This window comes from Coloeus monedula (assembly GCF_965178545.1).
Source record: "Coloeus monedula genome assembly, chromosome: 8".
NCBI classification, from domain to species: domain Eukaryota; kingdom Metazoa; phylum Chordata; class Aves; order Passeriformes; family Corvidae; genus Coloeus; species Coloeus monedula.
The window spans coordinates 11649124-11793302 of NC_138788.1; the positions used below are offsets into that span (position 1 = coordinate 11649124).

The 144179-nt window shown below is 38.8% G+C and overlaps 1 protein-coding gene across 1 annotated transcript; it reads right to left on the reverse strand.

Moving 5' to 3' along the window:
- Window positions 1-6676: 6676 nt before the first annotated feature.
- On the reverse strand, window positions 6677-82474 carry RET (ret proto-oncogene; the record flags this gene model as incomplete). The annotated part of the gene is made up of 20 exons (XM_082286069.1): window positions 6677-6834; window positions 8733-8880; window positions 10516-10615; window positions 12535-12672; window positions 16572-16642; window positions 18760-18882; window positions 18980-19194; window positions 20654-20761; window positions 23930-24077; window positions 25217-25473; window positions 26683-26802; window positions 29361-29471; window positions 30269-30394; window positions 31543-31801; window positions 36051-36250; window positions 36701-36902; window positions 37923-38164; window positions 38634-38927; window positions 40540-40791; window positions 82429-82474. The coding sequence occupies 20 exons, from the start codon at window positions 82472-82474 to the stop codon at window positions 6677-6679; spliced, it is 3318 nt and encodes a 1105-aa protein (XP_082142195.1).
- Window positions 82475-144179: the final 61705 nt, after the last annotated feature.

Below are 144179 nucleotides of genomic sequence, written 5' to 3' on the forward strand. Positions count from 1 at the left end.
GAAATACTCTTTTTAGATGTATTTTGAAGCTTGTGTTATACATATAAGCTTGCTTTTCCTGTATGTTTTTGAGAATTGTTGAGGTCTGGTTGAGTGTAGCATAGAGATTCATGCATATTTTGCATGATAAGCCCCCCATGATTTAAATATTATGTACCTCATATCCATGGGACAATATTTTTAAGAATTTCTACTATATAAAACAGGCTAATGTCTGCAAATTAAAATTTGCAAGCTTGAAGCAGATTTTCTGAGTATCCCACCTCTGGAAGTTTGTGGAAACCAATATTGCAATAATTTCCTTGTGCTGCTCTAAGGACTGTACTGACATGTAAGATTCATGCTGTCCCCCATCTGCCACAACTCAAAGCACAGATCAGGTAAAGCATGTTTTTTCTGCAGATATTTAGAAAAGGGTGGCAGAAATTTTTAGACAGTTATTCCCTCCAACCTGTATATTCAGGTGAGTCATTTGTTCCCTTCAAATTCACTTTCCTCAGGGCAGCCAAGTGCATAAGTATTTCTGGCACCAATGGAAATAATCATCTGCTGTATCACTTTTTTCCCATGTGGGAAGTACATTTACTCCCCAAAGAGGAACTGAAACAAAATTGTCACCATTTTGAAGAGTGGCAACACAGAACAAACAGGAAACACTTCAAGGGAAATATTTACAAAAATAGCATACACAGAAGACATAAGAAGCTTTCATATTGTGAATGAATACTTAAAAGCAATAAGCTATTTCTTGCCAACATTCATGAGCAGGAAGGGAGTCAAAATTAATTGCATTAGGAAACACTTAAATTTTTTTCATTTAACTGCACTTAATGCAGGTAATTGTGTATGGAAACTGTAATTATGAGCCACGTATGTATTTTACATGCTGGATCTATGTCCAGTAGGATAGGTGGCAATAGCTATTAGTGAAATTTTTCACACAAATTAATGGTTGAAACAACACGGACTTATGCTGAAAGTCTGAAGTGCACACTACTCCCTGCATCCACTGGTTATTTCAGTATTGCTTACTGTCCCACTCACCTACTGTACAGCAATGCTGTCACAGGGCTTGTCGAGTTAGAAACTGGGTGTTTCATGTCTCTCAGCTGCATACCGTTGATGAAGATACTGGATAAAACTACATTCTTCATTTAAGGAAGAAAAGATCCAAACAAAACCAAAAATCTCGATGCCTTGGTTGCTCATGGCAAGTGGGCAATTCCTATTTACAGACATAAATTACAGGAAAACGCCTGGACAATGCAAAAAGTTATCACAAGTGTCATTTTTCTCTCCTTTTTGTAGATCTCTCAATGGAAAAAACAGCCCATATAAAGGGTTTAATTTTCAGTGGCCTTTGTTTTACAAGTATGCACTCTGACGGTCGTGTCATGCCAGTGAAGATCACCATGGTATCACAGCAGAGCCCCTCCTGCATACAGAGATGTGTGTTTGCTGTGCATAAGCATTACTCAACATGGCAAGTGTCTGTGCAAAGGAAAAGCTGCTGTGCTTACTGCTTGTCTGAAACCAGGACAGGATCAAGTATGCAATCCAGCAAGGAAGGTCTTTAAATTCCAACACATCACTTCATATCCCACTTTTTGCAAAATGAAAATCTGTGTTCAGGTTTTGGCAGTCTGACTCAAGACCATATTTCTGAAATCACAGACTTTAATGGAAACACAAAGTTGATACACAAAACAACATCTGAAAACAGATCTGAAACATCTAAATTGGACTGTAAGTGACAGGAGCAAGCTTTGGTAGAATTGGATTATTTAGAATAACCATCACAACGCTAACAACGAGTCACTCGGGATTTACATCCCAACATTTGTACCAAACAAAAGGTTACCCTTAACCATGGTAGATTACAAATAAAGACAAAAGTAGTGCTGATCATTTACTCTTCCACATAGAACATGACTCACAGTCTGTTCTCCCAAATACCAAGTCACTGTTGTAAGGACAACATTTTTATGCCTTAACAAATTCCAATGACATTTTCCTTGTGTAGTTTCAACAGCAGAGTTTTAGACCAATTTTGCTGTGCAAGTGTTATTTATTTGTGACTTTCACGGTAATAGGTTTATTTGGAATTATGTTATGGCAGTGTCCTGTGCATGGCAGTCTCTCCAATTTGGAGCTGAGAGGAGGTCTCCAACCCACTTAACAAGACTGCAAACAAAATCTCTGTACTTGAATATCTGCAAAAGGTGTGCTGAGGCAGAGGACCTCCTGTGGCAGAGCTGCAGGAGGTGGTGAGAAGGCTACATAACTTCAGGAAGGCTGGGAAGGAGTTGGATGGCTGGTTCCAAGGGCAGCCTGCAGAATGCCACACCCAAAGAGGCAAAAACTCCCCCACCATGCACACACAGAAGGGAGGAGGGGGGTCAGTAAGGCAGAACAGTGGACACTTGAAATGACAAGGACCTGCTGGAGGAAGAGACTTCCCTGAAGCCTGAGGTGCCCCTGCAGAACCACTTCGGCACTCTGCAAGCTGGAGAGGGAGGGCCCATCACATCAGGAGAGAGGCCGGAGCTGAGTAAGGCAGCCCCATCTGCTCCCTGTGTAACAACCAGCACAATTAAGCAAAGGTGACGGGTGAGAGTAGCAGGGGACGCTCCTCTGAGAGGCACAGAGAGAGCCACTTGTCAACCTAACTGATTACCAGAGAGCTGTACCAGGGATGTCACCCAAAGCATCATACCAAGCTTCATACTGTCCCCTGACCATTGTCTGCTGCTGCTGTTTCATGTGTGCAGCAGGGATACAGCCAGGAGTGGTCTGAGGAGGACCAAGGAGATTACAGAACCCTGGGAGTGGTGATGAGGGACTCAGGTGCTGGCAGCTTTTTCATCAGTCCTCCCTGTCAAAGGGAAGGGCTTTGAAAAGGCCAGGTGAATCTGGCAAATCAGCAAATGGTTAGGGGTCTAGTGCCACAACCAAGGGTCTGGCTACTCCTGGGGACTCACATTGAAAACATGGGCTGACAGAGTCTGATGGAGGCCCATCTGCCTGAGAACAGGCAGAGCATCTCTGGTCACAGGCTTGCCCAGCTGGTGAAGAAGGCATTAAACTGAAGTTGCTGGGAGAGGGAATCCTCAATCCATTCCACTCCTACTAGTTTGATGCCAGCACCAGCAAGAGATTTCAAGAGCCTGGAGAGGGATTGCAAATCAGCAACAAAGAATCTGAAGTGCTGCACAAAGGAATTCCAGCCATTCCTGCCAGTAAGTCTGCTCCATCAGGGGCCCAACTTACACGCCTTTATGCAAATGCACGTAGCATGGGGGATAAACAAGAGCAGTGCAAGGCTGTGATCTTACCAGCATCAGGTATGTTGCAGGATGCTCCTGTGACCGGAGCGTTGGAGTGGGAGGATACAGGCTCTTTAGGAAGGACAGGCAGGGAACAGGAGAAAGGGGTGTTGCCCTCCATGTCCACGACCACCTGGAGTGTTTGGAGCTGTGCTTGGGGATGGATGAGAAGCTTATGGGTCACGATTAAAGGGAGGGCAAGGACAAGTGACATTATAGGGGGGGTCTAAGGCCACCCAACCAGGAAGACCAAGCAGATGAGACCCTCTACAGACAGATAGGAGCTGCCTCACATTCACAAGCCCTGGTCCTCATGGGGGACTTCAACTTCCTCAATACCCATTGAGGGGACAACACAGCAGGGCAGGAGGTTCTTGGAATGCATGGGTAACTTGCTTCTCCAAGTGACAGAGGAGTAAATGAGGAGAGTTGCTATGCTGGACCATTTTCTTTCCAACAAGGAGAGGCTGGTGGGGAATGTGAATCTCAAGGGCAGCCTTGGCTGCAGTGACCAGGAAATGGTGGATTCAGGATCCTCAGGCCAGCGAGGAGGCACACAGGAAGCTCACTAACCTGGACATCAGGAGGGCACACCTTAGCCTCTTCAGGGATCTTCGGGATAGAGTACCATGGGATAAAGCCCTGGAGGGAAGAGTGACCCAAGAAAGCTGGTTAATATTCAAGGATCGCCTCTTGCAAGGTCAGGAGTGATGCAACAAAGAGGAAAGTCTGGCAAAAACATCAGGAGACCTGCATGGATGAACAAGGAGCTCCTGGACAAACTCAAACAGAAAAAGGAAACCTATGTTTCCGCCACAGAAAAAGGGTGAAAGCAAGGACAGATAGCCTGAGAGGAATACAGAGAAATTGTCCAAGCAGCCAGGGATTAGGTTAGGAAAGCTAAAGCCCTGATAAGAATTCCATCTGGACAGCGACATCAAGGGCAACAAAGCAAGCTTCTACAGGTACATGGTGAAAATGTGAGCCCTCTCCAGAGAGGAATGGGAGACTTGGTTACCTGGGACATGGAGAAGGCTGAGGTACTCAATGACATTTTTGCCTCGGTCTTCACCAGCAAGTTCTTCAGCCACTGAGGCCCGGGTTTGTACGAGCCCCTTTGCTGAGGTGGCAAAGGCAGAGACTGTGAGAATAAAGAACCACCCACCACAGGGAAGATCAGGTGTGGAACCACCTAAGGAACCTGAGGATGAACAAGTCCATGGAGCCTGATGACAAAATGTGGAAAAGAAGGTGACTGGTGACAGCCAACATGGCATCACTAAGGGCAAACCCTACAAATATCCTTCTATGACAGGATTACAGCACTGGTGGATAAGAGAAGAGTGATTGATGCCATCTACCTGGACTTATACAGAGCATTCGACACTGTCTTACGTGACATCCTTGTCTTGAAACTGGAGAGGGATGGATTTGATGGATGGGCCATGTGGTGGATGAGGAATTGGCTGGATGGTCACACTCAGAGTTGCTGTCAACAGTTCAGTGTCCAAGTGGAGACCAGTGGCGAGTGCTGTTCCTCAAAGGTCGGTATTGGGACTGGCACTGTTTGACATCTTTGCTGGCGACATCAACAGCAGGATTGAGGGCACCCTCAGCAAGTTTTTCAATGGCACCGAGCCGTGTGGTGCAGCTGACACACCAGAGAGAGGGGATGCCATCCACAGGGACTTGAGAGGTGGGCCCCTGCAAACCTCATGAAGTCCAACAAGGTTAAGATAAGGTCCTGCACCTGGGTCAGGGCAATCTCAAGCACAAACACAGGCTGGGTGGAGAATGGACTGAGAGCAGCCCTGGGGAAAAGGACTTGGGGGTGTTGATTGATGAGATGCTCAACATGATCAGGCAGTATGTTTTTACAGCCCAACAAGCCAACTGTATCCCGGGCTACCTCAAAACCAGCGTGGGCAGCAGGTCAAGGAGCGAGATGGGATGTTTCTCCCATCTACTCTATTTTTGTGAGACCCCACCCAATGTGCTGCATCAGCTCTGGGGTCCCCAGCATAAGGAGTTCATGGACCTGTTGGACTGAGTCTAGATGAGGGTCACAAAGACCATCAGAGGGCAGAGCATCTCTCCTATGAAGACAGGCTGAGAGAGTTTGGGCTGTTCAGCCTGGAGAAGAGAAGGCTCTGGGGAGACCTCAAAGCAGCCTTTCAGTACCTAAAGGGAGCCTACAGGAAAGCTGGACAGGAAGCTTTTTACAAGGACATGTAGTGTTAGGATAAGGGGAATGGCTTTAAACTGAAATAAGGCAGGTTTAGGTTAGATATTAAGAAGAAATTTTTTATTGTGAGGATGGTGAGGTACTGGAACAGGCTGCCCAGAGAAGTTGTGGATGCAACATCCCTGGAAGTCTTCAAGTCCAGGTTGGATGGGAATTTGAGCAACCTGGTTTAGTGCAAGGTGTCCCCATGGTAGAGGAGCAGGCAGGGGGCAGGAAGTTGGAACTAGATGACTTCCAAGTTCCCTTCCAACACAAAGCATTCTGCAATGTTACTATTCTATTCTATAAAATCAGCCTAAAAAGCCTGTATAACCTATTTTTAACTCATAAAAGAAACCCTGATTGTACAAGATTGTATGTTTTAACATTACTAATATGTGGGTGATGGAAAGTAAATGTGTCAGATGAACATTCTTGATTGCCATCAGTCTATACAGCTTATCTTGTATCAAATTTATCTCCATTGTGCTAAAGGTAAGAGAAGTTAAGACTAATAAAACAAATTCTCTTCTCATTAAGACAAGACAATACATTTTACAAGACTTCAAATGTTGAATCTCAAGTGCTCTATTGAGTTACTAAATGTTTGCTTCCAAACCAAGATATTGGCTTTGTTAGTGCCAACGTCGTCCTAACACTTGTGATTTGATAGCAAGCTCAGTAATCTGGGAACCTGTTTCCCTCCTCCCTTCTATATATTTGTGCTTCCTGCTTAGATCAAGTGGTTGTATGCTAACAGCCACTATAAAAGTAGCAGTTCAAGTACATTTTACCATCCCAGAAAGCTGTAACACAGGATGGTTAGTCTAAAAAACACCAAGGATGAAGTGCAAGGCCATTTGCACTGAGAAGTTGCCAAATGGAACCGTATGCAAAATGGCAAGAAGTACCGGAACTACAACTCTTATCCAGCTTGATATGTTTTCTGAAAGAGGAGAGTACCAATTATAGTCTTCAGCATATATAACACACTTTAAAAACTACCAATAAAGGGATTTGCCAATTTAAAAGTTAGTTGTTGACGGTACAAAGAACGAGCCATATACTTCTCACTCTTTGCCTCCTTGTTCTCCTCAGGAGTCCATTACCTTTCACAAAGAAAATTTTAGCTATCAAACTTGTCCATAAATTTTGCCGCTGAGTGTGAAACCATCCAGTTAGCATATACACTATCATTTGCATATCTTGAAAACACAGAGTTAGTGCCATCGAATCTTGTGAGTGGAACGGGGCTCTCCTCAGGCCAGTTCGGGTATGACATGCCTAAAAATGAAAACAGATAATTTTTTCTGCACTGAAGAACCATAACTTCATGTGCAGACAGTAAGGCCCTTGGCAAAACTCCCTTCAATACTTTAAGCCAGTCCACTGGATTTTGTCCCAAATCAATTCATATAAATGATGTTTTGAAATCCCTGAAGCACAAATTCTGATGCAGACAAAAACCCTGGATAAATTAAAGTGCTTACTCGATAAAAAATTGTGTGCGTGCATGCACATGTGCATAATAAAAAGCGAATAATAAGCCTCCAACTTTCCATAATTTTATATTTTAACAATCATGTTGCAATATATTGCTTTGCAAGAGGAAGTTCTTCCTGTACAGGAAATGCTCCAAGAATTAATAAACATATTTGGGACAGGATCCAAAGTCCATTTCAATGATAGAGTATTTCCATTTACTTAAATGGGCGCTTTTCCTTTGGCTTCAGTGAGGTTCTGGGGACACTTTCACACCCTCACCAGGGATCCCCTCCTTAATTTCAGGAAATCCCAGGAGCACAACTGAGTAAAGTCCAACAAAGTGCTGAGCACTCCTGTCTTGGTTCAGCATTTAAAGTTGCATTTCAGGCCTGTAATTATTTGCATCGATTCCAGTAACTGTTTCTGTGTTTAGGCATAAGTGATCACCAAAATGGATGCAGAGTGCTTAGCACTATGTTGATTCAGCTGTGCAAGCACAGAACCATAGCAGGGTTGAGAGTTTCAAAAACAAGAAATCTGATTCTGTTGCTTATTAAGCATTCAGCATCTGCCATCAACCTTGTGGCAACTTCTTTTCTGCTACTTCATTCTTTTAACAATCTGACCACTACGTGCCCCAAAATCAACATGAGTTGAGAAAACCTAATGAAGAAAATAATAGCTAAGGTATAGATCAAAAATAGACCCAAAGCCATGTATTAATGGCAACTTTAAAAAGAAAAGATCCAACTTTTCAAAAGTCATACTGCTTGAAGAATGAAAAAAGTATCTGTGATGTTAGTATCTAAAACCATGTAGAATATTTAATCAGAAGACAAAATATAGGAGTTTTGGCAAGAACCATTTTTACTGTCCATCTCACCATCACAATATGAAAGCATATGTTCTTTTAAAAACACTTGCTACATCATTCAGTCGAAGTTTAGTACTAACATGTTCATAACAAATCAAAGGACGTGAAAACAGCCGAGTGTATTTTCAAAATGTCCACTGTTAATTAAGTTTTCAAAGGATTTTACATGTCAGTTTAGTCTGTATATAATATTTATATACAGTATTTCTACCTTCTGTATATAATAATCTGTTTTCATCCTATGATACATTAAATACATTTCAGCTTATAGATCCAAAATGTACTAATAGCAGCTGAAATTTAGACATCCTTCTTAATAAATGAAAAATGTTGCAGATGAGTCCTATCGTTATGACAAAAAACAGTATTTAAAAAAAAAAAAGTCTATTGCTTAAATTAGAGGTGCAGAATCTAACATATTTTAAATGTTGTAGCCTCCCCCAACAGTATAGTTGAATTAGATACTCATTAGCATTTTATATTTCCCCTGAGAATACTTCCCTGATCTTTTTTTTTTTGCTTTTACTGTATGATATCTAGTCATTTTACTTATTTTCACATCCTTTTAAAAATGTTTATTTTAGACACAGCTGCAAAATGACTAAAGGATGATCCTGATGCAAACTTTGACATTTACCAAAAGAAAAAACAAACAAACAAACAAACAAAAAAAACCCCAAAAGAAGCTTCCAAGCAAATTTTGATTGGCTTCATTCAGACAAGAAACACTGTAATGGAGTTACAGAGTCTGAGAACAGTGCAGAAGAAAAATCAACTTTTTTTGTGTGTTGCTAGAATCTAGTAAATGCATGTGAAATTCTACCATAGAGTTTGTTTTCAATCCATGTGGAAGGGAGGGTTCGAGGGAGGGGAGCATTATTACAGTCCACGAGAGGTGTCTCCTCTTCTGAGAGCCCATCATCGTACAGTAAGGAATCGGAAGGTGTGGAAGCTGCAAGGTCTAAGTAGTCCTGGGAAATGAATGCACAAAAAGCTGTGTTAATGCACGTGGCAGTGTTGCTGTGTGAGTATAAAGGATAAACGTGCACCTGCTTTCTTTACAACAAGAACTGCAGACCCACTGCATTTATCTTTCTCTGGAACCTCTGGCCCCTGAGGAGGCTCTGCTTTCCAGCAGCCACAGCAGCTCTGGAAGCATCTGATTTGCCTGAATGCTGTCCCTGCTAGAGACATATGAATACTTCCCCTACTTAATTCTGCACATTAGCTAAACACCCAAGAAACTGAAGAGCTGTCCTGACTGATTTGTTTGACCTTCAGCTTCTGGTATGCCTGATCCATGTGTATGCCTGAAATATATCTATGGAAATACATATGCATGCTTAAAGGACAAGGTATTCACATCTCATAATCATTTTACAAAAGCTATTACATAACGATGCATAAAATAACTATGTAAATATTGCCAAAGAAAGCTTCTGTTGCTGTTCTAAAACTAAGAATTTAGGTCACCGATAAGAATTCATTGGTTTATTTTATGTTGCTGAATTGCTTTGATGCAAAAAAAAAATGAATGTGAAGCATTTTCAACTAATTTAAAATGCAGTTTTTGCTTTCAAAATGGTTTTACTTTGGAAATTCACTGAAACATTTTAGCTTTTTATTTTTAAAAGATAAAATTACCCAATTTTATAAATGGAAAAACCTTTGGAATTTTTCATTCAGAAAGGAGAGAAGAAAAATTACTAACTTGTCAAGCTCTATTTTGGATTGGTTTTGTTTTAATTATGATGATAATTTCAGAAAGGTCTGCCAGCCCCTCTGTTACAAGTCTGTCCCTGGACATGCATACCTGTTGCATACAGATTCTCAGCTGCTGTAAGTCAGTGGCTGACACGTCAGAGTGATTTAATGTACAGCCCTAGACAGACCGTTCACTTTCTCATTTTTAATTGAGAATTTATTTTTACATTCACACTCTGAACACAATTGTTCCCATTTGTTGATTAGCCCAATGTAAATGCCACCACATTCTCAAATCCGATAATATCAGTTGCTGTTATTTCCTCTGTTTTTCATTGGTAACTTCCCCCTTCCCGTAATTAGTATATTAAAAAAAAAAAAATTAAGATTTTATGTGCAAGTAGGTATGTCTACATTTTATAAATAATGCAGCTTAGGCTTATATCTTTAGACCTCAGCATCCATTCATTCAAAGCAACTCTATACAGGATTATAATAGTTTTACAGTAACTTGGAGTGGTGGAATCACAGCTTTCAGACCCCTGATTGCATGAAGTACTACATTCTTCTAGTTCTGGCTCTCTAAGGTTATTTATTCAGGAGTGGAACTCAGGAGTAACTTTTCACAGTAATTTTTAAATTACTACTATTATTTAAAGAAAATAGATGGGTTAAGGATAATCCACCCACATTTTGGGCTGATGTCACCAAAGCCATTATGACAGGCAGTACTGCTTTCAAAAAGCTGGATGCATGTGGAAGGAACTAGATACGTAAATACTTCAAGATTTGATGAAAAATAAGTTACTTTGCTTTAAAATAAAATTAAAAAGTAATGATTTCTCTACATTTGAACACAGATGACCACAAAAACTTTCAAAATCAATGCTTTCCACACTTACCCTACTCTTCACCATCATTTTCTCCAGTTCCTTGCTGATCTCAGTAAATGTTGGTCTTTTATCAGGTTCTTGCTTCCAGCAGCGCAACATGAGGTTGTACCTAGGACCCGTCACAGGGTGAAAAAAGCCCAAAACTGTTAGAAAAGAGTCATGCTTCTGCTCTAATGATTTCTAGTACTGAAGTTAACTGTGGCACAAAGGCCATCCACAAGTACATCAATCTCTGCTGTGAGTTCTGTGAAATGTTCCCTGGAATTAACAACTGACACTCACAACAATGGGCTTTTATTTTAAAGAGTCTTCATGAGTTTAAATGATGATGCACTTGGCTGTCCTTGAAGGACTGTAGTCTTAGGTTTCTTTCTTTATTTTCACTTTCTTAAGAGACCACCTCAAGTGTAGGGCAGCATGCCAGACTTCTAATTCACTTTGTTTGTATATGACACTGAAGAAATTTGTATATCAACCTGAAAAACTCTGTTGTTATACCAGAAAGTAGAATTTTGTTCTTCATTTGTTCAAACTCTTAAGTTTCCGTGAACTTTTCTTCAAAGTGAAGCCTAGCCTAAGACTATTTGCAGAAACTAATGTTCTTTTGAATACTTCTATTACTGTTAGTTTGATTAAACCTATATTTATTCTGTCTTTAACTGCTTTCTATAGCATAGAGCGTGGAAAGGAAAGGGAACAGAATTAAAGTTTTAGAAGTTGAGTGACTATCAGACAGACATTGGCAAGTTCTGGAAGTGTAACTCTCCAGCCTGTGCCATTCATGCTGTTTTTCTAGCTCAGGTGTTCTCAGGACTGAGTGATCTGCCCACACAAGTGCTCTAATAGTGGAAATAGTGGGCTATGAGAACTTACAGGAAGCTATTGAAAAGCACTGCATTTTATGCCTTCATCCATGATCTCTCTCTTACTTGACTGGGTATAGGAGAGAATGCAATTTAAGATAAATGGTCCTTAAAGTGGGCTTTCACAGGCTGTCAAAAAAACTTCTGAGTAAAACAGAAAAACATCTGAAAAAAGTCAGAAAACCATGTTTTAGCTTCAATTAAAAAAATCCCAGAAACTCAGATGTGGTCAGCTTGCCATAATTATAAATGACATAACATGTTTGAGGAATGAGTATTCCCCACTGAGATGAAACAAAGAAAAAATTAGTATTATACATTTCTTAGACAATATTTGCCAATCATTCTTGTAAACTTCTACACTGCCCTAAATTTGGAAATACTTAATGTTTTGTTCTGTATGTTAAAGAAAAAGGTTTATTATTTATACTATTATCTATTTAAAGCTTTTTTCTCAGCCCAGGTGTGGCCAAAGCATCCTTCCAACTGAAAATCAGCCAAAAGAGTGGCCACAGTGATTAAAGCCTGGGAAATTTCAAAAAACCACAACCACGATCAAATCTGCAGGCTGAACATAAAATCATGCCTCATCTCCAAACGCCATGGAAGATCACAGACAGAAGATATTTTACATTGACTGTGTTTTAATAAATCAGACAACACATTATGAACTGTCTCCAAAGCCATGGGCTTATCAAGTCACAGAAAATTTTCATCTTTTAGGGTGTAGATTTCTGGGCCAAGGTATCATTTTTCCTCTGGAATGCCGTGACAACTAACAGACAATGACTGTGGATTGAATATCTGTCTCATTTGCAGAAAGTACTAAGACATTTTCTTGAATATTTCAGCTACCACTGTGTTTTATGGAATTTTCCTCCTTCCCCCACCCTCATAAGTTTTGAATGTGCAAACTCTTGTAATTGTTTGGCAAGCATGTTATTCAATACCCTACAAATGGTTTGGATATAGCTGTAAGCATTCTGTGGGCAACTTTTTCCCCTCTTTACTGTTCACTAATTTAATGACATTCTTTAAAGCACTACATATTTTGACTATATCTCTAAGATACACAGAATAGTATTTATGAGGTATTTATTTAAACCTTTTTTTCAAGTGTCTTTATTAGTGTTTTATGAATCTAATCAGATCAAGAGTTACTTACATTTCTTCACTGCAGTTTTCTGGTCTCTCCATTCTATAGCCTGTTTTTAGGAGGTTAAAGAGTCTTTCAGGAGCAATACCTGGGTAAGGATTGCCTCCCAAAGTAACAATCTCCCATAGCAGAACTCCAAATGACCATCTGAAAAAAAAAAAAGAGCTTTTATGTAGAGCAGTAGGTTTCAGGAGCTTAGTGTGGCATTTACACAACAGATCTCCTCCTAGTATTTTCAGAACCCAACAAAATTCAAGACACCTCAAAACCAGAGGGGCTGTACAGATGCAAGCAGGGCCATCCTTGTTCCCAAATACTGCTCATTGAAAAGGTTAGCAACCAAACAGTAGAGAAAACAGACAGCCCTTTTTTATCCATTGACAAAAGTTAACTATATCCTGGGAAGGTCCATCTTCTCTAGACAGCAGAAAGAGGAAGTCCTTCCTCTGGTGGCCCAGCCCAAAGGCTTGTTCCTCTTCTGCATGGTGCTCCTGCAGCAGTCTAACCTCCCTAATTAGCCCTTGTATTCAGAAATAACTCTCTAAATTAGATTTACACAATTACCACAAGACTTGTTCACTGTCTCGACCGTGAGACAACACAATGTGTTTATTTTAATCATAAAGTAACACCTTTGATATCAGCTGGTCTGTTGGGCCATTTCAGTGATTCAGGACTTAATTTTCTTCTTAGAGTTGATGAAAGAAGAGGAAAGAATTTCCTCTGGAAATACCAAATGCCTAAAAATGAAGTTAGACATAGAACAGAAGAAACCATTTTCTGAAATGAACAGAAGAAATAGTGAATTTTTAAACCTACTTTACTGCTGAGCTCTAACAAAAAGATCTTGCGCAATGGGTTAGAAATATTTAGAAAAATTAGTCCATTTCTGGAGAGCAAGCCAGGAGAAAAGAGGCAAAAATGTTTTTTTTTTCTTCGTGAAAGGCTTTTCGAGACACAAAGAAGCTACAAATCGCTCTGAATCTGCTCAACTGACAACTGACAAAATCTGGATGTTCGAAAGGAAGGAAGCCAGCCAACACTGGGGCTGCTCAATGGGATGCATCTGGAAGCAAAATTGCATACAATTTATGGAAAATGCTAGCTTTGGGCAATTTCTCTGTAAACCCCATTTTTAAGAAAATTTTAGGATGTGTTAGACACCTACTGCCAAAACAAACAGCCGTGTCTAATTCCCTATGAAAATTCCATCTCAAAATGTTAGCCAAATACCTCACCTCCTGTCTGACTCCATTCCACCTGTGGTTCTCACGTTTTAAAGAACAATGTTAACCCCAAAAAATACGGCAATAAAACTTCCAAAATGGTCAGAAAAGTCAAAGTGACTCTCACAGTCCCAAGTGGTATGCTGCCATTCTTCTCCCTAATGCCTAATTCACTGAATTAATTTTTAATCACTCTGCACATTCTTGAAAGCTTATGAATATTTATAGCATTTTCATATACTTTATTAATATTTCTCCTCATACCCTTTTTGAAGCCAATTATGCTCTGCCATCAGGTTATAATTCTGTCCATGATTAATTCAAATAAACTTTGGAGCATGGCAGGTTTTATTTTTAAAATCCACTTCTGCTCAAGAGGAATTTTACAGAATATGGAAGGAGGGATCAGATGAACAATTTCTTAATGGAAGTTGTTTAGTAAGTGAACATATTGGAACAGAATGCTGTAGAGTGCTGCAGTACTTTCAGATTGTTATACAAATTAAGTACTATGGGAGGAGAAGATGAAAAATTTCCCACTGTGTTATGTTTAATGCCAAATAAAAATATGATCACAAAAAGCCAGGAAAGAAAAGTATGTGAAGAGGAAGATAGTAGGTTAGCTTTCCACTGGTGTCATCGACCTCTGAAGCAAAAATGGGGTTTTTGTAAATGCTGGCAAGTGGTACTGCTATTAAGCTCTGCTAACCACTAACTATACAGAACAGCTTGAGAAGGAAGAGGGTGGAAAACAGAAACACAGAACATCAGAAAAAAGAGCATATTGGAATGGTTGCTGAGTAATATGTTCACCTAAAATACAACTGCATCACCACAAACAACAAAGAATATCCATAAAATAATATTTTCAGAGTGCAATTATCTAAAAATATCAATCAATGCTGCAAAAGAAGTACTTCATTGATCAGTCTGCTGCTGCTGAAATGTCATCGTGGAACCTGGTGCTGGAGAGGATTTGCTCTGCAACTGTGTGTGTGTGTGCGCATGTCTCAGTTCTGCTCTGCAGGAACCTGGCTCAACTTGGAGCTGCTACACAGCATCTTAGATGATTTCCCATACAATGACACAGCAAAGGTGACCCAGCAGTGAGTCAAAGGCACCATGTAAACACAGCAGACACCTGGACCCTTTCTGGCACTGCATGGAGCACACGTGCACAGCACAATGCCGGGCTCCTGAGGCATCTCCAGGAAAGCTGCTCAATCAGCACAGCTCGACATGGAGATCCTGAGGCTGCCCTGGGGAGCAGGGAAGCTACACAGCCCCAGCACACTGTGTTGCCCAGGGCTTTGAGCTTGCTTGCTTGATGCCAGCTGGGCAATCTCTGCATGGTGTTGGATGCCATGGAGAAGAAACAGGCTCCTGGGCTTACTTAATAGCAGTCCATCAGGAAAACGAAATGGGAGGAATGCTATTGGATCCAGATGATCAATCAGCAATCAAAGAAGAGGCAGTTACATGACAACACAACCTGTTCTGACCCCAAACCATAGTGACAAAACTGTTTTGAAGAAAATGAAGAAATTAAAAATATGCTAAGAAGTTTTTAAAGGAATTTAAATGATTCTCTGGGAAAAGTAACTTTAGAGAAGCAAGTCAGCACAACGGGTGCTCTGAGGAGGATAAAAAGGGACCCAGAAAAACCTGTAAGCTGACCTAAGTAAAAGTGACATTCTCTCAAGAATTATCCCTATTTTTTTCTTTTCTTACTCCAGTGGAAAATATTTTGGAAATTCATTTTGTAAGGAATTTCCAAACCATGCAAAATATTTTATTTCACTAGAACTGCTCTGACCTGCAGAGTAAAAAGCGAAGGGTAATAATTTTAGGAGTACAAATCTAAAGGTGCGTATTTCGACATACTGCTATTATCAAAGTGTTTTTCCTCTTGAAGTGCCATGCCACCCAAATTGGCATTTTACTCCATTTGAGTGCAACAAAAACATTACTTTAGTCAGATGCTCTCTTTCAAGGCAAACTTAGAAGGTATCAAGATGCTACCTACTAGAAAATCAGGCCTAAGTACTGTGGCTTTTACAGTCCTTTGGAGGTTTTTCTCCTAAATAAATAATCCTTAGTTTTAGAGTCTGCCTGGTGACTAGTCACAAGCATCGTTCACCCTAGAAAGAAAGAAATGAAAGTATCTGATCCTGAATTAAAAATGTGTCTACAAACTCTCCTCTGCCCGGCTCCATGCTTATCAGACATGGGAACAGCTTAGCTGTGGTTGCTTTGCCTCCTCTTCATCACATGTGGAGGTTACAGCATATCCATCTTCAGGGTCTCTGTTTCCCTAATCATGAAAATGAGCTTGTATCTTGGCACTGAAACTGGATTGAGCTGACTGGCATTAAATTTAACTGGAGTTCTGTCATTGATTTCAACAGGAGAGAGGTGAGGCATAAAATTCCCCTTCCTTTCTTTCACTGCATCCCTCACCCATCACCCAGTATTACAGGCAAATGATGAACAGCACTGAGAAGTTCAGGTATCACCATTATCTGTAGCAACCTCTACTAACTTGTGCCTATATATTCAAAGTCAATCATGTCAAATGAACAGATCCAACCCTTGCTGATTTCAACAGGAATTACAAATACCTCTGATAATCTTTTATTCAGATTTAATTCAACAGCAAAATTCTTAGGTATCACTGCCAGTTGATGGTGCCACCCAAGACTTCCTGTATGTTTCTTTCCAAGAGTAACAGCTTTGACTCCTACATACCTTGCTGTGCTTCCTCCCCCAGCTCCATAAACAAGCACACAAACCAGAAAGTATTCAAGAATTTACACTTACACATCACTTTGTGTGGTGTAGATATGGTCAAATAGGGACTCTATGGCCATCCATTTCACAGGGATTCGACCCTAGAAGGTAAAAAAGCAGTAATGGTCAGAAAATTAAATTTCCAAGTGAGAAAACAAGGTATTTATCTTCAAAATGATAAAACACAGTCTATCCATACTACAGCATTTGCCAATGGGCTTAATGATTTGGCATTTCATAAGAAAAACAGTGAGGAGAATAACTGTAAGAGTTTTTAAAATCACTCATTCATGTCTTTTCACACACTTCAGCAATCTAATTATGTTCAATAAGCTGGTGTGGCTTTTTGCAGGCGGTCACCAGTTTAAGTTAATTCAACTCTTAACAAAGAACTTTGAAAATGTGCAAATGCAAAAATTATGAGGAATGATGGTTAAAGAGGAAGAGCTATCTCATTTTTACCAGGGATGATGCATAAATGGAAGCACCTGGATTTACAGTTACCTCTGGTTTCAGAACTGAACCTGGACAGGCATATTTGGTTACTAGTTTCTAAATGGAATCTATAAGTTGCTCTTTTCACTGGAAGAAATTCCCTGAGAAAATCTGAGAAAACCATCCCAAATATTAATGAAAATCTAGGTCTGCAAAATTTCCAAGATATTTCATAACCTTCACAATATGACTAGCATTCATATGCCTTACTTCTCATTCTCATTAAATTCATATATATCTATGCAAAAACTATTTCAGTTGGATTTGAAACTTGTTCTTCCTACTCAAATTCCTCTTTTCCCTGCTTCCCCATGCAAGCAGACAGATGCTTGTTAGGCTCTGAATAATACTACAGTGACGAGTGTCTCAGAAGTAAAGAGCAAATATCTGCTCAGTACATCATGCCCCACCAAATGAAACTAAACTGATGAAACTAAACTGTCGAACTGCCTCTATGTAAATGCATTACTCTTAAAATATGGAGCACCTGGTATAAATCAATGTAAAAACACATCCATCAGAAGATAGCCAAATGAACATGGCAATGCCCTTTTAGGTAAGATCATGTCTTCTAGAAGTTGGTTTTTTTTTCTTATTTTGACTTATGAAACATTCACACAAAATGGCCTTTAAAAACAGGGAAAGCTAAACTAAAAATTCACAGTATTTATGGAAATCTTCTCATAAAATTTTAAGATTTTCACACACAAAAAAATTCTTGAGAGTTGGCAACTCTTTCATATTAAGCCATAGAGGGAACTGAACCACCACTGCTCGTTTGACAAAGTCAGTGGGAAGCTGTGGTCATGAACATCACAGTCTAGCCCAGGAGTGACTTGTGGAAGTTCTGCTGGTGTCAGCGACAGGTGGATGTGAACAGGCAGAAAGGATTTACCTTGCTGTATTTGACAGGAGCTGTCAAAAGAATAAATAACCAGCAAGCCCTACCTTCCTAGTCTCGAAGTTATAATGCTCAAGCATTTCTTTTTTCTTTACTGTAGGAAAGCAGTAACATAATAACTGGCCTTTGCATCAAATTTACTCTCACAGTCCTGCAGGTGAAACATCACCCTGTGCTGTCTCCTGCCGTGAGCACTGTGAGAGGGCAGGACTGTCCAGGCACCCAACAATAATTTACTGTTGCAGGAGAAAGACAACTGCTTTAAATAACCTCCAGCAGATATCATGAGCTCCTCAACTACCCTGACCTGTAATGTACCACTTTAATTTAGCATCTTTCATACATTTAGAAGTATTTACAAGAGGGCTTTGCTTCAGGTCTTCTGCATATAAGAGATCATTCCTGAAATTAGGAACTTGATATAAATTGTCTATACCTTTTTCAACTCCTTGGTACTTTTAATTTATATTTTTAGTTATAAATAGAAAGAGAGAAGGAAAAAAGATGGGGTTTTTTGTTTGTGTTTTCATGTAGTTCGATGAAGAACTGGATAAATAAGGAGTGGAATGAGAGGACTGAATAAACAAAGAGTGGAAGAGGTAATAGTTACTTAAAGACAATCTATATTTTACATATATATATATGGTTTGCTATCCCACTGATTAATCTCAATTTTGTTTCATTGTCATTTTTATTTCCTCAAAATATTTAAGTAAATAAAAATAGCAATTATCCTTTTCATCCATGCTCAAGTCCCACAGTATAAATTCATTTTCTTGATTAGGCAATAATTTCAACTACTGCTTTTAATGTGCACTGTACCTTGCTCCTCTTTACATACGAATCTTCCTCATATACATCACGTGAGAGGCCAAAATCAGAAATCTTCATTTTGCGCCCTTCTGCCACCAACACATTCCTGGCTGCTAAATCCCGATGCACAAGCTTTTGGAAGGAAACAACAGGAGTGTTTATGCTTCTTGTGGAGGAACCAGCTGCTCCACATCTACCACATGCTGAGATCACCACTGCCCTGCCCTACCTTCATCTCTGCAAGGTACTGCATCCCTCGGGAGATCTGCCATGCAAACGATATCAGGTCTCCCATTGTTAAGGCTCTCTCATCAGGGTTATCCAAGTAACTGGAATTTCTGTTGCCATCACTGCCCACGTAGCTCGGGCCTACTTTTCGACTTTCCCTGAGGAAACTGCGCAAGGAGCCGTATTTGGCATATTCCACAATTAAATACAGTGGGCCTGAAATAAACACACAGGTCAGTAAACAATTAATAGATCACCATTTTAGAGGGGCTTTTTAAACAAGTCTCTCTTCTAATCAGCACATTGTTTTCAACAGTTGGAGGCTCCAAACACCTCTGCCCTTTATGTAAAAAGCACTGAGCCAGCCATGAAATAAGAACATTTTTAGCTTAGATCCTCTATGCTAAGAGAAGGAATTTCAAGTTAAAGCACAATGCTGCCTCTTGCCTATACTCCCTCATCTAGATAATCTGAGACCAAAAAAACAGACAACCTTCATACACATAGGATCTGTGAAACAGCCTAACTTAGAGAAACTTTAAAATAAAAATAATCTTCTTGAGCTTGTGATACTGAGCTCAAATCATCTGCTAATTCCAGCACTGTGTTTAAGGTGCATTTTGAGAGCACTTAGAAACATTCTGGCATTACAAACCATTAATTTCTCCTCCCCATTAACCACATGAATAATACCTTCTCAGTGCTGTCATGCTAAATACATTTGTCTGCTGTATCAAAGCCCTCCTACCTCATACGCTAATGAATTAACTTGATATTTATTAAAAGCCTGTGACTCAGAAACATTTCACTTCCTTTGGGATGAAAAAACACATTGCACTGAAAAGAAAAAAAAAATCACCCGCCCCACTGGTTCATTACCTTACTAAGACTCAGAGATGACTCAGTCCTGAATTATATTCTGTCTACAACTAAAAGTGACAATTGCAACAGAACTGGGTGGGCAAAGAAGGCAGGCCTTTGCCCGAGGTTGCAGAATCCATACTGTGATTTTAGGCTGCACAACTGCAGATGCAAAAGGAAGAGAATGTTGCCATGCCACTTCATTTAAAATGAGCAATTCCTGTGCACAACAAAATTTGCTTCACTGGGAATTTATAATACATGTGTCTGCAGATTTTCCCCCTTGAAATATACCTGTTGATGATTGCGGCTTTTAGAAATCATTTCATAACAACAGGGAGACAACAGTTTCATGAGAGTGGAGGAAAACTGAGTATCAACCTAACTATCCAGCTATATTTATCTGTATATGTGTGTAGTTATCTTTTTGCATTGTTTTAGCATAAATAATAATAATAACGAAAACTAAATTAAACTCGAAATATACCCCATATTTGAAAACACTTACTGATTATTAACATAATATACAAATATATATTGATTGGAAGGGAATTTGTAGGAGACTTGTTAATTTAAAATAGCTTCAGAATCAAAATGTGCATTGAAGAAAAAAAAGAAGAATGCTTAGTTACACTGAATTAGTATTTCCCCTTCCTTTCAAATACCTTTTTTTCAGATATCCCTCTTTTTTCAGCCAACAGCAAATTCAAAAGGTGCTCAGCAATTATTAAGCAGTTGTTGAAATCCATCAACTAACTGAATTTTATTTCCTTTCTTGATGGTTTTATCTTAATAATGAGCTTTTAATATTTACCATCTTGACTGCAGGCTCCATAAAGTTTGATGACATGAGGATGGTTGACTTGTTTCAAAAGGTTGAACTCTGACAGGAGATCTCGCAGCTCACTCTGGGAAGCATTTTCTGCAGAAAGTGACCAAACACAGTTTTGGTTAGCAAAGCATCCCTCAAGAGTTCTCTGTGTACTGTCTGAAGTATGACATCAACCATCTCTCCTGGCGTTAACAAGAGGCTGGAAAACTCCATACTTCCCCACAGGAGAGAAATTTTCCCATCTCCAGTGTCCTGCAGTCATTCACATCAGAACCAAGTGAACGTGACTGCTGCTGCTCTGGCTTGGTAGCAGCCTGCTCCAAGCATTGCTCTGCCCTGATACAAATGACTACAGAACAAGGACGTCAGGCAAGAATCAGGACCAGAGTCTGTAATGTCTTAAAGATGCCATGAAATTATTACAGACCTTTTCTATTGTTCTAAAGCAACTTCTTAAGGTGAATCAGTGCCATAAGAGCTTCAGAAGCATATGAAAGCCAAGATGTCACGTTGATCAAACAAAAAAAGACTCACTCCTTGTCCTGAATACATTTTCCAACAGAGTAAAAATCCACTAATCTGCTGGTCTACTCTTGTAGCATTCATCCATATTTAGAGTTCAGAAGCTAAATGTACAGTTCAGACTGATTTTTACTGGAGGACATGTATGCAGACGTCACTGATGCCAGTGAGAATCATGTGGCAACATATGGCCCCTAGAGGCTTTCTTAGCCTTTCAAGTGTTTTGTCTTTTTGCAGAATACTTCAGACTGACAAGCTTCCTCTTTGAGTGCACTGGGCCTTGAAGGAGATCCCCAGTCATAAAGACACCACAGGTCAGAGATAACCCTTCTTCTTCCTCATCCTTAATCTGACACAGAACCGGCCTGGACAGCTCTTCCAGTGTAATTACTGGGCATTGACAAGGATGTGTTCATCCTGACTTAAGGATAATAAAAACAAGTTTGCCTTCTACTCTTTGGTACTATACTGTATGGTTTTTTCATAAAGGCTGTGAGCACCAAAGGATTTATTTGCCTATTCACTTGAGACCAGTTTGCCCTGGTTAAGAAAATTGTTATTCTGTTCTACTGTAAGTTTGTATCTGCCTGATATTATCTTGTACTCTGAATCTCCACTCAGAGTAGAGAATCTTCTACCCCAGGGAGCACAGTATCAGTTGGTCCCTCACTACTGATAAAGACTACAAAAACCACGTATTTATGTAAAACAAAAATTAAGAATGTCAACTTAATGCCTGTAAGAAAAGTCCTATTTTTGTAGTTCTAGAGCTGTATGATGTGAATAAACAGAACAGAACAAAATTCCCCATATACCATGCCTGTTTGTCTGCTGAAAAAACTAACTTAAAATTGAGACATTTAACTCTAAAGCTTTATGCCCCTTGTTTTAACAAATTGTGAAAAATTCGTATTTATATATTGGTTGGTGTTTTCCCCTTTAATTTTATTGTAATGAGAGCATTCATATCAGGCAGGAGGTCAAATTTAATTCATATGAGAAAAGGGGTAATAATGGCCTGAAAAAATTGTCCATCTGTTCCTTTAAACCTCCATCCATAGCTCCAAGACTGTTTTGGCTCAGCTAATTGCTCCCTGTTCCCTCCCCAGTACATAATGCCAAGTTGTCACAGTAGGGAGAGTCCTGCCCTGGTCTGTTCTTATCCAAATTGTGCCCATCTACCCAGCCCAGGCAGGAGATACCTTTTATGTAAGAAGAGGCTTCCCCATTAACACCCATTAACTGGTGTACCTACCACTGCCTTTTAGAGATCAGTCAGTGTATAACAGTCATGAACACTTGAACAAATGACCTGCTTTGCATCTGTTACAGGGAAAGAATGGGTAGTGTTGGCCTGATCCAAAATAACTGTCCTTTGTACTTCCTGGCAGCACTGCAAAGGCCACTCAAAGCTAATGCACTGCTCCTTATGCTTCAGCTGTCATGTGTGAGCTGTAAAGTTAAGCCAGTAATAGTACATAAATATTTGCAGAATGACAAATGTTTTCCACAGTCAAGTTGGAAAATGGAATTTCAGGTGACTATCTTCAATTTAATTTACATTACAGAGGGATTCATTAGAGCCTGATGTATTACTGCAAATGTCAGATCAGTTTATTAAAATAAGGAGCTTAAGATAAAGGTTCACTCCTTCACATTGTCAATTCTGTCAATTCTTTCCTTCATAATAGCTAGGGACAACTGAATGTCAAACCATCTGCAAGTAAAAGCAACATTTTTACTACTATGTCTTGGAATCTGAACTCAGTCACACATCGATGAAAATGTGCTAGAAAAAGCAGTGTCACTAAGTGCACAAAAAACATGAGATGAAATGGTGACTATTGTATTGACAACAATACAATACAGGTCACTACTTGAGTATTACAAGTAATCGTTAATTAATCTCCACTTCTGAAAAATCTAAGTTCCTAGACGTCCTCCATACGACCTATTGTGCTCTGAAACTCTTGCAATGAAGGCATGCACTGCATAATGCATTTATTTCTTAGGTAAAGTGGTGGGATATGCAGCATCTTCCCTGTCAAGGAGCAGCAGATATGCTTTGAATATAACAGAAATGGTAATAAGAAGTATAACATTTTCCTGTAATGACATGTTTTTACCGGTAAGTGGCTGTGACTGGTTCAGTGCAAGGTCTCATACTGTCATCTTAACATTATCTAGGCACACTTTGCTTCCCCCAGGCTTACAGTCTTAGGGAAAACTGAAGATAGCAGCAGACAGCACTGGGCTACTCAAGCCATTTTGACAGAGCTCCTAGTGATTGAAAAGCAGATCAGAAAGTATAAAACTAGACAGACTTCTCAATCAGAAGAGTAACTTAATAGGTCTGCTCTGGCTCTTTGAATGACTATAACACGATTTATTTAAAAAGCTTTGTCCAAGGAAACTGGATAGAGGAAAAAAATCAGAAAGCTTTAACAAACCCTTGCAATATTTCCATCAATGCCAAACAAAATTAAATACATTTGCTGTGTTAAGACAGAGACTCCTTGCACATCATGATTTAGAATTACTTACTTGGATCAATGTGATGCTAGCTGCTAAAGTCACAAATCTGCAGATTGTGACTGTCAGAATATATTAGAATGTTGGAAGAAATAGAGGCTGTGACACTGGTGGCTTTTTAGCTGACCATTTTTTTTCACACTAGCCCCTCTTAAAATCCATTCAGAGGTTACCACAAATAGTTTGCCCAGATGGGAAAGGTACCTTTTAACATTTTCACTGCCACAGTGGTATAGCCAGCCCTTCCCTTGAGTCGGAACGCTGTTGCCTTGACGACCTTTCCGAATTCTCCTTCACCGAGAGTCTTGCCCAGAACTAGGTTCTTCCGAGGGAATTCCCACTTTGGATCTTCCTGCAGGGGAGAAAAGAAACCCTGTAAGATGAAGCAAGGAAAGGAGTGGCTATTCCTCATATAGGTGCACTGCAGTGTGCAATGTTTGGTTGCTCATTCTATCGCTATCAGTGCGTTCTTACAAAAGCTTCTGGATATTGAGGTATTTTGCAAATGTGTTTTCCCTCACCTGAAAACACCTCCTTCAAAACAGGCTGTACATGTAGTGTAGGGATAATGGATTATACAGGTCTGGGAAACTGGGTACAAATGAAAAATGAAGCGATACAGGATAAATGCTTGCTTTCAGAATAACTACAAATACGTGATTTCCATGGAGAAGTAAATCAGTTTTACTCAGAGAAAAAGGCTTTCCTTTAAGAATTCATCAGCAACAACAATCATCCTCTTATAAAATTTGTGCTAATAAGCCTTAAGGTTGCAAAATTATAACAGATATACAAACCAGACAAGAAACTAAAGCAAACAGAGCACAAGCTCTGTGAAGACCTCACTATCTAACATTCAAATAGATTTGATGTTATATGTCATATAAAGTGGCAGTGTTTTTCTACCATGTTGGTTCATGAAAATGCCCCATCAGGCAGGAAACCTGGCTAGTGTGTGATTCAAAGCAGGAAAAAATAGAGTAAAGTTATGACAGCATGACTGGGCAAAAGTCCTTAAATGTGGGTAAAACTCCCACACCAACTGAGATCTGTGTATCAGAAATCAGGAAGACATCTCAGCAGGGGTGTTTTTGTTATGTTTTAAATTTAGCCTTGTTGTAGTACTTTGGCCCATCATAGAGAGTACAAACCTGCTTATCATTAGTACTTAACTGGACAACGTTAAAAGTAAAACCACAGTACTGTCAAATATAGTTATATTAGTAAAAATCATGGGCTTAAATTAGACCTAAAATGTTACAATATATTAAAGCATAACAAAAAAGGAAGAACGTACTGGCCTTATAGAGCAAATTAAAATGTTTATCCAATTACTCAGGAAGTATCTTCAGTGCATGTGATTTCCAATGCTGTTATTTGAAGGTAATGGGTGTTTCCATGCCATGAATGGACTGCATTTCTGTAACATCGTCTGCATGCATAAACAAGGCTGACATCAAAACACAGTGTGCAAAATGACATCAGGCTTACTGGTATCTTAAAGGTGTCTACCGACACCTGGTTCTCCATGGAATCCAGGGAAGGCCTGCGGACATTACTGGAAGAATAGCTGATGGGGTAGGACTGCGCCGGGCGCCGGAACGTCATCTCGGCAGAGGCGATGGGCGGCTTGGGGGAATTCTTGTGGTACCGGTGGATGAAATAGTAAGAAACCAGCACAGAGATGATGAAGCACAGTGCCACTGCCCCTGTGATCACGGCCTTGCACACAGCATCACACAGTTGCTCTGTGGACAAAGAAGAGCTCCTTAGAACTTTCCTTATGGTCTCTCACTTCTGATTTGGCAGGGCATATAGCCTGCACAGGTGTGACAGAAAAACAACTCAAAGTAATTAAAAAACCTAGAGAAAAACTTAATAGCTATTATTCAGTGTAATCTGAGAAGTTGCAAATATGTCCACTGCACCTACCACTCCTTTTTATTTTGGGTACCAGCAAGTAACTGTTTGCCTAAGTGCCTGTGTAAAGGCAAGGACAGAGAGCTTGAGCCCATGCTCCTCATCTTTACAGACATTGGCTACTTCTGACTCTCCTCTTTAGGCCCCAGCCTAAGGTTTTACTTCAGAAACTAAGTTGCTCTAAGTTTGTGTGCCCCTAGACAACATCCCTAGGGGATTCACCTCCCAAAAAAATTGTGAGATCCAAAATAATGTCCTTTTCACTGTTGTATCTAAGGTCAGGATTATATGATTTCAGATACATAATAAATTGTCTACATCTGCACACTGCACTTCAGAAATAAGTGAAACCACCACCTTTCTAGAATGAAAAAATAAGATAAATAAAAAGAAAAAAGAAGCTTTATGCTTCCCTTCTTTCTTATGCCTACTAAAAATTTACTCTCTATATATATTCTAAACTATTCAGTTTTAAAGATGCAAACTATTTCATGCTATGTTTATTATTAGTCATAATAAAAACAATTTTAAATATCCATTATTTGTTTCAAACAACTGCACAAAGCTTTTCTATTTAAACAAAGGTCAATGAAAAAAAGAATGCACTTCTAACACCATGGGAGCTGGTTGTCTCTGACATTTTGAAGCTGAGAATTTTCAGAAATTATCAGGAAGCTGGAATTAGTTGAAAGTAATAGAAATCATTATTCTAATTCTCCTGGCTGCTTCTGCAAATATCAGGTAAGTCTCACTGAAATGCAAATGCTGCTGGAAATCAAAGGACGACCGACTTGTTTATCATGTAGTAATGAATAAAAAAGAATCCTTAGCCAAGGCTATAAATAACACACTCTGGAAATTTTCAGGCTCCATAGCAGATATCAAGGTGCCAGTTCTTCACTAGTCTTGTATTAGCAGTCTCTGACCAAAGATACTGCTTATTAACATGGCCACAAGTGTAGACTGTTGTATACGTACACATGACACATACAGAGAAAAATATCACTGTGAGAACAGCAGATAATATTTAGACTTACCTTTGATATCATCTTTCTCACAATAACAGTTCTGTCTTGGGAAGCAGTAACAGATCCCATGTCCTGACTTAATTCCAAGATTTCCAATGCCCTTCCCATGGCCACCAATAATGTTTCCACCTAATCAAATACAGACAACAGGCTAAGATCCTTACATGTAGTTAAAAGGAAAAGTCTCAGTTTTTCATGCGTTTGCCCCCGTATGAATCTGAAATTTGACCGGGGAGCACAGTGCAGGAGTAATGACAGGGACTCCTGAGAGAGATGAAAGACTGTAAATTCTGAAATTCCTGAGATCCTGAACTGGGGGAACATTGCACTGTTTAAACATTAGTCCTCATTAGCAGTTACTGAGTTCCATTCCTGGTTCTGATGCCAATTTCCTCTTACCTTGGAAAAGTCAGCCTACTGTTCTAGGTATCATTTGTTCCACTGCCAAATGGAGATAACGACACTTAACCACCTCTGCAAAATGCCATGGGACAGTCTAGTCAAAGCACTAAGAGCAAATGCCAGGTTAAGTGATAAAAAAAATGAATTGCACTATCTAAAAATGCATTATTTAATATTAGGGGAAAAGTGCAGAAACTCATACTCTTGATTTCAAGTAGGAGTTCTTCATGCAGAGTAACAACAGGATTTCCAAGTAAATAATTTTTTTCTGTGTATGCTACAAAAATGACCATTAGTAGTGACATTTTTAATCTCTAAACTGCCTTAATCACAAACAGCATTTTACAGACAGCTCGGGTGGTTAATATTGGAAGAGACTGCACTGAGTCACTGCTCTCTGAGCTGACACTTAAAAGCATTGGTGTTCCCAAAAATTACTCATTATCCTCCCCATCTCTCCCCAGCCAACTTCCTCCATCATAAAGAGGTGATGAAATAAAAAGTTTCCATTTGCCACAGAAAATCGTATGTATTTACTTATATCTGCCTATGTTTGAAGACCTGGAAGAAGAGGAAAGAGCAGGGAATGAGCCAGTTCTATCTAACCTGTTCTTGAGCAGTTGCTTACTGCATAAAATCTCTTGCTCAGAATGCACTTAGGTTGCCTCTGTTTGACAGGCACAGCCTCAGTACCAGCTGTTTCAGCTGAGTGCCCTTGAATGTAATATTCATAGTGTTACTGTGAGAAAGCAATTTTGGGACTCAAGGACATAGCCATCATATTGAGAAATGAATTACAAACATAAGTATTTTCACAACTGTCTGTACTTAAAGAATATCCTTGATCTTAACACATCTCGGTATTTCTATTTATTGTTTGCCATTCCCAAAGAAATGTCCCCTGCCAGTAAAAGCTGATAAAATGGTACTCCTGCAGCTCTGAGCTCCCAGAATACACTCATTTTTTTGTCTGCAAGTATACTGCTTTTGGGCACCAGCCCAGGTTCTGAGTTGTGTCAAGTCATGCATACAATTATTCAACTCAGGCGCTAAAAGGGCACACATAACATCCTGAAAACTTGTCTTGCCTGCTTATTATCTAGCAAGACAATATTTCTTTCAGGCTTCCATTGAGCAAAACATTTGATGTTGCATATGTTGCACATATTTCAGAATTGCAGCCCCTGGCACAAATATTTCCACTTTTAAAATGACAAATTATTGCAATTATTACCAATAAAGAATTCTTTTCAGATTATTAGAGAAGTTACTTGCATTTCCTTCAAGCACTTCTGCCACTCTAGGGATTGTTTTTATGCACTCTAATGAAATAATTATCTTTCTGATAACACTAATTTACCATACACAATCTATTCTTGAATGTAAGAAATACAAAGAAGCCTCTTTAGTAATTAATTTTATAGAAGAACATTAAGTCACAGCCTGTAAGAAAATGCTAGTTCCTCCAAGACTCCATTTTAAAATCCAAACTTGTACTATACAAAGTCACAGCCAGAAGATGCATTCAAGAAACATGTATGTCTTTATTCCTGAATCAGACTGTTGGATAAAAAGATCCACTTAAAAATTATCATCACAAAAAATGGAAATTGCTCAAGAGAATTACAGGTTTTTTTACCCTTTATATCTTCAGGGTGAGTTGTGAACTTGCAAGTATTCAGAAGTGTATGAGTGGAGTGTAGAAAAATGTGTTCATGTAAAAAAACCCAACACAAATGCATTTCAATTCTTCCTTCATAAATTCTGTTCATGTGAGTCTTTGCCTGGATCTTCAACTAGGTAAGGCAGTGGATCATTCTGATGGCCGCCTGTCAAAAAAGGGCAGGTACATTTCCCCAGGTGATCTTTTGTCCATTTACTTTAAATGGAAATTTGTTTCTTCTTACTTATTTAACCAGGACTTCAAATTGGCATGGTTCCTATCATACTGTACTTGAGTCAGGAAGTAGGGCATTACCATGCCTAAAACCTATACCTCTTCAGCAAGTATCTCCACTGAAAAACACCACCAGTGAATGAACAGGGCGCAGAACGGGAATTACTGAGAAAACCCTATCCCTCCATCAGTCAGCCAATGGGTGTCACCTGCCTGGCTCAAAAAAGGTCAACGTTAATCCCCATAACCTTAATTTGCTTGTATGATTCAAATGCAAGTGTGACAATGCAGAGATGTTGAGCTTGTAAAAGCATCTGTGCTCCGGAAAGTGAAATTTGGGAAGCGATCAGAGGTGACACAGAAAAGCCTATCCTAAAACATTCCCTACTTGTGCAGTCTTGGGGGCACACAGCCGGGTCTCTGCCCTCCACCACATCACAGATGCCATCCGGACAGGTCTTGATGCTCGGGGTACATGTGGAGTAGTTTGTGGTGATCCCTGTTAACAGAGAAACAGCTGCACTAATACCACGAGGAATGAAAAGTTCATTGCATCTTCTCAGGACACACTGACACTCCAAAGCACAGGTTATGGTGCCTTTTAAAATGAACATCTATGACTATAAACACCTGCTAAAGTAACAGACAAGAAAACAGATAAAAGCAACAGGAAGAAACTTTTTTTTGCTATCTTTTCTACTTTTGACAGCCCTCTGGTCATGTCATTTGCAGTTACAGTGAATACTGCTTGAAAAAGAGCTGACTGACCACTTTGAGACTGAAGAGCAGCTTTCACAACTGAGGATGTCTCTACACAATTTCACCCACTTGAATATGAGCGTTAAGAGTGGTTGTAGAGAATGTATGACACGCAGTTTGAAGGGATCAAGCATCGACACAGATTCATTGTTCTGGAAGAGTCAAGTGCTGTCACCCATCAGCTCTGTGCTACAGACCACAGAAAAGTGACATTGCTTTGTGCTCACTGTCTGCCCAGTGTACCTGCTCAGCACTTGCTCCAGTTACACTGCTGCAAGCTCAGCTCACTGCATGCTGGTTTATGTATCGTGTTCAGCACCACCAGGGACAAGATCAAGAATGACCATTCCAACTTCATCTCATTTTCCTTCCTAGTGCATGCTTCATATGGGTATTTATGACTATTTTTTTTAGCCCCAGCTTCTGTGCAGTTTACCGTACCATGTTTTCCAGCCAGAATAAACCAGTTTGTATCTATGGAAGTCAAATGCACAATTACAACTGACAGAAGTTTGACTTCACACAACACACATGTACCTTTTCCACTCCCCTGCCTCCACTGGCATCTTCCTGTTAGCACTCCCAGGCCACCACACTCTTCACATTCAGAACGGTGCTTACTCATAGCACAAGAGTCAGGGCAGTCCTCTTCTTTTTTTAAAACTGTTGGGAAATGAACACACAAGCAGGTCAGCTCAAGGTCAAGCAGGTCAACCTGTTTTTAGGGATAGATAGGAAGGAAAGAAAGATGAAGAAAGCAGTGAAAGACTGAAAACTGACTGACCCAATTATCAGTAAACTTAGATAACCATTAAAGAAAAGCCCAGATGTTTCTTTTCTGTGAAATAAAAGACAAACAGCAAGATCATGAAGGCATGGTTATGTCTGCTTGATAGCACGCTGTCATTGCCTAGAACTATAGATATGTGTAAACACACTGGTATCAGAAGAACAGAGACCACAGACAGTTAGAGCTTCATACAGAACTTTTAATCAAGGGAAAATACTTAGCTCTTGGGCTAACACAGTAGTTGCCCAAAGAGCACCAGGAGAAATGTGTGTTTTCAGACAATTTGAGGCTTGTACAAAAAGAAAAATCCACTGCAGGTTTTTCTTTCTCTTTCTTCAACCCATTTGCTCTTGGCATAGGAGTTCTGACCCGACAAAAAGTAACAGAGCTGTTTATGAGGTAGAATTGTAAGGTTTTGCATAAAATGCAATATAGCTTGCAGAGAAATGAGTATGTTTCCAGTGAAATCCTCCTCTGTGGCTGTTACAGGATATTTCTAACTTCCTTCCCCATAAGGGTGGGTCATCACACTGCCCTTAAGAACTTGAATTCAGTGTGATTGCTACACAACTGTTAAGAAAACTATTTTTAAAAATTGTAGAGAGAAGGAGGAGAAAAATCAGTGAACAAACGTACATAGGCCAGATAGTTCCTTTTTCAAAGAGATAGATAGATAGATATAAATATACACATACACCTATAGACACTTTTTCTTCCACAGGAATATGTGAAATACAAAATAAAGGTGTCACACACTAAAGATTCTTCCAAATCAAAGGTCATGATGAACATTATGAACTGCATATAATATCCCACCCTTCTGTGCATTAGTTCTCCAAACAAGTATCTACTCCAGGAAGGTCTGAATCAAAACTCAAAATCCAAAGTCTGTGATCTGTATCTTGTAGCTCACATTCATTTTCAATGCTAATGCCATCATTTTACAGATCACCCTGCTAATGCATCACCTCATACCAGTAACAGTCATTAATAAATAAATAGTTCTGACTGGGGTACTTACGAGTCCCTTCCAGGACAACAGTGAGGAGGGTTTTGGTGTGTTTCCTGCTCTGCTTGTCTGTAGCTTGAACAGTGTACTGTATTTCCTTGCATTCAGGTCTGCACAGCACAGAGGAATCGTTGACATAGAGGGTCCCATATTTGTCTTCTCGGCCTTGCAGAATGCTGACAGGATAGCAGCTCGCGTTGGGGGACAGCAACTTGTAGGTGATGTTCACACCACGGAATTTCATGCAGTTTTCAATGCAGATCTTTCCTATCTAGGCTCAAACACCAGCAAGGGAATCACAGACAGGAACGAAACTCTACACAAAAAATGTTTAGTGCTTCTCAAAAATATCTGAAATAAAATGGAGCATACTATACCTTGCCAAATTCAGCATTTATTTGGGGTTTACAGATTTGTTATTTTCCTATAAATGCAATATGTAAATGTTTTAAATGTGATTTATTCTCAGTAAAAATGAGAGGTAAAGCATTATTGTTGTCTTCAGACTAGCAGTGGAAATGCAAAAAGCCTTGACCCAGAGACTCAGTGGCATTTGGTGCCTACTGCTGATGGTCAGTCTTCAGTGAGAACAAGACGCTGTGATTTGGGAAAGTCTGAGTTCAACCCCTGCTCTGTCCCAGGCTAACCAGTGAAAAAAACTCTTGCCATCTTTGAGAAATCCAAGAGCTCAGCATGAACAAAGCTGAGACTCTTTTCAAACAACATAGAAATTACTATTACATAATTTTTATAATATTACAGTCAAAATGTTTCTGTCCAGCAGAGCTCTCTGAAAGCCTTAAAAGGAACAAGAACCTCATTGCTTCCCATTCGTAATTTTAAAACATTTTAATCTGAAAATGAAAATATGTTGGTATGCCATATTTCTCTGTGCCAGAGTATCTAGGCCAGAACACTCCTCAGTCTGAAACACATCATCTAAGAGGCAGCACAGGAATGTAAAGCCCCATCTCCTGTCCAGCTCCTATTGGAAACTGGTCCAAAGCCCACTTTGGTTTTTCCATTTACAAGAGTGGGATTTCGATCAGGCCCAGAGGCACTGGCTTTCTTTGCAGGGAAAAACCACAATGTGAAGGGTGGGGTGCTATTGAAGGGAACTTGGTGATAGATTATTTTCAAATGCTGCAGTTAAGAAATGTTTCCAAGAAACACTACTGCTGGTAAATGCATATCTGTACATCTTGGTTTCAGCATTCTTACTAAAGAATGCTTAAAAAAAACAAAGTTTTTTTGTACTAAGACTTCTTCCCATGAACCTGGACTATTTAAAGTCAGAGAGGAAGCCTTGCAGTTCTAGAAGAGTACTTTGTTATAGGATAATTCCACTTCATCTAAATTATTCCCATTCACATCGCTGATGGGTCATTTGGCACCATTCCTGTTGGGTTTTTTTGGTGGCAGGATAATACAGACTATTAAAGCCATCAGAAGCAAGGACATTTCTTTCTGGCTGTCTCCTCTCCACAACATGCTGGGACTGGCAGGAAGAAGAAGAAGACAAGATTTCCACTGTTCATAAACTCTGTCTAGACACAAGGTCTAGACATGTCCCTTCAGAAGCACGTCACCGCAGCTTTGGTGCTGCACTGCAGCTGGCAGCGCTTTGCAACTGCTCAGATGGTGCTCCTTCGAGGCAGGAAGAGAACACAATGATGTTCCATGGTATTAACCTTTACAAAGACCACGTTAAACTGCCCCTTCTGCATACTCTGTCATAACTGCTGTTTCCAGGCACCTTTTTAATCACAGTAATTTCCTTCAATGGGCTTGGAGAAGACCCCATAAATTCAGGGTCCCTGAAGAGCCGATTATCCTTAGAATAGCACATTGACCAGTTTTGCTTTCCCTGTATAATTTGAGGAGAAGCTATAAAGGCCTCCCTCAAAAAATTTCTACAGAAAAGACAGACTTTCTCTTTTTGCCAGATTTCCACTATGGAAAGCCCAGCCTTGTAACTCTGCTCTGCTCCACAAGTTCTAGAGCCAGCTCAGCTCTCAGGTGCAGCAGAGCACAACTCCAGCAGAAAAAGGTAAAAGCAGCTGCTTCCCCTTTCTCATGAGAGTGAAAAATCAAGTAATCAGGGTAAATGGTAGTCAGGTTTAACATCAGCTTACAGGGGAGGAACCTACAAAGGTGCAATTTGCAAGACTCTCAATAGTTAACACAGAAATACCATTATAAGAAACAAGAACAGAAAAATCCATCTTTTGAGTTCCAATGTTTAATAAAGTCTGGATAATGATAATGTTCCTCTTCACTGAATTCCAGGGACATTTGGACATATAACCTCTCTAAAAATCTCAGCCAATGTTATTCATCATTTGTCTCAGTAAATGTCAATAGAGCTTTAAGTCCTTTGATAAGTTAAATGCCACTGGGCAAGCCTGCACCATCAGGCCGTGCTTCTGTTATTCAATTCATTTAGCTGCTCAAACAGACAAATGGCATCAGCCCAGCAGTTAATAATTTCTTCACGCTCCTGTGTTTTCCTTAGGGCAAGAGACAGTTCAGCCTTCATATTGATTTAGCCCAGTACTTTCCCTGACTACTCTGGCACATCAAGGCTAATTATGCAGCCAACTTTAATAATGTGAAGTGCTGGGGACTAAACTGCTTACACTGACTTGTGCTCCAAGCTGAGCACACTGTAAATTCAAACCCAGTTTCAGAAGTAAATGGATGACACTTTAACTAACTGAAAACACCATCTCCAGAGCCAGGATGAGTTTTGCACTTTGCTGCTCAAGAATCAGAACAGAACCTCTTTGTGAATTTGTGTTTAGGCAGCACAAAGAGAAAAGATCTCTTCCCAGAGACTTGGAGTTCTTGCCAGGAACAGTTTTCCCTGCTACTACTGCCACCCAGTGAAACTGAACAATTGGTGGGAAATGCCACTGTTTCCAAAGGTCCTAAAATTCCTTTTCAGATGTTTGACTCTCATGACAACATTCAAAACCAGTAGCTTTAAAAGTCAATGGGCTTTTTTTGGTTTTGCACTCTGAAACTAAAAAAAAATACTCCCAGATTTTAACACTAAAGTGTTCAAGCAATCTAGGGTATGCATAGATAACCATGGTTGTCCAAATTTAGTCTGAAACTTATTCATTCATGATAATACTGTATGCATACACCTAGATATAAAAACATGCACAAAGAATAAAACCCAACCAATTCATTGATCTAAATTCATACATACCTAACAGGTAAGCATCCACACTTGTTTCAGTTACAGCCATGCTGTGACACAGATACAACTGGGTCACATTTCTAGGTGCAAGAGTTAGACTACGAGTATCTTACATACCGGTGCGATTATTTCTTTTAGTGGGAAACCCAGGTTTCACCCTACCCCCAGGCAACAGGTGAGGGTCAAGCTTTCACAGGCTGGTGCTACAGAACTCTCAAACCTAACATCAAAAATAATTTGATCTGCACAAAAAGAACAGAGTATCCTCTGAAGTTTCTAACAGACTACAAATTGAAAAACTGCAGCCACAAGGCATCGTGAAATGTCATAAAGGAGTAGCTATTTGTAGTGAGGCTGCTAAGTGAGCACACTTGGTACCTTTCTCTAATTTAGGATATTCAGTGCAGACTATGGACAAAATGTCCCTTGTCAGAGCAGTAAAATTTTTATTGGTCGCATACAGCCTGTTCTGTACTCTGAAGAGCTATCAAGCCACAATGCATTTCATCAGATTAAATATAAGAAAGTGCAGTATATCTAACTTCCCTTTTTATTTCTTTTTACAGTTAGCCAGAGGCTTAAAGATTAATAAGACTTAATTCTTTCTTAAAAGTCTTCTAACGAATTGGTTTTCTCTGCAATTGGGATGACCATATTTTAATCTCAGTCCTCCTCTCTGATACAATAGTTACAAGGCACGCTTTCCAGCAGTTCTCCCAAAAGGGTTCATCACTGATGTTCTTAACATTCACTTTCATAATATTAATTATACTGAACTAGTTCCTTATTAATGTACATGTTCCATAGGAATTACATTGTAATTTTCACCTGATTAACGTCAACCTGTTAGAAAGTGTCTCTGGAAAGCATTATTAATGGCAATGGTGGTGATTAAGCTAAAACAAGAATTGAATTAGGAAACACATTAATTACTAACTAGCCATTACCTAAAGAAAAGCCATTAATATACTGAGACTCCAATAGCTGGACAAATTTCTTTTTTTTGCCCTTGACATTGTTCCTGTTATTCATGCCTAAGCCACACATGGTTGCAACTCCTCCTGTCCACAACACATTATTTCTCTCCATTAGTACTTCCATGTGTGGCCGCTCCTGTTATTACATGGTGGGAGAGGTAGTGCCCAGCCTACCTGCTACCTACTACATCCAGCACCAATCACACTGATACCACATTTTTCATTGATTCTGCTTAAAACAGTTAAAACCAATGAGCACTTTAATGCATCTTGCCCCAGTGATCCAGCTATTAAGCTCCATCAGAAAGTGGATGTGTAATTAACATGGTTCTTACTTGTGCAAAGCGCTCAGCGTTTCTGTTCACGGTGAACTGGTAAGTTATGTTTGAAAACTGAATGCTGACAGGGAGGATGGAGACATTGAAATGAAGCATCACTGATCTTTCTGGGCCATGAAATTCTGTGTCATTCACCAAAACATCCAGCTGGAAGGAACGATGCTCTGTGACTGAAATGCTTTTATTCAGTACCAGTTCTGTGAAGCAAAAGATTAGTCTATTAGCAAACCACATTATCTGCAAATGTGTATTTTAATACTGCAAGCCCAATAAAAATAGATGTAGCAAATTTAATTATACATATCCAAGTTTCCTAACGGGAAATAGAAGGCGAGTTAAATATGAAATATGTTCTTATGTAGTTATTCTCTCTGTCAATCAAGATGTTTGGGAGGCCTTATTCCCTTCCACCTACCAAGCTGAGAATCCTATAATCAAAAGCTCTTGTTTATCATTTTATACCTCATCATACCATACACTCCCTGTTCCAGAGAGTTTAAGCTCCATTTTTCAGTACATATTTAAAACTTTACTTGAAATTTCTCAGCTTTCTTTGGCTCGATGTTTATAAAATGCTTGGAAAAGTTAAAGAGCTTATTGGTCAATTACTAACAAGCAACTTCTTTATTTGAAGAAAGGGTCCTTACTGTACTCGTGCCGAGTTCCCCTCACTTGGCTGCCATTTGGGCTGAAGTGGATTTCATCAAAGATGTGCTCTACACGAAATGTTTCACTGATCCAGGGATCATCAGTAATGATGGTTCCTGTGTATTTCTTTCTGCTGCTTTCAAGTGGATAAATAGGTGTGGTGTCTGCATCGTACACAGTCAGCGTGGAAAGAACAGTGCCCTGGAAGGAAACAATAAATGGCACTGCTGAAGGACCTGGAGCTTTCTTCTGATAACTATTTTGGAGATTAAAATATTGGTCAAACAAGACCTTACAACTTCCACTGAAACCCAGGAAAATGTATTCATAGGTGTCTTGTCAAGACTAGCTCTAGTCAGGAGGTGGCAGCAAACTCCCAAAATCAGTCTTCTCCCTTCCAGACACAAATATGATCAAAATATACTTTGAAGGGAAAACTGACTAACAAGATATCTTGTCGTTAGGAAACAGAAGTTCTCTCATGAAACACACATCATTTATGCCCCCCCAAAAAACGTCTTCTCTATACCATAGACACATAAAGGGTCATTGCTCCCATGGAAGAGCCAAAGAGCCCACCTGTGTATTCTACCAAAGCAAGGGGCGTATGTGTGCACACCCAGGGATTCAGACCTCTTGAAAGATCAGCTTGGCTTGGTAAGGGAAAAATGGGAGGACACCATTAAAACAAAATCCTGGAGCTTGCCATTAACAGCCTGGAAACTTCACAGGTGCAATGTTTGCCTGTAGAAATCAACTTCTACAGCATCCTAATAAATGTTCTGAACATAGCTCTGATATATTACATAGATTTGCATGTATGGGACAGATACACACATACACTTGCTCTAACAACACAATTTCAATCCCCTGGGGGGAGCAACCCTGTAAAAAACAGAGCAAAGCTCAGTACGGAGGGACGTAGAGCGATCCTGACCACAGACTCGGCTATTGTCCATCCCGACCTTGGAAACTGCTCAAATTTCTTCACACTCTTTAATTACTAACTCGAACTCCTCTTTCTTTGGGATCTGAGTAAGACATAACTTGGGCAGAGGAATCCTACAAACAAGAATTTTACAATCACAGATCTGCAGAGCATGGTGTGGTGATGGGCTCATTGCCAAGATCCATTACTCAGGCAGAACACGATGCTTCCCAGGAGCTGTGCCTCCCACTGCTGTGCTCCTACTTCAGGGACTAGGTAAAGGAGAACATTACCTCTTTCCTGTTGAACTCCACGACAGCATCTGCGGTATCAGTGCCATTGGGAAGGAAGGGAGGAGAGTCATCTTCATCTAACACATTGACCAGGAAGGGCACCTCAACCTGCATTTCCCTGAATCCCTCCCTGACGGTGCACTTGGCAATGAGCTCGTATCTCTCTCTCTCCTCCCGATCCAGGCGCTGTGTCACCTGCACGCCGGTGGTGGTCTCGTTGTACCGAAAGGGAACACCTTCAGCTGCAAAACAGCCACAACATACACAGGGACAATCACTTCCCAGCATAGGGCTCTGATGGCTTTAATACTCTTTTGCAGTCCAGTAAATCCATTTGGACATCATGACTGCACAATAAAAGAAGTGAAACACAGGGAACTTGTGCGGTTATATTTGGGTAGGGAGAAAACATGGAATATACAGGAAGATTCTACAGTTTAGAAGCAGCGTGATTTTAAAGCTCAGGATATTCTCAGTCTACTTTTAGCAGATACAAAATTCTAAAACTGATCTTTTTTTAAGGGAAGGGGGTAGTTCTCTTTCCCATTTCATCCGTGTATCTCAAAGGCAAAATCTTCTGGCTCAGTTTAGGTTTGCAAAGGAACTTCCTTTACAGAATCAAATCTAGAGGATCTACTACAAAAGAGATCTTTAACAGTGCAGCTGTTTGCATCTGGTGCTAGGATGTGAGCAGCTCAGATCCAGTTTTACCTGCTAGCAATTTGTAGGAAATGCTGAGGTTCTGACACAGATGATGAACTGAGGGTAACTGGAGCTGATGAAATGTGCCAGGTGGCTTGTTCTCCTTGATGTGAAAGGAGAGATCCATTTCTGTGAAGCAAAGCTGCCTTGCTGTCAGAGAACTGCAAGCTGGTGCAGTAGCATTGATCAAAGAGAGGAAAACCGTGGTGCGCATAGCAGAGTCGCATTCCTTCTCTTGGAAAGGGTGGGATGAAAGGAAGACATACAGCATCACCTTAGATAATGGCATCCAGTTTCCTACAGCTTCAGGGGGAAGAAATCAGTGTAAGAAATATTTTACAGAAGACAAGCTACCATTTCTTTTCCTCATTTTCTACCCTAGTCCATTATTCCATAAACGACTGTTTAATCCTATTATGTGGTAAAACAACTCTCCAACATGCCATATGCTGGTGGGAAGACCTTAAACCTTAATAATCCAAATAAGCCAAAAACTATAGGGCTTGGCACCAATATTGCATTACAGAATCTCAAAACCAATACCAGCATTCTGTCTGTAAAACACTGACATAGAACACGTCACTGGCAGTAATCAGCTCTTTGATAGGATGGCTTTTTCAAGGCACTAGAGCAGAGCAGGGTGGAAACAGGAAAAATAATGCATGAGATGGCAACAGATACTCAGGACAAACCCATATCTACTATGATTTCAGTCACAGCATTACAACAGTTTATTCCAGTTGAGGATATGGACCAAATTGTTTAGGCTCAAAAAACAGATTGCTTCATCGGTTTGAAATATCAAGAGGTGGACAAAAGATAAAACAGAAGTTAAAACCAACCTGTGGCATCTACTAATACATCCTCAAGCCTCATTTTGATTCCCTTGGTTTGACTACAGATGGTAGTAATAGCTCTGTAATAGATCTAACTCGAAAATAAGTTCTAGGTCACTTTGATCTGTATGAACAAAACAAGGCTCTTGAGTTTTGAGTAGCTATTCCTCCTTTGTTCAGCACAAGTATTTCATATACATGAACACCAAGTACCAAAAATGGATGAAATATCAAACACTCAGCACTTCAAAAATAAAGCATTAAGTGCTTGAAGTTGAAAATTTCAACATCAATAAGTCGGAAGGTAGTGTTGATTTACGGCTCTTACAAACTGAAGACAGTTACTACAGACCCTGTAACAGTAAAATTTCTGCAACTGATCACAGTGGTATGCCATTAACTCCTCACCCATTTCCTCCTCCACCAGCTAATGATACCCTAATTTCCTCATAGATCAAAATCACCAAAACCAATTTACTGCTAGAGCATAAAAGAAGAGAAAAAAACCTGAGATAATGAATTTTTGTTGTTAATTTTTGTTGTTCAACAGTAAGCTTCTCCAACAAGGCCGAATTTCAAGAGAGGGAGGTACAATTAACTATTTCTTCAAAGAGTACTTTGGTGTACGTGCAAATGTACTTTGTAAATCCATGTTACCAGAATTCAAGGACCATTTATGTAAGAGTTTGAACCACTCTCACAGCATTTGTCTGGACACTAAGCACCCACCGTTAACACAATGGAATTGGTCTCACTTGCATCAGCAGATGAAAAAACTGCAAATCTCAGTGAAAAGCTGTGGCCTATACAGCTATGAAATGCAGAAAAAATATTTCCAGTAATGCAATTTTGCCAGCCTACTGGAGTTTCCAGTGTGAGTAACAGGATCTCTCCCAGGTCAGCATCTGCTTTGGCATACTGGTGTGGGTTTCATTGGGTCTGGTTCCTCATTTTAAAAGGGCAGATGTGTTTTTTCCAAATTTGATGCTCATCTTCTGATGGAGAAACCTCAACATCTGAACATACTTTGCTTTAAGAACAGATACCCCAAGAAGAAAAGCTGGTCTTCTCATACTTACACAGCATGTTAAAGTCTTCTCTATCCAGGCTTTTACTGAGGTAGAGAAGTCCTTTTTTTTCTCTGATTTGAAACCAATTATTTTCATGTGATCTCGCACGAGAAATTATGAGATTCTGGCACAGATGGAAGTGGGCCACTTCCTCATGTGAGTCCTTCAAGGCATGGATGCGCAGGAGCGGCATTCCCGCTGGCTCGTCAATGTAGACGTTCTCCAAGTACTCTTTCCTGGGGAAGTAGAGACCCAAGGCCACTGCAAAGAAAGGCACACGAGAGAAGAGGTAGGCCCAGTTAAGTGGTTTGTGCACTGGCTTTTTCTTAAGAGATGTGTTTCCAAAGAACCAAAGGCATCATTCTCTAAGAAGTAAAGAAGCATTAAAAGAGATGTGGAAAAAGGCAGATCCCCATCTGGTGTAAATAAACACAGTTTTACTGCACCGAAGTCAAGGACTTCAGTGCAGTAAAAACTTCAAGCCACCAAAAATATGGCCTATAGATTATGTTCAAGTTACAATATCATCTGCTTTTTGAAAGCAAAATTGCTTTGCTGTACACAAGGCCCAGTTTATGCTGAACACTAAAGGAAGCTCTGCTTGCCAAATTTTACTTAAGTTCCTATGTGATGCTCTCAGTTGAAATTCCATTACCTCACAGATAATACTCAAAGAAGAAAAAAAAAAAAAAACCTTTTGATGAAATCACACACTTTAAAACCCTTTAAACACTCTCTCTGTTGAGAGAAAAACCAAAAATTTATCAATAGCTTGCATGCTTTTCCTCAGATTACATAAAACCCTTCTTATTGAGGAGTACTTTTGTGGCTACCCCTGCTTTTTAAACAGTCCAGCATGACACTCTTGGTACAGAAAATGAGAGTTGTTTAACAAAAATACTGATATGAAAGTGTTCTAAGTGTTTTAAATATGACAGATGGGAAAGCTGAGAAGTGAGCGAGAAGGGAAATGTACATTTCTTTTCAGTACAATGACTGTGACTGACCCGATCATCTCCCACCCTGGCTCTGCAGACATTTACATTTGGTAGGGCTCAACTGCCCCCCTTGGTGCCTGTTTCTTCAGCTGATCTCACCTCACCACGTCACTGCAATGGCCTCTCTACCTGTTTCCAGTGCTTCCCTTCCAATTTCACTTCTTGCAAATGTGATCAGAGCGGAATGCTGGATTAGCAAGGAGGGGACAAAGTGATCCTCACTGCACTCACACAGACCAAAATACTGGAACTTTCACTCTTGGATTTCACGTGCACTGACAGTCAGTACTTGCTCTCATCCAAAAGAATACTTGAATACTGCAGAATTATGCATCATTTAATCCAAGTGATATGGAGTCAGGCATATAAAAAGCTCACACATCTGCTGAACAAACGTAAACAATAACAACTTCCATATGTTACTAATACAAAGCTCTCTCAGCTTAAATCAAGCCAGATACAACTGGAAATGATGGTAATGCAGCAGTAAAATTAGGGATATAAGGCCAAAACATCTTCAAAATAGCATCAGGCTATAGCACATAATTATTTGGTACCAGTATTGGATCCATACACTGTTCTACTGAATGGAGTGAACTGCAAACAAACTGTAAAAACAAGAGAGCTCTAATTTCATTTAGAAACACCACAGAAACCATCATACCTTGCAGTGATTCATGACATCATCTGTATCCCTGGATGCAATTACATCCATCAGGTTTGCAGAGGCCCATTATTTTTTCCTGCACATACTTTGCAATATATGAATAAAGTGGTAAAATAATATGGTAGGTGAATTAGTTCCAAAGGAATTAATTCAAAGAGAAGCAAACCAGAGTCTTTTTGAGAGTTTTAGAAAAGCATTAACTCTTGACATTCTCTGTCCAGAAGAAAATTATTACTTTTGATTCTGATGCTATCACCCTTTCTTCTTTGTAAGTAAGATTCCTGAATATTTGTATTAGATTTCAAATTTTTTTTTTCAGTCCCTCCATCTATTTTGAAGTGCAGGAAAACCTGGGGAATATGTGCTTCTAGAACTCCTAACAAATGGGTTCAATAATAAGAGGAATAAGGTGATATCCAAGTAGAAAGCCCAGTCCCAGTGCAAGTAAATAGACTCCCTTGAGTTATTTAGTGTAAAAACTTGATTTTAGAACAATGAAAACTTCACAAAAAGTTCAACACTGAGAATTCACTGTGCAAGACTGAAAAATCACTTCCAACCCACAAATCCATACAAATGAGGCTTACACAACACTAGCTATAGGATAGAGGAGTAACTGTTATTTCCTTATTTCCAAGACTGGGGTGAACAGTCCTGTGTGCTCACATCACACAGTATAAGAACCAGCCCCACTGCAGAGATTTGAAATCACCTCCAGCAGAAGGAGCGTACAGAAAGTAGAGTATATATAACCAATGTGCAACATGTGAAGGTGGAAAGGGAGAAAAAATGGAATATTCTGAGTTGCAATTATTTACTTCCTTATGCTAAACAAGTGTGTGCTGATCTTCATATGCTTTGCTCTACAAATGAGGGCTCACACTGCACGCAGGTACAGTCATGTGTAACCAAGCACAGAAATAATTATGACAGAGCCTCAAACCTGGCACACAATTACACCTCAGCAGAGTTCAGCAGCCCAACTGCTCTGCATTTGAAAGCAAAGGTTAATATTGATGCTGCAGACTCTCTGAAGTTCTTTGGCATCAGTTCACAGGAGGAGTCTTCTCCATTGTCAGAAAGAAAGGGAAAAATCTTGTATTATAAAAATCTGGTTTCTTTGGAAATAACAGAAATGCAAAACAATGCTTTGTATTCTGAAGAGAGGAAGATTCCTTCATAAAATAATTTAGCATTTACATATTAATTAGCTGGAAATGTATTTTACAAGTTTAAAAGCCACTTGAAGAAATTAGAAAAAGCTGCTGTAAGAGATATAAATAAACATATGATCTTTTTCTACCGGTTCAAACCTAAAACTGATTAAACTAAATTCTGTCCATCAAAAGTGTTAGTTTTTAGTACAGAGCAGAGGTCTATCTATATTGAGGACAATGCCCAAGGATAACTTTAAGTGACACCAGCAAGTATCTCAAACTTCCATATTTTACTTAGAAAACAAGTATTTGAAGTGAAGAGACTTTACAACACTGCAAAATAAACAAAATATATACATATAAAGCTTTGATTTAGCCATGTAACAAGAGTCACCCAATGTTGTGAAATTACTGGGATTTTGTGAAGTGGTTTGTGTCACACTGACTCCCTTTCAAGCACCGAAAGAGATGAGAGATATACAACAGACTGTCCAGGTCACAACCACACTCTCCATATACATCTCTGGGGGCTAATTTTAAAGGAGACCTTTGAAGTAGAAGTGTAGCACCCACTTCTCAGAGCTGCGTTCATTCCTTTAAGCCCTAGTGAGTTAAAACCAGATTCAATAAACTTGCCATCTGGCAAGTATGCTGCAGGAGGAAGAGGTTCTAATCCTGGCCACAGTTCCTTGTGTCCTGAATAAAAAAAAAAAAAGAATCCATTTCCAAGGACTTGTGCAAGCTTCCTATGGAAGCCAGATGGAGTTTTTAATGAATCTGCCATTTAAATAAAGAGGAATTGAGATGGTTACATTCAAGACTGATGGCTAAAGTGATTTTGCTTAGGAATTAAAAACAGAGAAAAATGTTGAGTTACAAGCTTGAAATGCACCACAAGAAGGTTGTGCTCTGCAACATCACACAATCACAGAACCGTTAACAGGTTCTGGCATCTCTGAGCATTGTTTTAGAGGATGCTTCAGCTCTCCATACTACAATCAGCACAGGAAACATGGCAACTTCTGATGGATGGGCAATATTATGGGATAATAGCATATCAGTAACACACAGAAGAGGAAAGTGATCACATTTAAGCGGATGTAATGCTACTAACTAATAGCTCCTACAGGAAATAGATACAGTTATGACAGCAGTTTTCCAGTTCAGGGAGAGAAAGCAGGTAAAATGAGAGTAGAGAAATGAGATTATATGTACTTTGAAGCCTTCATGATTGCCCTTTGAAATAAGGCAATTTTTCACATGGCTTTTCTCAGTCATGAATGATTAGGTAAATAATGCCTTTTTTTGATACAAATTGATTTCTTCTGTACACAATTTGCTGTACAGAACTTTACACGTTTTTTGTGCTTTTTATGCTTGCCACTATGCTACTCATGAGTAGCATTTGGGGATGGCTCTTAATGAAAACTGTTAAACTGACTATACCAACGTTATGTTCTCAATATCAACCTCAATGACAGAAAACACAGTTTAACTTTTTAGTCACAAAATGAAGGAGCAGGAAATTTTTTTATTAGATATAGAGGAAAACTTCACTGTAAGGCATTCTCCCAAACAGTGTCTGTAACCATCTTTCAAGGTACAGCTACAGACTTCAAACAAACTGGTTCGAAGTGAGTTATCCAAGTCACGAGATTTGCTCTGGGAAAGGACATGCTTACATAATTGGAAAACCATCTCATGTCTAGGTGGATCACCTGCAGAGTCTCAAACATGTCAGATACGGTGACAAGAGAGGACAACCAGCACCCAGTGAGGCCACTGGTCAGGAGCACCCTGTTTCCCTGATGCAAAAGACCCATCCCCAGCATCCTCTTCTGAAGAGAGGCTGGTGCAGGTAGCAGCCAATGAACTGCTGGTGAGTAAAATGCAGCAGCTCCTTTGCTCTTGAACCCAGGATCCAGAACCTAAGAGCCAAACCCACAGACATGGGGAACGCAATGCACTATTCAAATTCAGGGCTCTCCACTTGGCCAAAACATTTGCCTCAAGCTAAGCAGCAGATGTCTTATTGAGCTCACAGTCAAAATTCAAAGTTTACATGACCGCTGCATGGTTTAAGTTACAGTATGCATTCGAACAAAAGGTTCACTCTTGATTCTTAAAAAATTCAAATGGATGAAATGTAACATTACTTTCTAAAATTATTTTCGGTTTCGTTACTCATGTAATTGAAAACTGTCTCTGGAGCCTGTCTGTTACCTTCCAGCTTCTTTTCATCAGTTCATGTTATAAATTACACTTTTGTCTAGTAAACAAAAATCTTCATAGATCTCAAGGTGCCTGCTGGATGAACATGCACTTAAAAACAGTAGGACCAGACTGTGTTTTTAGAAAGACATAAGGAAAAAAAAAATCAGCAAAATGGAAATGATGGTTGTTTTTCATCCAGCAAGTAATATACACCTATATAACCCACATCTGGCAAAATTTACTCAGAGCTTCTCAGCATTTTGGAGGACAACACAACAATATATTAAGAATGGAACAGCCCCACGCAATCAAAATCCTTAATCCAGAATTGACAAACATCGCCAAGAAAAGGGAGATGCTTTTAATGTAATGATAGCCCTGTCAGTGTAACATACAGGATTTAATGATATGACAGATGAACATGGGAGTCTGTTGTTAACAATCCTCCATTTGTTGCACAGCATCAGATTTCAACAGGCAATTATCTGTCAAGGTTAGTTTTGTGTTCCTGAAATAATTATCTTTACTTCTCACAAGTAGCCATTATGTTCCATTACTAGTATTAATATACCTAATGTTCGATTCATCAGAGAACAAGGCCAGTAATACACTTTTATATTTTAAATTAAAGGACTTGCCCACTTAATTCCCTTCTAGTCTCTACACAATTAGGAAATAAAGTCGCCCTCATAAACCAAAAAGTCCATAATCTAGGAAAAACATTGTCAGTTGACAGAAAAGTAGTATGGAGCAGCAGAGCTAGAAACACCACTCTGGATTCAATCATTAGCTGAGCAGGTGGTCAGGCACGAGCCAGCCTGTGCCTGAGCTGGAGGCACAGTAGTGGTGGCACAGGGACCCTAGGGCCACTGAGCTGCCTTAAATGCCCCCACAGCCAGGCACCAGGGTGAGCCAGCCTCCCAACCACCATGCAGGGCAGGCTGCTTCTTGCACAAGTGCAAGTCATAAAAACCTCTCCTGTTTTTATACTGAGAAGTCCAATGAAATTCCACCACCAGCTCAGCGAGCTGGTGCTGCAGTGTTCCTGCCTGGGTGTAACTCCTGATGGGTTTGAGAGTCACTACAGCAGTGATAAAGAGAAAAAGTGGCATTCTCCCAACTGACTGGCAAGCCATTAATGCAGCTCAGCAGCACAACATTATGTACTTTTAGATGTGTCATTTCACTACAGAAATTGTAACACATGTGATATGAACACCAGAACATAAGAAACTGCATTAAAGTGAAAATTAATTTTTTCCTTTTTATTCCCCAAAGCTTGTCTGCTGGACCCCAGGTTAGAGTGGATTGGGTATAGATCATTGTAGAGATTTATGCCAGAATTTTCTTACAGTACACTCAAAGTTACAGAGCTGGATAATTGCTAAATGTCACGTGTCAAGTACATTTACATGTAGCACAATTTTTGGAGAGCAACAGAATAAATTTCAGTACCAGAGGTATCAGTGAAATACATGTGTTTTACAGAACACGATAGCTCCAGGGAGAGCAGGTCCTTACGAAGTGATGGTAAGCAGAAACAGTCCTTAGCTAGAATATACTCCAGACCTGTTACACTGCTCTGCTTTAAGTTAATTGCCTCTCTTGTGATTTTCCTCACCAGATTCCCATGCTCATATTGAAAACAACCCTGAATTTTAGACTGAAAAGATAGAAATTAAGTAGAAAGAAAATACTATAGTAGATATTTTATTAAATATAGTATTATGTAACATATAATTAGATAAAATACAAATATATAATTAGATATAATATTAAATATTCCACTAGTCAGCAAAACGACAAAGATTTTCAGGTACAGGAAAATAAGACAGACATGGCAAAGCAGAGATGGATCTGACAAAAAGAAAGTTTGTTTCTATATCAGGCATATTGAACATAAATTTAAAAAATGTCCAGATGAAAGACCCTAGATTTATAAAAAATAAGCAAATTTCGATTTGTGAGAACTGCCAAGATTGTCATTTTTGTCTCAATTCAAGACTGGAAAATCTGTGCAGCTCAGGATCTACCAGAGAACAGGACATCACCTCTAATGAAGCTTCACTCGTAAGTTCAGATCAAGGTCAAACCTGTGCCTACACTTTCCTTCCAGAGCCTGCACCTCTAGGTAAGTTTCAGAAAACTGCTCCTTAAGTGCCATAAAGGCTAGAAGTTTCCTTCCTCTTGCATTCTTATGATTTGTTGTTTGTTTTATTTGTTTCGGGGTTTTTTATTACTTTAGCAAAAAGACAAGTTTTTGATACTTCACTGTTCTAAATACCAGTGTTAGTAGAACTTAAACTGTCCCTTGTAGAAATTAATATGTGTGGAAAGCATCTGTGAGAGATTGGAGGGGTTTCTGAAAATTCTTCAGATCCTGATTTTGCCACTTCCCCTTATTTGTATTAAATATTTGTTCTTTAAAGTATGGCTTAATTGTTTGAGAATACTTGGATGTACTTTTGCTCTGTAGGAGTACAGAGCTGAAATGTAAGACAAGGAAACTCTCTACTGTATTGCAGCACAAATTATATTAATAAATGCTTATTTACTCTGTGTAGGATCTCACGTGTCTTCTAGAAAGTGTTTATGTATGATGTGTACACAAAGACTGTGATAACGAGAAGCTAGAGAAGACCAGTGACGTGCCTCACTGCTCTGTGGTAAAACTGACACACTACTTGTATCAAATCCTCAATTAATCATGGAGTGACATACAAGTGCTCCAAATGCTTGTTATACTTTAATTAGCTTTCCGATATATTTAGTCTAACAGTGCTGAGCTCATACAGAAGGTAAACATTATAGCAGCAATTTGCAGAACAAAGTACTGACAACCAAATATATTTGTTTCATAAAAACATAAAGATAAATCACAGGACACTTATCTGCAGAAATTGTTCAGCATACTTGGTAAGATGAAAGGATCCTTAAAGGCAAAGACAAATAAGCTTAAATTAATAATCTTAGTTAAAAGGATATCAGCATCACAATACATTTCCTACATTAAGATACAGATCTGGATCACTGTGCTGATTCCCTAATAAATATAGAGTACTACATTTTCACAATCCCAAGTCATGAAAATGAATGAAAACCAATTAACTGTTGATTTATGACAAAGATTTGTATATGCACAAACTCCTGCATTCCATTACTGCTTAAGCTCAAATTTCCCCATTTCTCTTCCTCCAGCTGCACTTGATTCTGTAGCACCAAAATGAACGCAAGTCTTCCTGTCAATTATAAATAGATGAAGTCAGACGTAAGGGATCACCTTCTGACAGCTCAGTGCGGTGCACAAACACCTCCATCCATTTCCTCTGCCTAAGCCATCTTCGGAGCGAAAACACGCTCAGGTGAAGTAGTACCAATATTTCTCACAAACAGCTTCTTTCCCCCCTCAGCATCACTGGACTGCAACAATTAACAGAACCTTGACCAAAGGGAACAGTACCAATTTGGGATAATTGCACAATGGCTAATTCTTCTTGATCAACACCAGTGACCCTGTACCTGTGTCATGGTGAGAGGAGTCTGGTTTTCAGAGAAAAGTTGCATGCAATACCATCTCATTTTCTAAGGAGTGGATGACTCTATAGCATCTGGATCAAATTTTTACTTTGGATTCTCCACTGTTGCACTGGAAAACCTATTTTCTGTGTTTAGTGCAGATGTGTAAAAATTAGCCTGCTAGACCTCATGCAGTAACATATAGGAAATAGCTCAGCCTGATTTGTGTTTTATCCATATCTAATATCTCTAGCTTCCCTTATTTTTTCCAATTCCTGCAGCTCCTGAAAGAGAGAGATCGAGCAGTGTAATTACTGCCTTACAGCAGGAGGCAATCAATGAAAACTTTTGCTGCTGGTGGTTGAAAAGTTGCCAGAAAAATGGTAATGACATGAACATCCACCTCACAGCAAAGTGCTCTGTTATTAAGAGCTGCTATTCTCTTTTCAAACACTCAAGGGAGCTATGAGCCTGCAGTTCAATTTTTCAGTCCAGGAAGTGAAATCTCACTGCAACTGTGAGCTTATTTGTTTATCGATTTATTTAAAGTTTTGTCTTGAATTAACAGAGCATTTTGGTTTAATCAATCACTATATTTTTGGTTAAGATTACGGTATTTTAGGCCATCTACGAAGTGAAATTAAGAACATAAGTTCTTTATCGTATTGTTGTTGTTTTAATTTTTATTATCTCATTCTAATACATATGTATATAAGAGCTAAAATACTACTAAGACACACCTGCACTTGAATCTCGAATTCCGTAAGACACCCTGGCAGAGAAGACATTTTCTTAAGCGCTTTTACAAGGCACACTGCTTCTAAAATAGTTTTTAAAAAATCTATATTACACCTGCCATCATGGAAAAAAAAAAAAAAAGACAAGAACCCCCAGTATCCCAACTGTGAACATCCCTGTTTATAAAACAGAACTTTTCCTTTGGGGACTTTCAGTCATTACTGCACAGTAGCTACTTGTTATGCTGTTGTCTTAAAGCATAAACGTTGTCAGCAAAAGGGCAGAAATTGTATTGACAAGGCTTGGAAAGGGGCCGACAGACCACTAACGATATGTGCTGGGCATTGCTGCCTGTTCCAGACAGCTCTTCTCTACTGGCTTTGAGACAGTCACAAACTACCTCATATCCTTGATGAGCTATAGGAGTGAACTAGAGAAGTCTAAAAGAAACAAAAGTAAAAGCAGGGGTAAAATCTGGAAGAGCAGGGGTCTTTATAGGATTATTAAAGAGCTTGATTTTCCTTTAAGTGAACTTCTGGGTTCCAGCCCAGTCCCTTGCTAGAGGGCATGCCAAATCACCACAGACTGCCAAGCAAGCGCACGCACAAAACAATCCTCCTCTGATTATTAAAGACTGAATTTTCTTAATGTATTTCATAACTATTTCAACGCCTTCTTTACTTTACAAACACTTTTATTGTAACAGCTAAAACTTTGCCCCATGTTTATACCCTCCACTGCCAACAGAAGAGAAGCAATTCTTTGTATCTCTCATACAGACACTTTTGATAAAGACTTCCCTAATGCTGCTATGCTGCAGTTTCTCTGTTGGATAACTTCTGATCACTTACTGTCATTAATTATTAGCTATTTCTTCTACATCGAGGTCTGCACCGAGTCCTGGCTTGCACTGATGCACACAGATAGTCCTTGATGCTGACATTTATTTTGAACTCAGACTACCAGAGCAGTCATTCTGATAACACGTTTTTGATGTATAAACAAACTGCAAGTGACAGACCCAGAATCAAAGGAAGTGCTGTCATCCTTCAGCGATTAGCTCCTGGGCAGCCCGACCCAAAAAGAATATTGAAACACAAAGTTTATACATTTATGTTTTTCTCAGATGATGAAACTGATGCTTTGTGCTCTGTTTATGAGCTGAAAACACCTCCAGTAGCACCTCCCATCACAAAGAAGCAATCAGGTTTTGTTCAAGCACAGTATCTCCATGCACATTTTATCAAGGCACATTGATTTTTCAACTCCTCTGCAAAGGTGCTTGTTGCACTATTTCATCAAGAGCTCATGTTTTAAATTTAAGTGTCAGTAAAAAACCTCATTTCCTCTGCTTCCCCTCTTTCCTGATCAAGGCAGCAATATTCACAGGCTAGAAGACTGGAACATATAATGAAAACACAAGTTCAGATTTCAACTGAATACCACAGAAATGTAAATTAAAAACTGCAGCTTCGGTGACTGTGTTAGAAGTGCTTTTCTTTATCTGTGCCCTAAACACCTCCCCACACACACCACAAACATTTGTCATCAACAAGCCAAGCTGGGTTTTACAGTCATGGTACGTGACTCAAGTGCACTGACTTTTCTGTGAATGCTTCTCCTGAAACAGAGTCTCCTTGCATCAGGAATAAAAAGCTGCCTGGCTTGATGCTTTTTAGTGTAAAAACTTAACAAAGCTTAAGTTTATAGCGTACACTTATCTATTCACATTTTATCATTAATGACACCTGTTACATTTCATGCCAGAAGGAGACAACTACATACAAACCTTTACAATTTACAGATTTCTTTCTATGCCATAGCTACCAAGAACATGCAGTAGGGTGCACTCTTCCTTTCATACATCTCTCTTCCAACAGGTTCAGGACTCAAGGCTGAAGCTAAATGTTCCTAGAATTTGTGAAGTCAGTGTGACAATAAGAAATGGAAAAAACACTCTGCTGGACTAAACTCCTGGGATTCTCATGCTGCACTGGGATTAAAAAACACTGTCTTAGGAAATTTCAGATCAAAGTTCCAACTTGCAGGTGCAATTAGAAAAATTGAGAAAGAGAAAGAGGAAATACAGCATGATCTCTATATATAATTAATGCCCATAACAAAACATTATCTGTGTATATCTTCATATTCAAAAACTCAGTTTCAGTTTTAACATGGATCCACATTGATTCTAGACTCTACCACCACGTGTACGATGCAAAATGCACATCATGACCAAGCCAGATACCTAGGAAATTTTTTGAATATTTTCAGGCTACAGAATAAAAGGTCCAGGGTATAAATCAATCTTCAGGTCACAGAGGTCCCCTGATAAGCATTAAAGCTGCTTCCCAGAGCATTACCCAACCACAGGTGTCTGTTTTTACTCTTTTGGCGCACATTTCTTTTGCTGATGAGCTAATATTTTTCTGAGGACAGTAAAATCCACTGGGCAACTGCTCACTTTGCTAACAAGACTTCAGTGTGAGAAAAGTGAGGGCAGAGCTGCTTAAAAGTATTTTGTGGCTTTTCAATTGCTCTGCTCTGGAATGAACATTGACAGGTTCTGCTGCCCCTCACTGGGAGTTCCCACACACCGGCTGGCAGAGATGAAAGCAGTTGGAAGGAAAATAAATGTCATTCCTTTCCATATTTCTCCAACTTAAAGCAATTATCAATTTAATAAACTCTGATTTCAAGGAAAGAGAGAAGATTCTGGCTTTTGGCTTGCATGAATCATTTCGAAGGCAATGCCATTTCCAGTGACTATTCCCTAGTTTTTGTAATGTTATTAGAAAGGGCTTGACCTCCCATATTTTTCCATGCACTGGAGAAGACTTTGCTCAGCTAGCTAACCCGATTGCTTGTGCATTTGGAACACAATGTAGAATTAAAAACCAAACCGAAACAAACAAAATGGAAAACTCCAACTTTGTTACAAACGGACTTCCAGTGGAGCCTGCCCCCCCCCCCCCCCATGCCACTTTGAGCCTTGCTTGGGAGGTCCTCTGCATAGATCTGTCTCCAAGTACTTCAACATATCAGTTCCAGTAATCCAATAGCCCACTCAGAGACAAGACAATAGTGGGAAACAATTTAGACAAAGGCTATATATTTAGGGATGGCATCACACATACAACATTTTAATGCTATACAAAAAATAAAATATCAAGAGCACTGAAAGCACTGACCACTGTGTGGCCTTCTGCATGAGCTTACAAACTTGCATATAGAACTGAGTGCTTCAGAAAGATGGAAAACAACCAGCAGGCATCAGATGCTGGGTTACATGGATTACAGTTACTGTTGAACAGAGGATGGAAATTTGGGGAGTAATATATAAGGGCAAGAATCAGAGAAATGGACCTACTATTTGCCAACACTTCTGACTAATGGTCAAGCTCACCATCTGACTGGTCCTTCTCAAAGACAAGAATCTAGAAAACCACAGACTGACAACTATGTCTCACTTAAGGATGCACAGCGGGCTCAAAAGTTTCCTTAAATGTTTTTAAGGACCAGGAACTTTTCATCAGCCATCTTGTCTCTTAGACTGAAAACAACTTGGGAAGAGCTGGGCAGGAGACACAGGTGAATTGGCTGGAAGTTTCACTTCAACATGAGGAAGAGCCTCTTTCCGTTGCGGGTGGCGGAGCACTGGAACAGCTACCCAGGGAGGTCATGGAGTCTCCCTCTCTGGAGACATTCAAAACCCACCTGGACACGACCCTGTGTCACCTGCTCCAGGTGACCCTGTCTTGGCAGCAGGGTGGGACTGGATGATGTCCAAAGGTCCCTTCCAACCCTACAAGTTCTATGATACCACAGTTGGCACCGCTGTGCTAAACCTCCAAACCTGCCCATGCTCACAAAGGAGCACCTGGACGTGCAGCACTCCTCAGAAAGCACAGATTAAGAGCACATGAACCATAGTTCATGCTACTGCCTAAGCAGTGCTGAGCCTACACCAGGCTACAGACTCAGAATAACTGACAAGTGCAGGCACATCTCACAAAAATACTTATTTTTAATACAATCATTGCCTCATCCAAACTTGCTGAGGTCAAGAACCCTGTAAGACTTCACCAGCTTTGAGACTACAGACAACATTTTGCAAATACTTGCAGACAGGATAAGAAGACAAATTTTAGCATATCCACGGTGACATAAATGTGTGAGAGTACGGGTTACACCTAAGGAGAGAAAGATGCATGCTTGGGGACTATTGCATAAAAATGTTTAGTCAAAAAGAATGAGAAAGTGCTACATTTAAAGAACTTATGCTAAGGAAAACATATTTTAAAGTTTCAGCTACAATTCCCTGTGTAACAGTATATGTTGTTTTAAACTTCTTTGTCCAGAATTTCGGTTCAAAATAGTATTTGTACAATCAGCACTATTCCAAGAGTTTAATGTAGTTTTCTGTACCTTTAATTCAGCAATATTTTGTTTTTAAGGTAGGACAATATTCCCTTTTAAACCAAAATTAATGTAGCACATCAACTGTAATTTTTCAATGATCCCCATCCATTTGAATGAATGCTACTTCACCAAAAAGCCCAGTGGAGTCAGTCAGTCTATATATCATTAAACCCACTATTTTTTATCATATGCCATAAGGACTTTGGGACCTACTCAAAGCTTTCTGGCTGACCCAATTTTTGCTGAAATACAACTTTTTACAAAGATCACATTGCTGTGACTCTGCAAATGGGAATGCCTGGCTGCAGATATTTTGTTTTGTCTTTGCACATTTGATTGGCAAACCTCAGAAAGGATCTCACATGTTGCTGCAGTGAAGATCAACAATGTAATTTTAAAATTAGATTTATTCATTACAGGTTTAATCCACTTTTCTCTGAAAAAAGGCAGAGCAAATCAACTTATACAGCTGTACGAGCAAAATATAACTCTCTTCTGGAGCAGGAGACAGAGAGTAGAGTTATACATCAGGCCTTTGTGGTTGTAAGGCTAAAGTCCAGAATGGACTGGGCAACCTCCACGGCCGCATGTCTTGGATCCATTGTAAATCAGCTCACCTGCAGACAGCATTTCCATTTTCTCAGCACTACCCTAGTCATGCGAGGTTGGTTCATTTTTGAGACAACCTGGCCACCTCTCAAGCATATAAAGTTACCAGTATTTTTTCCACTTCTAAAGGAAAATTGAGAAGGCACAAACAGATGGTATTTGATCAGAAACAGTGGTCTTGTGCTCTAGATTTTTTTTAAAACAACATATCACAGAATGCTTGAGGTTGGCAGGGACCTCTGGTGATCATCTGATCCAACACTCCTACTCAAGCAACACCACCTAAAGCCACTTGTCCTGTTACGCAAGATAACCTTTTTTATGCCAAGCCCAAAGGCACGCTAGCCAAAAGACATTTTGATCACACAGAGACATTTACAGTCACAATACTACTTCATGCATTTCACCTTTCATTCAAGAAAATTAAGTTGTACGCAAGTGAAAGATGACCTTCCTAGAAATGTTTCCTTTTACAAAATGAGAGCCATCTGCCAAGGATTTAGCACAGTAATAAGAGATTAGAAGTAGCTGCATTAAAAAGTTTCTATGGATTTGATATTTATAAAGGCAAACATATATACATAAAATACACAATAAATATATATGCTAATAAAAACTGCATTGCCTAGACCTTAATTATAATCTTGAAAAAAAATTCAAATTGCTTCTTAACTAGTAATCATGTTTTTTTTCTGGAGCAATTTAGATCAAATCTGTCTCTTTTAAGTATGCAGAATACCCTGTTTTCTAAAACAATTCATTTACCCTAGAAAGCTCATAAATGAAGCTGTTAGCTAACATTCAGCATATCTCCATTACACAGTCCAATGTTTCAAATATAGAAACAAAGCAAGAACAAGATTAATACTGCTCATATTTCTCTTCTGATTTAAACAATTTACATATCAACACTTAAATTTCATATTGGTTGCACACAAACGAGACTATGTCCTAGCACATGCTCATTCATAAGAATTAATACACATCTGTGAAAATCTAATGAAAGTAGTAATACAGATACAGTAATACAGAGACTCTGAACTCTAATCTTTTAGATTATCAAGTCAATCAAAAACTGTTCAGCATAAACGCTCATACGCTTTTTTTCTAGATAGGATTTCTAGTGTGTACAGATTTTATATCTGAGTACATTACTACTTCCAGTAGACCTTATAGAATTGTAATTACTTTTTCCAATGTTAACTTACAGAAGCCTGTTTGTTCTTATAGTTCTATACTCCTCCTAACCTCCTGCACAGCTCTATTTCCCAAGTTCTTCAATTGTCACACAATTGGAACCCACAGCCCTCCAGAACTCAGGCAAACAGCCTTCTATTTATCAGCTTCTAGCTATAGACAGAGAAAAGTGAGTGAAACTGGATTGTTTCCTAAGAAAATGCACCACAATGAAGTTTCCAGTCCTGAAAATACAGTTCATGTGGCTGTACAAGCACACAGGTGGTTCCTGTGAAGCAAAGGTACTCACTCATACAGTCTGTGTTGAGCTTGTGCCTCGGGGCTCTGGGACCTTCGTGCCATAACCTTTGCTCTTACTGGCAATATCACCAGAAGCTCTTCTCACCCACATTTTGTCTTTTCCTCTCCAACCCTATCACCTCAGCTGTGCCACCCACTGTGGAACTGTGTGTGACTAAAGGAGCGAGCTGGGCTTAAACCAAGTGTGCCCAGAAGGAAGGATGGACAAGACAACCCAATGCCTGGGGCCTCGCCCATCCAAAGGCTCTCCAGAGCAAAGGAGAAGAGTGGTTCCCATCCCTTCTCCCTTCCTCTTTGACAGGTTGTCAGCCAAAGCAAGGAAAACTTAACTGCTCTTTAAAAGCTGTTGTTTACAATCCAGTCAATTACAATTACCCAAAATATCCTCACTTGAACATGATAATGTTTCAAAGGGATTTTCCAGAATGTTTTCACTTGGCCTCAAGGTGCCACATGTTCCCCAGGGGAGGAAGGCCTGGCAGCCAGGGGACAGAGGGAGAACACTACAAGGCACTGTCAACGGGGAGTTAAAGCTTTAGGCTTTCACTAGATCAAGCTCTCTGGGTAGTACTTCACCACCAAGTCTGCAACCAAGAGACTCCATTTCACTGGCACGACTGACAGGATTCGTGAGACAGAGGCACCGAGTTACTTGTTTCAGAGATACGTGTGACTTGTCCATCTGCATGAAAAACGTATGCTAAGGTCTTTTAATGAGGACTACATGCAATGTCTGATAAGAGAACAGATTGCTGCATCACCTCTTCCACCATAATCCAGACAGATTGTGAAGCAGACTGGGTCAGTTGCTATGTGGCTTTTTCTTTGTTGTGGTTTGTTTTTGGTTTTTTGGGGTTTTTTTTTTTGGTTTTGTTTTTTTTTGGTGTTTTGTTTTTTTTTTTTTTTTTTTTTTGCAATTCCTCAGAAAACTGACAAAAGAAACACAGCAAAACCCCAATGAAAGAGAGTTGATGGCTTTTGTATTTTGGCATTACTTTACTCTGCCTTTGGGATGATGAACTTTCTCACACATTTGATTGATGTAACTAGCTTAACTGATTAATCACTTTGCCTCCTAGCAGTTCCTTCCTGCTTATATCCAAGGAAACAGTCAATTAGGACTATAATTAATTCTTCCTTTCATGATGGGGTAAATTTGGAAGGTTGTGACCACATGAATGCAGGCAGTGCAGCTGGTTAATCTGCAACCCTGAACCTCATGCTCCTAATGAACAAGCTACAGCTCTTATACTTCAAACAACAGACAAAACACCCAAATCCTCTACAGTCCACTTGGATACCTACAAAATAGCACATGGAGGAAACATATTTAACCAGGCAGTTGCACTGAAAAATCTATGAATGTGCTTTTATGTCAAAGACATAAAGAAAACCATCAAAAACTACAAGACAAAACAAAATATTGGAAACTAGTAAACCAACATGAAGCCCATTCAGCAACTGGGTGGGCACAGCTATTTAAACAGATTTTTAGCACAAACAATGGAAAACCTCATCTGGCTATAATGCAGATTTCTCCATCATGTTTTAGCAACTGAACTAGTTGCTCTTCTAAAATGAACTCCACCATGACAACAGACCTTGAGAGGCAAAAATTAAATCAGGCAAAGTACTTCTATAGGCTGTTCAAAAGTCAGTCCACACAGCTACCTCACACCTTTCTCACCTTAAGGTAGCAGTTTTCAGCAAATTCAGAGAGTATTTTAGTAGCTTGACTGCACTCTTACAAGTTTCATCCCTTTAGCTGCATTACATTTCAATAACATTGACTCCACAAAATACAGAGATCTCCTTCTCCAAGGTACCATGAGTTTGGAGATTGTTAGGTTATTTTTATGAAATTAATTAGTTTTGGAAAAGATGCTCTAAGCACCTAAAAAGTATTCTGGCTGGTCAGACCATGTGAATTTTATAATACTTTAAATGATTTAATTCACCTTTATATTGAGCATAATTTGCTATATAAATCTGGTAAAAGCAGGAGACAGAGGCAGATGAGCAAACTAGTGGGAATAAGCTCCTGAAATTACAAGTGACCCAAAAAAAGATGCCTTAATTAAAAATTTTTGAATGAGTGAAGAGGTGATACTGAGTTCCACGTATACAAATTTGCTCTCAGAGTTACAGATCTGGATCAGACTTCAGACTGAGAAGTTTGGTTTCCTGCCCAGATCAGCTGCAGAGTAATTTCATGAAATTATCACAATTCAATAGAGAGACATGAAAAAAACCTTAACCCCTGTTTTGCTTCAGCCTTGAAAATTGCTGAACATACACACATACAGTTTAATTTGGGTCTGTACTTTGCTCCTCTGAACATTCCAAATGGAAATATCATATTAACTTAATCCAAATCAGCATTACCGTCAGACACAGCTCCTACCTCTCCCTCTTTTTTTTTTTCTGTAAGCCCCATCAAAAGGAAAAATTGCTAATGAACATGCTAAGTAAGATAGCAGTTCCCTATTGGTCATCATTATTTACATGGAAACAGAAAATGGGTACTTAAAATAATAATAGCTGGTAATTTGATCACAGATTCCAGATGATTTCCAATTTTTAAGGCATTAACCACAATAAAGTTTGATTTATTATTACATCTTCTCTACATATTCTTCCATGAATGGAATAAAACTGTGTCAGAAAGGAGCAGCTAAGTAAGACAATGATTTTTATTCCTCTGCATGTATATAAACACATGCACCCAGAAAAGCACTGCATACACCTTTAATTAAAATCCAAAATATTTATTTTCAACCAAATAATATTTGAAATAGCCACTCTGAAAAATCCAAGCTAACATCATGCCAATTTTTTTTTTTTCAAATAACCACACAGATGTCCCAATGAAATTTGCCATTATTCTTTCCAGGAGGAGAACCTCCATGAATTTTCCAATAAATTTAACAGAATTCACTCCAGTTCTGTTTTCCTGGACAACATACTAGGAAAAAATGGGAAATTGGTTTTCTGAACTCTTCTTATGAGGAAAATACCATTAAATCAATCTTCATTGACACTAAAACACCAGATTGAGCAGGAAGGTGTTATATTCTGCACACTGTTCTACTCAATTGGGTTTTATTTTCTTTTAAGCTTGTGGGTGATTGCAAAGAGTACAGTTTTAGCAGCATGTCATACAAAAGATACTGATGTATAGTTAGGTGGCCACATATACAAATCATCAGTGAGTATGCCTGCATAGAAAAGTGCCTGTCTTATCAGCAAATACTACTTCAGTATAACTGGTCCCTGATTCTTCTATCTGTATTTTCCTATACATTCCTAAAAACATGGGAAGCATACTGCTGAACTCCTCCCTTTTATTAGGGTTTGCTCTCTGAACTATTTGTAATGACTACAAATTTGCCTGTTTTCCATGTAAGGAAACTACTACAAGGAACTACTGCAGCTGTTCAAAGAACAAGGGGGAAAACTTCAAAACAAAACAAAAGCAACCAACCAACCGTGAAACTGAAGTATTAAGACAATTTGTTGGTATTGGCTACGTATTACTCATGAGAAAAAAAAAGTGGGTCAAAGTAAATGAATAGTTCATTAGAACTGTTGTCAGTAAGATAAGTGAGGTGCACTGGAGATGTCTATTATCAACCTACACACCTTAGAAAACAAAGGTGTCCTGCTAATACACAGCTGACACGGATGTAGACTGGGAGTCTAGCAACTGAGTTCTGATTTTATCAACACTTAGAAATAAAAGAAGCCTACCTCCTGTCAGGAAACCATGCAAATGAGAAGCCTGCTGCACTGATCACTGTTCCAAGTCACTGATCTGACCAGAGAAGGCTTCAATGGCTCAGGAAGCAATGGCTTGACCGGGAGCTCTAACAACTGGTTGAAAAAGCAGCCACTTAGAGCGGCCTCCTGGATCACACCACTGTTGGCTACATCAGTTCTGTGTACACTGTCAAGGGGTTGGAAAACAAGCAAACCTGATCTTAAATGTCATTCCATCCCCTGTAAGCACTCAGTATGTTAATTCTGCTCTCAAAGTAACATCCACTGAAAGATGATTAAGGTTACTGAAAAACTAAGGTTGTTGAGAAGTGTCTGATGGGGACTGCTGCTTTAAGGATCAAAATATCCACAAAGAATCTCAATGTCCAAGGTCTCCCAGTCCACATTTCCTCCTGCCCAAACCACAACAGCATAAAATGATGGAATACTTTCTGTACTGACTGGGTAAGTACTCATTCAGTTTAAAATCACATAAACAGGGAGAAAAAAAGAAGTCATGTTTGCTTACATACTCATGGTTGTTTGCTGGTATAAACGGAGCTTTTGAATCACCAGCATATTTCTTTCATCCTTTTCATAGACCTTATGCTCTTTTCACAGTATCTGACTTAGGACAAGAAAAAGAAGTTCCAACACTAGGGTGAGAAATGTTTACTTGCCCAAACAGAAAAGCACGGAACAGTTTGAATGTGCAGGCCTACAACAGCTCTAAGCTATGATGCAAAAGATTCCTTCTTCACAGAAAGTTTTCACGGAATAATGGACACAAATTTGCGGTGTTGTTTCTGTGTGGATAAGTGTTGCCAAGCCCTTAAAAACATAAGAGTGAAATAGTATCTCCTCATTACAGCATTCCTCCCCATCACTGTAGTACTAAGTGGTCTCACCATGTTTAATGCATTTCCACTTCTCTGAGTTGTCAAGAATCTTATCCCTGTTTTACACATGGGGAACTGTGGCACAGAAAGGTTAAGGATATATCTAAATGGCAAAACTATGTCCATCAGGTAAAACCTCTAACACAGATGTGTCTTCAGTACGGACCTAATCCACCTACAATCTGCTTTTAAGGATATAATTTCCTTTGCAAATAGAAGCTGGAAGTAGTAAGGGGGGTTATGTCCAAATAGAAAGTTCCTCTGTAAGAGTGTTTTGCACTGACAGTTCTAATACACTGCACACCAAGGGACCCAGGGGACTTAACCAAAACCATGCACCCTGCTTTGTCACAGGCACCTCATTTAACTGAGGTCTAATAAATAACAGATTAAAGCCCTGGCCATGATATCATCTCTTCTCTTGCTGTGATTCTTGTAAAATTGTACAAAAAGGACTTTCAAAAACAACTTTGAAAAAGCCAGAAGGTCTCTTTATGAAGGCAGCTACAAAGATTTAAAAATGACAACAAAAAGTCAAAGCATTAGAGCAGGACTTTGCTCAGATGGTATCTGCGGATGGCCAAGGCATGCTCCGCATCCAGCGCCGCAGGCGTGTCCCAAGCAGCTGCAGATGTGAGCACCCGACACCCACGCAGCACATGGAACTAACCCAGGGTGCTGTGGGACTCCAGAGGTTCCTCTGGGCTAAGTGACATGAGACCAGGGCTGCAGCAGAGGATACTCAAGGACGAGGACTGCAGGGAATACTGCCACAAACTCCCTGTCTGAGGGAACATCATTCAACGCTGGCTTAAATTTACTGGATTAAGGCAATGCAACAGTGGTGTCACTGAAATGGCTTAGATTTTGGCTCTTAGGTGTCATTGAGTTCCAAGATTCTAACTAATTATTTTGAGGCTTATCCACCAAAATAAGAAGGGCCTGATAGGAAATGATCACAAACATCAGCAGCTGCTATGCATAGATGCTACTGATACAGAGACAGCTGGGTACACATTTCTGTGGTCATTTCCTTATGAATAGAGCGCACTGTTGCACATAAAAATGGCATTGTCAGCCTCTCTCCAAACACTATAGGTTCAGTCCTGATCTGAATGACTACGACTTGTCTTTAAGCGACAGAAAGACTCCAAAATCTGTCACTCCTTGTCCTGCTGGCATTCCATGCCTAGGATGACAATAGCTTTCACCAGCAACTCTCAAACCTGCAAGGCATGCATCCGATTCTGCAAAAGGTTACAACGGACATGTCACTTAACTGCACAGAGAACAGAGGTTTTAAAAAGGATACTCATTCAGCCAGCTAGGTTCATGCTCCAGCAGGAGCCAGAAAAACATGTCACAAGGCCTCTGGGGAAACAGAGCAAAGTGCTCCAGGCAGTCAACCCAGGACAGTTGGCAAAACAATGTCCAAGAGAAAGAGGAAATCTCCTCTTCAAAGGCTAACAGGGGCAGGGGCAAAACATGGGCATGTTGAAGCCTGCTCCTAAATGCCATTATTCAAGGGGAAGTTAATGACTCTTCCCCTCATACACAGGATGTGCTCCTCCCCCATAAGCTATCATTTAAAGAATCAACTAGTACTAACTAAGCACGCTATTAGCTGTTGATATTTAATAATGCAAGAACAGAAGCTACAGTTCTGGCCTTGCCAGGCCTCTTGATTAAGGGCAGCATTGTAACTAACAGTGCCTTTGGCACTTTGACAGGTTCAGGAGGTTAGTGCAAATTTTTGACATGATTTTCACATCAGTGCTTTACTGAATCACTCACTGACCAACCTCTCTGGACAAAAACAGACAAACAAACAAACAAAAAACCAACAGAAAAATCTTGTGGCTTTAGAAAAAAATCCAGCAAAATTATGAAATTTTCTCACAAGGTATTGCTCCAGGCCTTTAGATATGGTAAAGACCAGAGCACCAAATGTTGGACAGTTGAATTTCTCCATTGTATCAGCAAAATGATTATTCACTAATTGATATACTGGTGCCTCAGTAAACAAAAGTGCCCAAAAGTGACTGATACCCGAGCACCTCAGGGCATGAAGAAGGAGATTGTCAGTAAGACAGAAAGCTGATAAAAAAAAACTTGGGAGGTGCTTCTAAATTAAATCAAGCTAGATCAGTAAACAGAAAAATCTTAGAGCAGGGACACCACAATTTATTTCTGTAGAATCCACATTTACACCCTGAATACTTGAATGTGTTGGGCCCCAGAGAATAAATCAAAACACAAAAAAACCAACCAGCCAATCAAAAAAAAGTCACCAAAATTCCCCCAAAAACCCCAAACCCAAACAAAAAAAGAAACAAACAATAAAAAAAAAATTAAAATAAAAATAAAGCAAAACAAAACCCTACAGACCAAAAACCCCCATATGCAACTCTACTAAACCATTTCCACAAAAGCAACAATCCAAGCTAAACAAATTTGGAACAAGATATTATCTGCATTAACCAGCTACAAAGCTTTAAAAGGCTATAAAAATACAAGAGCCAATATACAAGGAAATGTATAAGCAAAGGCAAAAACAAGACCAAAACCTAGGAAAATCATTTTCCAAGCTTCCTTCTAATGAGATGAATTAGGCCATGGAACAGTCCCCATTGCTCAGCCAGGCTGGAGCTGGACAGAACACTGGAAATGCATACTGCAGGGAAACTTGGAAGCCAGACACTTTCAAATGTCCTTTCCATCTTTAGCTTCTCTTATTCTACAACTAACAGGTCTAAACTGTTATAGAGTTTCCAGGTTTTCACTAAAACAAGGATGAGATATTTGTCATTGCAAAGCTGCCTCTAACAGGCAAGCCAGAGTTGCTCAAAGGAACGAGATAAAACAGAGATGTCAGAGCTCTCCCGCTGAGTGCTTTAGTCCGAGTGCTCAGTTTAGCAACATGAAGATGTTTATGCTGCCTGCAAGAGGACTTCAAATGGCTTGTCTACAGAAATTACTTTGGAGGAATATTATACATGACATCATCCAACTACATTAAGTCAGTTCAATTACTGGTAATCAACTTAGAATATATCTGTGTAGTTATTTTTAGAAGTTTTACTGAGGTTTATTAGGAGAACATATTCTAGTACTCCCTTTATTAAGATGCCATAATGCTCAGTTATTATGGAAAAGGACAATTTTATTTTTATGCCTTTTGTGTAACATTTGGGGTTTTGAACAGTTTTATCCTTTCTTACACTCCCCAGAGCTAGTTACTTCTGAGGACAAATGTCCATTGATTAACAATGAAAACACACCGGTTGCAGAGAATTTAATTAAGGAATAGACTACAGAGTGCCAGGTCTGACTATCCAGGAATCTGCTTCTCCTTTCTCAATGAAGCTCAAGGAAAACACTCAAAATTCTGACAGCCTCCAAAGAAGTTACGTTTCTCATTTTCAGAGCTCAAAATAACAGAGCATGCAAAGGACAGCAGAGTTCCCAATAAACACACTGGGATAGCCAGTTTTACATTTTGGATGCTGGATGCTGCTGGGGTGCAGTAATTCAGTGGCAGGGGGGCTCTGCAGCCCTGCCCGCTCTGCAGGGGCAATGCTACAATTTGCTGCATAATAAAAAAAAGAGTTTCAGCAGCACATGAGTAGAGCAGGCTCTTCTGTGGTACCACCACTACACAGGGAAACTTCTCACTCCTCTGGGAGCCGGGAAAGGGAGTAAATATATTTTAAAACCATCTTCTACTTACCTATTTCACATGGATGTTGTCTTGCCTCTCATGCCATAATAAATCAGGATGGAATCCATAAAAATAATATTAAGCTAACATGAGTGGGGTGAGGATAAGTTAAAGACAGAGTAAGTTAAAAAAAAAAGTCTCCCTCCCACTCTCTACTTCCACCCTATCTTTAGACTAGCTTTTATTACTTGACCAACATTTTTTAAGGGTCTGTTTTGTTTTCTATACACATGTAACTCCCATTACTGTCAGTGGAAATTATGTATGCACATCAGTAGCAAACCAGACTGCAGGATATTTAGCTCTCTAAGGTATCCATGTCCCTGTTACAGTCATGTTTCAGGAGAAAAGCCAACAAATATATTTGGAATTCTGCCTTTAAACAAACACCATATTACAACAGGCAAAAGTACTGCCTGATTCTTCCAAATGGAGGCAATACTCAAGAGAGAATCCTACTTAAACCAACAAAAGACTGGATTAACAGCATTTATCTTCTCCCACCATTCCTGAAATGTTACAGTGTCTCGCATGATGAAATTGATCAGAAATCTCTCTGTAGAGAAACAGACAGGTTTTTTCACTAACCTTTATACTGAAATAGTTAAAAAATTACAGCAATACTTGAGGATAGCAAACAAGAAGACTGTAATATTTAGTTACTAGAACTACGAGTACTTTTCCATTCACAGACCACAAAGAGCTTTTTCAATATTGGATCTCCATCGCCATAAACTGGAGGAGGAAATAACGGGTAAAGTGGAAGAAATCTGGCCAAGAACTGAAATGAAAAGGAAACCATTTTTCCTAACTCCTCATCTGACATTTTGTCCTCTTGCAGCCTGTCAAGCTCTTCTTGACAAGCCAGTGTGCTGCCCTCTCAGAAGCCGAAATCCCATGAGATCATGGAGGTTATTCTTTTCCACATAAAGAATCCTGATGTGCAAAAGCTCTGACAATAACCTGTTCATTCAACTTGCCATTATTCTCCCAGGTATGAACAAACCTTCCTTCAGATACCTACACAAATTTTCTTCCTCAGGCTTTTATATCCACGCCTCTTCAGTGCTCCTCGACCTCTAAGGCTAAGAGTGAAAAACACGCATTAGCAGCAGCATATTCATCACTGTGTGCCTTAAAATCAGAGGAAGGCACTTGATTTCCAGTAAGAGCATCTATTTTCATTCCACCACTAATCATCTCACTGCAATGTTTTCCCTAAACCACACTTAATGTTTTTATTAAGAAATTAAATCTAATCATGAATGCAGGGATATGAACGACAGTTTCAGGGACTTGTCCTGCCAGGCTATACACCACCAGACTGTAAAAGCAATCATGCTTTTTAAAACTCTATTTCTTCAATGAACTCACTGCTCTTACTGTGCCAAATGAAATTCTGACAGGGTCTCAAAACCAACACAAAAGGTGAAATGAAACTTAATGAGAGTTTTGCAGCTGAAATCCACAAAGCTTGATCCTATCCAAAGTTATTTCATTTCTGTCACAGGAGGAAAACTCATAATAGACCTTAAGCTCCCTCTGAACACCTCTGTTTTTTCAAACAGACCCATATTAGCAGTGTATTAGCAGTCACAAATGCTAGTCTAGACATTACAGCTACAGCCTCCTTCTTTAATCCTCTCTGGCTCATATATATCTGCATGCACTAGGCTGTGTTCATCCACATGGTTTTCCTGGCAATTTGGATCTCTCAAGGACCCTGGCCTGAATATTGCTCTAGAAATAGCCAGTGCATCAGTTTTACTTATAAAAGTGATTAATCGAAGACTCTAAGCTGTTACTACCTTGAATAGGAAATAAAATGTCACTCAGCAAGCCATAAATCATGAAAGCTGCCAATAAAAGCACCTGAACCGTACAAGTCAGAATCATGCAAGGCTACTATCTGGAAAAAGGTACATCCTTGCAACAAAATAATACCAATTACTTGTGTTATTAAACAGCTATAAACTTTTCAGATAATAGCTGACTTTGTGCAAAATATCCTTCCCTGATTTATCATGGATAATAAGCTTATGGATGCAAACATTCAGGCATTTTTAATTTTTTTTTTAAGGGTGTGAGTCTTAAGGATTGATCCAAGGCCTCTGAAGGCAGCAGTGCTTGTCAATGTTTGGACAAAATTTGAACATTTTGGTGGATGCCAATCTTATCTCCTACTAGTTCATTTCTTTATTTAATTCCCCCCCCCCTTAATAATTTAACACACTGACACCAAAGAACTGCTTGATTCTGAAGTAACATATCGACTTTGTAAGGAGTAAATGAAACTAATTAATTCATTTAGTAAAACTTACTTATAATGACATCTATCATAACAAGATTAATTTTATCAAGCACTCTATTAGCTTGTAAAGAAATACTGTAAAATAAAAGCAGTCTTGCTGGCACATTGTATTGTCTTCCATAAGGTGTTTGCTAAACAGTGTAGCTATATTGTGATAGTGGCTTTCACTGTAAATCTGTTTCTCTCATCAGTGTTGTTTTCTCTATTTTCAATAAATCTCTTTTGCATGTGGCAGTGTAGGAAGAAAAAGCACTGCAGTAAGGCAACTCCTACTCTACAATGATTGTGGAGGAACAGCGTTATTTGTTTTATTTATGTCTGACAGAGCTAATGTAGAAATATATAATGTATGTAGCACGCTAAAATGTGCAATGACAATTTAAGACATGCAAACTACCATGCTTCCATTTCTTCACAGCAGGAATGGTGCACAACAATCACTAACAGAGTCTGCAATACATGGATCTTGCAGTTTTCTAATAAATCAAATGGGCTGGTGAAGAAAGATATCTTAAGTTACATTGTTCTCAGGAAATTAAAAATGCTTCACAGTACATGACACCTATCAAGAGTCGTGAATAATTATAATCACAGTCTAACAAAACCAATCTACTTCATAATTTTTTTACTGTGCTTTTGACTGCCATACCTAAATGCTGCCTAAGTAAATTATTTCTATACTCTAAGAGTGGCTGTAACAGAAGCATCTGGTCTTTCCCCTGCATCTCCAAACTGAGCCTCCCAGAGCACAGGGCTGTCTTTAAATTTGTCTTGGACTTAGTGTTTCCTAAGGTTTTTTAGAACATGTAGGAAGTGTATTGCTCCTGTTTCCACCCAGTCTTTTCACTGTCCATGTTACCCCATGAGCAAATAGTCTGAACCTGAATTTTCATGTGTTTTGCTCAAGATCTTACAAGATGCCTTGCTCCAGAAGAACACAGCAAATGAAAAGGTAATGCTCTTGACTTAGCAGGAATGTTTTCTTGATCCCACCCCTCCATCTGCAGAAAATAATGTCATTTCTTTGAAGCAGCTAATGACAGGAGCAACAACCTGGATGTCAACCACACCAGCAAGATTTTGCACAGCAGAAGCAACCCCAGGTGATGAACAGGAAGTATGGATGGGACTGCCATGTGAAGAGAGCCAGATACAGCTTGTTTCTGAAAAAAGTAACTCTCTGCAATATCTTTCCATGGCTTGTTATTACATTAGATTTTTCTTGTTCCCTTGCTGCAGCTGTCTGTAAGAAGAAAATTTTAAAAAAGCAAACACAGGTGTTTACCCAAGGATCAATTCACCTGCTGTTCCTCTGCTCCACCTGCCCCTGTTGCTCACTACCTGGCCCAGCCATACAGCTGAGATGACTCATCTCTGCATGAGTACATTTTTAAATGATCTATTTTCAGGTTTGGTTCTGTAAAAGGAGAAGGAAGGATAAAGACCTTTCTTTAATACCACATTATTTATCTACTTTGCATCACTCTTTTACCTTTTCTGAAACAGCAAAAGCATAGTGGCTGAAGCCTCCAGACTTTTGAACGCCAGGCTAATGTGCAATTCACCCCTTTGTAATGAAAGGCATCATAATTCATGGGCATCTGCATTGTCCTCCCCCACATAACAATTTACTGAAGCAGCGAAAAGGAAAGAGCTTTCCAAGTTTGTTGCAAAATTTCAGATCCGTGTTTGAATGGGGTTGATGGATTTCCAGAAGCAGAGTGGAGTGCTCTGCTTTGAATTAGCCATTATCTTTTACATCCCTCCATGTTTCCTGTCATCACAAAAGAAGATGAGTTACCCTTTAACTTACTGTAGAATAATCTCTGACTACCAGCAAAGGGGTAGTTAATGCTATTGGCAAGGATGATTTAGGAGACAATTTCAAAGTTCAGCTAACTATAAAAACAGAAGTCATACTAAAACAGCCTCATTCATTCTGCATACCGAGTGTGAGGGAAGCAGGGCTTAATACCACAAGTGCTGGGAGATGTGACAGTGCGATGCAAAACAGCAGTTTCTCACTTTCTCCCTTGACAAATGTATCCAGTTTTGCTGACAGGAATAGGTGTTCATCAACCACTGCTAAAATACAATAGATTAAGTATGAAATCAGACAGGCCTAAGTGTATGAAGAGGAAATCCTCACCTTACAGATCCAGCAGAAAATCCTGACTTTACAACTTCCATATTTAAACAAACCAAGTAACCTGATAGGTGCAGACAAAGGCTTGATTCTAAACTTATTTTTAAACATATTTTTAATCCTCCTTTAATGAAAATGTCTGTTGTTTCAGAAAGTCACAAGTTCTTTTCTGTGCCTTAAGAATAGCAGCAAATGCCCTCAAGTTGACAGTCAGAAGCTTTTTTTTGCTTTGACTTTTTTCTTTGCCTGGCTTGTTACTTTTACACACATATAGACATATATATACATATAATTAAGTTGTTTCCACACAAAACCAAACCCCTCTCAAAAAAAAAAAAAAAAGAGAGAGAGAGAAGGAGCAACTGTGTATTCAAAATTCAAAATTGTTTAACAAAAGCTTTGTTATGGAATATTGTCATCTACAAGAGGGGTTCCCAGCATTTTGTATCACTATGTCCCTCAATCCTCATCCTCTTTTCAGGACCAAATGCATGTTTATCATGAAGGCTTTAACAGCAAGCACTGCTGAAACAGTTGTTTAGTAAGGCTTCTCAGGTCTCTACTATGGCTTAAAGTCCATCAGAAACCTACAGTTCAACAACCAGTGATCAAAAGGTAACACATTTCCCCGTGGATATTCAGCTGTCAGAGGCACAATAAAGAAACACTGACATTGAGACAAAGACCACACCACCACCTGTCAATCATGTACTGAAGTAAACCATAGTTTGAGAAGTACCACTCCAGAAAGAGTAAACCCAAATAAAGTGGTACATATGTATCTGTGTACTTGACAGTAAGGTGACTCTTAATTTCATGATGAGAAACACCGACTCTCAAAAATGCAAAAATGCGAAGTGCCTTAAATGCACCTGATTCTCCACCAGCATTTGCAAAATAACTGGAACATTATTTAGAGAGATAAAATCAACAAAACAGTCCGTGTGGCTTATTTAATTTCCAGTGTACTCGTTTTATGTCACACTTCATGTTATCACCATACAACATCTTGTTATTAAAAACCACCTATATATACTTAAAACAGAGAGCCCATGCAAAATTTCTGTGCAATACTCCATTGGTAGGATTGGTAGGTGATTTCTGACTACGGCTTGAAGACCCTTGTTAAATACTGACCAAACTATGGCAGTGATCCTGATGCCCATCACTGGCCATTTGTTCCCACAACAATCCAAATGGATAACTCGTTTACCCAGACAGCTCTACAAAAACATCAGCAACTAGAAAGCTGCCCATGACCACACTTAACTGACTTTAAGACTACAGTGTTAATGTCTCATTGAGATAAATGGAACAATCCCTCACTTTCACAGTTTTTGTTCCAAAGTGATTTGCAAACTCGAAGTTGTCACCAAATGTGTCTTTCATAACTTGATGTTGGGAAAAGTTACCACAGCAAAAGGAACAGAAACACCGTGCTCTCAGAAGCAAGCATCTTTAAAAGAAAAAAAACCCCACTATTAATAGTGACAATATCATTCTTGTTTTAATTATTTTACAGCCCACAGGCTGAAATCTAGGTGAGAAATCCGTCTTCATTAAGTAATGCTAAAAAGGACTATGACATCATTAAACATACAAGCAAACCATTATATGAAAATCTTGCCCATTCTGCTTTTTTGTATTGACAGTTTCCTGGTTTTTCCTAAGCTTCAGTCTGTTCTCCCTCATGCAGTAAAATTGGTATTAGGAACAGAAAAGAAACAAGCATTTTAACACCCACTTTATTGAAATTTTCCGAGGCAAGTAAAACAGGTACAGAAGCTGAAGTGCAGCACCTGAATTAATTTCATTGTGGTTTTTTATTAGTTTAATTTCTTATCGCATTGACAATTTTTTTTAAGCTCATTCCTTCAAGGTTATATTTTGGAACTCTGGTCAACCCTAAGTCCACGTTGACATTTAATAAAAGAAGGTACAGGCAAGCCTTTGCATAAAAGACTTCAGAGTTGTTACCATTTTGGCAATATACTCCCTGATCCCAGATCTACACCCACTATCTGGCAGTATCTAAGGGCAGTCGTAATTAAAGCTATTAGAAAGAGTTATCTGTTGTGAAAAGGGAAAAGTGAGGTTTTTCAGTTTCTCTGAATCACCTCTGTGAAAATAATGCTCCTTCCTATCTTTTTAATGAATGCAGAAGGAGCTAAGGCTCAATGCTTTCATTCTGTTGTGAGACCGACTGGACTCACAAGCTATTCAAAAGTTAAATGCAGAAAAAAATCCAAATAAAACTTTCTTCCAAGACAAAATCACATGTCTAAACAATCACAGATGCTGTGACAGTGTCTGCACTCTCTATCAGGACATTTGGAAAGATAATCACATACCCAGTGCAATTTCATTTTCAATAGCAGTTCCACACATCTGTAGGTTTCTGTCCAAATGCCAACAAAGGTGACAAAGTAACAATTCTGTTTCAAATCAAGACTAGCTAGGATTGAGTTCAGTCCTTGGAAAGGAGGAACAATAGTCTTTCTCCTCGTCATAGTGATTTCCTGTGTCTTTCTTGCTTTCAAAGTGGAATAAAAGCTATTGTTATGTCATGCTGGTATGTACAGGGTAAACAAAAATCTTCTAAGAATGGGAAATAGGATAACATTATAGGATTGCACCATATTCCCCTGGAGTTTTACAAAACACCTTATCATCAGTTCCTCCATGAGACCAGTGCTGCCAACCAACAGTAGTTAAGTAGCTCATGTCCCAAACCCCATTTTAAAATAAGCATATTTAAACATAAACATTTAAACTGAAAATGTGAAACTATAACGAATGCAGTGGAAGATGCTAACTGTAGAACAGAACCAACAGCAGAAAAATACAAGCTGCAGTTCTTCAAAGATTAACATCTAACAAAGCATTGCACTGATAAAAGGGAGAGTTCAGCAGCAGAAGTCAAAGACAGATAAATGGTCCCGGCAATTGCAATTTAGGATTCAGGCTGGAAAATATTGACAGTAGAGTTATAATCCCAATGCTAATTTTTTTCATGGTCTCTCTGCTATCATTAAATTCTCATTTCACAAGAGCTGCCTACCAAACCATAAATCCAGTTTAACTCTTAAGAAAATGGATCCTCAAATCCTGTGTCTACTTCAACAAACATCATCACTTCGATGCGTTTTCATTTTTTATCTGAAGGAAGCAGCACTCTCTGCTCTTCTGGGTGACAAGGTTAGGCCCTATGTATACAGACTTTTTCAAGGCCTTAATTGGAAATGCTCAGTGCCAGCATGAGGTCCCCAACTCATTCCCTGGGATTTGAGAATGCTGAGCATGGAATTAGAAATTGATTTTTGAGAAGACAAAGACCATCACATATAAAATACATCCCTGGGGATATTCTGAAAACCAGAAACTCCAGAAGCTCGTCTTGACATCAAAGGCATCTAACTCCTGTCTATTCAGCTGTTGATGATTAATAATATAAGTATTTTGATACCAACTCTCAAATTGCATTAACTGCAGACTAAGTTATCGTGATCTTGTAAGGAGCCCTGATTGACCAAACACCAGACATTAACTTCAGCAGACATACAAAGGCTGCATTTGTCCTTTTTCTTACATCCTAAGCACAAAACCGTAAGAAGATGAAGTCAGAAGTTTCCAAGAGAGGTCATCTAACTCATCCAAGGTAGGATTGATTAAACATAACCAACATCAGTACACTGCTGTCCCACCTGTTCTTAAGATACTCTTAACTAACAGAAACTCCACAATCACTGCAGACAACAGATCCTTGTAGTTCCCTGCTACCAAAATAAGTAAAAGTCTTTGCTACCAGTCTTACTACACTGACAAATATAACTACTATATTCAAGCTAAACTGAGTTTGTTATGACCAATCTAAATATTTAAATAATGTACATTTCCTTTATTGTCTCCTGGAAGTTGTGCTGTGGACAAACGCATTCTGAAAGGCCAAAGTAGAGACTTGTACAGATTTTTCCCCTTGCTTTCTAATTGCCAGGTATTTAGGATGGCTCTGCCATGATGCCAAAATGGCCTCTGCAAAGACAGAGGACAACATTTTTCCAATAAACTAAAAAATTCACACCCAACTGCTGCATGATGCCAGGGAAACAAGGATTTAAGAAATTATTGGGAAAATTATAAAAACACAAATAAAAATAGTCTATGGCAGCTAGATTGGAAAAAAAAAAAAAGGTGGAAGGGGAGCATCAAAAAGATAAGTAAAACCTTGGGCTTTCTACTACTGCTTATTTTCTTTAGGCATTTACTGCCCTAAAACCTTTGGTCCAACCTTCATTTCAAATTTTATCAGACTAGAATCTAAGAAAATAAATAGTTAAAAAAAGAGCCTTTTTCCACCAGCAGGCTCTCAATGCCTTCAATCCCTCAGTAAGAAAAAATAATATTATAAATGTTTCTGGTTTTCACAGAGCTTTTAAGGGTGATCAGTTGCAGTCTCTTAAGATGATCCTGTTTGTTGTTAAATTTACAGAAACTAACTTTTAAAGTCTCCTTTTTTAAGTAAAAAGAAGTCTGGAAAATATATGTTATAAACTCTCTCACTAGCCAAAAAGTCCTTAGCAAAGTAATTCAGGACAACTTTTCTAATCTTCACAAAGGCAAAAGTTTACCAAAGCAATAAAACTGTTTAAAATGCCTTCTCATCTAGAGCATGTCAGCAATGCTGAATTGAAATGTGCAATAAAATTTATATTACAGCCATATTGTTTCCCCTTCATTACTTTAAAACATGTATGCTCAAACCCAAAATCTAAACATTCCCATTGCTTTTTTTGTTTCATAATTGCAATTGGGATGAGCCATTTTATGCAGATCACCTTCCTCAGTCCTTTTTACTTCATTGGCATCCACAAGCTCAACTAGAGAAAGCTCTACCCAGAATTGCTGAAAAGCAGTAACAGACAATCATAGTTTTTTTTTTAATATTTGTTTCTGTATTTCTCTCCAAAGACACTGTGACTATCAAAAAGCAAATGGGGCACCCAATACCTAACTCACACTTCAAAGGTAGCACAAGGGAGCTAAGGTAGCACCAGAAGCTGTTGCCAAACACCTACAGCCCAGGGAAACAACGGTCCTACAGAAAGGTGTAAGGGCATCTCCCCTGGTCTGAGGGAAGTTAGACTAATAAGGCTATTCATTAAAACTATCCAGTCAAATTAATTACTCTCTCTGTATATACACACACAGAGAACTTTGTTCATGCTGTCAGTGAAAAGTATCTCAGGTATGTATTTTAGTCACACTGAGCAAGTGGTCAGGATCATTGTACTTAAACCTCAGGTGACAGGCAGGACAAAGACATCCAAACCAGCTCTAAACAACCTAGCCTCGATATTGTAAACTAAGGCAATACCTACCTCTGTGCAAGCCAGCCTCACCTACGCCTGAGCAGTAACACGTGCAGCTTCCAAACTAGATGAATCTTGGTATTCTCCACGCATTAAAAGAATCTGAGACATTATTTTGACTTGTAGTGTGTTGGTCCCACCACAGGAAATCCTGCACCTCGCAGCCGTTTCAGTTGTCAGACAGCACACACCAGGAAAGGGGAACTTGACGTGAAATGGGAGCCAAGAGAAATCTGGCACCTGAACGTACTGCCAGAGAGTTTTAACTCCGGGAACTGCTGCGCAATTCTTCACGGGGCATTGATGCAGCAGTCCCAGTTTAAAATGCTTTGCTGATATGGGATAAAACTAAGCACATGCCTAAGTACTTCAGAGATGTGAGAAGGCTCCACTCAAGTGCTTTACGAAATTATGACTTCTCACTGCAGGTGCCAAAGCAGCACTTTGTTGTTGTTAATAATCAGCACTGGATACTTTCTCCAAAGGTCCTGTTGGAACTTCCCAGTCATCACAGTGCAATTTCACATGACAGCCAATGCCCTCCACCCAAATCAACTCTTATTCCACTACTCCCAATTTTAATTTTTGATTTCTTTTCCCCTGGAAAATAAACTTATTTTCCTAGTAAAATCAAAACTTTAAGCCTCTTCTAGATGAGAGTTCTTTGGATTCTTTCTTTTCCCCTTGCTGTTATTTAGATTTCATGAACAGCACACTTTTGACTTACAGTCTTGCACACCACAATCTGGCAATATAAATGTGTTCATATAATTTCCTAGTGTCTGCTTTTATTCTGTGTAAAAGAAAGCTTGATTGCTGCCCTAGAGTACATATACATTTCAAACTCTCTGGTCTTCTGAGATGACTGACTGCCATAAACATATGTATTAATCATTCTATACTGGGTATTGCTATCCAAATAGACATAATTTTCTTTGACTTTATGCTACATTTTATTTGCATTAATCCAAATTATTACTCCCCTTCTTGACCAAACATCAGGAACAGTGGCAGTCAGTACCTTCTTCCCAAAAGCACAGCAGCAACATACAGAGCTACTTTTAACATGAGAGGTAATTTTTAAGCAACACAGTGGCAGAGAGTGGAAAGAGAACCTAGAGAATCTAATCCATTCTCACCAACATCTTGTGAACCACTGATATTTTTTACATCCTTCTCTTTGCATAGAAATACTTTTCAGTGTCTACTTTAAGATAATAGGGTATGGAAGGGCATCTCATCAACAAAGACAAAAAGCTCCAGAAGCCAACCAATGTAAAAGAATCAGCTCTTAAGACAATCAAAGGAAGCTTCTCTGCCTCATCCTTGTTAGGGCCAAACTGAAAGTATCTGCTCTTTATGCAAGGAATGGTAAAGAACTACCCACAATTATGCTTCTACTCTTACCAAATCCAGAGAAACCATTATTTGTGTCTTTAAGACACTGCGAGATTTAAGTCTCATCTCCAAGACACCTTTAGAATGGCACTAACAGGACTATTGGATGCCTGCTCTAATTCAGTGGCAAAACTAGCCTTTAAGGGGCTTCAGAGATATATGAAATTCTGGTCTACTCATGTCAATATGAGTTTTTCCATTTCACAAGTGAAAAGAACAGATAATGGAACTGTCCATATCAGAAAACTTGGTGCCGCTGAATTAGGAGAAAAAGCTAGATTTAATTTTATTATCTGAGACTGAAATTTGTCTCACTTAGAAAAAAGCCATAATGGACACTAAAAAAAAAAACCAACAAAACCCAACCACCCATTACAGCAACACAATTAACTTTGTTATGTCAGTTAAATATATTGTTTAATTAGTTTTCTAAATGCATACACTGAAAAGCCATTAGACAGCCATTAGGAGTAATATATCCATTTTCTTTTTACAATCACCTGATTTACAATCAGCCAAATTTCTAAAGTAACTCAGTCAAACAACATTTCTGGCACTATTACCCCAGCAAAGTTTCCAATTCCCTTTTTTGACTGCGATCACTATAATTTTCCCTTAGGCTCTAAAGCGCTGATGATCATCTTCGTTTCATCAGATTTACAGAGCATCTCTTAGGTTAAAATGTGCCTAGTATGTTTATGGTCTCATTTCAAGATCCAGAAATCTGAAACTCTTTAGCTATTTTTATGAAGTAATCTTTAAGAAACCCAGTTTTGTGTTCTTGTCATGTAGGGAAAAAAGAGATCGCTTTAGATAAATTTTAAAAAACCCCTGAGCTCCCAAAGGAGCAAAATCCATCTGGTTATTCACACCTCATCTGACTTACTACTTGATTAACAAAAACTTTATTAATAACCTTATTAACTAGCAACATATCTACATGAAAACTTGTCAAAAGGCTCCTAATGACTTTGCCAAAACATTTTGGAGTATCTCAACATATCTCATCGATGAAAGAAAAAATCACATTGTAAAAATAAAGCCTTTGAATAGAATTTATTCTACATCTTCTCTGATGCCATTTTTCATTGATGCATTATCACTCTAGGGATTCTGTAAGGTTTCCCATTGTGTTTTCCCTACTTTGCACCAGCTCCAGTATACCCCAGTTTGGAATTATGTTAGTCAATTGACAATGCATATGATATTCCAAGGATAAAGTAATTCATGGTGGTACTTTACAGAAAACTAAGAGAGAGAGTGTGAGACAACGAGAAAATGTGTAGCACAGCTGTTAAGTGAATTTGAGTCCTGATCTAACCAAACTGATATGCAAGCCTCAAATCTATCCTTCTCCCGCAGTAATCGCTGTACTTATCTTTGCAATGCTTCAGTTACTTGCTTTCCAAAATGTAAGACAGTTACAAAAAAAGAAAAAAAATCATCTGGAGAATAAACAATTCCAAAGTTTCTTTAAAACATTTTGGAGAATTTTTAAGCTTTGCTTCTGCCAAACCAAACAAAAGTAGAAAGTAAGAGCTAAGAACAGACCGCAGCATGAATGTGCCTCAATCCTGGAAGAAGATGATCTTAACCTGCTCCTGTAGGCAACAGCCACCTGTGTTCAGGTAGGTTTTGCAATGTTCCTGATACAAACACCCACACCCAATAAGCATTGTCAGGAAATTTTTTACATTTCAAAACCAAGAGACAATTGCAGTCCATCACCAGCTGGCACCACTTACGGCTCTGCCGGAAAGCTGAAGGATGCCAACGGCTGAACAAAGCAAACCCACTCCTCACCGCAGACAGGCACTAAACGACCTTTACACAACAAGGCTCTCCAGAAAACACCAAGCTTCTAGAGTGTGGATTTTTTCCAACCCATGGCATATTTGTGTTTGCTAGTTTGCTTTATGGGAGAGAAAGCAGCCTGAAGGAGCAGGACCAGTAGTGCGAAGCCAAGCATGAAAATACAGCAACAAGTGAACAAATCCTTTCCCTCCTGCCAGGGGCCAAATTGGGGGACAAGGGAAGAAATGAAAATTAACAAAATACATGTGTTTTCACCAGCCCTGTCTGTCATTTCAGTAAAAAAAAAAAAAGTAAGAGACTATGACATGACATACAGATGGAAAACTGATGGTGGGCATGCTACCAAATAGGCATCTTGCATTCAGGTGCTGAACCCACACTGTTGTACAGACTGACTGCTGATGTTAATGCTACGAGAAATCTTGCCTGTTAATCAAAGACTAACAAATGAGCTTTAAGCATTAAAATGCTGGCTTTTTGTTATCTTCGTATTCATTTCCTTCATACTGTCTCTATGATAGTAACAAAACCCTTGAATGAAGCCAAAGACCAAGACTCCAACTAACTGACTGGCAGAAATAATCAAGCCAATAGCACATATTGCCCTGACTGACATCCTGAGAAGGCGGCACATAACAATGAAAAGTACAGGGAGCTAAATATAACACAAATACGGATCCTATTAGCATAAATTAAAAAACCCCAACATAGTAAATTACTTTCTATGAAATGGAGAATGCTGCAGGAGGTGAACTTCATTGCAAAATTTCACTTGTGAAGAAATGGGAAGGTGAAGGACCTGAGAATGGGAATAAAATGAGGGAGACATGAAGCCTATAGGGCCACAAAGGGCCCAGGCACCTTCCTTGGTAGCTCGCGGGAGCACTGGGATGAACCCCAGTGAGTGCTGTGCAACTGAAGCAGCAGTTTCACGGTCCAATGCAGGCCACAGCAGGTGACCTGAGGGAGAACAAGTGCCACCAGTGGGCCGTGAGGTGCCTGGGGAAGAGCCAGAAGGTAAGATGATGAACCTCTGGGCAGAGAAAAATAACAAAGTAGGAAGGAACCAAAGCGTCATGATTTTTCCTACCTATTTTTCATTTTTTTTTCCTACCAAAAAGAGCAGCAGGGTTTGAAATTCCCACATAACTGTTTGATCCTCCCCAATGAAGACACATAAGATCTAATCAAGTGCCTCTCATGTTCCTCCACAGATTCCCTTCACCCTTTGCCCACAGTCAGAGTTATAATAAAACAAAAGAATTTTTACTTTACAATGTAAAATCCTGATCATATATTGTCTGACCGCATATATTGTCTGACCAGACCACAGCTTAAAAAAACCAGGCACACCAATTATATTTGTCTTAGCCCACTTCCTGACTCAAGTCAATGGTCTGTGCTCCACCATTTGATCTGATCAGCACTGGTTTGATCTAAAGGTATGAGTGCACAGGAGATCTTTTATTTGGCAGAATCAGATAGGTGTTCTTTTCCTAGAGAAAGCATGCATTTTTTATCATGAAATACAAATATTATGTGAAATATCCACACTTGGGGGAGAAGAATGTCAATATTTACAGTTGGTTTCTGAAGTTAGTCTGTCCTTGATCTGGATGCATGCGTTGAGCCTGGACTTGCTGTAAATTGTAACCAGTCAAAATATTAGCAGCAGTCCTAGCAGCATGGAAATGTACTGTAAGAATCGATCCCAAACAGTCCATAAATGAGTATCAGAACTAGTACATTCATCGGTAGTTTTATATCACAGTCAATAAAGTAGAAAAAAAGTTTGAATCATCTACATTCAAGAGCACATTGTTGAAATAGGATCCATATTATTTCCATGAGACCGTTTCCCTTCCAATTTTACAAAATACGCATGTATAATGCTTACAAACTTTGCTTTATTCACTGAAATTATCTCTTCAAAAGTATTCCCTCTAATAACAAAAATTACCTTGCAGACAAGACAATCCTACCAAGTCTCTCCCACAGGCACTCTTTTCTACATTTAAGTGAACAAGGTCCTCCTCTGATATCAGTGAGCTTTCAGAAATGAACCAAAACTCCAGCACCAAACAGCCATACACCATGATGTACAAGCAAACACCCTGAAGCCCTACAACTGGCAAGATGTAAAACTTTTTCAAAAGACATGTGCACACTCCACAATAAAACCCTGCATTTCTTTCAATTGGTAAAAGAGAAAGAAACCTTAATTTGGGAAGAAACATTCCCTTTATTTTTGCTATTTCCAGGCTACTGCATGTTAAGAACAGCGCCTGCAAGAGACTCACACATTGCCTGTGGTGCAAAAGCACCAAGGCTGCACCTTTCTGCTTCAGAACAAATGGTCCAGTATGCTTTTTGAAGCCTACCAATACAAAATAATCAAATCTAATCCTTTCAACTAACAGCACGCTCACCAGATTGATTACGCCGGCTCACTCTGTAAAATGCTCTGCGTTTGTTGGGAGCACATGTTTTACCAACTATGGCAGTTTTAAGCTTTCCAAAGCCTCACATTTAGATACACCAAAGATGTACCAACAGCAATTAAGTGTAAGGGTAGCACTGCAGGTTAACTTTGGGCGGGAATCCTCTATGATGAGGTCTTCCCAGGTGAGATAGATTCCTGCACAACACCTGGCAAGAGCATGAGAGTTACCACTGAAGAATCCCTGCCTTTCCCCTGGGATGGAGCCCACTGAAGTTTCACTGCATTCCCCGTGAAGGGGATGCATCATCACTCCTAAGACAGCTGTGTTTCTAAACTGGAACTCTATGCACACAGGGATTTTGCTAGTACCTCCAAAACATAACACCTCATCCTACTTCTGTTGTAGTCTCAGCTTTTATTACATAAAAGCAAATTAGTGTCACACATCTAAACAATGTGAAACAGTGTGTCTCACACCAACGCTACTAATACACCGGACTTCTTGAAATAACTATGAATACAATTACCCTAAAGTGTGGACATAAATGTATATAACTTTTCTTCCCCATAGTTTTAGTAGAAACTAAGGGGAATCAAGTATTAAGCTTCGGCAGTCAGAGCTGAGAGCACAAGCAAAATATTTACAATTATAAGCAAGCAGTATACAAAAAAAGTCTACTTGGCAGCCTACCCTACTCAAATAAATTAGCTTCTGTATTATTCCTCCAAACTAAGGGCAGATCCAAAAGTTAACAATTTGTGGCTACATGTAATAATAAGAAGTCTTTGAAACTATTTCCAACTGCTGAGGTCTGCGACTTAGAAAGGTTTAGACATCTATCTTGAGTGGAGAGAACATCTTTCCCATTTGAGAGTTTCAGAATGAAATTCATGTAAAGTTGTACAACTAAAAGTAAAATCAAATGGTGGTCCAACTGAGAGGGAAATGATGCAGAAAAAAAAAAGTCATATGAGAAAGCAGCTCCGGAGTTCCTAACACCGGCTAGTTCAGGATGTGCAATAATCTGGGGTATGACAGCATGAATCGAAGTAAGCTCATCTGTCCAGCTTAAACAGAAGTCACTGAAAATCATCTTCAAGCAAATGCATGTGAATCATTTTGGCTAATGAAAACATACCCCTCAAGCTGAAGAACTTACGTAAATTACATTTCTCCTAATTCTGCCAAAAACATTAAAGAAAATGGATTTGCCAAAGATAAAAGCAAAGTAGGCATGATAGATCATCCATTAGCAATACAAGTACGGCTAATTCCTCTTGACAGTGAAATGTCTTGGGATACAACCCACTTTATTTTTCTTACTAAGTGTTTAGATGCAGTATATCCTACACATTTTATCCCCATATATCCTAGATTTCACTACCAGTGAGATTTTACAAAGATCAGGCCTTAACAATAATGTATTAAGAAGAGAAAAAATAAGGGCAAATTAAAGTATTTTAGCATACTAAAGAAAAAAAAAACTTAAAAATAAAACAGGAGCTTTATAATTTCTGCAAGTACAGAAAGTAGTTTAAAACGGTGTGAATTAATACAGTTAATCCGAAATAATAACAAGAAGGAACAAATCACACTCCTATGGGGAATCACAAGGGCATAATTAATACTGCACTCTACTCACTGTTAGACCAACTAGTGAACTACTGGGCTGGTTCAGGCTTTACTTTTTATCATAAATGCATTTTTGGTGTGCAAGGTTGTACTGCATTCTCTAGCATACAACTTTGATTTATTCATGTAAACGTCAGAAATCCATCAGCAAACAACGCCATATGGAAGAAAAAGAGATATAATGGATTTTCTGTTTGCTTTAGAAACTTGACATCTGTGGATAGCATCATCTAAGTTACAATCCAATCACTTTTCATATTCTGGTCATTTTCATTTACCAATCCAAAACGCATTTTATCTGATGATACAAAAAGCTGTGGGAGAGGGATAACAGAGAAGAGATCATGTTTTAAAAACTTAAAATGGGAATATACTTTAATATTTTCCCTTTCACATCATAAATTTAGAAAAAAGCAAACTCACATCTGTTCTAACTCAGCTTTTTAAAAAGGAAGAAAACGTATTAGGATTATTTATATCTTGTCTGTATTTGTGGCAAGATTTTCGGAGCCGGAGCGAGCCACTGGCAGCACCCATCACCTGAGCTCCGCAAAGTTCCCGGGGGGCCGGGCTCGGCGGTACTTACCCCCGCAGAGCAGGAGGAACCCGGCTGTCCGCGCCGCCGAGCGCATCTTCCCCGCGCTGCTGCGGCCCCACCTCGGCGCTCCGGGCAGCACCGGCCGGGCTGCCGGACTGTCCGCGGGCTCTCAGTCGGGCCGGCCCATGACCCGGGCCGGCGGCAGCGGGCCGCGATGGGACGCGCGGAGCCGAGAAAGGACGGGACGGCCGCGCCGGGTTGCTTCTCCACCGGTTCTTCCCTCGGTCCTCCTGGGTCCGGTGCCGCCCCGCCGCCACCGGCCGGGAAAAAAGCGCCTCGTCCCCTCAGCGGTGCCGGCGCCTCTCGGGCTCTGCGGGGAGAATCGAAGTCACCAGCGAAGCTCCCGCTCCGCCGCGCCTGCCTCCGAGCCCCCCGCGCTGCCCGGGCGGCGGCACCGCCCGGCTCCGGCCAGCCCCCGGCCCCTCCTCCGCGGCCGCCGGGCCGCTCTGCCCGGGCCGCCCCGCCCGGCGGGCAGCCCCCGCCCCGCCCCGCCCGCGGAGCCGCCGCCGAGGGGGCGCAGCGGCGGCCCCGCCCCGCGCACCCCGCGGGCAAGGTGCGGGGCCGGGCGGGGGTGTCCCGGGGCACCCGCCCGCGTCCCCCGGCCCCGCGGGCAGGAGCGGCGGGAGGAGCGGGAGGCGGCGGCTTGGGGGGAGGAAGACCGGCGAGCCGCGCAAACACACCAGGTGCGAGACAAAGCGGGGACAGGCGCTGCGGCAGCAGGATGTACCCGAGTGGCCGCCTTCCCCGTCAGCCGAAACACATTAAACGTGTTGAATAATTAATCCTTGGGAGAGGAGACAATTTTTGCTTGATGGTATGAGGATGCTGTAAAAGATGTGCGCTACCTGGCAGGCAACCAAAGTAACCCGAACGGACGCGTCCCGCTGAGCGGCGAAACGCCACTTTTAAACCGCAAGCGGGAGGGGGCGTGGGAAATCTAACCAAGCCAAAGCAGAAATACGCTTTAGCAGGTCGGGCTCGCCGTGAAAAGCACTCCGAAAAAGCCGCCGCTCACAAACACCGCCCAGAGCACCCGCTGCGCCGCTGCCGGCCCTTGCCTCCGCCCGGCGGCCCCGCCGCAGCGCCCGGCCCGCCCTCGCCCTGCCCCGGCTACCGCAGCCGCGCCGGACCCGCGGGTAGCCCCGGGACGGGGCGGGCACAGCCCCGCAACACCCGCGGGCACCGCGCCCGCGCAGGCTCCGGAGGGGCCACAGCGACTCCCGGCTGAAACAAACCCTGCCCCTCTACCTCCCCTCTCCTGTCAGGGCATCTTCAACCTGCCGCGGAAATATTTTCTACTCCTCTCCCGAAAGCTGATGTTACTTCCATACAGCGCTGCTCCAGAGATCTGGTCGCCAGGATTCAGACGCAGATCAGCAGTTACAGCGTTCGTCTTTCTCCAGCCTTCACACTCTGAAACGCCCAAGCAAGGTCAAGTAGATACACAGAGTAGATTGATACTCAGTGCCATTGCGCCTAGCAAGAATTGCTATAAATTACTTAAACTGAAGCCAAATAGGAAATTCTCTCTCTAGACTAGTAAGGACTCTTCTTACAATACCCAGCACTTTAAGAGGCAAAGTACAAGAAATTACCCTATAGGAATGGTAAAAGAACTAACCTATTTTAACTTTTCCTTTAGATCTTCATCAAGTTAGATCTTCTTCCCGTGGTCTTCATAAGGCTTGGGAAAACAGTAAGCCAAGTCCAAGCACCTGGAAGGGTAATAATGAATTTGAGATGACCACTAATGACCACCAATTGTTTTTGAAGCTGCCTGTCAGGTAGTATAAGTTAAACTTTTGAATATTTACGTGTCAAGTGTTTGTGGGGCTTTTGCAAGTGCCTGAAAGAGGGAATTGAGAAGCGTACTTGGGAAGTCTCCATAAACCAAAGGAAAGTCTATAGCAAAGAAAGCAACATATAAAACATTAACATTAAATCAATGCTTTGTGGAGAAATGTCTTACGTTAAGCTAAGCTTTATCTTTATCTTAAATCATATTTAAAAGCTCGTGCAGTATACAAATCAATATTGATGCCATCTAAAATACACCACTATCATCTGCACTGATAAATGCCAGTTTTCATCCAGGACAAAGTGACTTCTTGGAAGAATTTCAAGGACTTACAATCTCTTCTGGCATCTCAGCAACTGAAGCCAAAGCCATACTCTTCTGCCAGCTTCAGGCTCTGCTCCAGCACACTAGAACTGGTTTTAGATGCCATCATGTTCGTCATACAAGGAACAGAAGTAAGGTCACCAGAATAATTTTTTCATTTGATTTCCAGGCTTTTAAGCTAAGCAGTTTTATGTGTTTTCAGAGGATTGTAGCTTACACACAGCACACCTGGAAAAAACTGGCCAATTCGGATGAGAACAGGATTAAATATGGGTGTCTTCTGTGTTCCAGCTACTGTGATCACCTCTGTCATGTTAATGTAGTCACCATTCTTCCTGGATCTGTTCTCCTTTATGGTCAACATGGAAAAGCAATGGTATATTGAGGAAACAGTTCATTCAGGAAAGATAGCCTACCATATGGAAAACAAAAATAACCTAACTGCAGCATCTCTCAAACCCTGCAAAAGCCTATCAAATTGGAGGCATTTAAAATTTTCCACTTGAAATTCAAACTTAAGGAGAAAAAACTTAAACCCTTCCTGCCCAGCCTGATTTCCACATCCCTAAAGAGGCCCAACACAGGCTGTGAACCATCTGCCCTTGAGTTTACATGAGGAATACAAGCCTATAGCAACCATCTCCTTCCAACAGCTAACTTCTGCTCCACTATGCATAAAATACACATTCACGTCATTCACTTGGTTTCTTTGTCAGAAGGTCTTTTGAAAACTGAATGAAAGTCAGTGCTTGTAAATGGGGAATAAAAAAGGGAGGTGTCCTTAATTTCCCAGACAAGCTCAAGCTTTACAGTGACATCTCCCTCCCATCACTTTCCTAGCAGAAATACTCTGGAAGTAAATTGACACTTTCCTGCAGGCTAGTGCAATTGTGAAACTACGGCTCATACTCCTTCTCTTTTTTTTTCCCCTGCTTTGACTAATTTATTTGGCACAGCAGGCTGAGCTATTAAATTATTGTAGGTTGTTCTTTTATAAAGGCACTCTGAGATGTCGCGATACAATAATGCTTCCTGAAATTGATGCTAATTGATAACTGTTTCTGGGTTTCATCAGAAGTCTTAGGTCATGTTCATTTAGCATCAGGGCAGGACACTTGAGGACTGTTCCATCTTTCCATGTTTTCCAAACACTCATGCACAAACGCTGAAATATTTTCAGGCAAATTTCCTCCTTGAATATTGTGTTTAAAATCCAATTCTTGATCAGTTCAAGACTTAAATACTTTTTGCCCCCATGCTATGAGGTTGGTTACTGTAGAAACTCAGTCTGAGGCACTGCTGTTGATCATGTAGAAAAAAACTATTTTAAAATTACAAAAAGTGGTTGTTAACACTCACCACTACTTTGTGATCAAATTGTCAAGTCTTTCATACAGTTACAACTAGGGTGGCACTAAACAGATATTCTTCCTGAGCTGGATCTAATAGTAAAAGGACAGATCAAATTTTGATCCTGACAATGACAAAGAATTTATCTGCATGTTATACTTAAAGTTCTTATATACACATTTTTCCACAATCCCTGGGCTTTACTTTCCTATCCTTCTGTCAGTTTCTTTCTTCTCTACTTGTTACATGCAGCTAACATATAAACTGCACATTATCCACATTATCTGTTTAATTTTTGTCCACTTTAGAGCGCTGAAAGAGCTAAAAGCAGTGTGTTTTCCCAAAATACTCATCCAAAAGTGCTGTGAATTGGTCAGAAACACTGACTACCATGAAGAAGCAGCAAACCTGTGCTAGGAGATGTCTCCATCTTGGCACCTAAAGAAGGAGCCAAGAAGCTATTTCTTTCTACTCAGGAGGAAATAAATCATTCTTGGGGAGAAAGTGCTATCAGTGTCCTGATAACAAGAAGTTTAAGCAAGAGCTCAGGATTGTCCAATAAATAGATTTTCAAAGCAAAACCAGGATTCTTGTGAAAGCAGTAACAAGGGACTGGCATAACTGAAAATGCTGTGTGATGGAAAGCAGAACAGATCATGAGCCCGGGCCAGGACCATGACCAGGAACAACCAATATCCTATGGTGACCTGACAAAGCTATCCCTCCTGGGAGCTGGTTGCACCAGGACTGCCCTCATCTGACCTCACTGCTGCTTCTTGGCAATAAAATTCTAAGTTCCTCCAACACCAGTAGTTTGTGTCACTGTAAATGTAATACAGAGTCTTTTTGAAAATACATTAATCCACAAAAATTGCCTGATTCCTAGCCATCAGATTGTTTCACTGAAAGCATAAGCTTAACTATCAAAACCATCATGAAATCATAAATCACAGCCTCAACATCTGGTGCCATCAGAAGTCAGTACCAAAATAGGTCTCTAACCATTGATTTATCTGAAATTTTCACCTGCTTGCCTTTATTGCTGCAGGTTTCCATGAAGCACAGGATGACTATGCTGGAGGATTTCCGTGCAAAGCGGAAACAAGTTCTCCCAATATTTGCAAACAATGTGTGTTTTCTTGTTTCAGTTCTACTCAGAATCTCATCTTGCATCTGTCTTGTTCCAGTAGCCCTCTAAACTGGCAGAAAATAAAAGCTCAGTTTTCATGTCATTGTTCTAAGGATTGCCCCGGGAGTGCCATGGATGTACCTATTACGGCAGAAAAGGCGTATGGAGTAAGGGTCGCTGTGATACACACTGGCGCTCGGCTGTTGTACTTGCGATAATATAAGTTCCAAAACTCTGTGAAATCCAGAGTTACATTTTCTGTACTCTTGTGGGGCAGCAGGATTACAGGAGTGTGAGTCAATGAGGATGTAAACCTCTTTCCGTGATGATGAGCACTGCCCCGTGTGAGAGACCCCGCAATCCTGGTGTGCCTGTAGCAGGGCACCCAGCAGAGCTGTGCCGGCGGCTGTCATTTCACCACCGCAGGAATATCCTCGGCTAGTATCAGGGACAGCAACAGGGCTGATGACTCATAATTATCTCATTTGCAGAGACAATCCTTTTTGCCTGGAACCATACTATAACATAAACCCAACAGTTGTAACCCACAGGCACCTTGGCATTGAAGCTCAGCATTTATCCCATTATTCAAGAGGCATTAATTTCCCTGAGGTATTAACAAATATTGGCATGATAAATCTCTTCACATCGGTATGAACAGTAAAGTTCTTCTGAACTTTGAAGACTGGATTTTTCTATTTTTTAAACAAACATTTTGGATCTGCCTGGAAATGTTACGAACACACACAAGGACATTCACACATCCCCCATCAGAATTTGAATGGTAGGGGGTAGATATTCTTCCAACAACTAGTTAGAGAAATACATTGAAACTGGCAGCTGATAAATTAAAACCAGCTAACAAAATAGAAAACATCCTTTGTTGACTCTTCTCCAGGTCCATTTCCAGCAGATAATACACCACTATGATCATAACAATAAAAATATTATTTTCATCCTAGTTTCTTAGAATTTGGTGTCAAATGTAACAGCCCACATGAGAGATGTGTAACCTCAATTCCCTTCTTGTTCATAAAGTTCATAAAGAACTTACAGCCTGGGTTATGACCAAGGCAAGCTTCCTGCTCACTGCCAGCTGCGGTACCCCTATAGTGACCTGGGGGAGGTGAATGTCTTGGAGAGTGATTCTGTCCAAGGTACAGTCAGATTTACCCACCACAACTATTTCTGAAGTTTGTAGATGACCTTGAAAAATACTCCATTGCCAACTTAATTAAAAATAGTAATAGCCAAATAAAGCCAAATAAAACATCCTAAATGACCAGTAAATATTTGTGAAGATGAGCTTTCATTTTATTTTTTCATTCTTTAATACATTTGGCTGCAGAGAACTTGAAAACATAACAACTCTATGCCTTAGAGGTTTCAACCTGAAAAGCAAATGTAAGAAGTTTCAAATATCATAATTTTAAAAATAACTAATAAGATAGAGAAACTAACCGAAATTATATAAATATTTGAGTTTCAGTATGAAAAGCAGTTCAATTGGGCTGAAAAAAGTATATTTTCCTTGAGCAGTATCAAATCCCATACACTTTAAGTTCAATGACTAAGCTCCGAAAGCTTGTCTGGTCTAACTTTGCCTCAGTGCTCCTTAGAAGAGGAACAGCCAGCTTTGCATGAGGGAGCCAAGAGAGACTTCCCAGCCATGCTACTCTTCCTGCCACCCACAGCAAGGTTCAGTACATGCCATAGTGGCAATGACAGGGCCTCAGTTGTTTTAAGCTTTCATAGGTTCAGAACAGAGGCACTATAACCAATGTTACTGGGGGGTTGGCCCCAATGCCATCAGGGGAAATGGTGACCTGATAGTTTTCAGTCTCTGAAACCATCAGGTCAAATTCTGTCAGGGCAGAGCTGACAAAATCATGACCATTATTCAGTTATGAATATAAGCATGGAGGCACACCAAAGTTAATGAAGAGAAGATCACATTCAATGGAATAACAATTAATTTTGTCATTATAGGAATTAGTATAAAAATATCAGAATCAGGACTTATAAGGGACTTCACCTCTAAGTTAACCTGTATTGGGTTAAATGATCTACATAATCTGATTTACTTTCAGCACCATATGTTACTAAATTGTAATCACTAGAAACCAGGAAATATGATCCTAGGCTAATTCAAGAGATCTGGATTCACACTAAACTGTATCTTTAAATATATGGTATCATGGCCATAAAAGAGAGCACTCAGATAGTCAGGTCACACATCTTCATTTGCGCCATGGTTTATGGAGGCACGTTTGCCCCTGTATTCCATCGATCTAACAGGATGTGTTTTTCTATTACACATGCACACAGTCTCTACATTTAAAGAGCATTACATTAAAAATGAAGTCAAGAGCTTGCCTGTGAGGAAATGTGAGGATTGAGATTGCTCCATGCATTTTTTATTTGCTCACTGATAAGCCTTACAGATCTCATTCAGGAACAGATAGAAATGAGTGTCAGAACTAGTGCTGGAACTTGTGAATTCCCAGGATTCAACCCAAAGATATAACCTCAAAATAACATACCTGAGACTCACAAAGGACTCCTCTTTGTTTTTCCTCTGCATTGAGTAAGCCCAGCGTCCTGTAAATGCAAAAATATACAATTACATGTACAGATACTCTGAACAAAGGGGGTGAATTCAGATTGAAAAGGTAAACCTTGTTTCTGTTTTGAGTGCCTAATACTATAATACTGTTCTTTAATGTAGGTTTTTCCAGTATGTAGTTTCCTAAAACTTTTTAAAATTAAGATTTCAGAATTATACCACATAGAGTCACACTGAGTGCTGCATAAGTTACCACAAGATTTTAAATGGCCAAAACCAACTATTTAAAAGGAAAGTAGTTTGTTGTACTAGTTACTGTAGGTAGCCATGACCAAGATGCCAAGCATATTAATACAACCAGGTTTTCCTAAAAAAACCACGAAACAAAACAAAACAAAACAAAAAACCAAAACAAGAGTAACACATCAAAAAATGCCATAACTCATATCTGTTCTTTAACTTTGGAATTTGGTCATAATTTGAACTTTAAAAGGACTAGAAAGTTCTCAAAATCATCATGGCAAACAAAAAGCAAATTGAAGGATGCTAAGTCTTGGCCAGCCCAGAAGGGATTCACCCTGTAGCACAAGGTTCCTGACCCTCTAATATCCTGCATGGCCCTAAGGCTCTGTACAGTGGAGAACACTTTATGGTCAAACAGACTGCTCTGGAGTTGTAGCAGAAAGTCTTCAGAAAGTGCTGAGGGTGCAAGTTCCTTTAGTTAGAGGCTTAACACACAGGCAGATGTGGATTGATTCTTCAAGGAAATGGGAACAACCCTCTCTTCCCTTAGGTCCCTGTTCAAAATGCCAGATCATGACAGCTTTCCAAAGTATACACTGACACCATTTCTTTTCTAAAAGATACACTTATCTATATGAAAGTGCAAAATATTACATAAGGTTTATTTGAGGAGAAGAGACAGGGTCTCTGTCCAGTTACCCATTTTGTAGCACAAGACTCTGACCGCATTTTCTCTAGTAAAAACAGCAACAACGGCACGAGATAACAGTAAATTGAACTCTACCTGTATAAAACATGTATTTAAAAGATTATAAATGTAATGGGGTTTTTTTTTGTCTTGGTGTTGCAAATCAAATCACTGAGAACAGTTTCATATCTATTTTTCTCATTTTCCAATAGAAGGAAAGACAAATTTCTGTTCTAGTGAAATTATGCCTACCTTTACACACATGCATAGAAATAATATAAACCCTTAGAAGTTAATTCTACTATTCCTTTGTGCCTTGACTTCCATGACCTTAAAGAGCAGGAATCAGAGCCCAGGAGAGAAAGACAAGAGAAACTTTAAGTGCCTAAAGGAGATAACCAAAAGTAGGTTACCAACGTATTTTTAATTTATGCATATTATGAGATGAGCTGACAGTCATATATGTCGCCTATTATCAATGGCTAGGCAGTTTCTCTTTTAAGTTATCATGGTCAGTTCAGCTATTCAGAGTCTATTTCTATTTGTTTGGGCTGGGGAGCATTCTGTATTTTAGCTCAGAGAAATTCGTCTTCCTTGGAATTTCTCTGAAGCAGCATATATGAAGGAAACGGCTTCCTGTTTCTAACTCACGGCAGCTCAGAGCAATTCGACACAGCTGTCTCAGTTTTGTTAGCAGATACAGCAGCATTTAACTAAAACTAAGAGCTCAGTGAAACAAGCAAGGCCACACAAAGTGGTGTTTGAAGCAGGGCAATAGCTGTGGAGCAGGCTCACCACTCAATAATTGGAAGAGAAAACTTCGAAAAATTTGCTATTTATCCCATAGATTCTGACAAAAAAAATTAATGAGATAATGGCCTTTTATTCCATTACACTTTCTACACTGAAACACTGGTCAGTTAACACCTGGGACAAACTGGTTTGACTGATCCAGGTAAACAGAAGTCAGGTAAATCAATGCTCTATCAACCTGCAATCATCATTTTTACAGCTCCAATATTTCTAAGCTAAGCCAGACCTTTTCAGCCCTCCTATATCACAGCTCATGTAAACTAGGCACAGCTGGTCTCTCCACCAATAAATCAACCACAGAAGTAACAAAATACATACAACTAAGGCACAGACAGGACAAAAGATGGTGATTGAAAGAGAAACCATGCAGTGAACCTAAGAAGTCAATTTAGAGTGTCTTGACATATTTCATCAACATGTACTGAGGAAGTGCTCCCGTGGGGAAGGTGGTTTTGTCTTAAGTTTTTTATACTGATTCTGCTGCAAATGCTTTGCATAAGGCATCTCTGAATGAGAGGGATGTCTGCTATATTAAAAAGCTGCAATGCCTCTAACTAATGATCCTGGAGACTGTAAGAAATGAAGTCCTAGAGCAGAGAGTTGTAGGGGTGTGGACATACAAGATGTTGACTTGTGCAGCCAATGCAGTCCCCAGCCACACTGGAAGGCTAGGTCTCCTGAAGGAGCCCCACAACTTGTGAGGGTATCACAGAAACAGCCTAAAGTGATAAAGACTCCCTGTATAATACCATTTGTCCCCCCTATGTAATAGTAACTACTTACATATTATTTTGTAGGGAATTTTATCTGCACTCTGCTGACCACAATCCTGGCTCTGTTGGGATCTATTGTAGAGGTGTTGTATGCACTTGTTTCAGAGGCTGCTGTATGTCTACATGGAAAAGATGCTTTATGTCAAATCAAATTAAGCAAAAAATTGCCTGTCTGAAACAAAGCATACATAGCTTTCCATGCCACTGGCCAGAAACCAAGAGAAAAGCACAAGTTAAAAGTACCTGAAACTGGCTCAGTAGAGTCTTCCAAGAAGCCAAGAGGGTACTGCCTTTGGTGAATCTAGTTTATTTTGCATGCCTAACACAATAATTCTTAACAAGATTCCACAGATTAGAGGACATGAAATTAAGCAGTCTACGCTGAAGTACAACATTAGACATTAAGCTGACAGTCCTCAATACCCACCGCCTAAGATGCTGGTGGGAAACAGTGTCAGAGTAGTAAGACATTCACAGGAAGGGGCCACAGATTAAGTCCTTTGAACCTTGTTAATTATATTAAGGAAACACTAGTTGTCACCTGCTGACATCTTGTTCTGTAGAAGACTGGAAACAAGAATGCCTGCTCTGTCAGAACTGATTTCCAAGTCACTGGGGACTTAAAGAATTTTAAGTAGACAGAGAATGACAAGAGGCTCTAGCACAAACCAACTGGAACCACACTGTCAGAGTGCGAAGTTAAGAGTAATAGCTTATTCAAAGCTATTAAACAGAAAACCTCAAATCACAACCCAGAAGTAACCTTAATGCACCCACTGCCTTCAACATCTTCCATTTTGGATTTCAAAGATTTAACGTTCCTTAAGTGTCTCACAGATCCCAAATTTGTGGCTGTTAGCTTAGGAGCCTTGCTCTACAATACTAATCAAACTATTTTTGCTGGATGTTTTCAGATGAAGTTGTTTTGCTCTGTGCACTCATTGTGAATCTAATCCAATCTTTTCAAATACATCCTGAAATGCCATTGTACCTGTGTCAGCAATACACCTATCCCCTTCAAACTTCCTGTGATTACCCATAAGAGAGTACTCCTGGAAATAGTTTTCCCTCCAGGAAATGATTGAAATAAGACTGAAAAGAAGTTTTTATTGATTACTGCCCTAAGAAACCTGCTGTGACTTCATAAAGATGACTCAGAACTTAACTTAAGCAGAGTGACTTAATGTCACTACACAATCCTACATGAGTCGGAATTCTAAATGTCTCCACTATGTGATCACACTAAAGATTTGTCCTCTGAGCTTCTTTTTGTTTGTACTTCCAACTTCCTTCTTGAACTTTGAGGTACACATTTTCTCGTCTACGTTTTATTGTACTTCTCTGTGTAATTTCTCTTTCTGCTAATGAGCCTTTTGCAACCAAGTGTTCAAGTGCCTCCCTGAAGACTGTATAATACAGACATAAAACCACAAGGGCTGGCACAAGGCACAGTGAAGGCACCTGAACTAAAAACATGCATCACTGTACAGAAGCAGTGAATGTTCTTCAGCAGGACACCCAGTCCTTGTCGATGTCTTGTCCAACAGCCACCTTTCCAGCACAAATGTTGAGTGAAACATCAGGACTGACTTGAGATGTCTTAACTGTATAGGGCTCACCAGGATCTGTTGCCTGAGGAAATTAGGGTCCCAGGCCCACTCTGTTTTTAGACTTGGGTACTGAGCGCTACAGACTGGCTGCAAGTCACAGTGCAGAGTGGCAGACAGAGTGGCCCAGAGCCACTGTTGATAGAGCCCTCAGGAGTGGCCTCATTGCTCCAAGTTGTGCAATGAACCTGGGAAAGTTGTTTTGCTGCCACCCATGACCCAGTACAAATCAGCAAGCAGCCTGCAATCTCCTTAGTCAGCATCTAAAGCCAGTCCCGGGTGTTAGAGCTTGCAACATTTGGGACAGAACTCTTGATCGAGTTTTAAGGCAAAGGCAACAGTGTAAGTTTCTTTCCCAAGCTGAATGTGCCACCCATCCAATATTTTTTGCCCTGCACAGTGTGAAAATACTGACTCCACAGCTAGTTGTAGAAGGATTTCATCAGCTGCACTGGGCTTCAGTGAATAAACGCAGCGATTTTGTCACCAGCCAGTTTAGCTCAGAGCCTGGCTGAGCTGCTCAGTCTCTCCAGTAAGTGAGTGGACATGCTCTGAAACACAGGATCTGGCAGTGACAGTTTTCCCTTTTGCACATCAACTGCTTCACTGCTTTTGCATAAGGGTGATCTAAAGCTTAGCAAAGACTCGTAGCTGGAATATTGCACACATATTAGAATTAAGGCAATGCTCTCCATTTGCAGAAAGCAATTCACTAGCTACTGGCTCAACATCCTATGGCTAACAATAGGCACTTAAACCGTCAGATACCAAAAAGCAGAGCTATGGTGCCTTAGCAGGCATGGAATATTTCTCATTTACATAGTTGCTGCAGCAAAAGTACTTCAACTACTTCCTACCTAGACACCAGACAAAAAGCTCACTACAAGTATCAGAACAACATAGTTTGCTTTTGTTGCTCCAGTGAAAAATAAGTTTATGATTTATCTTTCTGTAATACAAATACAGTGTTGTTCATGGAAATAACTCGTGTCTGTTTCTCTTAGTGTTGCATGAACATTAACCACATGCTGTCCATTATTATTATTATTATTAATCTCAAAAGGGAGCCAGTGAAAAACACATTTGCTATTAGACACCCCAGAGATGGACTGTGATATAAAGTGAGTTGCCCAGAGTCACTAGCTGAACTCAGAATCAGTACATACAGACCAGGACCACAGTATTTGAGAGGCAGGAAGAGATAAAGGAAAGTTTTCCCTGTCTGCTGGAAGTTGGTAGGGACCCCCAGGTAAGCTTAGCTGTGTACATTCCTCATTCCGTGCAATGTACAGTCATCACCAAACACCCACTGTCTGAACTGGTTGAAAATCAGTTACCAGGCTGCTTCATCTTGAGTCAGTTTGATGTTTTCTTATTAAATCTCCATCTGCTGAAAATCAGAAATGTGTAATTCACTCTGATCCTGCAGGTGTTAGTCAGACTTCTAGGCCTGTGGATGAACCCACAACAGTCTTTGGAGAACTTCAATCACATTACTGCGTTGCTGCTCTGGATCACTAGTCTAATAAAATGCATTTCTCAAGACAGAAACAAGCAAGCAGGAACATTTTCACAATCAAGGGAAACAGCCAACATGGTCAATGACAGACACTGGAACATAAAGTTATTCAATGCTATAACTTGCATAAAGCCACTAAGATGAAGAAAAATAAAACTGGATCCTGGTCCATATGCCAGGAGAAATTCCTTTGCTTAGATTCTTATTCAAGGCTCACACTTTCCAGCCTAGCATTCCAAAGTCCTACAACCCAACATGTACTATACAACTCAGTCCATTTCCCCTGGAAGGCTAGGTGTAACAACTTACTTAAGATGCTCTTCCAGTGTTTCCAGGCATTCTGCAAGCTCATTTCTGTGACACATACAGCATATTTGCCACCCCAGAGATACTATCACAAGCTCTAATGACATACGTGTGTGGATTAGGATCTCATGAGCCAAGTCAATGCCACCACTTGTTTACTGTGATGGGATCTTCTAACTACAGCAAAGCTTGCCTCAGGCTTATGGTGAGCAAATTCATATGCACGTAACTAACCATGATAAGTTTGCCTTTTCAAGAGTTCAAGTAGCTTTTGGACAATGCTCTCAGGCACATGATGTCACTCTCAGTGATGGTCTGTTCTGGGCTAAGAGTTTGATTTGATGATCCTTGTGGGTTCCTTCCAATTCAGGATAGTCTATGATCCTATGATGTGTGTATATATATATATATAACTGTACTGGAGTTGAGGTGTTAAGAAAACAGTAAATAAGCATTAGATTTATTGTTTAGTAAATAAAAGAGTGTTTACAGATTGTGTTATCAACATTAACACAAAGCATAGGAGAAGTGTTATAATATTAAACCCAAACCCTTCATTGAAAAAAGGTTGATTTTTTGCAAATAGCAGTAGACTTCAAAAAAATGTGGGGACCCTCACAACTATTTCACAGAGCTTTCAAATATTTTTTTATCAGACTAACATTGATCAGTAGTACCTTTAATATCTTTTTTCCTGACAGATGTCAGCATTCCTTCTCCTCTGCACACTTTTACTCCTCCACTCCCTCAGAAGTGATAAGAACCTTCTGCACTTTGATAATAAAGTATTTAATTCAAATGAAAAATCACCTTGTAATAAAGCATGTGTAAGCCAGATTTAAAAAAAAAATCAATTAATCAAAGAGGATTTTTATTAGTAAATGATGTAACTAATTAAAACCATTGATTGATAAACATAACACAAAGTTATCTTGCTCCTAACCCAGCAAAATGGTCTGCCTGCTGCACATGCAGATAGTATGGGATGACCTGCTTACAGATAAGTCTGCAACTGCTGACCAATCTACTTTTACTTAGTGGTAGTATTTCCCCAGCTCAGCAGTTCTGACAGATCACAGCTTTGAGTCTGAGACATTTGTGAACCATCTCTTTGTTAGTCACAAATAGCAAAGTGCACATCGATAAATCACACCCTTTGTCTCTTTCTTTTCCCTCCCCCCACACAGTTGCTGCTTTTTCTTGTGAAACCAGCCCAGGCTGAACACTATTAACCTGGAAGAAATTCTAAAGAACAGATCCTGTGCAATAGAAAATGACCTCAAATAATTAACATTTTTGAAGTGGTTTTTACCTGAATTGTGTCCAAGGTACATAAATCATCATTCAACTTTCCTCTTCCTGGCAGTGCACTTAGACATAGCCAGCCTTAAAATTATGACATCACCATCCCGTGATCCTTCATTATAAGTAATTAAAGCAGTAATATGGCTTCTCTCATGTACTAGTCATCAAGCAGACCCACTCATGAAATCTCAGGCATAGTGCACCTGAGGTGAAACAAAAGAGCACAGGACTCAATGTTTTTGGTGAACTGCCGGTACCTTTGTGTGAATTTATTGCTGCTGAGAGAGTAGTGCATGTTAACATGCAGGGAGACTAAATTCTGCTATTAATCCATAAGACAGGCACTGCAGAGGTAATAATAGGTCTCCTATTCATGTACAGTATCAAGGCCATAGCAAGGAAGGAAGGGAGGACTTAGTTTAGTCTGTGCCTCTTCAGATTTTTGCCTTTCTCATAAACACACTGGCAAAGCTATCAACATTAATGTCTGGATAATATGTTCAGTGACAGGGACAGTACCCAACAGGAACTCTGTTAGACACTCAAACACCTTTCTGCAAAGACTAATGATGATGAAAACTTTCTTATGCTTTGATCCAAAATCAGCAAGCTAAATCAGCTGCCCAGAGCAGTTTACCCATTTACCCATGTAGGCATTAGAGGGTTTCAAGCTGTTACTGCATGAATTCCAGACTGTTATTTTAACTCATTAAAAAGTTTCGAAATACACACTGCTATTTTCTACATAACAAACTGTAAAACATTTGTCTTCCATGGGCAATTACAACACAATGTATTTTATTCACATCCCACTTGGTGATTTCTTCTATGCTTTTTTCTTTAATAGATTCTGCAAAATATGGTCCAATTTAGGGGACTACTTGGGAAGCCCCATTCCAGACTTAGTTGCTTCCACGTAGAAAGCAGTTGACAGTCTCCATTATGGCTGTTCTGTGTATCTCTTTTTTCTGTCCCATTCTGGATTCCACTGTCCTGGCATAATCAATTTATGCTGCTGAGCTTAGTTAGGTGACAATTGTGCAAAGACCAAAAATTTTTTGCAAGTATATCAACCTGCACTGATTGTGCAATAAGTGTGATATACATGCAACAACAAAAAGGCATCTAGGAAAGGAGAAGAGCACTTACAAAGAATTCTTCTTTATCTATATTTTTGCTTGTGACAAATTCTGGATTACAACTACGTATATTTATTGCTTCCAGAGTTTACTAGATTGAATGATGCTCACTATTCAAGAAATCTGGGAGGACTGGCTATTTAGAACCTGATAATCTAGAATAACACCTTCATTTCTTTGGCTGTGGTGATTCAAACTACCTGCTCACCCACCCCACACCTACTTTTGTCTTTCAAGCCACTTTTCTGCCTCCACCCATTCTGAATCCACACGATGGCACTACATCTCACCTATGTCAAAAAAAAGCCAAGAAACCAGAGCTTAGAGTTGAGCATATAAAAGAGGAGAAGCCTTGCCAAAACAAGATGTCAGTTAGAATCAACCTTGCATTACTAAGTATAAATCTTCTTTTTAACCTTATCTCCAGCTGGGCAATGCAAATAGAGGCAAATCTGAGAGTGCAGGGAGGATCCAGAAGATGTGGTCATGGTTCTGCAGGTATGATCAACTTTGACAAGATCCATGGAATGATAGAATCTAGGAAACCCTGTTCCATTTCATCTGGAAACAATGAAAAGAAGAAGGGAAAAAAAAGTTAGAAACCATTTCATACAGTGAGAAATGATGAAGTGCATACTGACTTTCTCATCAGTCTTTTTCGATAGGTAATACATGATTCCTTCCACACTCATTCTTCTACAAAGGTTACACAGTCGATCCTCAGTTCCAGAGAAAGATCAGACATGACTGTCATTCCAATATTTGTCTTACTAGTTCTTGAAAAAAATAAAAGTTACAGAGTCTGTCCAGGCTTCTGTTCCAATGTTTCATCTCCTCCATATTAAAGAGAGGATGTTTTTCCTCATACCAAATGTAAATTTTCCTTGCTGCAATTTAATCCATCTTGCTTTACCAACTGTATTACCACCTATCTGCAGTGTACAAAACATATAGTTTTTCTGTCTTTTAATCTACGTTTCAGTGATTAGGAAATCTGTCATTATATTAACTTTATTTTACGGGTAAGCAAGCCCAAAGAAAATTTACTACAGTATTTTAAGAGTAGAGAGAGAAGTGTTACAAGAAGAGCAAGCAAACAAACTGCCTTGTCAGCTGGTTTTCATATTATTTTAAAAAATGATCTTCACAAAAAACAACACACGTAAACCTCCCCCAGCCCCTTCTAGGACAGTATCACAGGAATTATACTAACTGCAAAGATAATTAGTTATATCTAATATAGAATTCAGGATACAATAGTGGGATCTTTTAAGACCAGGTGTTATTAGTCACCATTCAGTCTCATCATCCAGTAGTCAGAAAAGCATATTTCCATGCCTGGCTGTATTTCACTACTACCTGCAAGAAAAGGTTGGCTAAAGAGCTTTTTATATCTCTAACCAAAAGTATAAATGATTTGCCTTCTGCCTTTATACAAAAATTATCATCTTTTCCCTCCTGTCATTATCATCTCTCAATTAATCCTACACAAAGGGCTACTTAATTAGTTAATTCTTCTATTTATTTAATCTGTTTACCAAGAAAAAATTTTCATTAAAAAATGAGTACTGCAGGTCTAAAGTGTGATCATCTCTGTAAGATTAATGTGTAATGTATATTCAGTTGTTATGAAATTTATAGATAATATTCCTAAAATATACATTTTGTAATTAGAATTCTAATCCATTTTCTCTCTGTGTGAAGAACATTAATAAAAAAAGGGTTTATATTTCTTTGTTTGAATGAACATTCAGTTACAATTCTGGTTTATTTGTTCAGACTGCTGACATTTTCATGGTCTTTTATTAAAGACCTGATTAACCTGCAGAAAGAGCACGATGTTTGTACAGAGCTTATGTTCTCTAAGCCCACTTCACACCCACATATTGCCTTCTGCTAGGGGAGCACTGGTAATGTCAGCATCCCCTATCGTATGACAACACCTTCAGAGGACTGACCCCTCTGCCAATGCAGTGGGATTAAAGCCAGGAACCAGAATATGAGTAACACTGGAGTGTTCACCTGAGCCTTTGGCCAGCAGAAGTGCTGCTCCTGCCCCCTGGGCATGGAGAAAATACCTGGCCATACTGCTCTGCTAACTCCTTTACCCACATTGCCGCCCACTGGCATCCACTTGCCATAATAATCAACTTTCTCACAGTGGGTTTATTATTTCTAGACAAAAGTGTTGGCTTAAAATAACTGAGGCCCTATGTATCTGACTCGCTTAGATATGCTGAGGATATTATTCTTCACAAGCTGATCACTCTTTCCCTGGTTTAAGAGTCTTGGAAAGTTAAAGCACTGCCTGCACTGACATGGGGAAAATTAATACGACTAAGAAAATTTACCTATGAGCATTTTAAAGTAAACCATCTGAAAGGTCTTGTATTAAATAATAAAAAACTCCCAGTGATATCTAAGATATTTAATGAAACCAAATTCTTCACGGCCTCAGTATCTGTTTCCCTGTTACCTGCTGACTCGGGTTGTGATGTTTATAAAAAAACAGCAGATCAGAAATGCCCCTTTTATGTATCAAACAGTTGAAGATTCTACATCTGAAGGGAATTTATAACATTAAAAAGTATCATGAGGTCCAAACTAGAGATGCAAAATAGTAACAGTTTATAAAACACAAGATATGACCCTACCAAAGTCATTATCAACTAATTTAAGATATGACATTGTGACACTCAGGGAAATAAAGTAATTGTGAGAGGATGTGATGGGTAGAAAGGATCCAGAGTTATGTAATTACTGAGTCAAAGATAATTGCAAACCTGAACTGATCAAGCTTTTGCTGAACAACTTTTCAATTTATTGATCTGTTTTGCACAGGCTGAACCACTACAAATATCTCACAATTTTAAAAAGTTCTCACAGTCAAGAGTTTCATTTTTCTGGACTGTCTGCATACTGTCTGCTTTTCCTTTGTGTATGATGCTTATATTATTTCCCAACTTCCTATATTTTCTGAAAAAAATGAAGCTCACTACATTCTCAACACCAAAGAAAAATTTGCAGATGCAAAAAATATTTACCTAGGTTTATGTTTCTCTGTGCATCTTCTCTCAGGGCTTCCATGCACACACACAAGATTGAATATTCAGTAACTTAGCCAGGTATACAAGGAAGCCATGACTTGCATACCTTGTGCAAGACTTTCCTGTATTAGGAATCTCTGCTGAATGCAATAAAATCTCTGTGAAAATCTCTCTTACGCAATGGGAATATAAACATGAAATTCTGCTTGTACATCTATGCCTACCCTTTCAGGTACACTGCAAATTCAGACACCACTAAACTGGCTCCTCTTTGACTCAGGTAAATTGACATTTTGCCTCTGCTCTTGCCAGAGAGCTGTAGGTTCTACTAAAGGGCCTGCCAAATCTGTGCAGCCAAAGGCTCCATGTGACACAAACATATGACTTGGAGGGTGATATTTTCATGCATTTTCTATCTCTCTCTCCATTTCCTCCTTCAACTCCTTGCCTTGTATTTCCTTTGTGTCCATGAGTGCTTCAGCTCAGCCTGCTTCCTGAATGTAGCAGTCCCAGGAGACTGGAGACAGCATTTTCCAACCTGCAAGGTACATATTGACAATCTGAACCTCCAGAGTGTTCTGAGTGTGAAGATCATACACATAGAAAATATCAGGGTAGAAGAAGGTTTGTCTTTCAGGATCAGCAGGATAGCAACCTGTAATACCATGCAATTTTTTACAGACTAGCAAATGTTGGAGTTGTTTGGAAACTAATTTTTAAAGGTATTGTAAGGGTTTTCAACTTACAGTGAATATATACACCTAACTACATTTCAAAAGCTGGTGCCTAGATCTTGAAGAGTACACAACACAAAAAAAAAGTTAGTGACCATTACATACCATTTTTTTAAAGCTTTAACCTAGAAAATGCTAGATGTAAGATAAATCAGATATTAAACCAGAGCTAAATTTGATCTTAGCCAAAAGGGCATTTTCCTGTGTTCAGTTTTGAGTAACATCTATATCAGATTGGCACTCATAGCCCAAACAATGACCTTTTTAAAATTCATTTTTAACATTTGGTTTTATATAAGCGGGAGAAAACTTTGGCCCAGATGCTGCCTTTAAAGGAGTGCATTTGTACTACAGAAGGGAGGAAGATGGGAGGAACACCTCACAAGACCATAGTAGTTATTCCAAAGAAAACAGAGTATCTATGTTATTTAAAAGGTATAAAAGTCTCTCTAGGATATCAAAAGCAAGTTCTGTTCACAGAGAATTAACCTTAAAGAAACAGCTGGATGAAAACTAGGACATCATGGTATGTTGCATAAATGTGGAATTTGGGATAAAAACGTAGTTTATAATAGAGTTATTTACTGAAAATGCTTCTATTTTTATTACGGAAAGAACGTGTGTTCCTAGTCCTGGCTGGCAACTGAAAAGTATAGAAATAGCAGAGTAGCTATCACTGATGTCTAGAATAGGGCAGAATATTTTGTGGCATGTTGAAAATGCTTTTCTTGCCCAGCTGGTTTTAAATGATACCAGCTACAAAGTCCTCTGGACTTTAATCATTCCAGCAAAGGAGAGAGGGTTGGAAGAGCTTAATACCTAACTCTTAATCTGGTTGCTCTCTGTTCTAAGGATGCAGGGAAATGGCTGTTTCAATCTAGTAACTTTTCATTTCTGAATTCTGCCTCTCAGAGCAACAGAACAACAGCATTGTTCAGCTCAGTCACAAAATGAAACTTTAAGAAATGCAATAGCAGATCTTGGAGGGTGAATATTAAAGCTACCATCTTCTCTGTTCAGCCAGAGCTGCAGTCAAACATATGAGTTCTGCTGACAGTGCCTTCATGCTGGCTCTAAGTGTCAGCAGGCAAAATAACGGAAGAAATATCTGTAGGCTTGTCATGTACTAATATCCTTTTGATAATGCAGACTGTTAATCCTAACCCAGGTAAAGAGAAGAAAAGAAATTGGGTTCTTATCTTAAAGAGTCCACATTGGCCAGGTGAACACTTCAAGGTCATTCAGTATCGCTATAAACAAAACAGATGTATCGGCTCTATTATGCTGTTAAAATCCCATCTGACTGACAGCGTTTTCACCAAACACAACCAATTTATTTTTGTTTAAAGCTTTAATTAAGTATAGATTGGAGTGAAGTAATTAATAACTTTAAAATACACTGACCCACAGAGAGCAAATACCTCAATCAGGTGAAGCCTGGGGAAAGGAAATGCACAAACTAAAATAAAACAATTCTCTCCCCTCAGTCTCTCCTAGTAAATCAAAGAAAGGAATTTTTATATTAATTGGCAGTGAGTCTATGTCTAGTCTGACTGCTGACACAGTTAGTCATAATAATAAAAAACATGTCTGTGGGAAGTGAAAATGCAGTTTGAATGTTAATAATGTCTTCATTTTCTGTTCTGATTGATTAGTTTGAATAAAATGCAAGCAGCAATGTCCCAATAAGATTTCTTATCTTGGGAAAATCACAAAAATCAAGTAACATGAGTTAGTAATGCATATAAGTGACTGCCTGTATAGGGAGTTCCATTTCAGAGACAGTTCTCAAAAAAATAGAATGATGATTAGGTGGGAAATCATTGCAGAACAAGTTTCAAATTCTGAGTACTTTTCCATCCCTCACTGCTTACATTTACCACAGGTAGAATTTGCTTAGTGAACACAGTATGGAAAACACTACTTAGAACAATGTGGATGGTAAAAGTAAAATTACTTGCCCTGTGTCCCACAAAATTTAAGTATTCAGACCACATTTTAAAAGAATAAACAGATAGTATATTGTTACTCTTTTCCAAAAACCAACCCTCAAAACCTCAAGAGAATAAGCATAAAGTTAAATGTCTCCAAAATCTGACTCAGCTTGCTAATACATGCAAAAGCCAATGTTGGTGAACCAAGCCTGTTTATTGGGTTTGCATTTCATCGTAATACTTTTACACCACATCTTTTAAATATGTTTAACGTATTTATGTGTTCATTTTCCAAACTGCTGAGGAGATATTCTGTTATTAAAAGGAGTATTTTTAATCTTCTGGCATTGGAACCCCCAATTTCAATGTTTTTGTCATATGTTAAATGTGAATGACTGCTCATTTGCAGGACATTAGACTTATGCTTGTATGTTTGTTAAAGACCTCACAGGTCATTTGATTTCTTATTAATACAGAATACAAAGAGCTTAACATCCTCCATAACCCATGAATAATTCCAGTTACATTACCTGAGTCATTGTTCCCAGATAACAAATATCTTCAAACGCTGAAGCTCAAGAGGTAAAATAAATCATTGGCTATTTGCTGTTTATTCTTGTCTATATGAAGAAGTAACTCTTCAAAAGATAACTGCATCTGAGAGACAGGTACCAGAAGGTTTGGGAAGAGGAACTGAACATGTAAACTTTGGAAATTTCATTTCCTAGTCAAAAGGGAAGTAGATGCCCCAAAATGATAGCATTGATACCTTAAAACTACGAAATTCAAACACTTTGCACTTTCTAAGGATTAAATAATACTGAATATACAAACCTAATAGATGAAAAATCTGGAAGAAAAAATCTTTAGAAGTGGAAAAACAAAAGGATGGCAGGCAGCAATATGCAGAAAAAGCCCTATTTCCCACACAGGAGAAGAGGAACAAAGAGGGGAGCAATCCTTGTTGTGAAAGATATAAAAACTCACAGTTTATTTACATTTTCCTTTGCTGAAGTCAGTCCTGGAAATCAGATTCACATATTTTGCCCACCCCCTCTCTTGGGACTGAGCATCAACAGCACACTGCTGTGTACTCAGAATGCTGAATTATGACCTACTGCAGAAACAGTACATTTGGCATAACAGCTTCATAAATTGCAAATTGATATCCATGAAGTAGAGTTTTTCCAAATGTGTCCAGAGGAGATTTTGAATTCAACAAAAATGATGGTCAAAAATGATCCCTGATTTCCCTTGGAAATATACACCCTATTTTCTGAGTGTTTCATGTTAATAAGCATTTAAGATGCATCATAGAACAGTCTTTTCACTTATTTGGATGGATACTGTAGTATATTAGATGAAGAACAGGGCTTTATTCACACAGCAGTTACTTTTCAGTAAGACAGACTGTTTTGGGAACAAGCTAATGGTCCTCACTGCTGAGCAGCTCCTTCACAGTTCCTTTAGTTCAGCAACAGAGTAATGATTTAGTTCCAGCATCCTCCCTGAGATAAATGGAGGACTGGCCTCTCTGCCAGTTCTTCAAATCAACATCACATAACATTACTCTCAGAAGGACAGAAAAGAAACAAATCACTGTAGTCACAGAGGGCAGAGATGTGACAAATAAAAAACCCCCATCAGACTGAGAGTGGAGAAGGTTGAAAGTCACATTTAGATTTACACTTCCCACTGCAGGAGAGAAAAGTGCAGAAAACAATCACAGTACACAGTAGCAATATTGTGGTTCACTGACATTGAAAAGATCAGCAAAGCACATGGAACTGGATCTTCAAGCCAATGTACCACAGCATTGCTGCAGTTGGGCAAATGGAGTTATGTAGCTTTGCCACTGGCTAAGAAGTTTTCCTTGGAGCTGAATGCTTCAGTTTTAGGAAAAAGTATACAGTGCCATTAACTAAGACCAGTGAGGGAAATATAAGCACTGAAATTCAGGCAGCTAGCTGAAAAAAGTATATTTTGAGGCAAGAGAAGTTAGACATTTCCCATTTTCCATGCTAACAGGGACACCATGAGCAAAAATATTCATACAACTTTATTAGAAGCAGAAATAATAAATTACTTTAAAATTCTCTTAAATTGCTTAATTCAGATTCCCAAAAGAAAGTGATATAAAGGGTTCCAAACACATTGCAAAAAACATCTTGCTGATTTGAGTGCCTTTTTCAACCATACCAGCTCTTTCAGATCCTGGTAAGTCCATGATTTTAAAAACACTTATAATAAACCAAATATTGCAGTAAGGAATTCAACTTATTAAAGTTTGGATAGACTTTCAAGTATCCAGCAAAGACAGAAGGGCAACAGGAACAGTTTGTTTCTTCCTGACTGTCATGCAGGATTAATGTGTTTGACTCAGAAGTATCACAGTATTGGAAAGACACAGCTGGAATTGTAGCTGGCCATTTTGTAAAGTGTAAAGGTCTTATGGTGAATTGTTCTGAACAATAAATTTAAAAAACCAAAACCAAACAGAAACAACAAACCAGCCCAACAGATAAACAAAACCAGCCCAAAACCTCCAGCATTTTGAGTTGGGGCTTGCAAAAAAAAAACTACTCTGGACAAAGCACAGCTTTTGGGTGACATTTGGGAGACATTAGGCTGGAAAGATTGGAGCCTCTAGTGCTCTCTGAGGTCATGGGACAGTAAGCAACCTGCAAGGATTGAGAAAAATGCCAAGATGTGTCCCTGGATCTGATCTCATGCATCTTACACCACCATAGCTTTTTTTTCTTTTGTATACTAAAGACTGCTTGTTAAAAGATTTATTTTTCTGGGTCCAGATCAATGTATGAAATCATGCAATCTTTAGAAAGTTAAAATTATCTAAAAATGAGATATTAAAGCTGTTCTGAACATTTAAATGAGAGTAGCTGAAATTGCTTATGTTGCAATGAAGTGTCAATTTTCATTATGTTTTTAACTAAAATGACATTCAGTTCCACTTTTTTCCCCACTACTGAGATATTCATAGTTATAAAATGTAGAAATAGGTAAACAGCAAAAACATTTAGCAGTTACATTTTCATAAAAGTGAACACATTTACTTTTTCTGCTTATAATTCATCTAGTTAACAGTCAGAAGGTTCTGCTGGGATGTACTTCTCCAGGAATCAAAGCAAGATGCATACTCCTGAGATTACTGCTTCCCATACTTACACTGTTTGTTTTTTGACTCTAATTCTAATATTTTTTCTTCGATTTTCTAGCTATGCATTTTAAACTTAAATGTCGACGTTACCAGAATGTCCAGGACTTCCTTCAATGAAAATTAATTCTTGGCATTATAAGCAGTGATTGATTTCTCATCTGATTTTGCCAGTGGACTCGAGGAGTATGAAAGCAAGGGCAGGGAAAGAGCAATTGCCCACGTAACAACACACAGGCACTCCAAGTTACAGACAAGGGGGCAGCAGCCGTGAGAACCCTAAGAGCTTTCTGAAGGCAATTTCTAGCAACTAGTTGAGGAACCAGTGGTTATTTTAACAACTGGTTTGACTGACCCAGACAGTCTCCAGCATTACATTCATCCTTGGTACACATAGTAAAAGACAGGAAAAACTCAGCAAGAAAACTATCAGACGCTCCCCAAAAATGAGAAACCAGGAGTTTGGCAGACCATTAATTATACCTTTGAGACACAGGAGCGAGGACAAATGATCACTTGAAGTTCTCCAAAGGGTTGCCCAAGAACTTCCTTTAAGCTAGCCTTCCCAGCAAACCTAGAAATTTAACAGAAGTATTTGTCTTTCACATCTGGAATTACTATTTCAGCCCCACTCAGTGCTTGGAAAGTCTGAAGGCTAGGTCATTGTCACTACTCCATTTTAGAAAGCTGAATGAATAGCCAGGTATGCAATGAATTATTTTCTTGAGGAATAAGGAGTAGGTACTTAAAACTCTTACGCCTCACCACATCCTTTCTTTAGTATAACCAATAACTTATTCATGCCTTCACCACTCATAAGTATAATGCAGTTATCCAGGACACATGCCAATATAATCCTTGTAGCATACACTTAAGAAGCTATGATTCACAAAATACTTCAAATCTTTTACACTGAAATATTTACAACATGTGAAATACTTCTTTGTATACAGACATTTAAATTCTACACAGTTATAAAAAACCCTATTATTCTCTTAATACACCCTGTGGAAATGAAGCCTTTCTAAACATGTCAGTTTTGTAGTGGTGGAAGGCTGCATTTCACACCAATCGGCTACATCAGTTCTGTGCCTTTTTCTCTGAAGCAGTTACTGCTAAGAATTAGTTTGCAAAGTATTTGAACACAGTAAATTACTCAAGCAGGCACTTGTCAACATGCATTAACACCCTTTACAGCTCTGTTTATAAAAGGCATTTCCCCACTCTCCCTCCACAGCATTTGTATTGAAGTTCATTGTTCTATAAGTTGTATTGATGTTGCTGTGCAAAGTTCAGACTTAGCAAAGCTGCTTATCTGCATACTGCAATACTCTTAAGTAGCTGCCTATTGATTTTTCCTTCTCCTTTAAAACCATCATGCCTTCTTCCAAGATTTTCCTTAAACAGCCAGTGTAAAGGACTGGAAGACAGTACACGGTATTTCAAAGAAACTCGTAAAGTCTTAAGACTAGTTAACTCTCCATCAAGAGAAACACATTTCCTTGTGTTTCATGAAAAGTATAAAATAAATTAATTATCTCAAATTAAATTCCCTTTATTCATTAAAGAAATAAAAATTCAGAAGGACACTGTGAATTAATATATCATGTTATAATCAATATCACATTAAAATAGTTGATTTTTTTTCACATTTAAGGAACTTCTAGAACTATAGTAGCCTTAGTACAATTTCTGGGCATAAGCATTTTAAGAGGCACATATTAGAGCCATTCAATTATGAAGACAGACAGCAGTATTTTTAGCAAGACCTTTCTAGGAAGTCATTTAAGATATATTACACATAGGTGCCCAGAGTCCTGTCATATATCTTGAGCATGGACAATATGTCTGCAAGAATGCTGTAGTTTCATGACAATTTCTCAAATTCTATTCAGGGGTTTAATAATCTCCCCATTTTTAAAGGATATCAGCTATTTTGGCCTTCAGAGTCCTGTCATTTTCTTAAAAAGTTAATTTAAAAAAATGGCAGCACAGCTCTTAGCAGAGAGAAGACTTTAGAATTATGCTTTCTTTTATGGTCCTCTCAATACTGATCAAAAAGCCATGAACGTGTGGATGGAAGAACTCCAGGCTTTATGGCTTCTGCTAATTCTATAGGCAGGCAGTTCTCCAACACATGGCATTAGCCTGCTGTCTTCTTTTGGTTAGCAGACAGCTGCTCATGGTTTGATAGCTTATGGTGCATTTATTACTTTCTCATGGACTAGGCACCTTTTTACAGTATAAAATCAGTGCGTGTTTGGTCAACTTTCTGGAAGTTTTTAATCTAGCTGCCAAAATCCTAATCTAGAGCACCACAAGGTGACTTGTTCTGTCCAAAAAAAAGACCAGTGGTGAACATTACTAGCGTTTTGTTCCATTTTAAGTAGGCAAAATTCATCTTCTTCTGGTGACAGCATGACTCATTCATGATTGGTCTTTTGGCCAGTTGCTCATGTGTGCTTTTGAAAAAGAACTGTACAAATTGTTTGTAATGAAATCCAAACCTGCTGACAGGTTTTATTATGAAAGCTCCATTTGGGCCCTTTAAAAACTTTCTCCATGATCCTAGGCTGAGTGACTGTGAGCAGATTTATGATTTCAGATTGAAATTATGCTGAACGCAGAGGTTTTGTATCATTTAACGTGGAACCAAGCAAATCTTAGCAATTTGGGATGAATTTTATTATGTACTCTTCCCAAAGTTCAAATATGAAAGTCAAAGAAAAGCCAGGCAGAGTAAAAAGGGACAAGAGATCACATGAATCTCTGAAGGCAAAGTGGTGGTGTTGTTGACAAACGAATGGAAAGATTTACAAAGCTGCAATGTTCAAGAGTGGCCAATACTCTGTAGTTCACCATTTTCACAGCATTTACTCTTGATTTTGGTTAGAGGGTATTTTTGCTCATTATCTGTTCATCTGCTTCAAATAACCAAAATACTCACTGCATTCTTCTTGTTATTGATGTGATGCCTTTTGCTTAAGTGCAGCATGCTTACAGCCTAGGCAAGCACACAGAAGGATATTACTATTTCAATGGCTACAGACCATTAAAGCTGTACTTTTCTCAGGAAAGATGATGGCCCCCTTCACCACTGATACATAACCAGCAATGGAATTAAAAAGCCTGGCACAGGAGATGAGATTTTTGACGGCAGAAAGAAAATGTAGTGATCACACAGCGCAGAGGCAAACACTGAAGAGAAAGGATATGGGGCATAAAATTCAGGAGGAGTCAGAAGACAGCCATAAAGAAAGTCAGGAAAATTCTGGGAGTCTACCTGGGTGGTGAGGATGCTCAAAAATGGTGACTGTAAAGAGATAAATACTGCTAGAAAAGGCATACTAGAGAGCTCAAATAGTTTGAACTTGGCTTCACTTCAGAGGAGTCTGGCAAGAAGTTGCATAGTATGCACACATTGTGTCATTTACTTCATCTTGGAAGGTATTACTGTGACCAAGGTCCTAATCTGCTACCTAATGAGATGCTAACCCTCATGAATGAGCAGTGATTTCAAATATTTTCTGATTCTTACTAATAGTCACTGCACTGATTCTAGACTTTTTCTTAGCTATGATCTAGTCTTCTGCTGGTATAGCTACATAAATATACTTTTTTGAAGTGGGAGCAACGTATTATTCCTTTCCAATCAAACAGCAACTAATGAACCCAATAAAGAAACCTTTAAAGGAGTTGTTTTCTCTATAAGCTCCTCCAGTGGTTTAGAGTAAAAAAAATGGAATCTGTAAACACGTCTAACAGAAAACATTTTGATTTGTTCACAAAATGTCTCAACATTATTATGCATAGTGTAAACAAAGATAAATCAAACTTTTCTTAGCTACTTCTCTCTTCTGCTGGCTAGGTCCAATAATACATTTCCCACCATTGTTTCATTACCCAGATCATGTTCAGTTTGATAAAGACATCTCAGATGACTACTACTGAGAAAAGAACATTAATAATAAAGTAATAACAATATAATTCTTGTTACTGACCAAAGGACAGCACTGAGACTATTTTTAAATGCTGATTTGTTAGACTTGTGATGGATTAGCTTGTTGTCTGTGAACTGCCCAATGTCCCAGGTTCAGACATGTTTCTCTAATTAAAAAGTGAATATGAAAGTCAAACATTCTGCATTTGACAAGAGGGGATGATTTTTTGTTAGCTTCTTATTAATATTGAGAGAAACCATATGGAGATCAGACTTCTGATTGAGAAGCATTTCATTTTCATTTCCTAGACAAACCACAGTTCAGTCTGGAAGTGATGAAAGTGGTGCTAGTTTTCAAGTTGAACATTAGCAGGAAGAAGGAAAAGAAAAAATAAAACTGACAAAAACTTTAAACACAGCCCTGAAGGAATCTTCCAATTATGATGTGTTTTTAAAAATCAACACATCATTCAACAATAATAGATAAAATTTCTGGCTAAACATAGTATTTTCTACTATATGCCCCATAACTACCAACTCACATGATGCTGCTTCAGATTTAAGTACTTACCAGAGATTTCTTTCACAAGGAGGAGTCCTTGATTTCATGTGTACTCAGCTAGGGCAGCCTAAATAATCCCCTCAGTGAGAAGAACTAGGACATGGGTCCATGACAAGCAATATCTACTGCAGAAATTACAGAAAATAAAGGCAATGGAGGAAGGCATCAGCATCCATGCCAGGCTATTTGTATTGACTGGAAAACCAAAAGGTGAATTGTTCAAAAAGAACAACAGGTAATCTGTGCAGTAGTGACAGAGAGCCAACTCTGATTTTAGATGCGGGTCTGCTGCAACATGAGAAATAAACTCTTGGTGGGGGAAGGGGGAAGAAGAATTTTATTAACTCAGATAAACTATACTGACGGAGAAAGCAAATCTGATTTGATTGTGGCACAAACACCCACTTTTAGCTGTAGACATAAGGTAAAAAATAATTAGAAATGGGCATTATTACAAAAATAGATCTTCTATGTAATTTATTCATAGTTCATCATTCTGTACTACTGAACATGCTGTGCTGTTTTCTCCCTCTCATCTCCACCTTTTGATAATAAACTTCCAAAAAGTCTAAGTGTGTCGTTATCTCAATGATGTTCTCAACTTCTAATTACGCTGACCATTTCTGAAATTAAGATATAGCTCCTACACTGTTTTGACTATTTTTTTTTCAAACTACCACATGATGAATCTTTTTATGATTACCTTTCACAAGAAACTATTGGGTGTTCCTCAATTTTATTTGCTGAATGCTGCTTAGAGTTCTAGGGTCACAATCCTAATTCTAGTACTGTGAAAGCAAGCCTAGTTTCTGTAATAATGCTTTTCCCTTTGTACTGATTTTATCCAATATTGTGAAATTAGAACAGCCAACAGAACTTTGAAGCTTTTCAGATGAAGCACATGCATTTTAACCGAGCTTTTATTTTACAGTTTTACTACTAACAAAAAACCATTTTATTTCTGTGGTCTCATTCCATAGAAATAAGCTATGTTCTCAGTAAATATTGATTTCTAGGAAAATAAAACAGAAAAATACAGTTTAAAAAGTTGAATATTTTTCAGGTCTATGAAAAACAAAGCAAGACAAATGAAAATGAAACACAGAAGATATTTGCATCATTTCTGGCTTCATAAAGCAGGGGTACAAAAAAAAGATGCCCAGACCACTTTTCTGTACACATTGTAATAGATATCCAGTCCTTTCTGATTGTTTTCATTCTCTCTTCCACCAAAAATAATTGGTTTTATTTCCTCATATATGAGAATTACTGAATTCTTATGGCTCATAACTGCAGTGTGATCAGTACTACAAAATATGTGTTACAAATGTAGACATCTTGCATTGACTCAGTTAAATTTTTCTTGGTATTTTTTAGGGTTTTACTCAGCATAGCCCTTGCCCTCAGTCAAAGTGAGCACTGGAGAAATATTAAGACAAAAAATTTCAAAACTGCAACTTTCTCTGGTTTCTCAGAGTTGTGTCCACCCAGCCAAGAAGTGTAATTAAACACCACCTCTTTCTCTCTCATGCACACACACACAAAAATGTGTATCAGAGTATATTTAATTAGGAATACTTCTGTTCTTTTAACTTATCTCACCTATTTGATAAGAAGTTTTTCAGCACAGAGATCATGACTTCCTGAGTCTGCATACAGCTGCTGCCAAAACCTGTGTCCTAATTTCCCCATATCTGTATTATATAGTAGCATTCTATAAATGTACTATGATTATTGAAACCATCATAGGAAAGAATCCCTTATTTTTGCAACCAGCATGTCACCAATCACAGGTCTGGATTTGTAATGCTACTGATTTTATCTATTAGCACCTATAGATTTCATATATAGATATAGATTACAGAAATAAAGTAACGGAGGGCTGTCTATGCCATTTCAAGATTATATCCAAGAAGCATATTAAAGAAGCATATTCCTAAAATTGCTAACACCCCAAGGAACCACGGAACCACCTGGCCCCAGGTGCATCCCTTTTTCTACATGAAACATTGTGCACGTTCAGGAGTCACTAGGGATACACCAGGGTGATGTTTTTTTGGTGGAGAGGCTATATGGGTGTTTTAACTCTAGCACCTCAACACAAGATTCAAGTTACCAGTTCTGCTCCATGGCAGCCTTGTTAGTTGAGCAGCTTTAGGTCCAATCAGCTGTTTCGAACTCTCCCTTGGCTGCAGCTTGAAAAGCACAAGGGAGGACACAGTGAGGCGGAGGATACTCAAAATAAATCTTGGCTGGTGTGGTGGCTGAGGAAAGAGTTACACCACTTTATCACATACCCTTTGTACAATGTTAAATCTAAATTAATTAAATAAATCAGTTGATGAAATCACCCTATAAATGTGACAGCACATCATAATTCACTGCAGCTGCAAAATCAGGCAGCAGATGGAAGACGTTGGATTTTTCTTTGAGCTGAAGTGCCACTTTGCTGGTCCCATTCTATTTCTTTTAAGATTACTACAAGTGCCTGTGTACAGAGGGCCTGATTCTGCAGCTGCTTCTTGCACAGTACTTCACTGTCAGGAAACTTTCCACAGAAACAAAGCAGCTGCAGAACTATACCTTTCATATTTTCTTCAGTCATAGGAGGATAATCCTGGCCTGTGTTACACTGGTGAAAAAGAGGACAAAAGTTTGCTTTAATTGTAGTCCATTAAGTAGTGAAATGATCCTCCCTGTTGTCCTCTCATTATGCACTGTACATTAAACAGAGTTCTTTTAACAAGGGTAATTGTTTCCTCTAAAATTCAAGCTTCAGTACTAACTAGCAAACTGGATTTTTCTCATGACAAGCAGTGCCTCAAACAGAAAACATGGTTTTGGCTGGCTAGAGCTTTATATTCTTAATTCACCTTTACACCATGCAAAGGGATCAAGGAGTAAGGGAAAACATGATATAAAAATATTTTCAAATAGTCAGTATGTCCCAAATGAAAACAAAAATGACTTAGAAATTGCTTTTGGAACAATTTACAGCTGCGTGTAAGGTGGAGCACCCAGAGCAGGCTGACCACCTTAGCCATGGGCCCATGCAAGTGGATTTACTGCCTGGGGAGCTGTCTGCTGCAAACTGCCAGACTTCGCTCTGCGCTTTATTCTCTGTGTCACGACACAGTGACATGGGAGAACAGGAGGGTGCTATGCAGCTCTTGGTCTTTATTTTCATCTTCAGGTTGTCAGGTTAAAAAAAGACAGTGCAGAGCAATGGACTTGCCTCATCAAAGGAAACAAGCATGAGTGTTGTTCCCTGTCTTGGCAGGGGACAGAAAGGCCAAAGAATCAAACAGGGTTCCTTTGCAGTGACTTACAGTCTCACCCAAAAGCATACCAAACACAGCACAAATCCTTCCATATTGCTGGATTTTAGTTTATGTTGGTTTGGGTTCTTTTCAAATTCTCTCTCAAAATTGTATGAAGCTTTCATGAGTAGCAAAGGTAATCTTGAAAACATAAGTCAGACGGGAGAGAAAGAAAGACAAAGGAATCTGAAAAATGCCTATGTACCAATGCTCTGACAAATGGGACCAATTCCAGTGGAGGACAGGCTAAGGCCGCTAGAAGATTGGGATTAATCTCCCTTTCTCACTCAAAGCTGGCCTGAGAAATGAGGATTAACAGCAGTTAATATAGTAAACATTCTCATGAGCAGTAGCCCAAACAGTAACTACTAAAGACAGAGAAACTTCCCCTTGTTTTACTGAGAGCACTGCTTAATGGTGCTGATGAGCATGGACACAGCTTAAGCTGTAGGGGGAAGAGATGGGCATTTCTTTCTCCACTGAGGTGTCTGGGCACAGTAACTCAATGGTGCTTCCCAGTTTCCCAGCCTGCAATCAATAATGTTGATGCAGACAGAAGCCTGCAAAGAGAGGTAATGCATCTGTCCTGAGGTGAAAACTTATGATCAGTCAGTCTTAAAATCTCAGAGTTTTCAGAAACCAGTCTAATAGAACAGGGCCAGTACAGTACTGAACAAGTTACATCGTTACTCTACCTTCACGTTTCCTCATCTATCATACTCTCAAAGTTTGTTTTGAAAGTTTAAGGACTCTGTAGACCATTATGCCTGCCACTTGGATTACCATTCTTTCTTCCTACTCAGTTATTTGAAAGCTGAAACGTATAAAACCAATCCTTAACCAGTTAAAGATCAAGAATGACTTTTAATGAACACTATCATTGCAACTCCAGAACTACAAACCACAGATCCAGAACATTTTCTTTAGTATCAATTTTCAGATCTCAGACTTAGTAGGTAATTACAGCCTGTTTATATTAGAAGCTAAATAGTTACTTTGTCTTTGATCGTGGTAATCAACAGCATATTTGTACATGGAAGAGGAAATGAAACTGCTTAACAAGAGCGCCTTTTTCATGGCCTAGATAAAATGTCTCGATGGTTGCTTTTGTAAGAGAATCCTAACTTTATGAGCTCCAAAAAAAACAATGAAAATTCTCCTTCCCAGAATTTTTTCTTTTCTTTTTTATGGAGGGTTGAGGCTAATGCAGCAATAACCTGAAAACAAGAAGAGGTTAGGATTGAAATAGTTAATATTGACCTATCAAAATTATGCCCTTTCATGTTTTGATAATGGTTATGAAGGTTTCAAAATCAAACCTTTGGCTGAGGTACAACGGAGAGAAAGGATGGAAATGGTGTAACCAGAGCATGAACAGAAGCAGTTGCTTCCAACAGTTCATTTCAGCCACAAACTGCAAATGAGAAGGCACAGAAGAATGGAATACAGAGGTGACTAATTTAATGAAGGGGAAAAATTAGGGGCTTTGTTGCTGCTGAGTTGATATTGGGTGTTTGTTTAGGGGTGGGGGAGTTTGTTTGTTTGTAGGGTTTTTTGGTGTGGTGGTTTTCTTCAGTTTTTTGTTTGTTTGCTTGTTTGTTTGTTGGAGTTTTTGCTTGCCTCTGTGTGTGTTTGCTGTGTGTCAGCTGACCTATTTATGTTCCAAACCATTCCATATTAGGGTCAGAAGCAGAGATAATAAACAAAAACCAAAATGAACCATAAATAATACTACATAGAATCAATAAAGTCATAATATTCAAGAAAAAAAGCAGCCAAAATGGATCTCCTTCCATTAGAGAATAATACGAGCAGCCTAATTTAGGTTTGAGTTCAAGTCTAGTCCTCAAAAAGCACCAGTGAAAGAACAGGGAGATTCAGATTTGATTTGATTATATTATCTGAAGTGCTTAATGCTACCACAAGTGTCATGCAGCATGTGAGAACAAGTTTTGCACACAAAAAGCAAGCCTTTCCCGTGTAGATTAATCACTGAAAAGAAGAAATGTTGATGGCCAGCTGTGATTGTGGGATCAGGGGAGAGGCTGCTCATTTTTAACTTTATGTCCCTCTCTATACTATAACATAGTAATTCACCCATTGATGAAAGGAGATTTCAGAAATTAATAAACTACCTTAAGAACTGGGGGATGAATTCCTTTTATCATATTTCAATGATGATTTTATCAAAGGGGATATGATATCTTTCTCTTTAAACCTTTCAGTTGCCATTGTGGCACATGGTAATCATAGAGGACTCTGTCTTTCTTTTACAAAAATACTGAAAAAATTACTGAAGGGAATTGCTGATAAATCCTGTGCATGATTTTAGTTCCAGAGCTGTCCTCCTACTCTGGTAGAGAAAAGCTTTATAGTAGCCTTCCTTCATGATTCATAATATTGATTTTATTTTTTTAAATATCTAATCCAACAGTTTCAAATTAAGCAAAGAACACTCCACCTGATTTGTGAACTATCTTAATAGGATGAATAGCTAGAAATCTCTCTCTTGGCCCATTTATATAAACTCCAAGCTTTACACAATACAGCTTGAAGTCTTTCTCTCCTATCACTGCTAGAAAGGCTATCTTATTAACATTACATACATCTACTCATCATTGTGACAGAAAAACAACATGATCATATTTACAGCAAGAGTCACAGCTGTGGGTGTCCCTTACAAAATGAAATTAGTTTTGATTTTGTGTCATGCCAATGTTCATTAATGACATAGACTCTCAGAGGGCAAGATCAGACAGAATGACGAATCATTGTAACAACAATAAATGAATATCTTAGCCAGGGTCCACATACCTCTCTCTTCTGTCGGACATATATTAGATGGTCTTCATATAAGGCTGTTGGAATTTGACTGTCTGCCCTTCAAAGAGGAAGCTCATGGATTACAAGGATGAAACGATAAATACATATATAAAAGCACCAAAAAAGGCTCTACAGGCCCTGTTGACCACCTGAATAAAAGTGCTATACCAATGGATAATGTGATAGCAACTAAGAACATCCAACAAAAACTGCACATGGCCCTGTGCATCCCCATTTTTTTGTTTGAACTCATGCTAAAAATAATCCTACTATCAGAAATCAGCTAGCTCTGAGGAAGTCTTTAGCTGAATTTGTGAGACAAGCTTGAGAAGTTTTATTTTGGAAAAATTATTTCAATATTTTCTGAGAAGGTTAAAACTGAAAATAAAGTAACCTAAGTTATAAAGTATTTGAGGAGAAGAGCAGTTTTGCTCTGCATCTGCAAAATGCCTGATATATTATTGGGAAAGGGATAAATAATAGAAATTAGCATTATTGCTTAACTTCTCAAGCAAAACCGAACATTTTAAAATCCAGGCAAATCTACTTATCTATATGAGGCTAATAACAAAAACTATGTAATTTATGAAGAACATAATTTGCTACGTGAACCAGCAATACTGGAAACACTGAGATAGTATTAAAATTCATATTTATAGAAGCACTGAAGACTATGGGCTAGAGATGTGCAGAAATAAGCTTCAGCTTGGCTGCATACGTAAAAAATGTTAGAAGATAAAGTTTAAATAAAATAATTACAAGGAACTCCATTGGTGTCTTGTTGGCTTTCTATCTAGATTATAATTGCAGTAAATATCTTTATGTTTGGAAGCACGACTTTTCTCCCTCCATGTGCCAAGGGTATGAGTACTGCTGGTACACAATGAAGGAAATGAGACAACTTTTTTCACCAAATGTTCTTTCTCCTATTGTTTCTCCTTAATTTAATATATATTATAAGTTCACTATTTGAATGAATAAACATATTTAGAGGCTATCTCATTCACGTTTTTCTTCTCTTTTTGAAATAAATTTAATAACTTTAATTAAACAGCAATATTTGCTCTTAACAGCAAACTTTAGACACAAATTGGATTGGTCTAATTCTTGTGGAACTGGTTTTAATGTGCTTTGGATAAGCAATAAAGTGGGACATCAGGTCATAACTTTCTAGGTTTTTCTAGTTAATTTGTTTGCTGCTAAGAATACAGGACTACCATTTAAAAAACACTTGCCCTGAGCAACCAAATGTAAGGAAACTCATTAGAGATGGTAGGAAAAGACCTAAGTGCTTATGATCTGATTCACTTTTTAATTCTTACCAAAATAGCAGCAGAGTTCATTAGTTTCCTTTTACATTGGCCAGCTCTTTAAACCACCAGGTGACTTAGAACTCTAGTTTGTTTCTTGTCTCAGAGATGAATGAAAGGTCTTTAACTGTACTTTGTTCTCAAATCTGTGTAAAAGTTAAAGGGCCCTACAGGAATGATCTGCTTACTCTTTAGTGAGGGTCATGGAAAATCTTTCATTTCAAATATCCTGTGCAATTGCCATTACTGACACTAAACATGTAGTAAAGGTGAAGGGGTTTTATGATTAAGAGGTAGATGCTACTAAATAGTAGTTTGTGAAACATAGGTTCATATTTATTTCATATCTAGGAACAGAAACATTTCTCAAGTCATGTGTAGCTTAAAAAAGAAAACTTATAGGTCAGGTTCATCAATTTTATGCTGAGAAAGAATAAAATTGCTGAATTTTGTATGCTAAAAGGCTTTGGCACGTAGCACAAAAGATAATCTCCCAAACTTGAAGAGGATTGCAAACATTAAAATGTGGTCAATGCCCAAACAGCCTTCACTTCTCCTCCACAGGTAGAGATGGCAATATTCCAGTTTCTGAGTAGCTAATGTTCTCTTCATACCTAATAAGACAAAAAGCTTTGTGCAAGAGGTAATTGCTACTGCTCAGTAGGAGTGGATGGACTAAACAAGAGGGTAGCTGTGCTGAAAGGTGCTGTCCCAGCCTAGACACCTTATTTCATATAGTCTTTTGGCAAATGAGACAGAAAAATCCATTCATAGAATGAGAAAGTACTTCAAATAGGCATCTGCAGATTCCAACAAACTTTTCCCAGCCACTAGGAAACCTCTTTTAGGGATTACAGGACTGGTGCAGTAATAACCCTCCAAAAAGTGGGAAAAATGACAAAAGAGGAATATATGATAGTCTCTAGGATGGTTTCACACACATGCAAATCAGAAATAATTCCACTGAAGCCAAGAGATATTTGTAAGCATAGGTAAGAAAGTAACTAGGAAGAGATTAGACTTCTCCTAAGGATACAGTTACACATTCATTTATCTTGGTGACAGTGCGTGTTAAATAGGTCTCAGCACACTTTCTTGTCCTGCCAGGCATTTGGTTCTACCATCCAGAAATATAATGTAAAAAATTCTTCTTAGTGCTGGCTTCTGAAAACCACTTATGTGAACAGCTACGTATGTATATGTGCTCACACAAAGCTATGTGACATGAAAGAGAAGCTGGTCTACTAAAATGATTTTAAAAGGAAAAATTACAATCTTTACCAGTAGAAAATAATTTAAAAAACAAAACAACCAACAAAAAACCCCCACCAAAACAATCAATCCCCCCAAACAACAACAAACAACTAAACCCCCCTCAAAACAGCCTTCAGAAAAAAAAAAAAAACAAAACCACAAGAATGTTTTCTATAGAACTATGGTTAAGGGTACTGTTTTTTTTAAGATAGTCTAAAAATATATGGCTAGCTTCTTCTGACAGGCTATATTTCCAATTTCACACATTATGTGGGCTTGTGGATCAATGGCTCAGAAATTTCCCTGTTCACCCCAGTCAATTGTGCCCTGCAGCCTTGTTATGCTATGGCTGGGCAGGCACCCAATTCCCAGCTTGCCACCTCCCAGACAGATGTTATTTCCAGGGACGTTGATAGCTTCTAAAGAAAATGTCAAATTAAAAACACTCAGTAGTGGTCATCTTGCCCAAGAGAATTTTGAAGGAATTGGAAACTGACATGATCCAGTAGTGACCCCACAACCAAGAGAGCCCATGAGAGCAGAGAAAAGCTTTCCTGGCAGCCAGGGTGAGTGAGAGACATCCTAGAGGGCCCTTGTCCTACAGGGTGCACCCCTCAGCAGTAGCTGCTCACCATTCTTTGGAGCTATGGATCATTCCCCAGTCCAAAGACTGTTTAAAAGGGAGAGAACCTTCAGGCAGAATTACAGCTTCCTGCTTGCTCCAGATAGCTGTGCAAAGGCAGGAAGCCTTCATCCTGGGGCCGTGAAAGCACATGAGGCTCTCAGGTAACACATGAGTACTTACGATGTGTATGAGAGAATCCTGGGAGGTTGAGCCATTCACTGGTACTTCAGAAGCTTATATCACTGTGCTTGTAAATCACTGATGAATGGAAGCAATAAGAATACAATTTTCTGAAGAAAAAATAGCAACTAATTCATATAAAGAACCAAACACAACTTAATCATGAAACAGTAACTTAAACTGTACCCAAGGGCCAAACAGGTTTAGGATTTTTATTTCCATTTTTTTAAATTCACCACTGCTTAGGCTTTGACTTCAAGGTAACCAAGACTGCTATGGCAAATGATTGGTATTCAACTGATTTTTTAAATTGATACATTGATTAATTGGGTGCCCTTTCACTAAATTACCTGAAAGGCATTGCCATCCTCCTGATGTATCATCTCAGGTTCAGAAGGAAAAGCTTTTTAAAAGTTCATCTTCTCTGTGACACCAGTGAGGGAAAGAAAGTCAATTTTTCAAACAAGGAGGTAGAGCAGAATCTCTAGCATGGCAATGAAAGCATACAGTCATGGTGGATCATGTAGTGAGGAGGAGCCACACATTGTCATTTTAAATCCAGAATCAGAAGCCCACACTCTGAGACGCTTTCTGATACCACTGTAAACCTCGCTTCATTAAGCAAATTTATCAGACTGTTATTGTTGGCAAGTCACTTGAAATGCAGTATACAAATGCAGCAGAGAAGACCTGAATGGTGGCAGCAGAGACAATACAACAGCTGGTTTTGGAGATACAACCAGAGTTACAAGAGCTTCAAAACTTCTTTCAGATCTTGTGCAGCTCTTTATAAAAGCATACCACGTGTACCAGTTGTGTCTCTTTTTTTTTTCCTGCTGAGGTGACTCCTACGTTTGCCAGCTTGCAAAGATGCAGTGAAATTGATTTTGGGTTCGTGCTTAATGGCTGTGACGCAAGTGGCACCTGCACACTGAGGAGCAGAACTCCCCCAGCACTGACCTTTGGCCACAGCACTTGCGGCTTTAAATGGATCTTGGCAACCTACAGTTTTGTGGAATGGATTATTACATGATTACTATGGAAATACAGGACACTGGCAGAATATTAGCAAAATAAAATAAAAGCCAATAAATAGAGCAGTTGCTCGTTGAAATATAATTTCCAGTCAGGCAACTATATGGCAGTGCAAACAAAACAAAACCTAGGCAGTTTCTATCTCCTTTTAAATATTTAGCCTTTGAATCTTCTGGAAAGTTACATTTGTGCTTTTGGATTTAGGTTTTTTGGTACATTTTTTTTTTTTCCCTTAGAATATTGCCAGCTCCTTTCTCCCCCTGCACCACTCTAGGTTCAAAGCTCTTATTTCTCCCTGACAGACTACTAGCTGAAATCAAACAATCACTGTTGATTAAGTTTATAAAAATGGAGTTCCTCATCTTCTAATCAATATTTTTGTTGAATTGCAACACTATAAATTTTCTTGGCCATTTACTTTAGCCCCCTTCCCATAAGAAGTAACCCTTCCCAACTAGTAGTTAGGGATGTAACCTATTCATACATTAAAATGATCTATTACCCACGTCCCCAGGGCGCTGTTTTCTGTAATAGATGTTTAAGTACCATACCTTATATGCACGCACACATGCATATGGATAGATAAATCACTGATATCTTTTTGAGGTTCATCCCACAGAAACTGCACATACCCCTTAATCCCTCCAAAAATATTAACCTCTAATTAACCTGAGCCACAAATGAACATGCAAATCTGTACTTAAATTTCTTCTGAAATAAAGATGCACTTAAAATCACCTCAGCATCTGAAAGCTGGGAAGGAAAAAAATGCAGAAGCAAAGGTATGAGAAAATAGTCATGCACTGAACATCCTTTCTCTGATTAAGACACATTTTCGTCTCTACTCTTTTTCCAGTATTTTTTTCTGTTTACAATACAGAATTAAATTTTATAAAACTTCACTTTGCTATGATTTTATTCAGCCATGACATGAATGGGAATGCTGCAGTAGTTGCTGTTGTGGCTATTTTCCCAGAAGGAGGCATCAGATGAAGTATTAAATTTTAATTACTCTCCCTACTCCTCCCTTCACCACCTAAATGAACTCCAGTCCATATTCCGTATCACCAGCCTTCCTTACAAATACAGATTTCAGTTGTGCTCACAGGAGCATGTCCCTGCACTTTGAAGTGCAAGACAGCTAATGACGTGTTTAGTCATGAATACTTTGACAAGTACATCAACAGGCCACCAGTTTTAGGACATGGTTAACTGGACAAAGATTGATTCACTAAATGTCTATTGTCCTATGCCAAACCTATACTCCAAAGGTGCTTATATTGCTGTCTTCATTGCCACAGCTGGCCAGTGCCATGACCTCTTTGTAACTACATCAGACAGGAAAAGTTACATTAACTCTTCTTCTGAATGTGCTTTAAGATCCACATATTAAAAAGGATTTTTTTTTTAAATCAAGTATTTATCTTGCACAGCTAAAATAAAAAACAACCTCTCACAAAAAGAAATATCAGTGAGCAAATACTGGTTTTCGTATTGACTCCTTTTGATTCAGTTACCTGGACAATATGTACTAGGGAATGCCATGATGGAGAGCCAAAAGTCAGAGGGATCAGCTATTGCAGAAAACACTACCAACTTCCAGTGGCAATACACGTTTTTTGACCTACAAGTGAAGTGCTACTCTCCTAGGCTATCGCTACAGAGAAGACCCTGGTTTCACACTGATCAGAAGCCTCATAGGTTTCCTCTATCACAAAAGTCACCTCATATCCCATCAGCAGAGTAAAGGGAGAAATGAGACAGAAGGAGTCCACATGTATGTAACTATTGAAATCAGAATTAAAAGGCTTGAGCACGCCAGCATTCATTATATCTTTAAGCATTTGGAATAAACTCTCTCCATCCTCAAAGAGTCCCCTGGCCCCCAATATTTTGGAAGGATTTTGATGTCTTTTGATCAGTTTTGGTGTGTATGAAATAAATCAGCAACAGCTCAGTTAAAATATACAGGACAGTATAAGGAATATGTTGGGAATATGCAAAATAGGTGTTTAAACAGCTTAGACAAAATCATGAATCAACTTTCACAGGGAAAGTGTTTCACTAAGCACTCTTGATTTTTCTGGTTTTAGAGTATTGAGTGTTAAGATGAATTCACACACAAGTAACCGTAATTTTCTAAATTACAGAGTACAATCACATGAGAAAGTGCCATATTTCATGTCTATGGATGAAGAAAATGCTCTAAAATACATACAACCCTAAAATTCTAATCATCGCAGGACTCAATCCTTAACGAACACCTGTAACACCTGTGACAGCAGAGTGACTGTGGCTGCTGGAGAAGTTATTATGGCAAGGAATGTTTCATACAATGTAGGAAAGCATTCTTAAGAACTGTATAAATCCTTTAAAACATTCCAAAAAAGAAGGTGGTGGGAGGCACAGAAACAAGTGCTATCAAATATCTTTCCATACATTTTCCTTCTTGAGACCTGCCTAATTTAGGCTGTGGGTATGTTAGACTATACATTCACCTAAGATGAAAGAGAATGGGGAAACTTTGTGAAGAAAGAATTGAATGTGCCTTGAAACATTCCGAGATTCTGCATGTTACAGTTCTAAAACGACTTTCTTCTTTGCACTCCCCACATGTATACTGACAACACATATGACTGGCATAGAGGTAAGCATAGTAACACTGTGATATAGTTACTTGCACTTCAGTTCCCATTAGGGTAATGATCACTTTGGTTTCACATTTTTAAGCTCCTTTATGATAGAGTATTACTGAAAACTGCGTCTGCCTTCAGAATATACACTCAAGGAAATACGAAACTCAAAACTGACAACCTGTCAGTGAAACACGCAGAAACTGCATATTTAAGAAATGGCATGCACGAGTGTCAGCAGGAGAGCAGAGACAAGGAAATTTAGATTGTTCTGAGTTTATACATTCATTGCTAAGAGGAATGTTTGGATGACCAGCTACAATACATAAGAGAGTTAAGGATTAGAATTATATTTAAATACAAAAGATGGCCCTAGAGTTACATCAATTAAACTACAACAGAATTATTTGGAAAGATGTAGTGTAGAGTGTGCCCTTGCTGACCTCACTGTTATGATTGACTTCCATACACAGGCAACAGGATTAGACTTCTCCCACTAATCTCTTCATTGGCCACCAAAGAAAGACTTCTGATTTATATGTACAAACACTCACATGCATAAATATGTGTGCTAACACCTACCCACATACACATGTGTTTATGAAATCATAATGAAGGTAAGACTTCCCTTGCTGCCATAAACTAGCATGGACACACAGATATTGAATACTTCCAAGATATGAATGTTTGAACTAGAACCACATTATCATCCTGGAAAGTACATCTTATGGAAACTGCTACTGCGTGATTAACTAGTGTGTAAATCCCTGCAGGGAAGCAAAACAGTTATTCTCAACCATAGTGCAGTTACTGTATTTGTATTAATGGGAAGGAAGAAGAGGACAATCTGCAGAGCCTTCCACAATAAAAAACATACCCCAACAAATTAAGTGCATTTTTCTTGCTCTCTCAAAAGCTGTAAAATTCCTGCTCTGGACACTGCAAGACACAAAAGCAAGACTAACTCTACTTTTGCTTTTAGCACTGCATTCACAAAGCAGCAATACCAAATTGGGGGAAATCGGAACACTGAGACGCACACAGCTGGGTAACTGTATAGACAAACCCTGGAGGAGCAGAGCAGATACTTACAGGATGAAAAGAAACTACCAAGGAATGGTATTTATACTATTTGTATCCATGTCCATGAATGCTTTGTTTACAAGCCAAAAAGAGCCAGTGAAAACCATGGCCCAGAGCACTGGTCTTCAGTCTCTCTGCGTTGTGACTGGAAAATTCAATGGCAATTGCAGAGCTATTTAAAGCATATAGTCCATACAAATAAAAGACAAACAGCATTTCAACATAGCAGGTGGTCCACTATCAACTCTGATGTATAACTGTTTCAACACAGCTGCTTATTGCTTATTTGTAAAGAAATACCTTATTAATAGAGAATGAGAATAATGGATAAAGATGTGCATATAAATTTAGCCTACATGGAGCTAGGTCGCTACAATTTAAAACTGCATTTGATGTAATTTAATTACAAATATTGATTAAAATGAAGCCAGCTCACTGGAAGGATGATGATAATAGGCTAATAATAACAATTGATTTGCTTTGATAAATGAACCAAAAAGCGAGCTGAAGGTACTTAGATTTTGACCTATTTAAGGCCCACATTCCCTTTTCTCCTTTGCTTTATTGAATTTCTGAGATTTATTCAAAATATTATTAGAATGATACATCTGAAAAACACATAATTCATAGGAAGATTTGACAACTGCTGCTTCTATGATGGCCAATTTTGAAATGCAGAGTTGTTGGGTCCCCCCCTCACTCCACTCCAGCTTTACTGAATTACATGTAGTGTGTGAGCAGCAGCAATAGTAATTAAAAATAATGAGGCCTGCTAGGTCTGCTAATTCTATTATCTTTATAGCATCAGGCTTCAAGCAACTCACCAGCAAAACAGCCCAGATGAGAAATCTCTTCAGAAGGTTCAGTGGTTGTTTACAATGCAACAGGATAACCTTTTCAGCCTGGAAATAAATTTTAAAAATCAGAAATCAAAGTCTAAAGCAGACCTTAGTGGACATGATTCAAGAAAAAGTAAGGGTTAACTAATTAATATTTGGCATAAAAGTATGCTCTTTTTTTTTCTTCCCAGAAGAAAACCTGAGGTAACTGAATAAGGTGCTGTAACATTCATTTTATTTTGTTATTGCTTTGCAGAAACTCTAATTTCTTCATGGAATAAAATGAAGAGCAGAATGTTGCATATGTTGACTTTCTGTGCCCTATTTATTCTGTGTAAAACCCACAAAAGCTACCTTCAGCTTCAGTGGAACTGACAACATTATTCTAACTTGCAGAGTGCTAAGAAGTGGAATGAAACGTAGGTCTAAACTAGGACTGTAAAACAGTAGGCCCTTTGTTTCTCCAAAACTATTAAACACAGAATTCTATTTTATTGCTGCTACACTCTGATACTGTCTCTGAGCAGTAGGAGATGTTTTTTGCAGCTCACTAACACTTAATTCTTTACATGACGAATGAGGCAGCAGAATTTTGGTTCCCAGGTTTAACATTTGCAAAACAACTTTCAGAAGATGATTAAATGTTGTGCAATCTTCCTGTTTCTGCAGGCAATCAAAATCAATAGCCTCCTGGAAAACTGGGAATAGGCACCCTCCAACTCCAGAGCCTCATTCAACAGCTCATTTGTGTTCACTCCATCACCAGCTCTCAAGTAACATCTTCCTCCACTGAGACTGGAGGCACATTTACAGTATTAGAGGTGAAATGCTCACTTGTGTGTGTGCACACAGGGGGAGGGGGTGAAGAGCTTAAAGTATCAATATTTTTGGTGCCCTATATCACTTGACCTCACTACAAGCATCCTCAAACCTCCTTTGAATCATGAAGGTGACTGATGTCACTAAGACATTAAAAAGTAGCTATTTAAGGTGATTATCCCAGTGAGTCACAGTTTGAGCCCATGGAAACCACTCATTATTTCCCTAAATGTTTCCCAAAAACTTGATCCTGTTGCAGCAGAGTTTAGAAGGTAATCCAAACTGGCAGGCACTGCTGTAGCAGATATTTCTTGCAGACATAGGGTGGGTAATAAAATTCAAATTAAAAACATTGAAGAAATAGAACTTGTATTTTCATGAAAATCTAAGAAGACTAAAGTTTTTTAAACTTACTTATTTTAAATGGAACTGGGAATAGAAATACAAAAAGATAAATTTCCTCACGTACATATTCATTATACAAAATAATGCCATTGATACTAGATACCATTTATTTTTGAAATTTAAAGGGCAAAATCAAAACCCCAAAATGTACTGCAAAACAGATATGGGGTTTTTTCTAATTTTGTGACACCACTCTCATTTATTTAGAATATTTCAACCAGCTTCAAGTCTTTCCACAAATTACTCTAAAAAATATTTTAGGATTTGGGTTGTTTCAAAGATTTATTTCTTAACAATAAGGAGTTTGTATCTCTTTATCGTATGTTTTTCTTCCAAGGTTTTTTTAAGATAATAACAGAGCATACCTAACAATTCTGAAAATCATGCACTTACTTCAACAGCCAAAAATATAGAGAACTTATTTTTCAGGGGCATATTCGTACTCCTGGATCAAGAAGATATGCAGCTAAATTGAGTACAAGGTTGCTTAATTAAGGGATTAGTAACAATTAAATGCCTGCAACCCTATCCATTTTAACACAATAAAAATAGTAAAAGAAACCAAAAATAAGATCAAAATGTAAATACTTGCATGAGAAATAATAAAAAAAAAGAAACCCACCCACTTTACTGTTTAATATACTTTTCCCAAATTTCTTTTTTGTATTTCCCACAGCAACAGAAATATCCAAATAATAATGCAAATTATATTTTTTTCAATAAACAACGGCCTTTGCATCACTTGTTTTCTCCATGATTTGCTACTATTCTTTCAATGTTTATACCTTATAATTCCAGTATTTCTATAAAATCAGCACATTCTATACCACATCTGCTTGGTACATAAAATATATGCACAATCCCTTCAGAAAATGTGCCTATCTACCTCTGTTGTTTTGCCTTCCACCTGAGGACTCCTCATGAAAAGATAACAGCAATACCAAAGGTCAGAGACCAACAAAAGAAATTGAGAAACCTCTCTTACATATTTCTATTAAATAGATAATCAAATTTGTGAAATTCAGCACAAATGGAAGCAAGAAGGCGTACTGCCAATTTGAGGCTGGTAATTAATCCTCTGGAATCTGTGCATCCCTTGCTAAAAGCAGCTGGAACTGAAGGGGAACTGCAGGAGATGCTCACAAATAACTTTGGCATCCAGCAAACACAGTATCATGAGATTTCCAACTACCAAGACTCTTGACCCCACTTCTTTCAGAAGTGCAAAACCATGTTTTCCTGGGGCCTGGGCAGAAATCCACTACCCATTCTATTTTATATCCCCAGTTATCAAATGTGGATGCTATTTTCGGACGTGTTCACACAAGAATCTTCACATGGTTCTCCACACATCTTTATATAAACGTGGACTTTGTTTCCATCTGTTGGGAAAAAACCCAGGCTGGCCTTGGTTGTCACATGCAAAAGAGCAAAGACAACTCAGCACTATGTGTTTCAAACATCTTAGCAGAGTGAGCCAAGTTCAAACACAGACTTAATAAATAAAGAATAAAGATCAAAGCATTGGACATGGAAGCAGAATCCTCAATGATTTTAGTGGCAGTTTTGAAGAGAGCCTAAGTTGAGACCTGCTATGCATTTGGCTTAGCAGTGATTGTTGTTTACCATGTCATTTTTTTATCCTCAATACCCTCTTCCAGCTGTCTCATATATCATGCTCATAATTGCTGTGGATTGGAGAACACCATTCTGTGGCCTGAGTGGAAATGGAAAGCTTAGGAGGAAAGTCACAGAAAATTACACTGGTTAGCATTAGTCAGAGTCCAGGGCAGCACTGGCAGAGAAATGCAAGGAAATATGAAGTTGTTTTTCAGCCGAATGCTGGAGAGTTCTGTATGGAATCACAGGGAAGACACTCAGGGAAAAATGTATTAAAAACCAGCAGCATGTTCCGAAGAGAAGCAGCAGCCCATCCCTGCTTCCTTTCTGAGATTCACAACAGAGCACTGGAACTCCTAAAGGAAAAATTCAGTAACTTCAGATATAACCACTGAATAAACACATAAACAATGTCAATGGAATAAAAAAAAAAAAAGGGGGGGGGGGGGGGGAGCAATAGACCCATCTGAATATGTGGATTTAAGCACCAGAAGCAATCAAATCGTAGTAGTGCAAGAAAAGAGCATGTAGAGAAAAGAGAAGGAAATGTATGACTCCAGTGAAACAGATTGCATATCCACTCTCATTGGGAACTTTCATAACAATCACTTGCATTGTTGTTACTTTTAATTAAATGCATATTAACACAATGATAATAAAAGGCTTTTGTGAGATAGAAGCAAAATGACAGAGTACTCAACATGGTTAGTATTTAAGCAAAGCATAAAAGTAATAATTAGGAAGTTGATTATAAAGTTATCTTAATCAAACACCATTATAAGCTGCCATGCAGAATGTGGCCTTACCATCTGTTCCCAGTTCTTTACTCTTACCTTGGGCTGAAACTAATGACCACACCACCATAATGCGGCTGGATCAGGAGCCTGATCCAAGCAAAAACTGGCCGAGTAAGAAGGATTGGTTCTCAGGCTGGGTGAAGTCCCTTGTTCTACATTCAGGCTATAATCACCCAGACACTTACAGGGAACACAGGAGGAAGGGGGTGAGCAGCTGGCAGTGACAGAGAGGGAGTGTGGGACTGTCTCTTGCAACAATACTACAGAGCTACACTGAACAGAGCTGGCTGTGTAACCTCAGCCTGGGCACCTGGTCTTCTCCAAAGTACAACAGACAAATAGGACTGTGAAACAGGTCCTGACAAACACAACATGCTCCAACATACGTGCATCAACTGTGCATCCTAAAGCACTTCTCAAACCCACAGGGACAACTTCTGTCTCTATCAGCAGAAAAGGCAAAACCAGTCTTCAAATCTGTGATAGAATTATAGACAGAGGAAATGACTAGGCAAGAACAATTAACGCATTTCTCAATTATGCCTTGATAGAAGTTCATTCCCTGCACACACTATCTACTTACTTTCCAGATGGAAATAGATTAAATTAATTGGGTTAAGCATGTTTTGCTACTGGTGTTACAGAAAGGGTATCCAAAGATCTCCAGTGAACAGGTACATCAGCAACGCAAGTGAACCACCTTGGCAAAGACCTACAGAAAGATCCACTTTTATAGATACTTATTGCTTACATCTCTTTCATGTAAAGAACAGAAAAGGAATATTTTTCTAAATGGCAACAGCTTCTCAAAATCTCCTGACTTAGACTATAGCCAAACTTTCCCACTATTATCAGCCTCACAGAGTCACATTTTTTCGCTTTGATATGGAGAGTCTCAGCTTTGCAAACAGAGTGCTATTATAATTGTTTCCTGGTTCTTATTAGTTGAAATTTTAATTTGCTGAGATTACATATGCCAGAAATGGTCATTCTTCTAAAAGCAGTTGTATACTTATTGCCCAAATCCTATGCTAATAGACAGCTCAAAAATATATGCAGTTATGGGAGTCACACTGAAGACAAAGGTAGAAAGAACATCCAGGTTCCAGTTTAGTCTCCACCATTGCCCAAAAATATTTAGCAAGGATCCTTTCAAGTGGGTCATCAGGAGGCATTCATAAAGTGGAAAATAAATCAAAATATCATTGACAAGTGTTTCCTATTGGCTCTAAGACTAGGAGCAGGATTTCTCTGAACATATGCCTAAAATGTTTTTTTTGAAGCTGAGGAGATTGGAATTGGCTTCTTTATGTGTGACGGATGTATCTGCATGTCTCAGAGTTTGAGATCTGGTTAACAGCATTAAAGCATATTTGTTTAATCTAAATGACTATCTTGTTGAAATAGCTCTGCCACTGAGATAAGTAGATACTGGAGCTAGCCTTTCAAGGCAAAGTTTGTCCTGAAATATAATAATGACTATTTCATCTCATCTTTGTATCCTAGTGGCCTAAATATATACTATTTGCAAAAATAAAAGTAGTATCACAAATACATTTGCTACACTACTTGGTAAAAATTACCTGCTGTATCTCAAACTAAACACTTTAATCCAACTTCAACATAAACATGGAAATCATAAAGACCTCTACTCGTGTCCTTTACCTTAGCAGACCTTTCAAATCTTACAGAATCTTACAAGATTCCCTATCTGAACAAGTAGAACAAACACTGCCATTAATGTATAGTGAGCTACCAGAAGATGGGAGATGAAAGTGCTTCTGAAGGTCACCTGCACAAATGACAAGAAATTCCACTGATCCCCGCAGTGAGTGTCCACTGCTGAGGGCACCATTCTGGCCCCGGCTTGGCGTAACTGGGTTATGACTATGCCAGTCATTTCCTCCTCCCTCCTGTTCAGTCCTACTTTTCCCATTTGCTGTCACTGGCACACACACATAACCATGCCAAGAACCTGATTCAGCTGAAAATATTGCTGGGGAGGAAGAGAAGCTGGGACAATGAGGGTCAACAGGAGCTGCCTGCAATTAGATTGGCTTAAACTAAACTTGAAACAACACCCTTAACACCCAAAGAGGCTATTCCTCTTTGCATCTATCAAGATGTGCAGAGACTCAGCTACCCCATTTAATTGCATAGTCATAGCTAAAAGCTGTGAATGAGAAAGGAAGGAGATAGCCTTGTCTGAAACTTTATAATGCAACCTGGTGCACTGTAGACATAATAAAATTATTTGCTAAGCCAGTCCACACATTAGAAGAGCAGCTGCCTAGTGTCTAACTATGAAATTACTCTGCAAATGAAAAGCAGGAATAAAGAGTAGCCAAATGGAAAAATACTTCCTGACGCAGCCAAAGAAAATAACTTACAACAGTTTCCCAGCACGGAGAAAGGAAAAAGGGTACATGCAGAGCACTAGGATATAGAAACTGAACTTCTGGGTAGTCAGAAAATAATCAGATATTTGAATGGGTATTTCAAAGACCCGCCCAAAGTTATCTGGGAGAAATAGAGCTAGACCTGTCATATAGTTTAATGACAGAGGATATTAAGTATCTAAAGTCTGACATATTAGAACAAGCAACTAATATGGCATCAACATTTACATTAAAGTGAAATCATCTGCCTCTCCATGTTGCTTTTCATTCAGTGACCCCCAAGTTCTTTACCTATCACATATAACTGTTGCAAAATGAGGTGATTTCTCTGAAGTCAGTAAAAGGACTATTTTATAATGTTAGTCCACTCCTAAATGGAACTTAGAGCATTTTATAGGCATGGAAATAGCCACAAATTTGCACCATCACGTATCAACGGCAGGCCCTGAGGTATCATTCTTTCCCCAGTGAAATGAATCACACAAAATCGTGTTGGCCTTCCCTCATGTTTTTCACCATAGGAGTTACATTCTCAGCAAGTTTAAACTACCTTAACTTCAATTAACTTAATGGATCTATATCAATTTATTCCCACAAATAATGTACCTTGAGTATTCTGGTGTACCATCTAGCTGTAACTAAGGGAATTCAATTCTAATTATTACCCTCCTTTTTTTTCTCCCCAAAAAAACCCTAGTTTTATACTTTTGCCCAAAACAGCTGTGGGACTATAGTAAGTAAAAAGAAGTGCCTGCCTTCTTAATCTTGTCATCACACAGCTAATTAAAAACACATATCCCTTTTGGAGGCCCAGGCCCTGGAAAAACACAAGTTTTGGCAGCCTTGTCCTGGTCACTAGTATATGTTTTTTTCATGTTATGCAGGTTTGGATTGGAAGTGTTCTGCACACAAGAGCACCAAGAGACATATTTTCTGCAGATAGAGAGAGCTGAGTGTAATTTGCACTGTACTGCCTGCACTGTGCTCCTAACAAGAAAATGCTGCTAATATAAAAATTGTATACCTAACTACCATCAGGTTTTTTATGTTTTTTCAAAAATTCTAAGAATTTCATAGAAGCCTCCTTCTTTCACATGCACCCTAAGTATATATAGACTGACATAAACAGATTGGAGACTACAGATGTCTGGTGACCCACTGGTTCTCTTGGATAGCACAAGTGAAATAAGCATTACTGAGCATCGTCCCAGAGTCACCAAGGGAAATCAAGAAAAAATTTCAATATTTTAAGATCACAGCAGAGGTAAGAATGGAAGACAATTCCCCCAAACTTCTATTCTGCACCTCAAACTTCGGAGAGAGCTGTGTATTTTTAAAAAGAGATGTGGAGTTTCGAAGGAACTGCTACACTGGAATTGGTGATCACTTCCTCAGATAAGGATCCAGCTCTCCCTAACTTTCAGTTACTCAATTTGTCAGGCTTTTTCATTGCTTAAGTTTCATGAGATGTGTAAAGTTCAAGCCTTGGCTTTTAATGTGAACACTGAAAACTTTATACCTTAAGAGCAAGGCGATTTCAGTCACTTGGTAGGTGGTAATCTTTTCTCTGGTACAATTCATAAAAAATTTCATTCACAGAAATAAAAATAGAAACCTTTACTACATTTTATGTGATAAAGAAAAATACAAGCACACTGAAGTATTAAGCTCATTCTTACCTGTGCCTATTTTGTCAAAATAAGAGTGCTAAGCCTTCTTATCTACACAAATTATAGGATTGTAGAATTTGCCTGTGACGGTCACACGCCACCTATCATTTAGCAACATAAACCAATTCAGCAGGTTATTTGGATTTTCTGTGTAACAAAAAAATTATGTCAGAGCACTCTTGGTAATGAAATAGATGCTACTATCAAAGACTGTGACTACATATGAAGGCACATGTTCCCAGGACTAGACAGAACAGAATACTGAGAAGCAGTAAAAGAGCTATTTAGAATGCAGTGATAAAAATTGCCTTCTATTTGCTAATACAAGCAGGTGATATCCATTTCCCATGGCATATAGTGTTTCTTTTCCCTCTTCCACTTATAAGCCAGGGAAAACATTGACAAAAAAAAAAGCTATATCAAAAAAAAGTGCAGCTGTGCACAAGAAAAAAATATATTCTTACACATATATATGTGTATATATAGAGAGAGACACATTCACCTTTTGACTACTTGAGACACCTTCCTGAACATTTGGTAACCACATCTATTGCAAAGCAGGAAAAAAGAGAGAAAATCTTCTCTTACAAAGTGAAATGCAATGAAAATGAGCTGTCTAAGCTCAGATGCAGGTTGCACAATCCAAAACTGACTCAATTTACTTCTACATTTAACAAATTCAATCAACACCCTGTCACCAACTGACTTTTTGAGAAGGCTTCTGAGATTTAATGAGCTCTACTTAAAGCTGTCATTGGACAGTATGGACATGGGAATTAGTCAAGACTTCAGCAAAACAAAAAATTACAGAAAACACTGTTAGGCAAAAAATGGACTCAAATTTATCTTAGAATATGACGCTCTCTGAATAGAAAGCAATAAAGCATTAAATTTTGCCAGTCCTACTGAAAAATTGCCAAATACAGATATTAATGTAATCAATTAATATAAGTTTTTAAAGAAAATATATATTAATTTATCCTTAATTTTTATTCATATTCTCTAAAATTCTAGAGAACACAAGCAAACTTGCAAACAAAAAAGTACGTTTTATCCAACAAGATCAGAGAAGAGGTGGAGGGAATTTCACAAACAAATTCATAGCTGTCTCCTTAGGAACATATTTTTATGCACCAGAAATGTCCTACTTCGCTTGTTAATGAACTCAAAATTTACACTTTTCTGAAATGCTTCCAAGTACATCAGATTTTTTGCAATGCTGGTTCAAAAGAATAAAGCATTCTTGTTATTTTTATTCAGAGGAAAGACAAAATACCACATTTGAGAAGAATCTATTCTTAACAAATAAAACAACTGAAAAATGCAACTGTAGGATATTCCATCACAAAATTTTTACTGGGATAGAAGTGATTATGGCCCTTCAATAGGAAGAGAATTAATATTAAAAACTCCAGAGAAATTCAAAGAAAAGGGCCTGCAAAATTGAAAAGTATTGAAATTAGGATGACTGATGCAGAATATAATATCCAATTTACAAATTAAAAGTAAGAAATACGACCATTTTAAGAGCTGTCTGTTTGAGTAACCACAGCATATGGGAATCCAATCACTAAACCAGCCCTGCTATAAACTGAGGAAACTCTAAGCAAAGGAAGAGTCACCTAGCCAGAGTATTCAGTGTAAGCAGAAGAGGATGGAAACAGAAGGACCAATATGGAGCTGTAGGGCATTGCAGTACTCTCATACTTTCTAGAAAATTGATTACAGTAATAATTGGTTGTTTTGGTTGACATTACGCAAGGAAATTCTGCAGTACTCGACTAATTTTCACTCATCTGAGCTGCCAACTGCCTGTATGGTAGCCATTCAGTATTAATGCAGTTTTAGCCCAGGGGTTTCATTTCCGAATTTCTGTTTGGATAGTCTCAGATGTGGTGAGAATGTCAGTATGCTAAAGTTTCTGTTGAAAGGCTTTTTATACACATATATGAGAGCTTGAGTGTTTGTGACTGCAAGCAGAGTATTATTCAGTGCCACACTAACATCGATAAAATTCATGACTTGAAAAGTTCAGAATTTTTTTCTTTCTTATCTGTTAGCAGTGCAAAGCACTAATAACAGAGTTCATAATTCTGGAAAAACTTACATTAAAGCCAACCAGGCAGACCTACAGCATCACTCACCTCTGTCCAGCACTCAGTGGCCTGGCTCTTGTCACTCCCACTGTGGTGGGAGCACATGCACCAGCTTGTCACTGTGTACTGGGCTCCTCTGAAGGCTGAACTCCACAGCATCAGGCAGGAGGCTGTTGGCACTCTGAAGCTGTAGCAGGAACCAATACAGCTGTTAGGCACTGTTTAATAGGCTTTTTAGTACAAGTGTGCCGAATGACAGTTCTCAGCCTGCTTTCACCTCCTCTCCCCTGCTTTCTTCATCTCCTATAAAAAGGAACCAGAAGAAAAAGAGGAAAGCAAGTAAGGTTCAGCACATGGTAGCTGATATTCCACCACTGACACTAAACTGGGACTTCCAAATGGTGCCTCTGTTTTTTACCTGCAAAGTCCCTATGAAACTGCCAAGGCATGAAACTAATGCCAACCTGAAGAGCAACATTTTCCCTTTCCTTTTCTAATTCAAAACAACTACTAAACCAAGCTGCACAAGGAATTATTAGATCAGAAGTGTGCAAACTGCATCTGTGTGTTAAGGAGTTCACACTGTCACTGTCAGAGCATAGGCATGAAAATGCAAGATTTGGACAAACACCTGAAAGTCTCCTTCAATAATAGCAAAGGATTTTTATCCAGATACGTAGTATCCCCACACATAAACCTACAAGAGCAGCTTTTATTTAGAAAGGTTCTTTTTTTAAATGACTTATCATCACTTTCTTGAATGTATTCTAAGTTTTGCAACATCTTGAGAGATTGATTACTGATTAATTCTGCTGACCTGTTTAAAGCACACATTCCCAAATACTGCCAACAAACATTCCAATAACTTGATTCAGGAGGGCAAAACCTGTATATACCGAAATTGATCCTTCCAAGAAAACAAAAGAAAGAGGCAGCTTTGTTTTAAATGGCAGAAAGCTTCATCCTGCAGACTCTTTTCTACGGATATTAGGCAACAGATTTTCTATTTACAGCTCATGATAATTTATGTCTCATTGACACTGTAAAGGGAAAATCGCCACAGAATCAAATCCACACTAATGGGCAGCAAGAGGAGACTGTTTTAATCCTCTCTAGGTTTGTTTTTCCACTGCTCTACAGTTTCTCTGCACCCTCCATGTAACAGAAAGAAATCATTAAATTCCTAGTGAGAGCATTAACTGTCTTCTATTTTCCAAGGTGAGTATGTTGGTTGAGAAAGCTATTGGGAGGATTTAAAGACTTGCTCTAAACTGCAGAACAGGTGAAGGGCTAGTGGCCAGAACCAGATACAAACTCAGCAAGCTGAGTAGGAGTAGGCCCAGCTCAGAAACCTGGGAAGTAACTTAAATGACAGGGACAGGGCTCCTGCTCCTGGGTCTTTAGAAGACTTGTGCTTTTCCAGTGAGGTTGTTTCACAATGCCCCAAACACAGGGTAAGTTTTTCAATTGCATCTTTTCAAATACTGTGTGCTTCCAGTGTAAACGACTGATATTTCTTCCTTGCATCAGTAAAAAATGAGCATACATTTTTTACACAAAAACAGTGATCAGACTCAAAAAGATGACAGTGAGAACGAAAATGTGAACATAATATGTATTATGTGCAGACTTGAAGTTCATCACCTGAGACTTCAGATGACTAAGATTTTAACAGAGGACTTAATACCCTCCTAAAACTCTAGGAAGAGACCTTGTAAATATATCTGGTACAGATGGAATGGAAAACAGAGCCAGTGTCAATGACTAGCAAGCAGGTCAAAAACCAGTCAGAAATAAAATAAGTACACAGTGAAATTACTTTAGGAGAAAGCTTAATAGATTTATTATTTAGTCACTCAACATGAGGCTGAGCACTGTCCAAGGGAAACAAGGCAGAGACATAAACTGCTACTTCAGTTTAAATGGAAATCCTAACCACCCCTCTGGCTAATGCTTTGCACATATGTTGATGTCAATAACAAATTTCAAAACAAATCCTCTGTTGGGTTACAAAAATGCTGTGAAGACAGTACACAATCAGCTGTTCTTCCTACTGGAGCACCAAAATCAGTAACAGAGACTGAACTAATTTAAAATCACACTCGACACTGTAATGATCATATATACAACCAGACACGTCTGGGGTTTTTTTAATCAATTGTGACTAAACAAGGCAATATTGAAAGATATTGGAACAGGGAATCCTTTCTCAAAAATGGAGCCACAAAATAATTTGAAATCACATTAGTATTAGTTTCAAAAATTTAATTAAATTAATTTAAAATTCAATGTTACGCAATTGAAACTTTAAACCAATTGGCCAAATCATTTGCAAGGAGTAAGTTAAATCAAAAAAAGTGTTGGAGAAACAGCTCAGAATGATAAAGATTCATTAATAACTTAAATATTTACCATGCAAAGTAACACAATCAGAGAGGAAGCTACTTGAGTAAACAATCAAGATTAGGAACAAAATGCTGAAATAAATGTTTCTTGAAAAAGTGAAACAGCAACACTCCAGGCTTTTATGCTCTGAAAGAAGGAAAACAGTTTTCCTATTCACAGGTTTTAGGAGAAGTTTCTTAAATGAAAGAGATGGGCAAAAAAAGAGACTTAACACTTTGGAGCTAATTCATCTCCTTGGTAGAGCTGGTACTGAAAGTTCTGAAATGTTTTCATTAAAAACAAAGTTAAAAAACACCTTCTACTGGTATTCAAAGTATGAACTATTCAAAGTGTGGACACACACCTCTGTATAACTTACAACTTCATTGCCCCAAAAAGTGTTACTGCAAGAGCATAATGTTTGATAAAAGCAGTACAAGAAATAGATTTCTCAATAAATTCTTTAAAAATTCTGAAAAAAAATACGGCATGTCTCTGTCCTAATGATGCCATGGTGTGCAGCCTAGAGACTCTCATCAGACTCTCTGTTTTTCCAAATGGAGCAGATACACATGAACCAGTCATGTCTGGTCCAAAATAGGAGCATTCTTCCTTGTGTCCTGTATTACTAATGGCTGTGAACAGTGCTTACAAGCACCTGCAGTAGGGTGTAAGGTTAGTTCTAAATGTGTGTCTCTGGGCCCTAATCAGTGAGTTGCAGAGGGCAACTGGTGCTTAATGTCTCATCTCCCAATGACAGCTCAGCACGAGCAGTATCAGAGCCACTGCTAAACTGTTTATCATTAAACCATCATGCTCCAGTCTCAGCTTACAAAATAGAAGTGCTCTTCCATACAGAGAGGAGGAAAACAGAAAAATATTGACAACACTGGCAGGTCCTTTAACACATATGAATGAGAGAAAACACTCATTTAAAATAAGTTCTAAAAAATTAATCCAGTTGGCTGAAGTTATAACACCAAAAAAGAAAAAGATTTGTAGGGAATAGACAGACTACTACTAGAGCAAGCTCTGGATAACTTCTCTTTAAAGCTGATTTGTCCAAATAATCTTACACTAAGCTTTCCCTCACTGGTTAGTATAAATGTCTAAAGCACTGGGAAGAAGCATGAAGCCATAAATAAGTAAGTGAGATTTAACCAATAAGATGTGACACACAAATAATTTCTGGACCATTAATGAATGTCTCAGGTGTATTGTAAAGCATGGGGCCAAAAGCCTAGATTGTCTTATCTTTCTCATAAAACAGGAATCATGAAAAGTGCGGGAGGAGGACATCAGGGAAGAGTCATACTTCTATGTTTCCAGATGGATGCCACGGTTAAAATATGGTTCACAGCCACGATGAAAGCTGTATTTTTGGTCAAAGACTAATTAATTTCTTGGATAGGAAAGGTGACTGTATCCTGGGTTAGGTTTAAATGTAAAGGTTTACCTTTCACCAGTCACTAAATTAATTTATAACTTACACTCTCTGGCAGGGGAATTTGAAAGCTTTCCACTCTCAAATTTACCAACAAACCGGAGAGCAACCTAAACTATTTGGAGAGACATCTATGGGAACTAGGAGCTGACAACCTTCTACAAAGCTGTGCTGAGTTTCTTGGGATAATAAGGAGCAGGAAGATGCCAGTCCCCAACAGCAGGACTTTCTGGAGCCCCATGAAGCATTTTGAGTATCTATATAGTCGCTGTCTGCATATTTTTCTCAATAGCCATCTGTCACCAGGTTTTGTGAGCTGATCTTTTTTGTTCTTGTCTTTACACAGAGTGTGTCCCCTCTGCACGTTCACTACCTGCAGGGACAACTTTCACACCTCTCCCTTGGAGTTAAAGCACAAAGGTGGGGTGTTTGCATTACATTGTTACAGCAGCTTACAGCTTCAACATTACAATCAAAATCTGAAAGAAACCTTAAAACTATCCTCCAGTTTCAAAACCTCAGGCAGATTGACTCTTATTTCAGTGGTGCAAATTAACAGTAAGTGCAGGGAGAAAAAAACAGTTCTCCTTTTATTTGAGCAACATAATAGTTTGCCCATCTCAATGTCCATATTACAGAGTAAATACATTACACAATTTTTATTTACCATTCTAATATGGATAGTGATTAGATATAGCACACGATCAGAATTATCAATTTCTCTTTAGAACAAAAAAAAGAATTACAGCTTATACTAAATTTTTAACTAAAAAAAGTAAAAACCTTTATATATAATTCAATCCTCAAAGCATCCAAATTCCTGAGATGGTCTGTTAGAGTGCTACCATGTTCATTATATATCAAGGGTAATTTAGTTTGACAGCAATAACGTTTAATTTCTGGTAAGTGACTTGTTTCTCCTAACTATGTAGCAGTAAAGAGCTGTGAGAAAACCCTGAAAGTAAAATTTATTCGTATATGTTTTGCTTTAGTTTCAGGTACAACAAACTACCCAAAGGATTTTATCAGACACTTTAATCTCAATATTGATTAGGGAAGATGAAGGAATTTGTTGAACTTGTTGGTTTTTAATTGATTTTCTACCACATGGACATTATGGCTTCCCATTTATTGGCTGTCACAGGTACTGATCAACAAAGGAATACTTAGATGTAATGAACCAACCAATCTCCATAGGCACAGGGAAAAAGCCAGAAAGTTAGCCTCAGTCCTCAGACAATTCTCAGGGTTACCTTTAAGCATTATTAAATAGACAACTAAAAGAAAATGTGACTAATCCTTATGCTGATGTCTTTGTAGGTAGCAAGCCTTGTATTATCAAACATACCCATTCCAGAAGAGAACAAAAAATCCCACATCTAGTGAAGAACTGTGTGCTTTCAATTCCATGTTTCCTTTAATTTTCTATTGAAGCAATAGTTGACTACTAACCAGTAACTCTGGTTCACTTAAAATACTGTTGGAGTATCTTGGAGGGTATCACACTGGTAAAGTAGCTTGGAAAAACGTTACATTCATCATAGGCTTTTTCATCTACTAAATCAGTATTCGGTATTTCTAAACATTTGGTAGTCTTTAAAGCAACAAAATAGTTAAAAATGCAGTGCTGACACCAGGCTGGACTGAAAAATTTCCCAGCAAATCACCCAGCAGAAGTCTGCAGGGATTTGCAGCACACCATGATGTCACACACAGCAGCTGTATGGAAGGGAGCTCTGTTGAAAGGCCGCTGACAGCACACGAGACACACGAGGGAGGTTTTTTCTGACTTGCTTGCTAATCCTCCTTCTCACAGCTGACAGCCCTGACACCTCAGACAAGGCTGAAAATTAACTGTCCTTATAAAACAAATGAACAAGAGTCTCATAAAGTTGAACAGGCTTTGGGCTTATGAATTCTGCTGGCTGGCAACTCATCTTTGAGTAAGGGTCTCAAGAACTTTTCTTAAAACACAGCTTTTCTAAGAACTTGTGTCCTTTTTCTGAATTTTTCAACAGAGGTTACAGGTCTTTTGTTTCCCATTCTCATGAAAAAAGTCATCTGCTAAACAGCTTAGGTCTTAAAATGACTGAAAGCAGAATGAACACACACATTCTTCTTCTAAAAGCCCCAGCTCATTTTAGGATTATTTTAATTAGGGTTGAATTTTCCTATTTTGATAAAGAAAAAAATATTTCTAACCAGTGTTCACAGACTGAAAGTAACTGCACTGTTGCCAGAGCCTTTTAAAATGAAAACAGCAGAAACAGCAGAAATGTGGGTAGACAAGTGACCTCATAAGAAGGGTTGCTGGTGAGTGTTCTGCCACAGAACAAAAGCTACACATGTTTTGTAAGAAATGTGTTTTTACAAATTGTGTGGAAGTTGTCCTGGAGGTACCAGAGGGCAGAGGAAAGAGGTTGCTGGCTAATGAACCATGGAATTACGAAAGGTGAAAATGAAAGAGGCATATCAGGTTAATAACCATTTGTGCAATAGCTGTACAGAGTTACCAATTTTTCTCAGACTGTGTTAAGTGTCTGAACCTAGTGGGTTCCTATGTCTTCCCTTGAGATTCAGTCCCACTGTCTAATAAAACTTCCTGTCAGGAAACTTTTTGTGATGTTCAACCTAAATTTCTCTTTTCTCAACAGCAATACATTATTCCAGGTTATAAACCCTTCTTTTGCAAGAAGATAAATTATTGTTAATTTTTAATGTTTATCCTTCACAAAAAGTTATTAACCATTATGTTCTTAACTCTCTTGTCAGTCGGCCAAGCTTTAAACATACAGACCTCATAAATCAGATATAGTGCTAGATTTTTTTCTATGCTGTCCCTGAAATTACATTATGTTATTTAATGCTGAGATTCCCATACAAGGGGGAAGGTAAGCAGGTGGCTTGTAGACTACTTTCTTCCCAAGTAATATTATTTATTCCTTAAGCAAAAATTGGTGTTTGGCTAGAAAAAAAGAAAAAAAAAATCCACAGCTGCTCTATCAGGATTCTGGTTTCTCAATTCTGCTTTAAACCTAAGAAATACTTGACTTCCTCCTAGTTTATAGCAATAATTAAATTACAATGGCCCTTCCACTGGATGACATAAATAACTATTGCCTGCTAGAATTTCAGTCTTTCGTCCTTCTGAGCTTTCTTGGTGTTGCTGGCATAACTGGAATACAAATAGCTGTAAAATGTTGTAGGTGTGTACACTGCATAAACAGTCAAAACAACCATTATTACTGTATTAAGTATATGTGCAAGCCTTGGCAGGGACTAAAAATCCAGCACACAAACAGAGGCTTAATTGAAAAACTCTCAGAACTGATTCACTACTGAAAGTGCAGTTTCATGGAACTAGATTTCTGTATTTTTGTATGTTCTTTCCCAATATTCTTTCAAACCCAAATTCAAATCACATTCTATCACAATATTTTAGTGCCTAATTCCTGTCATAATTTGGGCCCAGGTTGAGATAGATCTTTTTGAAGCAGCAAATAAAAATGTATTTAATTTGCAAAGCAATTTTTCTTCACCAGTTTCATTAATATCATTGAAAGATACAGCTAGATATGCTGCTTTTAATTTTTTTTCTTCTCATATATCTGCTGAGGGTCAAGACAAAGTATAAGGGGAAAAAACACCACCAAAAACCATATGCATTTATTATTGCTCATTAATAACCACACAGAAGACCAATAGACAAAAATTTGGAATAAGTTTGACCCAGCTGGAAAGGGAAAGGATCTTTTCTCTACAGACCAGGTGCTGTCTTTTTTTTTTTTTTTTTAATGCTGCAAACAGGATACTTAGCCATCAGTATTTTTCAGTATGACTCTTTCTATGACTGTTTTCCAAATCTTTACCTTATTTCCCAGTAGACTTATAGTATTACATAGCAATTTCATATTGTATGTAGGACTATGGAAGTAATGAAAGAACAAGCATCACTGCAATTACCTAAAAAAGGGTCATAAATAGAAGTGACAATGAGAAAGGTAATGGGTTCCTTCACCTGCCATGAAAACTAACCTGGCTTTACCTAAA